This window comes from Dermacentor variabilis, chromosome 9 (assembly GCF_050947875.1).
Source record: "Dermacentor variabilis isolate Ectoservices chromosome 9, ASM5094787v1, whole genome shotgun sequence".
NCBI lineage: Eukaryota > Metazoa > Arthropoda > Arachnida > Ixodida > Ixodidae > Dermacentor > Dermacentor variabilis.
In genome coordinates, this window is record NC_134576.1 from 62,425,344 (window position 1) to 62,538,542 (window position 113,199).

Consider the following 113,199-nt stretch of genomic DNA (forward strand, 5'->3'; position numbering starts at 1 on the left):
CAGTCGAACCAGCAACCTCGTGATCAGTAACGGGACGTCAAAATGATAAGGAAAATAAGCGACCTCTCTAAATAAGTAAATGCGACCGGATCTTCAAGAGTAGCTAACAAACTTCAAAAGGAGTCAAAGATCGCTCATCAAGCGACGGAACGAATAATGGTGGGCGTAGCACCAGGAGATAGGAAGAGAGCAGCACGCATTCACGACCAAATGCGGCTGCCTGATGTTCCACTCGAGATTAAGGGGTAAACGGAGACGTGGAATAACCTATGCTTGACTAGGCCAGATAACTCGCGGGACATTAGAGCAGGGCAGCAAAATTATAACGCAATGGGCATTAAAGAAGAAAAAAAAGCACAGTCGCGTTAGATGACAACATTAACAACTCCGATAAGTAAATTTGCAGCTACACAGATAATGAAGGTTGACGCGGGACAGGCGTAATGGTGAACCTCTGGAACGAGACCGCCCTAAAGTGCGCTTAAACAAGGCTAGGACGATGATGATGGTGACAATCATCATGACGACGACGATGGCGACAGTGGAGTTGCTTGCTATGGAAGCGAAGGAGCTGGTGGCGCCATGAATAGAAATGATGATTATGATGACAATGGGACTGCGGAAAGCACACCCACCGTGGTAGCACAGCAGCCGCGGCGGCTGCATTCCGACGGCAAAGAAATTGAATTCTGGAGTCTTACGTTCCAAAACCACTATTCGGTTGTGAGGCACGCCGTAGTAGGGGGATTTCAGAATGATTTTGACCACTGGGGGACCTCTGACGTGCCCCTCATGCACGGGACAGGGGCATATTTTGCATTTCGTCCCCATCGAAATGCGGCCACTGCGGCCGAGATTCGATCCGGCAACCTTGTGCTTCTCTCATGCTTAGATTTAGGTGCACGTCAAAGGACCCCAAGTGGACAAAATTACTCCGGAGCGCCCCGCTGCGACGAGCTATCAAGACCGTGGTTATCGGCACGTAAATCCCCAGAATCCTCAGATGGGGCGAGCCTTCCGAGCCGGAACAATTTCAGCTTCCTCACATTTGGTGACACTCGGGGACACTTTTTCTATTGCTCCCCCGCTGCGTTCGAACCGCAGGTGCACCGACGCGCCCACGACGAGGACAAGCCGTCGCAGTGCCACGTCTGCCTCGCCCAGTTTCCCGACAGGAGCACGCTCCGGAAGCACGCGCTCGCCAAGCACTCGGACCGGCCCTTCATGTGCGACCTGTGCGGCAAGACGTTCTCCATGCGCGCCGCGCTCAAGAACCACCGCTACGTGCACGTGAGCTCGCGCGGCTGCGCCCGCCGGTGGCGCAGTTCCCCGCCTCCACCACCGGAATTGACGACGCCGTGCGCAGTCCAGCTGTGCAAGGTGGAGCCTGCAGACGACGCGTGCGTGGAACAGTCGCCGCCGGTGACCGGAGCTTCGCCCGTCTGACGTCAAGGAAACTGCAGGGAACGTGAGAAGTTTCGATATGACGTAACGGCAATGGATGTAGCCGGACGGCGCCAGTGTGAGAGGCCCTTCACCGAATGTCGAAGCAGCTCCAATGACGCGTCAGATGTGCTGGTGTTTGTTGGTCGTCGACGCTTTACGCGGCTGTCGCAATAAAGCGCCTCGGTTCGTTTAGTCGGCTCGATGAGTACGCACATTCTCACAAACTTGTTTAATAGATGCCGCGGCGCTCGAGACTGAAACTACTACAGTTAAAACTCGATCTAACGAAGCCCGATTTTACCAAGTTCCCCATCTAACGAAGGAATTTCCATTACCCAGTAGGTACCCATAGGGTTCAATGTTGTCATCAACCCAAATTACCGAAACTAACTTGGACGAACTCGATATAACGAAATCTTTCCTGAAATAATGAGTAAAAGTGGAGACTTCTTTGTAATTTGGTTCAGAGCCTGAGCTCTGAACCTAAGGCGTTTATATACCTAGGCGCCCTAGTCGTGGCTAGCTTTATTTTGACGAGGCTGCATGCCACGCCCATGCACGGAACTGGGGACTCAACACCGCCTCGGTAGGGACGGCGCTGGTCACTTTCGTTATTTCATGATTTATGTAAAAGAGGGCCGAATTAGCGGCAAATACGATGCAGCGGGACCTTTCGCGCGTCGCTACGTTACAATCCTAAATTTCTATATATTATCTATTATGGGGTTTCACGTGCCGAAACCACTTTCTGATTATGAGGCACGCGTAGTGGAGGACTCCGGAAATTTCAACCACCTGGGGTTCCTTAACGCGCACCTAAATCTAAGTACACGGGTGTTTTCGCATTTCGCCCCCATCGAAATGCGGCCGCCGTGGCCGGGATTCGATCCCGCGACCTCGTTCTCAGCTGCCTAACACCATAGCCACTGAGTAACCACGGCGGGTTCCTAAATTTTGAAGGATCGAAAAAGAAACCCTTTATCGATTCTAGAAACTTCCCACTTTAACGAAATAATTCGAGCGTAGTCATCACTTCGTGAAATCGAGTTTCAACTGTATACCAGCCAACGTTAGCGAAGCTCTTGAATGAAAAAAAAAATATTTAAAAAAACAAGGCGGACGATTATTTATAACATCTACGGGGGTTCGGTCGTAAGAAGTCTGTGTAACGAACACCGTACGTTTTAAAACCGTATCTTACACCGTGTTTTTTTTTTTCTGCAATCCTTTTTGCGTTGAACAGCTTGGCTTAACGTTAGCTGTTACACGCTACGCAGCATGCGGCTGCTGGTTGTTCTGAAATACGTCACAGGGAGACAGTCTGCGCCCGCAAGCAGACGTATACGGACCACAGACACGCCGGAAAAAAACTGAATTTATTCGTAATTCATGCGCACATACTTAAACGACGAGTGCACAGGAAAGTGTATAGAATGCTAAGTGCGGACTGAAGTCCTCAGTTTAAAGTTCCATTCATAGGCGGAGACTAAAATCGTCTTTGTCGCGGAATCCTTGGCCCGTATAGTTTTGTTCAGGGGGACTAGAGTGCATGAGCTCACCACTGACTCAAAAAGAATGCGCGCCGGACGATGTATACAGTGATCGACAGTTTTTAGAGACGAGTTCCTCGGCCTTTACGACTGCCTCCTCGTCGACTCGACAGCCCGCTCCACCATCACCTCAAACACCTGTGCGGCATCGAGTTAAAATGCAAATTCTGCCTTCGAATCTATGTAAAAAGTAGTCAAGAAATTTGAAGTCTTCTGCCGTTGAGAAGCATCGCGGAACAGCGTGCGGGCTCCAGATTAGGTGCGACCGCCTGCGATTTCTGGACGTGCACCCAAACCGCAGAACACGAGCGTCATTGTATTCCACCGCCATCGGCACGCGGCCGCTGAATCGAACCTGCGACCTCTATCTCGGCAGCGCCACATCATATCCACTGGGCTGCCGCGCCAAGTTTAAAGTTTGCTTCCTCCCCAACTACGCCAACTCTCTACCTCACTTAAGTCCAATGGTCAGGGCGAAGACGGTGATGAGGAGGCACGTGATCTGCGGCGCAACAACGGTTATAGTTGCGCACTGGAATGGAAGGACTGCTGTCACAACGAAACCTTGCCTTCGCGTCAGCCAACTAAGGTGACTGCGCACGCAAGCGGGCTGCAGAACACCCACTATACGAGCGCGTCCACGAAAGACTTAGCTTATACGAGGTGTGCCTTCGCCGGGCCTTATACGGTAGGCGGCATACAGAGGGTATCCCAGCTAACGTTAGCCTAGCTGTTAAAGAAAACATCTAAACATAATGTGCATCATGCGATTTTAAGACCTATACGTATAGCGTTCGGAAGTGGAAATAACTCCCAGGTGGGAGTGCAATGCTTGTCCTCTAGCAACACCCCGGTTGGGAGATTATTATGCTCCGTATGATCGGAGTAGAATTTTCACTCCGTGCGAGCAGAATTTTCGCGTGAAACCATGGGAGTTTATTTTCTGTCTTTTTATTTTTTTTATTTCACCTTGTACGGAGTTTTTTCGAGGTGCAGCGGGAGTATAAAGAAGGCATCGCGTTAGCTTACGTGAATATTTTTATATGCAGAGGCTACTGGTCAAATTACCAAATATACACAAAAGACCGCGTCAAATTCAGCGAAACAAGTCAATCAAAGCACATAAATCATGACATACATAAACATTTTGAGAATCGCCCTATGCAGAACTTTGAAAGACATCCAACGTATACGCGACACTCAAGAAGCAATGCTGCCAGTATATATAGACACGATATTGTGTGCCCCCAAACCGCCTAGTGAGCAGCTATGCTGTTTTCAGAACTACGACTCACATGCTCGCTCATACGAGATCTGCCTCTCTGAAATTCATAGGAAACCTCAATCAACACTAAACTGTTAATTCAAAACAGTGAGAAAACAATGTTGATGGCATAATTTTTCAAATTTAGCATTCCATTCTGTGAGTGTTGAAGCGGCTCCACACACTGCCGGCATTCGCGCCCAAGTATATATAGTGCGTTAGTTACAGTAAGCAAGAAAATTGTAAGTGCGTGTGCTTCATGGCAAAATTAACTTTGTGCGAAATATTGGTAGCGTAGCAACAACTTCTTAGATGTGAGCATGACCTGCAGCAGCCGACGCAACGCAGAAAAGTGCGTAGTCATACATTTTTAAACCGCACTACTAGCTCAGCGTCCAATCAACGTCTCTCGATTGTGAAAAGGAGCTACATCGCTGATCTGTCGAGCGAATTCTCACAGTCGGAACCAACAGGCATGCTCCTAAATCAGTATCTGAGATAGAGCATAGTGTTAACGCAGTATCGGAAGCATCGCGTTATCAAAACAGAAGTGCGCGATTCGATTCCCATCGCTCAGTAAGAATCTTCATTTATAGTACGCATACTTATGTCCTACCGTTTTTCTTGGGCGAGGGTATCCGTTCGCAGATACATAAAAACAGTTGCTTGCCCTCCAGTCTTTCTCACTTACAGCACAGCACAGCAACTAAACTTGGAGTATGTCAATCATGTGCGACTAGCACGGACGTCGTCGCTCGAACAGTGGCGGCTGTTGCCATTGCTAGTGATCCTTTCAAACATTACACCGGACGTCGTCAGCCCGTGCTCACAAGGACATAAAAGTCGCATTTCACGCACAGAAGAACACAAGCCACGGTGAGGCTGCATGAAAACACAGTCAGAAACTTGTGCCGACATCATGAATCAATGAGCAGCGTGGAGGTACACCTAAGCCTTTTTCCGCACTTGAAAACGTTGCTCTTGCATTCATCGTTGTCACCAAAGTGATCGCAGCTAACGTACGTGATGTTGAGATACAGTAAACTTCAGACACACCTATAACACTATCTGGAAGGAAATACGGGAAACAAATTGACAAAAACTGTCACGGAACGCCACTTCACAGATGTAAACAAACCGTCAGCCATGAGCACTGCCGACTCTGCCGAACGCGGCCGGTCGTTGGCGCGGCGCACAGCCTCATGGGAAGACCCACGTGACCGACCTGTCACGGCGGGTAGAGTTCTTTAAATCTCCCTGGGCACAGGAGGGTTATAACTTTGATCACCGGAAACCACAGGTCTTATAATTTTATTTAGCACAGTGATTTTTTTTTATATTTCTGTCTTTGAACAGCGTTAGATGGGACACATCTATACAAAATGCAGGTAAGCCCATCTTTCCCTTCGAGCGATAGTTCTTTTCATGCGCGTTTGCGGAGCGTATAGGGTATTAAATTCGCAGACCGAGGCACAGGGCCTAAGGCGAGTTCTTGAGCGTGGTGTATATTTACGCAGACATGCTTTATTTTTTCTACAGATTATTTTTTAAAAATTTCTGCGTTTAGCGTTCCTCTGTTTTTGCTCGAATTTTGCAGCAACATCGCATAACAGGGCCCGGATGACTCTATATAAAGGTTGGCACTGTTATACTTGAGAAATTCTCAAAAAAAGAAAAGCTAAGCTGCCTTTGGTCCATGATTCTTTCCTGTCAGTGTGTGTGGTATCGAGGACATGGTGGCCGTGACGTCACGTGGTCACTTGCGCCGTTTCTGCACGGAAAAGCATGGCCTTCGAAAGTATTCGTCACTACTAGTTGTAAGAAGACAAGGGAATAGGTAGACATCACGAATGGTGTCGAGAACATGATGGGTGTGACGTCACGTGGTCACTTGCGTCGTTTCTGCAAGGAAAAGCATGACCTTCAAAAGTGGTTGTCGTTACTAGCTGTAGGAAGGCGGGATTACGTAGACATCGCGAATGCCTCAAGAGAAGGCAAATTTGCACTTCTTGTCTTAGTAAACAGTGAAGTAACCGGAACAAGTCTCGCATTTAACGATCCAAACCATAAAATGCGATCTTGCTTCAAAATGTGCACTGTAAGAGAGCAACGGTAAAGGCAAAACAATTCATTGTGATGACTCAGAAACCGACCAATTGTGAAGCAGCCCTTCACTATACTTGTGTCACACGTTTGGATTATGTCTCAGCATCGGGCCTCGTGGCATCGCGTGTTCGCCGGGTGTAGGGGTGTTCGGCGATCATAAACGTCGACGAGAGACTCACGTTACGACGCCTCTCATGCTACAGCGCTGCAATGTACACAGTGAAATTTCTTCATGAATGGGAAAATAAATTTTCCTCTGCTCAGTATTCCGTGGTAATCATAATTGGTGCTTTCATTATATCCTCGTGCAAGTCCTGCCGCGCAGGCCATTTGCATAAATGCAGTTCATAATATTTATGATGAATAGGCTACATGCTAAACTATCAGTCACTGAGTTCGTGCGCATTGCACAAAATTTCACTCTGCCATTTCCGGGCTCGCATTTTTTTTTTTCCATACTATTGTAAGCAAGCGATGGGGCATCTTTCATTAAATGTACCATTGTATGAGTCGACCGTTTTACCTTACCTCTGGTCGTGTTTTTATTTTTAAAGCAAAGCTTCCTCTGCCTCTTCCCCCGACTTTCCGGGCGCTCCTGTTGCTGCTGTGATCTTGCTTGCGCGCCGCTGGGTTTCTTGCAACACCACCAGATGGAGCTCATCTCTGCGCTCCCGGGCGGCTCCACCGTGGCAGCGTTTCACAGTTTGTGCGTAGGCACGTGCTGTGCTTGCTTTCCTCTGCGGCAATAATGCAGGTGATGTGCAGGTAGCGTGCTGGGCTATCGTAGTGTAAGCATTACTATCGTGCACAGCCTGAAGAGAGCGCTTGGAGCTGGTGTCTCAACAGCGTCCTGGCCACGTATAGAGAAGGAGCACGTAAGCACGCATCGACAAAGTGGCCCCAAAGCGTTGCGCTCAGCGTCCAGTACACGCAGGCCCGAATGAAGTGTCACGCTAAACAGGAGCGTCTTCGCGAAGCAGCGAAACTTTGTACAGACCGCGAATGTGCGTACACAATGTACGCACACAAATATAAAATTAATCGAATCACGTATAGCCCCATAATTCAAATAAAGTTTAACACTTCTGCCACGTCAATCAAAGCAAAAAGCATACAAAGCCTCACTTACATCGATTCCTACAGTGCGTTGGATCCGCCATTTTTTTTCCTCCATCCACCCCACTAGTATATAGTGTGGAGCTCCTCGCGGAATTTCTGTCTCTCAAAACTGTGAACGAAACTAGGCGACAACTTACACCCTGCACCAGCAGCGGTGTGTCATTAATTATGCGCAGCATAACAGCAAGGTAAGAAGCGTGGCCCTCAAGTTTTCTATTCCGACAGCAGCTCCAGATCACAATCTACAGCAAGCGCAAAAAACCCTGCCTTGTTGGAGGCGGTGCACGTCATCAAGTCCTATGACCATCGCTTGTCTTTAGGTAAGCTTTTGCTTTTTTTTGTATGTATATATATCCACTTAGCAGTTCACATAGGTACTGGACGACCTCCAGGTTAAAGGGACGTTGTTATATACGAAAATAATTTCACACAAACAAGTTACGTACATACCGGCAACTATTTCATGCCTGTTTCCTAGACTAGTTACTACATCAAACTGGTATTCGAACAATGTCTGTCAGTACCACGCTTGGCAGGTTACAGGCTGCTTGTGTACACCCATTTACGTAAGTCTTCCATGTTCCTCCAGCCAAGAAAGAGAAAAGGGAACAGCAGTACTGTGCCAAAAGAAAGGTTATCACATTTTCAACACTTTTTCGTTGCACGTAATCAAAATTTTAGGAGTTATTCTAATCGACAGCAACCCGAAACATTATGCACATTAGTCTTCAGGCATAATGCGGCTTGCATTTCATTGAAAACGTAGAAAGAAATCTTAAATGGCACTGAACAAAATTTACGAGCATTTTTTATTCTTCTCGTCATAGTATAGGCTGGTAAGACGCGCATTCCATTTCCATCCTCCGAGGGGCCCACGTGACTTGTGATCTTGTAGGTAGCCGAAACAGCCGAAATAGCCCCAACGTCACGTGGTCAGCGCACCGTGCCTACACCGCACTCAAACTGAAGTTTATTCGCACTTCTGTTGGACGTTACGTGAGTACCACCGGCAAAAATGTGTTAGAGCAGGCAACATAGGAATATTAAATATTGCAGCTCACATAATTTAAAAAAAAGTTATGGTGTTTTACGTGCCAAAACCACTTTCTGATTATGAGGCACGCCGTAGTGGAGGACTCCAGAAATTTCGACCACCTGGGGTTCTTTAACGTGCACCTAAATCTAAGTACACGGGTGTTTTCGCATTTCGCCCCCATCGAAATGCGGCCGCCACATAATTCACTTTCTTTTTTTTTTTTTTTGCACGTTCCAGTGATTAGCCGAACGATGCACAGCCTCTGTGTACCTAGCGCGCTCGTACGGCGGCGCCGCCGTTCCGCTACATCTTGCGCCAAAAGCACGCCTAGCGGAGCGTGATGTGGATGTTCATTCGCAAAGCACCATAGCCACCAACGAGATCTCGGTTGGGCCGGCGCTTTCGTGGCAGGGAAAAAAAAAATTTGCGCCACCCTCAACAAAGTGCGACGAAATATCTCATCCCTTGTAACGTCGTCGCAAGCTCCAGACTCTTTCTCTACGTTTTTGAGTCATTAATGCGTGAGCAGTCTTTGGCCAGTACCCCAGCAAAATCTGCCCGTCCCGTGACGCGTTATGTCTGCGAAATAAATGCAAAATTGTACAAATTAACGCACGTAATGGTTATAATAGTGTAATAGCAGATGATTGGTAGCCTTAGCAAAAAGAACTGGTTACGCCGTCGCAGAGTCAAGGTCGTAATAAAAAAAGAAATTAAAGAAGTTAAGACATGTAATCATTATAATGATGAATAGTAGATGATTGGTAGCGCTAGAATAATGAAAACTGGTTACGTCGCCGTCGTCGAATCAAGGTCGTAACAAACAAAAAGGAAAATAAAGAACACATGTAATATTTATAATAGTGTAATAGTAGATGATTGGTAGCGATGGGTAGACATGCATAAGCTAGCTAAAGAAGTAAGCAAAAGCGATGAATAGCGGCCGAGCCAAAGAATGCTTACGCATCAGTAGACAAGTCACACAACTTCTGTAGCATGTGGTTTTTTTTTTTTTTTTTTTTGTTACCACGGTCCCGTGGTGTGCCACCGACGGGACATCTCGCCTTCGTCGTGCGTGGTATTCTGACGTTTCTGTCATGCTTACCCGCTCGCCGCTGGCTAGAACCGCGACCCTTGGATTCGTTAATCCGCTCTTGCGTCGACGCAGTTGATGCGGTGACCGCTGCCTCGGTGATGCTCGCGCTTTTTCCACTACTCGTAACACGCACGAGAAGGGAAAACAAGAGGTCCTCGCACCGGCCGGCGTCATTGTTCGGTGAGCGCTGTATCCGATGTCGCGCCCTGTTTGGTGCGTGTTTCGTCCGTCCAGTTTTAAAGTTGTTTTGCGCAGTACAACGCGTTTATCCGAGACAGTGTCTCCGACTCAGTCCTTGACGTCGCACCGATTCGATTCCTACACTGGAGGAGCTGGCATCAGCGTGGTTATCCCCGCGCGTGCCTGCTTATGACTGTTCTGCTGCGGCAATCGCGTCGTTACGGTGCAGTTATCGTCATTGCGAAGGCATTAGACATGGATAATAATTATTTGGATTTGGAATAATGTTGCAAGAAACTGTCAAGGGTGAGTGAACGTGCAAGTAATTTCTGGTCAAGAAATGGTAAAGAATGTAGTCTGAAGCTGTAGCCACGCTGCCTAAAATATTCCTTGTGTGCGGCGCTGTGCGAAGAACAGCATCCCGTTATAATTAGTTGGAACTTTTATTCAATGGATGTTAAAGAGTGGCTTTTGTCCTTCCCTTATCAGTTTTCTACATGCTGTGGGAAATATGAGCAAACGTCCTCGTCATTATTTTACCGGCAGCCGAGATGCGAACAAGTTCAACAACTTCGGCCTTTCAATTCCCTACTTTTTATTATTAATGAAGGTTTAATATAGTTTAATGACGTTGCCTCTTAATTTGTTATTTGTTTAGTTCATGAGTGTTGTGCTAAACAGTAAAAGGCGGATACATCTTGTCCTACTTTGTGTACTTGAAAAACAGGTCTGTACGGGCGTTTGTCAATGAAACAAGGCGATTGATGTTTTGTGTTGCGCGGGGATATTGTTGTTTTGCTCTTGGCTCATGTTTAATTATGAACGTCAGGAATTGCTGAAAAAGTGAAGACGCACCTACAATGCGCGACACGTAAAAAAATAAGAAAACACGTAGCGCGCAGGATAGAAACAAAATAAAAAGAAAGTCTGCGGAAACTCCAGTGGAGTTGTCTAAGTAAGCGTAGGCATACCCTCAATTTTCAGTTGACCCACCCCCCAATTCCAAATTGGCCCACCCCAAAATTTCAAGTTTGCCAACGCCGAAATTTTAAGTTGGCCCACCCCCCAATTTAAGTTGGCCAATTTAACTTGACTCACCCCCAAATTTCAAGTTGTCCCAGCCGCAAGTACGAAATTGGCCCACCCCCACATTTAAGTTGGCCCACCCTTGAATTTCAAGTTGTCCAGCCCGAAATTCCGGCTGGCCCACCCCTAAATTTACGGTTGGTCGACACCCAAATTTCGAGTTGGCCCCTCCCCCAAATTACCGTTTGGCCACCCCTAATTTTCAAGTTGGCCCACTTTGATTTTCAAGTCTGCCCACCCCGAAATTTCAAGTTGGGCCAGCCCCAAATTTTAAATTGGCCTTGCCTCAAATTTCAAGCTGGTCCAGCCCCAGATTTCAAGTTGGCCCACTCCTACGCTTTGCCAATCATTTTATGTGTAGCGCTATATATCCCTGTGGTTATGCAAAAGTTCATTATATGAGTGCTCTCTCTGATCAGCTGTTGCTTTTTTTTAATTGTTCCTCATGGCTTGTAAAGCTACCAGTCGTCTACATTTACACTACTATAACGATTAACTGCTTTCGCAAATTACGCATTCTTGTGCAGATACAAGACATTACACGTTTCGCCTGACGGATCGATTTTGCTGGCGTCTCTCGTGAAAGAATCACTAAAAGAAACTAAAGCCACCGCATGCGAGGCGGCAAGCGGCGGTGGTATAGAAAAAAATTGAGGAGCCGTTCCACTCTTTGAAGGCGGCTGCCCGGCGAAGCTGCTATGGTGGTATATATTATGTTGCTATATGGGTTTGTTGGTATATAACTATACACGTATTTACGTGTATATCATTTAGGCAAAATACAAAGAAATATGACACGCGCACTACATCATGCGACATACATAGACGGAGCTACCACCGAGGGGCTTTTACGACGCTGCTCTAAAGACGCAGGTGTTGTCGAAGCAGCTGCGACGGAGCGCTGTTTAGACGCAAGTGGCCGTTAGACCGAGCCTCGACATGAGCGACGATACGTACGTGCACGAAAAAAAAAACGAGTGCACGAAACAAAACACGTTTGTTCGCAATTTGCGATTGAGCATGCTTCCTAGTTAATTACTAGACCTTTAGTGCGACAGCAATTACGTGGACACTCCAGGCGCATTTCTGCCGTCGCCGTCGCCGTGAGGTTCCGTAGGAGTGAGAGCGTGTGAGGGTAAGCCGGCGAACGCGGTTCTATCTTGCGTGCGCCAGTGAGTAACGCGGTTCGGATGTATGCCCTCTCCTGTGGCGCGGGAGGCAGGGGGTGAGGTAAGGGAGGAGGGGCGTTCTTCTCCGGCGCCGCTACGGTTCTTCGGTGTCCTCCTCGCCCGCCGCTCCGTACAGAGTGTAAACAACCGTGGCGTCGACTACGGCGGTGACGAAGCCTTTGGCGGACGCCGTAGAAACGCGTTGGCGGCGCTCGCGCGTTTTCAAAGCGGTCTGCGACGTGGCCAATGTGCGCACCCGCGCGGGCCTCATCTTCAAACGATCCGCGATACTTGCAGAGTGCGCGCAGTGGCGGTAGCTTCGTATGCGCTGTGCTTTCGACGATTCCTACGCGTTGAAGCGACATACGCACGGAGGTCAATTGGCTCGCGGCTGCTGCCACGATTCCAAACTCCAGCGTTTTCACAAACAGTTTCCGCTGTCGTCGAGCGATGTGTGTTCATGTTTATATGTGCAGGCGTGACACCGTGCTGGTTAATTTAGTTAAAACACGTTGATGGGCTAGTTGGTTTCAATCCACGATTGAATGTGTAAGTGCGACTGAACAGGGACGAAGAAAGAAGCAGTCACACAGAGACGACGCTGTCTCCATGTGTCTGTATCTACGTCCTCGTGGAGGCACGCTTACGCATTCCATCATTGTTAATTTAGTAAGTAAACGAATGTTCACAAGTTTATACAGCTGATAAAGCTACTATCCTTACTGCGTACAGCTATCTACTACTTTGCTATCGCAATCGGTGCTGCGGCTTTCCCGTGGAGCTGCGAATTTTTATTCTAGCAAACAAACATGAGGCTGTTCGTTTCCCTCCCGTAGAAGCCCAGATATTGACAGCAGACCGAAATTGCACAATATTTACAACTTCACTTCGCAGTACGTAATTACAAAAAGTACATGAAACTCGGTATAATGTTATAGTCGTATTAGAGGGTCATATAATTTGTATCGGTATAGTTCTGATAAAACAAGCGTTACAGCCCTTTTCTCTAACCATACTCCCTCCGTAAATACCCATGTATTGACAGCGGACGGTAATTCTGAAACGTTTACAAATTCACTATTAGCTAACCAATTATGACAAGTAAATGAAACTCGGCATGGTTCATAGAGTCGTCCTAGCGGCTAATTTTAGTATGTTTTTTTCTTCTTTTTTTCAGAATACCTACATTAGATTGAGAGCTACAGAGCATTTGCTAGAAAGTTTGCTTTGCAGAGGGTAGCCATTTTTCCAGAGGGTATACCCATAGACATCTTCGCTGTAAAAAATAAAACTAATGAAATGAAGCACGAAAGTGGTGCTCCAGGCGCTCTGTGCCGCCGCACGCCATGCATGGCGCGCCACTTGTTCCGTTAACAGCAGCGCACGAACGTGACCTTAGTCACACGTAAGGAAAAACCTCAGCCGCAAACGATACTGGCGTAATAGGAACAGAGCTGTACACGTTTCACCTCTACCATTCCTAACACAGCGTCATGCCTCGCTGTGCCTGCAGTGCTTCGCGCATTGGCATTCAAACACATCGAAGAACGCGCTACGCAGCGTTCGTGTCGGCGCGGGCGTTCAGGCGCACGATAGACGCCGACCCATCGGGACGCACCTCGCGTCTCTCTCACGTAGAGCCGCACCGGCACTGGCCAGTTTTCAGACGACGTGCTTGGCCGAGCGGAGAAGTCGCCCTGGAAGCGCCGTCTCTTCACCCCCGACGTTTTCAGCGAAGCACGTGGAAGCCGTACAGCGCCGAAGCGGTTCAAGCGAGCGATATACTAAAGGTACGCATTCATGTACATAACGCAATCTACTGAGGCTGTTTTCGAGGTGTACGATTTGTGAAATGCAACTTTAACAGCGTCTTTCATTCTGCTTAACGGCGTGCAGGAATGGTACCCCAGAAATTTGCGGCCTTCGTGCAGGCCGATTTGAGGGGAGCGATCTATGGGAGCGATTCGCATTTGTGTTTACAAAAACGTACGTTGTTTACACTGTGCAGTGTGTTTGACGTATGGGTTGAACGGAAGTGCACAACGCGTATGCCATGAGTTATTAATTACCCCGTTTAAACACTCGGTGTTTTCGTGTTTCTTTCCCACTGGATATACAATACCGCCCTCACGCGTGTCTCTAATGTTGTATGTACGTCCCAGCTTGGCGATTATTTTCTGTAGAGCGTCAGTACAACTCACTGCCGTGGTGCTAACGGCAAATCTCCGTGCAGCATAGCTCATATGCGAACGCGTTTGCAAATTATTGCGTCCCCCACTAAAGCTCTAGCGTAAGAATTTTACGCACCGCGATGAGGAAAGACTGGAACTACGTTAAGTGTGATCACCTCACCCTGTATACCAATGCTGCAGTGGGGTCATGACCTTGCGTCGCCGATAGGTCGCAAATAGACACGTGAAACTGCAGCCGCCTGAGTTTCTCAGAAATACTGTACATTCTCATTAAAGACTTTAGAGTTCTACCGCAGTAAAGGACGTTCATTCGTTGTCAAGGGTAGCTGGCCTACGCTTTTCTTTCTTTTTCTTTCTTTTTTTAGTGCAGTGTACATGCTTTGAACATAATTCTTCCCGCATTAATATTCGTCCTCAGCCTCGCTTGCAATTTATTTATTTGACAATGTGCAGCGCTTTTTTTTTTTTTTGCAGCACGTAACCTTAGAGCAAGGGGAAATTCACAGAGCATAGTTGTTCACAACAATCCAAATGTAAGGCTGCCGAAATTTTATAGCAAAACTGTTACGCCATTTCTCTACGGTTAAGGGTAGGTAGTTCCACAGCCGTTTTTGTGCGGTCGTGAAGGATGGCGTGCGGCTTACCTCTTATCCAATCAATCAAAGAACAGCCATAGTCCCGAATCTTTGCTTTCAAATGTCATTTGCAATCAGTATAAGATAAAACTTCCCCTGCCACATTTCAATAAAGCAATAACTTAATCGCGAGGCTTCTTTTCTTGAAAGTAGTCACTATATTTTGTTTCTTACGTCACGTTTTCCCGGCTACACCCTGGAGGTCAGCTAGGAATTTGAGGCGGTGGTGGCTGTGCCTAAATGGGTTCTGTGGCAACGCTGCATGGTTTGGGTCAATAGAAACAGTCAGCCAGGAACGCGCTCGAACGCTGCGTGGCTGCTGCCTTTGAGCGTGAGCGAGCAAACAAGGTGGGGTAACTCGGCTGTGCATCTTCACTATATTTTCAATGAATAATCTGATCGGTTACTCGCTTCGTACTAGCCAAACCAGCACTTCGGTTACAGCAATCTGGCAGTAACTTTGCTGACATTGAAGAGCTTGCAAGACGTTTACGGTGCTGTGTGTGCGCTCATTTGTATGCTCTGAAATCCTTGTGGGAGGCAAATGTTCGTAAAATGGTTAACAAATCACTTGATGAATTTGTCATAAAGTAAGGAATAACAATTTACGACTATGCCTCTTCTAGTAGATTGAAGACAACCGCATCCTTTAAAAAATAACCTGTAGCCTCTCTCATGGCACACTTGGTCATGGGAAGGATGTCTTGTTAAGCACGTACCAGTCGGACATGTTGTTTGCCGAGCAGAAAGTATTGTTTCACGCCATGTGTAAGAATTGTTTTTCTACTAATTTCGAAAATCCCAATGTCAAATCCCGCTGCTTACGTCAGATAGAAAAATGTGTTGTACCTCGAATGTACATAAACTACGGCAAGAGGACTCGTGCGTTCTACGTGCCGGCAAAGTTTAATAGCTTGAATGACCGTGATATCACAGGATCATTTAAACAAATAAAATCATTTCCAAGGCCGTGGGTGATACGTATTACGCATGTTTGTTAAACTTTCTTCCCTCAGATTTTTGTAAGCATGATGCAATGACGGAGCATATCCGACAGAATGTTTTATACTACGTACCATTTTGCATTTGTTACTATTGGATCCAGTTTGTGCAACCTAATTTCCGCAGTTGTGTTTCATGTCAATGTATTTCTGTTCAATCTGTCTTACAGATATATTATGTGCATGTCTTTTCAGTAATACAGTAACTTTCTTGTTTAGTTAAATCCGTTGTACCCGCATTGGTACTACCTGCTGTACTGCTCAGCCTCGCACAAAAGCACTGTTGCTTATGCGGGCGAGATATGTAACTGTGAAGAGAATGTTTGTTGTTGTTGTTGTTGTTGTTGTTGTTGTTGTTGTTGTTGTTGTTGTTGTTGTTGTTGTTGTTGTTGTTGTTGTTGTTGTTGTTGTTGTTGTTGTTGTTGTTGTTTAATTTTATTCACTGCCTTGGTGCGGAACACACCTCGACGTGCCTCTTACTTTCTTTTTCCAGAAAAGGGAAAATATTCAGTGAAGGTCTTAAAACAAACTGTGTCACGGCGAAGCACAACGGCGAACGAGATTCGCGCAGTTATTGTTTTAGAGACGTTAAAGGGGCCGCTATGTAAATAAACGTGACAACGACGGAAGAATAGGCACCGCATCTTCGCGATTAACATACACGCTTTTCAGAGCCAGTGCTGCGACGGCCTCGCACTCACTGCACTTAGATTACGTGCAGTAAAAGTACCATCCCTGAAAAGCACCCGCAACGCCAAAAACACCGGTGTTTCGATGCGTTGCCTCACTGCACTGAACTACGGCAAATCTGCGAGCAGATTCGCATTCCCAGTGCGTAGGAAATATCGTTCTGCATATGTGAAGGCGTTGTGCTATAGTGTTGTCGTGTTAAGCCAGAATGACAGCAGATTATTGAGGCGCGCACGAAACATCCGTGTTTCATTGTAATTGCGCCTAAAGCTGTTGCGCCACCATACGAGCTGAACGATAAAAGAAGAAGCTCACGGACAAAAAAAGAAAGGGTACTGCCACGCCCAGTAATGAGCTACAACGCGCGACCGCTCTGGCACGCTCTTGCACGTTGTAGCTCAATCTCTGAGCGCGATTGCGCAACGTGCAATGTTTCGGTCTTTGAGTGGTGCTACAGGGTAAACAGAACAATTAGTTAATTGCAACAGTTTCGATCGGTGGACCGATCTTCATCAGGGTTTATATATATATATATATATATATATATATATATATATATATATATATATATATATATATATATATATATATATATATATATATATACACACACATTAGGGGAACACTGAGGCATTCTCGAGGCTCGCTAACGGTCACGCTTTTCACGGTGCGCAATTTGAACAGGCTTACTGCGAAACATGCTCAAATTATTAATATTTCACCGCAAGAGCTCTGAATCTGGAATTCGAAATTCGCCATACACGCGCGCATCTTGCGGATGTCAGCGAGCGAGCCAGACCGGCCAGTGTTCGCCTTTGTTTGCGTGGTCGTGCGTTTAAGTGGGCGTGCTTCTTCTGCGAGTCAGTCAGTGTCTGCGTGTACGCGCCCACTCGATATGGTGCGGCCTGTGCGTCGTCAATCCAATGGCCGTGATGCGTGCTCGCGAATGAGGCGTGTTTTCAGTCGCGTGCTCATGTTCTCGCGGCCGTTCTTGATCATGCAGTCGGTTGTACTGTGCCGCCCAATTCCCATACTTTAATATCTCTTTGTCCTTTACGTCGCTGCACCGTCTTGATCCCACGTATTTCTCCCGCCCTTGCCGCGAAAGGGCTCCGCCGTTCAGTCGACCTTCCAGTGCATTATTACCCTGACGAAAGCAAGCCACCTTGTCGAAAGGGCCGTGCCAGTCTGAGGCTTTCCTCGTTTATTTACTGCTGATCACTGACTGTAAGCACCTGTTCTGTTAAGATTTCTTATAATAGCGTGTTTTGTTCCTGTTACGTATCGGCAGCGCTTTAAAGAAATACGTGCCTCTGCTGCTTCTGATTGCAACTCCTCACGATAGTAGTATCGCGTTTGGGTGGAGGCCAGCACAGTGTGTTTCGTAGGGATTGCTCCGCAGAACGTTGGTGTGTCGCCCTTAGCATCTTTCAGGGGGCAAGCATGCTTCTGTTCGGTGCGCAGATGGACCCCGTGAAAAAGGAAGTGGCTGCCACAGCGTCGTCGCGCGCTCCCGGAGACGCGAGTCTGAGCCAGGCCGCGCGCACTGCCGACATCAAGCCGCTGGTGCACTACGCCCGAAAGCGCCTGCAAAATAAACGCTGGCAGAACTGGTGGTCTTGGATGAGTAAGTAGGATCACGTGGCTTCACAAGCGTGCGGCCACTCGAAGCCGCTGCTCTGACTCGAGTGCGATAAGTTCGCTGCTCTCACTTGATCTTCATAACATGGCTCTGAACAGAGTACCGCCCATACAGTTCGTACGCTTTAATGAGTGAGTGGTGCGCCTTATCGTAACTGCCAGAGCCGAGCCGGCTTGGTTGTGTTGGATTTTTTTCTCGACTCCGAATTCTCGAGAGAGGCTCCGAATTCTCGACGGAAGAATTCGGAGCCTCTCTCGGCGTCCGTGGTCTGCTGCTTTTATACTCTCGGAGTCGAGGGCAAGAAGGAACGGCTCTGGATGGGGCGCACGTGACGGCGCCGCTCGGGCACGTTGAGACTAGAAGGTGACGCATCCGCCGGGCCGGCGCCGTTCAGACCTCCTCGCTTCACAGTTGGGGAGCTCCTCTCCCCGGCTGCCGCGCTTTGACAAGCGTGGACACCAACATGCACACACACTCACACACACACACAAAGACACGTGGCATTGAAACATGCCTGGACGCCCTTGGCAGGAAGCGTTACGGCAGCGCTGAACGGGCCAAAATGTCCGCCGCTTTGAATGAAGCCGCGGCGTCCGTTGCATCCGCGCCGGCTATACCGCGCGTCGTAGGCGAAACGTAACACTGCCCTGGACCCACATGCGGTCACAGTTGTATGGTTCGTGATTTGAAACTGGCCAACGCCGATAACTTTACTTCACGTCGGTACAAGTATGAGCTCAGATTACCAAACTCAGGAATGTGGATGAGAAAACGCTAAGAAATGTTCAGAAATATGGCGTCTGAACTTTTGTAGGCAGCATGTGCTTGCGCCAACACCTTTGAAAGCCCAGATTTTACAGGATTGGGTCGGTAGCGTGCAGAAACCCGAAAAAGAAACGTGAAGTCAGCGAGCATATTTAGAATCGCTAACGAAGGTTGTACCACAGTACATCGGAAACACACCTGCATTGCAGGGCGAGGGTTTCGATTAATCTTCAGTGTCTCAGAATAGATCGGCGAGGGTCTTGAATGCCTTGTACTACGCCCTCGTAACACCTGATCGTCCAGAAGAATTTTCTGCACGCAGGCTCACCCTGGCGCAATAGCATGACCGAGTCGGAACCCCATGTAGAACGCGCCAATGGAATACGTGCCAAGTCTACTGAATGTTACATAAAGTCTGCCAGTTTGCACTCGTGAAACAAATTTAAGCCTATTGCGGCAACGTTTGCTACAGCAAAGTCTCCTCACGAAAGGCTCCGGCTAGTCGGTCTCCAAATCTTCCATTGGAAGACTTCTCAAGATGAAATTATACAGTTTGGGAAGACTGGCTATTGGGGTAGTTCGTCTTGCCCTACAGTTGTGGTAGTTTAGCGTAAATTAATAAGGCAATGCAAATGAAAAAAGCGCCCGTTCTTGTGCACTTTGTTATTTTGTGTCCGTCTAAAAATTTGCGCCAATCTACGCTAATTATAATAGCATTTGCTTCGAGAAAATCTACAAAGGCAAGTTCCCGAAGCTGAGCGACACGGAAGTTACTGAAAAGGTCCCTAGAATAACGTTGATGACGTAGGGTTCTTTACGCGCATTGAAATGTATTTCGCCATTATTCAAATGTGGCCAGTCCGCAACCACCTTCTCAGCAGTGGACCGCCATAGCCACGGATCCACCGAGGTGGTTCGGGCATTCCTTGTCTATAGAAACGGGAATAGATTTCCTAGACATTGGGGCCTGGATAACATTCCCTGCTTTCGATGGCGCGCAGAAAACCTGACAGCTAATCATTGTTTGGAAGTGTCATCCTGATACGCTTTCGGACAATACTGCGCGGAACGCTTCAGCGAGAATTTTTGGCAGGCGATTGTGGATTACTAAAAAATTACGCAGATAGAACGCGCTTGTTGAAATTCGTGCGAGCTTGCACTACACTCTGCACAAGCTACGACGATATGCAAACGCCAACTCAGGCGAAGCCCCAGTCAGACAAATCTAGGGAACGACGTCATCAGGGCGAAGGGTGATGTACGGACGCTTGTCCCCATTTCTCTCTCAAGGAAAGACGCTGCGGGGCAGCTGCACATTCTAGCACGGACACTCTCGTTAACCGAGCGGAATACCGCAGATACAAAGTGCGCTGCACTGCACAGACTAAGGCTAAAACCCCTCCATTCGCGCGCCAGCGTGATGGAGGCGCCAATGTGTACGGAGTCGGCGAAAACGTGTATGGATGGGCTTTAAATGGCAACTCCCGCGACTTTTCGATGTCAACGGGTGTCACTGAAATTCGTTGGGTTCGTTCCTCTGCGCACTTCCGTCGTGTCCTAAAAAAAATAGCTTTGAGAATTGCGTGGGTTTCTTACAGATTGATTCCGTAGTGAAGCTACGTGCGTAGTGCTTTCAGATTAGTGCGCTTCGGGAATCCCGATATGATGCGAAGTGTAGCAGTATCAAGAGGAATGCCTCCTTTGGAGACAACATGACCTAATATAGTCAGTTTTCTCGCTGCAAAAAAGGCACTTCTTCAAGTTAAGCTGGGGACCAGCATTCCGGAGACAGGTCAAAACTTTATGTAAACGACGAAGATGGGTCGGAAAATCTGGGGAAAAGACGACAACGTCATCCAGGTAGCAGAGACAAGTCCGCTACCTCAGGCCGCGCAGGATGCCGTACGTCGTGCGTTCAGAGGTGGCCGGCACGTTGCAGAGACCGAACGGCATTACAGTGAATTTATTCAAGCCGTCTGGTGTTACAAGCGCGGTTTTTGAAAAGTCTGCGTCAGCCCTGAGCACCTGCCCGTAGCCAGAGCGGAGATCTAAGGAGGGAAAAAAATCCACTTCCTGCAAACATACAAGTGCATCATCTATACGTAGCAACGGACATGATGACTGATAGCAACAGACCGAACGGGCTGTAAAGCCGTCCTGTCTCTGCAACGTGCCCGCCACCTTTTAACGCATGATGGACGGCATCCTGCGCGAACTGAGGTGGCGTACTTGTCTGTGCTACCTGGATGACGTTGTCGTCTTTTCCCCAAATTTTCCGACCCATCTTCGCCGTTTACATCAAGTTTTGACCTGTCTCCGGAATGCTGGTCCCCAGCTTAACTTCGAAAATTGCCTAGTTACATCCCTTCGTGCATGTACATACTTTAGGGTAATCATGTTAAGCCTTCGATAATCACTGCTAAGCCGTATGGTGCCGCCTCTTTTTTAGCTTCGCCAACTGGTGATGCGCAGGGACTACTATGTCTGGCGACAACTTTCTGTAGCAGCATGGCCAAGGCTCCGTGGGTGGATCCTATGCATATGCGAAGTATTCGGACCGTTTCGCACGGGGTTTCGATATCACCAGCGCATTCCGCGAAAGCGCGTTGTTCATAACGTTGCCATGTGAGCGTGCTGTGAATATCAATGATTCGTTTAAAAGGAGCGTAAAGCCTTATGAAACCTGTGTAACATTTTATCGAACGGACATATATATACATGGGAAGAATGAGAGAAAGAGGTTGCAACGTGAAAGAAGTCCGTCTTTAATAGAGAACATAGGTTAACATCAGTATAACCGAATTAAACAAACCAAGCCCAGGCTAAACCAAGTCCAACATCAAGTTACACCACAGGTAGAACTACAAGCGTAGCCATGCAGCTATTGGTTTCGCAATTCAACCAGGTTTAACCAGAGCTAAACCACAGAAAATTTGTTTGTGTTGGTTCAGTAGCTCCAATAGCTCTGCGTATAATTGATCCTGGGAAAACACGATGTTCTTCTACGTGAGCCAAGACTGAATAACCATTTTTTCGTGTTGAAGACGTTGGAACTTTCTCGAGGGGAACGCTACGGTAAGTGGTATTGTCCATTACTGTGACACTGCGCGGTTTGCTGTTTTGCAAAAGCTATTAAATGAACCACTTCTCGAAGCGCGGTCCATCCATTTCCTTGTGCTAGTCAGCAGTTCCTTTCGCTGCTCAACGAGGCACGCAGCGTTTAAGAAGCCATCCTCGCTACCGGCCTGCAACAGGATGAGTCTGCCACTTTTGCCGCGTGGTGCGCGCAGCCCTGTTGTCAAACCTTGCCGAAAAGCATCTTCCCGTGTGGCGACGTTCACGTCCTCCCATATTTTCTCCTTCGTGTGGCCGGTATTGACGCAAGTTTCGTAAAGGTAGATATCGGTCTGCAAGAACAAAACAAACAATAAAAATAAATTGAACCATGCCATCAGCTACAAACCCTACATTTTCGCAATATAGGAGAAGCAATGAAAGAATCGGCACTGTTCAGCGAATATGATAAAAAATGCGTAGAGACCGCTTGTTCGTGCTAATTAACCACCAAGGCATATCATTTAAATATACTCTGGCCAGGTTAGCGCCGTGTGTTAAGCGAAGTGTTATCCGGGGCAACAGCCAAGCTCGACACTCAAGTGGCCTGAGGAGGGGATTGGCGGGTGGCTACGCGTTGTTTGTGTAGTTCATCGAAGGTTCGATAGAGACTGATGAGTTCAGGCACTGTTGCCGGATTTTTTGCCAACAGCATCTGGAGGGCTTCGTCTTCAATGTATCTTAAGATATGTCTGATCTCCGCCGCATCAGTCATTGTGACGTCAGCGCGGTTACAGAGGTCGACAACATATGTGCAAGTTGTAAATGTCTCCCCCCTCTGTTGCGCACGACTACGCAAGCGTAGCACGGCGCGAAGCTTGCGAATGGCGGGGCGCCTGAATACGTCCGTCACGTTAGCTTTGAAGGCCCTCACGTCCTGAGATCACGTTCGTGGTTTCGGTGCCACACGCTGGTGACACCGCTGAAATAAAACGACGCGTAATTCAATTTCTTGGCGTCGTCCCAGTGGTTGTGGATGCTCACCCGATCGTAGTTAGCGAGCCAGTGTTTACGCCATGGTCTTCTGTGCCGCTGAAGATGGGTGGGTCGCGTTGACGCAACGGGCCAGGGCAGACAACGACAGTCACGGGGACAGCGGGTTGTTGTTGTGGTGGTCCTTCTTCCGGCATAATGAAGAGGGGTGCAGTATCCGATTGCGAAGTTCCAGACTTCCTATTGTATCCAGCACCTCCATCAACTGTAAAGGGAGTTTATTCGGGTCGTAGAGCAGCAGCTACAAACGCAGCACCATGCAGGCAGGGCGCAGCCAGAGGGCGAACTGGGTACGAGCCACACGATGGCAGCGGGGCTTTTCTGCGTGCCGATCTTCTTCCCCCCACCTCGATCATCTATACCTTACCTCCTCTTCAGTTACAGGCCACAGTGTGTATATGGTGTGAGGAGTGGTACACACAGATCATGCCGGGATCGTGCAGACGACAGTGACTAGAGCGCGTAGGAGTCCACGATCATGAGCTAGTGCTTGGCGTGAGAAGCTGCTGTCGTGAGAAGTTGCGTTCCCTGTTGACAGGCAAGAGATGGGAGGCAAGTGGTGTTGCGTTGTAGGCTGCATGAACTTCAGTCCTCACCATCCGCGAACACAGTTTGAGCCGATGCCGATCGCGTTCAGACGAGGTTAAGCCTATGACAGTCCTGAGTTGCCATGTTCGCGTGTTTATAATACCGGCTGATCTCATTCTGACCTAAAGCTAATTAAGCCAAACTATAGGCTTCTTCTGGCTTTGATCGTTCCTTTGAGGACTTCATTCCTTTTTCTGTGCTTCGTTAGTCTGTGGAGTTTCTACTTCTCTCTGTGCTGCATTTTCTTTAATGAATGGCTTGCTATCTGGTAACGAATGACTTCATCACTTCATGCGCTGAAGCTGTGCCTCAGCAACGATTAATTCATTGAAAGAAGCTCATCACACATTCCAACACTCTGCGTAACCTGATGACCTTATGGTGAACCAAATGGAATTGGGTTAAACCCTCTAGCTCACTGAATGAAGTCATCATTAATAGAGTGCAAGCCGTTGTGGTTATCTGAGCCTACAATATTCAAATTCTCACAAGCAGAAACCTATATCGACTTCGTCATCTGCATGCTCCCCATTATTGTCGTTGACGCACCCGGCACCCATCGCAACGCGGCTGGCTATCGAACTCGCTATCTCCATGCTCCGCAGCACAGCGTTGCAATGACCGCTGCGCCACCGCTTCGTGCCCGTAAAACAGTTTCCTCCTTTGACGCGTCGCAGGCGAACAGAAGCGCCGCTCGACGCAGCAGAAGCCGCAGCAGAAGCCAGCCGGCGAGACCCAGTGCAGCGTTTGCGAAAAGCCCACGGCCACCAGGAGCGAAGAGGTGCACCACGCGATGGACCACGCGTTCGAGCTCTCCTACCGCTGCGAGGAGTGCCATAGGATGTTCGCGCGCAAGTTCGAGCTCGAGTGGCACCTGCGCCAGCACACGGGCGTGCGTCCCCTGCCGTGCGGCCTGTGCCCCGCGGAGTTCCTCAACGGGCGCCTGCTGACCGCACACCACACCAGGCACCACGGGCTGCGCTCCAAGTGGCACCGCTTCAAGACCAACTGAGCCGAACGCTCAGGCCTTTCTTTTGGGAGCGAACTGCGCTAAACACGGCGCGCTAAACGGGAGGACATTAATGGACGCCTCGCTGCTCCGTCCCGACGTGCTATACGTCCCCTTAGCTATATAGCACAGGCAATCGACGTCCTCGTAATGCACTCGGTACTGGCTCCTGCATTTGAAAAAGTTGCTTGCACTTGAGTGCGGCTTTCGTCGTGACAGGCACCATGAAATGCAAGGATATGATTATGTGCCCAGTGCTTAGCACTGTTTGCTCTCAAAAGATGCATGACTAGCTCAGCAGGCCTGATAACTTACTTTTTTTTCTCTGCGTTTCTTGGCTTTGCCACAAGAAGATACGAAATACGACTCGCGAAGCGTTTTATTACGATTCGTTTGATATGTACTCGATTTCACATTGTCGACTCAAAGTTGTTTCAATAAAGTTGGAAATGTTCCAAACTTGTTTCGCTGGCGTTTCTGTGAGCAAGCTGTAAGAATAAATACCAAAGGTATGATGACAATGAAAACAAAATGACTGCTATAAACATAGTAGATATGGCAGGACGGTCTAAATGTTTTGAAGGTCAAAGGTGCTCTAGTTGTTTCACCTAGCAACGAAACCGGGAGCTTTCCTGTCTCTCTGACCTTCTCAGACTTCTTTGCCACTCAACATCGCGGTGTAAGAAGGCAGGTACTCAAATCTGAACGTGTCGGCGCTGTTAACTACGCCCAATCGAGCGCCTGTCGCCATGGCTTAATACAAGTTATCACCCGACGTCGCACGCACATTCCGAAACTTTTGTCCTAGATGGTGGAGATGGTTGACCCAACGACGTCGCACTGCGCAGCATTAATCTTCAGAACCTGTGCACGTGTTGACCAAAAGTGCGGTTGTGTTTTGTCGGATTCGTGTCCCCCTAAGTGCGAAGCCCTTTGATAAATGGCCCTAACGTTCTCAGCAAGTAAATCATCGCTCGTCATCGTCCGAGAACCAGAGGGAAAACTTGTTGCCATGATGACAACGGGACTGACGTCACGTGCGGGGGAATGGAGGACGCGCGAGGAGGACCCGAAGAAGAAAAGTCCCGTTTCCCTCTGGCTGGAAAAAATTGTTTCAACACAGCAGTGCGAATCTGTAAGGAGATTCCCGAAACTTCTCGCTAGCAGCGCGCTGGTTTTCCTGGCGCAGCTCCCTCGAGAGCAATTCATGTTCATTTCCGTATTTTTCGCTTCTTGGCCTAATGCCTGCAAACGTATAAAATAAACTACAGTTAATCTGCCCTCCTCGTGCGTCAGCATCCCTTCGGCGCGCTTTGGCACCTCTGGGCGAGAGGGCGTTAGAGGTTTCCGGACACTGACCTTGTAGAAGGCGTCCAGGAGGACACCTTCCAACCTCTCCTGAAATCCAATAGCCCTGAATGCTCGTACCCTATCGGGTGAAGCGCTTAGGAGAGCTTGTTGAGGAATGACGAGGCACTACCTTGATTGTCATTCAGCTTAAGGGAGGCAGGGAGGAGAGGGGGGGGGGAGAGCTACGAGTGTTGGATAGATATATACGTTTTGCAACATAGCCTTTCCAATGTAACAGATACGGGGTAACATTTGTAATGCATAAGGATGTAGTGGGGAATGTCAACGAATTTAACGGAGACAAAATTATGGCGATTATGAGGCACGACATAGTGATTAAATCTGATCACCTGGTGTTCTCGAGCGTGCAACAACATCCAAGCACACATGTTTGTTTGTTTCTTGTTCTTTTTTTTTTTTGCTTATCGCCTCTATTGAAATGTGGCCACCGCTGCCGGGATCGAACCCTCAACCTCGTCATCAGCAGCGCAACGCCATAGCGACTGCGCTGCAAACTCGAGTGGTCATATGGAAGACGCATTAAATATATAACCTTTGTTTTTCCTCTAGTACTGTTTCATTTTCTGGCGAAATCAAGCCCCCATTAGAAGGGGGGCTTGATTGCGCTCATGTGGCCCGAACTGGTGTGTCAGATGATGCGATACAGCGGGTATGGCCGTGCGAAGGAACTGGGGACGAGTTGCGCTTGGACTCATACAAAGAACCCCAGAACAAAAAGATTAATGCAAGATTGTCCGCTCTATTCCGCAACATCTCACAACCCGAAAGTGTCCGGAGAGTGAGCAGTTTGATGAGTCAGGAATTAAAGGGAAGCTGAAACACTATCCGAAAAAAATGAGTTCTATGCGGCATTCTACAGTTTTGAGTCCCCTGAACACGAATATCTGGTTCAAAAAGGGCGGAAACAAACGCAAGCGGCTGTTTTTTCAAGAAAACGCGCGCCAGCGCCCCAGGGCATCACGCGAACGCCGCTGTTGCCCGTGATTGGTCGGGGCCGCTGTGACGTCAATCGCGGCAGTCGCCGGTCGGCGCCGCCGCATGCCGCCGTTTCAGAGCGTAGCACGCTGTTCTGTTCTGGCTTCATAGCTGAGTTGTAAGCATTATTGAACGTTCTCGCTGTCTCGGACAGCTTGTATTTTCGCCGTACATGTTCGAACCGACAGCCGATACGGAAAACGATGGTGGCAATGGCGGTAATGGCGGCAACGACGATGTTGAGTGTGCCAAAAGCGAGAACTATTTGTGCACCTTCTCGCGCGTTGGAAATCTTAGCTGGTACGTATGTTTTTTTTTTCATGTAGCTGCACGTTCCAATGACGGGAGAAAAAATGCGCTAAAGTGTCACTGGGAACTTGCTGCTGGAAGAATGCCGAAGCACTGACTTCTTATTAGATTGTAAACGCGGGTGAAATTCCGCGATGTCAAGCACGTTGCCGCTGCTTGTCTAAAGTACCATGGTTTTTTGAGTGTTGATACACGATCGCGAACATAAGTGCCGCGTTTCAAACCGCGCACATGCAGTGCTGCGAGGTACAGTCACGGAAGTTGCTTATCATACACATCCAGAGATGGCCAGAGGTATTATATGTGCAATATTCATACTATGGTTCGACGACTTTGCGATTGTGGCTCGATCAAGAATCGGTATGCGTACTCCATGCTAGTGTTGACATAAAGATATTAGGCTGTTTTAGCACCGCCGCGTGGTAAACACGATAACTGCAACCGTACGTCGAATGTCACTGGGCAAGCCTATACTCCATTTCATACCTCAGGTGCAACGCTGTGGAAGCTACGCACGAAGTCCGGTCACCAAAATTTATTACTGCGCGCGTTTCCGTCTATGCTTCGCAGCGTGCCAGCGGCGTTTGCTCGCGCGAGCATGCACGTGAACCTGCCGTGACGGGCAGCTTCACGAAAGAACATTTTACGAAAATCGCAAAAGAAAACAAACGTGAGCGGCGGCGGCGGTGGCAGATCTCTCGTAGCGTCGTTCAGTAAAGCGCAGGACGGAAAGAGGCATGCCAGTACATGCCAGCACGCCGGTCCGGCAGCTCGGTCGCCGCGAATGACATCACTCTCGCTGGTTCTCTCCTCTGGCAACCACCTCACCCGGCGCTCCGGGAAGCGATGGGGGCGTGTCCGCGGGGGTGATTTAGAAAGCGATTATTGCCCCTTATATTAACAAAACGAAGAAAAAAATTCGGAACCGTAAATTATTAGGTCTGTTCTTCCCAATCCCAGCAATTCATGGAAATTGAAAACCGTTTCAGCTTCCCTTTAATCCGCTTGCGAAAATTCAGTTATTACAATTCCCTATTCTTTCATGACCTGTGCTAACACACTGCTTACAACGTGCCCCGGCGCCTATGGTGCTTTGTACGCCTCGGTCACATGGCCTCGGTGCGCGCATTCAGTCGCACGCCAGATGAATGAGAGCCCACGCCGGCGCTGGCCACACTGTAAAAAATAAATGTGAATAAAACAAAAGTAAAAAAGCAGAAAATTTTCTATTTTTGCTACAGCAAATTTCAGTAAAAAAATACCGATTCGTACATTTTTAAATGGATTCTTTTTTGGATTTTAGCAGAAATGGTCCCCGTATACGGTTACAGTTAAAAATTAGCAGTTGGAGTGTTAGTTCCATGGCCACTTGGCGTCCCTTTTGGACCTTTGCAAATGCGGAACGCTTGGAAAGCTCCTCCAAGACAACGTAATTGTGAGCCACGGCATTAACAGCTGGTATGGCCGGGCAAACCAGCCCTATACGCCGTCAATTCCTTTGACAAAAATGTACATGTGATTTTCGGACAAAACTGCGACATTCTTGTGAATTGTCCAGAGCTCTGCCTATTTGTCTCATTTCAAGCGCTTCAGAGCGGTGCGCACGGCATAACCAGCCACATAGGCAATAACTGGGACAGCATCCTTCAGCTTCGACAGCACCTATTCGGTCACAACAATGTGTAAATATTCGCTTGACACGGCTGCTTGCGTTTAGAGCTCTTCCCAATTTTCGTATTTGTCATCCTCGATTATGGATGCTGTGCCGGTTTGTAGAAGTGTTCTCTGTAGTCGCAACTTGTTCTCACACTCATATATTTCACTTACGGACAAATGATATTGCGAGCCAGCCTGTCGTCGGTAACATCTAAAGCGGTCTTTTAGAAGGTCGGTCTGGAACTTCCCAAGAAGCACAAAGGACATCTTGAGCTCCTCAAAAGAGTATCTGACAATTTCAGTAAATGCTTGAGTCGTTTGGAACAGAGCGCCATGTGTCTAAAGAATACATTGTTGCGCCAAAAAAGGAAAATAAAGACTTGGGAAGGAAGAGTACGAAAAGACAGATTGAGCGCTGAACTTCAACTGATTTTATTCTTACAGCAGGGCAGGGAGAATGAACAAATGCGCATGCGTACACATGCGCATGTACGCATGCGCATTTGTTCATTCTCCCTGCCCTGCTGTAAGAATAAAATCAGTTGAAGTTCAGCGCTCAATCTGTCTTTTCGTACTCTTCCTTCCCAAGTCTTTATTTTCCTTTTTTGGCGCAACAATGTATTCTTTAGATCCCAACCAACTCGCCCAGCAACAAGTTCTACTCGCCATGTGTCTCATCATACAACTTACAGGCATCCGCCCTACTTTCCTTCCATTCCCCCAAACAGTCCAAGAAATCGCCCAAAGAAGGAAATTCTGGAGCCAAATGATCAAGGGTGGACGGGCTTTTGAAAGTCATTCCTTAGTCTCAGTCCATTTAATGGAGTCTTGACGCTGGCAACTTTCCACTACCTTACTATTATTTCAATGAACCTGGCGGTTTCTTCGTGGTGTTTTAGGTTGGCTCCAATCACTCGAAATGCATTCGGTCCAGACTCACTGCTGCAAAGCAGGTTTAACATTGCTTTTCGCAATGTCTGTTGGAGGAACAGCTTTTCTGGACAAAGTGTAGATATAGGAAGTAACTGCTCGCTCTCTAAATTATATGTGTGTTTGATTGTCTCAAAGTACCATTAATGCATGCGCTGCTGTCCCGTTTTGCTTGGTTCAAACTCAGGCAACCAGAACCACTGGTCAATTTGCTTTACCAAATTGTTGCGCACGCACTATGGTAAGTGCACTGGATCGATGACAAAGAACTTTGGCCTGTGGGGATAGTATAGGTGCGGAAACACGAAATCATTCGCCCGTGATTTTTTCGGTACGGCTTGAGGGACCTTCGTCAGAGTACTTAAAAGGGATCATCACACTTCGATATGCAGCGATATACAGTCAGTTACAACGCAAATGACTTTGTATCCAATTTTTTCTAAGCCGCGAATGACATCTCCCAAAACCTTGTGCAGGAATTTCCCATTAGGCTTATGCATTGGTACAATGTGTGCTACCTCCTTAAACTTGTACATGAGGCTGTGCACCATAAATGCAAATGCTCTGTTTGCCGTTTCTGCGTTGTTTATTGCGATACCAGCGATGTTACCTCCCTTGGAGTCAAAAAAGGGCTTTAGGTGAATTTCATCCACCATCCAAGTCACGTAGCGCTACTGCTCATTCAACTCCGATATCTTCTCGGCCATGTAGCGGAGGAATGTACCGTCTTGCGGCCCTAATTGGGAGACCATTCCGAGTGATGAACATATTAGCCGTATGGTCCTTCGGTGTGGCATTACGAAACTCCCGTAACTGCGCATGTGTTTGCGCGCATGCAGCGATATTGTAAAAGGTACGTAGCAGTACACTATGAAGTCAACAAAGTTGCGCCGTCATTCTTTTTTTCTTCACATTAACTGCACTTACTCGGTTAGTAGTTGAATGGACGCGGCGTTATCGTCTCCTCTTGCTGCGGATGTATTGCTCGGAAGAGAAGTTGACAGTCTTGCAGATGTCCATGTCTGAGTTTTCAGAACTTGAACACGCGGCACTGACGAACCCCTCGACTCCCTCAAGCAACTCCAGCAGCCGTTGTGTAAAGCTGTCGATCGCGTACGGAACTAGCATGTTGGGCCCGAGCCGCTTCACTGGTGATTTTGCGACGTGTACTTTGAGAGTTGGATATGTTTTCCCAACAACAGAGTATGTAATCCAAGGAGCCTCATCGTTACAAATGTGAGCCAAAATGAGGTCTTCGTTGCATTCGATTACATGCCAAATATGTCAGCAGCTGGCCTCGTAAGACCTTTGCCAAATCTTTCAAATAGCAGAGCTTGCCTGCTTCGTCCTCGTTTTGGGCAGTGAGGATTGCCTCCGCGAGCACTTTCTCGAGGGCAGCGGCATCTAAGCGCATTCGCTTGCTCTCTGGGTCCTCTCGCCGAGTCCTTTCTCTGGATAGGTAGCTTGGTCAATAAGGGAATACCGTCGGTACTGCCTCAGATCGAAGCTGCAAACGTGAGAGCGACGCGCTCACGTTTGCGGCTATAAATATATATATATAGAGAAAGAGACAAGCTATATATCAATTGCAACGCGGCCCACAACGCTTCTCAAGCATTCCGCAGCTAATTCTTATTTGCACAACCCTCTTCGGCACACATAACACGCTAAAAACGATGTCGGAAGCAGAAATAAAGATTCAAGCAAACAACCACATTTTTCAGCAACCGCGTGCGTTTGACGGCGACCTGGACGCGCGTATAAACGTGTCACTGCAGTTAGCATGGATGAAGGAAAAGACTAGCAGTGAGCGTCACGTGACAATCTTGAAGCCTAGACAAACATATAGAGGAGCGGGATGATGGGAAATAGGCCCTCACGTGACAGGTAAGCGGTACACTTAGTCGGCCTGTTTTAGTTGCGTCTGCTGCGGGGGTTTCAGAATATGCCCACATGGTAGGCAGGGAAAACTCACGCCGAGGTCATTTAGGGAATTTAAGCGTGTGAAGCAGTCGAGTCTGTGTTATGTCAGTCAGATAACACACCGAACCACCACACATTAGGCCGACGCGACTCACCGCACACAGGCGCCGAGGCTGTAGCGAACCAAGATGTCGGGTAACCGGCATTGGGCCCAACAAAGCGGGAGGGCCACCTCAAGCTCGTTATTTTGGCACGTAAAATGCCATAACCTATGTTTTTTTTTAACCTCAAGGACTATTGGTCGCGTTTCGGGACGGTTTCGGGAAAGCGAGGAAACCTTTCGCCCTGCAAACGTGCGCAGGCAACCAAGCCACCCTTCCGATGGCGAGTCGTCCCGTCTGGGGGCATGTTCTGGGAACCAATGTGATGCATTTCACCCCTGCAAACTTGTGCAGGCGATCAAGCGAGCGTCCAGGGTCCGCAGGGACTGCTTTAACGGGGGAAAAAAAATTCGTCCTTGTTCCCAAGGGTGGACTGGCGAGACTGGAACCTCGAACGTATTTAAGGTCATGCCGGCCCATTTTTAAGGCACACGGTCCCAGTCGACGCTGTCCTTCTGCTCAAGCAATTCGGCCTCTTAGCAGACAGGCGAGAAATCAACAGGCACTTCTCGACAGCGTGACGGCGCTGCACCATAGAATATTACACAATAGTGCACGTAAATCAGAAAGAAAGGCGACGACTTCGGCTTTCAGAGTGCAGGCTAGTGCTATTTATTTCTCGCACAACAAAATACGCTCAGCAGAACAACTTACGAAGCGAAAACGCGACAAAAATATCCCGCAGAACATCGCGTCTCTTCCTGGGTGCAAGAGAGCGGGGCAAAAATTAGCAAGAAAATACGCGCCGCAGTTTACAGTGCAGAACTGATTTGACGAAACAATAGACCACGCTCGAGCATTCTTTCGGGTCCGGCAACCTCGAATCTTGTTGCTCAGTGGCTATGGTGTTGGGCTGCTGAGCACGAGGTCGCGGGATCGAATCCCGGCCACGGTGGCCGAATTTCGATGGGGGCGAAATGCGAAAACACCCGTGTGCTTAGATTTAGGTGCACGTTAAAGAACTCCAGGTGGTCAAAATTTCCGGAGTCCTCCACTACGGCGTGCCTCATAATCAGAAAGTGGTTTTGGCACGTAAAACCCCAAATATTATTATTATTAACCTCGATTCTCGAATGCTCCGGCAACCATGTGGGCCTATTCCTATTCCTACAAAGCCCCGGAGAGTGGGAAGGGCGGCGCCAGGGTAGGTTGGCTTGCCGAGGTTTGTGGAATCGCGTGACGCTCCCTCCAAGTATTTTCTTTGCTACATGACAATTAGCGTCTTGCACACAAAAAAGACGAAATGCATAATAGACGAATTAACAAAAATTCACTAATTAAGCTTTATACTAATTACCTCATGGCCCATGTCGCAATTTACAAATCCTAGCCGTGGAGTTCGCGAGGCGGGTCCACTTGGAACGAATTCTCAGGATGACACCAGTCTCGAGATATTAATTGCCGAACTTTGTGGAGAAATGGATTGGCGTTCCAGTTACTTTCTTAACAAAACATCGTTTTATGCGTTGAAGCACAGTATTATATATTAAATACCAGACTAATCCTTCTTCGTAACTTTAACATGCCAGAAATAGATGGGAAATGCATGCATTTCAAATGCGCAAATTCTCACTTAATATGCGATTTAATGTTCAATTTCAACTTACATCACATTGTGACTCAGCGCACGCGAGTACATGTACTTAATTTTTATAAGTGATCTTTTCCCATGTGACAGCACTAAATTGGAAATTATGCCGAGCATCTCGTATCATCAGTTTATCTTCTGCACTGTAAATGGGAATGAAGCGGAATTTCATCAGCAATCATGGCTTTTATATTTTTATTTCAACCATGCCGATGATTCAAGTATAATCGACTCTCTTTCTTTCGAGAATGATTCCTTCGTAGCGCTTTAACATAACTTAACCGTAAATATCGGAACGCTGCGGAGTAGATTTACAGCCATCGTGACGTCATGAATAAAAAACTGCATGCCGGTCAATATAAAAAAAGACTAAACCCCTGAATAACGCGTGACGCAGTACATGCTAACCGAAAGGTAAAGCGATTAAGAAAAAAACTCAGTGCTCTTCCACTCTGTGAAGAAGGCTGACCAGCGAAGCTGTGTATGTGGGCGCCTTAATGGCGAACTGCACCTCTGCCGTGGGTCGGCGGAGGTGCAGTTCGCCATTAAGCAGGTATTGTACTCTGATACAAGGGGCGCCGCTCCTGACAACTTACCAAACATCTTCCTTAAGAGTTACTTATGCATAATATTTAATAAATACTGAATGTTGCAGTGTTCCTACAGAGTGGAAGACTGCCAAAATAATACCCATGCATAAATCAGGCAGCAAAACCGTGGTCTGAAATTACAGACCAATGTCACCAACTAGCTCTGTGTGCATATTACTAGAACACGCAATATTAAAACACATAACTATATATCTGGAAGAAAAACACAAGTTGTCTTCTGCACAGCATGGTTTCCTTCAAAGCCTTTTAACAATCACTCAACCTTTAGAATTAATACGTGATGCAGCCCAGGCCATTGATAACCACAGGATATATTTAGCTTATTTTTCTTTGATTTTTCTAATGCATTCGAACGCGTTTGACATAAACAACTAATAATGAAATTGGAGATAACACTTGGAAATGGGCCCATAGTTTAATTGGATTAAAGATTACTTTAGTACCCACTCACAGTATATGTAAAAATACGCGACGCTGCCTATAAAATAACATCAGTCATGTCAGACGTACCGGAAGGTAACGTTCTTGCCCCAATCTTATTCACAATATTTGTTAATGACTTGCCTGTCTTCACTTATGTAAAAAACAGGCTCTTTGCTGACGATTGCATTACTTACCAAGAAATTAATACTCTTGCAGATCACCTAATCCTTAATAGCGGCCGAGAAGCTGTACACAAGCGGTGTAAAAACTGCCAAATGTCTCTCAATGTTGGCAAATGCGTTTCCTTTAAAGAACCTGCAAGAAGTAGAGGTGTAATTTTTCTTACACTATTGACAACTGTCCCCTGACTAGAGTAATAATTACAAATACTTGGGAATAACAATTTCAAGCGATCTAAGATGGGAGGCTCACACTGATAACATTATTAGTACAGCCCTGAAGCAACTGTTTGTACTCACAAGACGTCGTAATCTTGCACCACCAAAATTAATACAAAACCAATATCTTATAGGACACCTGCCCGACCTGCACTAGCATATCCTAGCCCGGTCTGGTTCCCTTTTATCCAGCAACAGGAGCGCTATAACGAAAAACTATTCCAAACTTTTCTATTCCAATTCTACAATCAGACCACCGCGATTGGTCAAAAACTTTTTTTGGGCCACTCCCACTTTACTTGTCTGTCACGCGACGTCACGAAAACCGCGATAGCTCCTCATCTGATATGACGTGTACGCACGGATTATGCATAATTTGACCAAACAAAACAAAAATAGTTATTTCTGATTCGACGCCTTTTTGCCATTAGCCCTCGGGTATTGGTCAAAAGTTTTCGGGCTGCACCCACTTCATCTGCCTCTCACGCGACGTCACAAAACCGCAAAAACTTACCGCGTCAAAGTGACGCGTACGCGTTAAAGATGCATTAATGTGCCGAACAAAACTTAATTTTCTTGTGAATAGCGGCAGGCTGCCCCATTCCGAAAGGAATAAAAGATGGCTGCCACCGATCGCTCCACCACTGGCTACTCGCCCCTGCCAAAGAGCATGGGTTTATTTGTGTGTAATAAAACTTTTTGCGTGGCCGTGTAACGTTTTAGAGAACTTTCGGCACGTTTACAATCTCGTTCTACCAACTCTTCGTTGCTGAGGATCCGTTTTAGCGTCATTCTTAAGGTTCCTTTGCATGCCGCCACGATTGTCGACGAGCCACCGCAAGCTAAGTAAGCGAAAGCGGACCAATCGCCGACGGCGGCACCACCCTCTTCATCCGGTTATCAATATTCAGTACAATGGCTCGGCCCCATCGAATCCCTTTCCACTTGAGCATGCTCCTCGCCTCTTCTGAGCCAATTAGATAAGACAAGCCGCTCAGTGCAGGCAATGTTATTCGTTTTTCAAGCAAACAAAAGTGACCTCCTATGAACGAGGGGAGCATTTCATTGGTTTGTTCAGACAACCCTGCGGATGACCGCCCGATGCTTGCGTCGGCGCTGACGCAAATTTGACGCCAGAAGGTTGGAATAAAACATACTGGAATAGTTTTACGTCGTACGGCCCCAGGTCAGCAAAATAGAGGCAGTGCAAAGAGAGCGTAAACTTTATTTTCAAATCAATAAGATTTGAGTCCGGCGTCTTTTTAGTGGGTCTGGGCACCCGCCGCGGACGCGGTTCCGAGACCTTGTCTCGAAGCGGCTTCCTCGGCTCGCTGGACAGCCCACAGTTGTGCTATTAGGTTCGAGCTCAGCAGTGCGGTCTTCCAGCTCGAGCGGAGGCTGGCGGTGGAGGAGACGGGGGGGTCAGCACTGCCCGACTTGTTTGTTAAGTGCTGACACTCCCATAACATGTGATTAAGTGCGGCAACCTCGCCACACGATGTGTATCTGTTTGCAGTGTACAAGTCTGGATACATGGCGTGCATGAGTCTGGGGTTTCTAAAAACAATACGGCTTGTTTTCGATAGGATAGGATAGGAATAAACTTTATTTGACCAGCGGTTATTGCTGTTGGTGCCCTGGGCTGGGCTGCCAGGGGTCCATCGCCCGAGGAAAATCTTCCGAGATCCTCGGCAACGGCCCTGGCCCACTGGACGGCCCACTCGATAAGTATAGATTTACGGACTCACCGACACAACTTCTTAATAAAGCTGGCATGCTAACACTACAAAACTAAACCAAACTAACACGGCTAACTGATGTTCCAGTTTCTAAATAACATAATAAAATCTAACACTTCAAGAATTATATCTTACTCAAATGGAAGAACGTCTCCTCATAAGCACGCCCACACACTAACCGAATACTCGTTCAATGCTAATTGCTTCAAATCTTTTTTATCCTCTAGCAATTAAAAAGTGGAACTCATTGAAACCCATTGTAACTAAGGGATCATCATTAAGCACGTTTATTAGTAGGATTGAGAATGAATTGCTTGCTTCACAAGCAGCCTTAATGCCATCGTAGAAACCTTAAATTTATTGAGAGTAGAGCCTATGTCATTGTTACAAGTGTATAGTTTTTCTTTTTTTTCTATGTGGATGGTGTAACCGAAACCATTTATTTCCAATTTATTGTTCAAATAGGAATATATAAGCTTATGCGTCTATGACTCTGTGCAAGCAACAGGCATTTCATATACTTTCAATGCTATAATCTCAGACGAGATTGGCAGTACTCTTAAATTATTACACAAATTATTTATTTATTTATTTATTTATTTATTTATTTATTTATTTATTTATTTATTTATTCATTTCCTCAAAGGTCTCTGTTGAGACATTACATGAGGGAGTGGGGAGTTAGTGACAAATATAGATACTACAAATTACAAAGGGATATTTCCGGTGAGTCGCTTGAATGCAAGTGGGTCGATGATAGTGGCAACTTCGGCGGGCAGGCCATTCCAGTCTCGTGTTGTGCGCAGAAAAAAATGATTGCTGAAAAGTAACGGTATGGGCTTGTGAGGGATATACTGTATTAGAGTGACTGGTGCGGGCAATGCGATGTGCTCTTTTTATGTACGGGTTGTCAAAAGGCAAGGAATGAAAGAATTTATGAAAAAGGTTAAGACGGGCTATACTACGGCGTGAGGCTAGAGAGGGTAGATTTATTTGGGCTTTTAGTGCCGAGATGCTTGAATTGTATGAATAAGTTGACAGGATAAATCGTGTCGCGCGGTTCTAAACCGACTCGAGGGCTTTAATAAGGTTATTGTGGTGGGGGTCAAAAATAGCTTCGGCATACTCAAGCTTGGGCAGCACAAAGGTTAGAAAAGCAATAATAATAATAATATTTGGGGTTTAACGTGCCAAAACCACTTTCTGATTATGAGGCACGCCGTAGTGGAGGACTCCGGAAATTTCGACCACCTGGGGTTCTTTAACGTGCACCTAAATCTAAGCACACGGGTGTTTTCGCATTTCGCCCCCATCGAAATGCGGCCGCCGTGGCCGGGATTCGATCCCGCGACCTCGTGCTCAGCAGCCCAACACCATAGCCACTGAGCAACCACGGCGGGTGGTTAGAAAAGCAAGTTGTTTAATAGAGGGAGGAGCGAGGAAAAGGTTACGGCGTAGATAACCTAGAGTACGATTAGCAGAGTTTATTATGTGGTTAACATGACAGGTCCAAGTTAAGTCACGCGAGATGTACACACCAAGATATTTGAATGAATCCGTTGTTGCAATCTGCGTGTTACTGATGCTATAATTAGGGATATCGTAATTACGACGACAATGAATAGACATTAACACGGTTTTAGCTACATTTAATGACATGAGCCAAGTGGTACACCAGTTTTGTGTGCGCGATAGGTCATTTTGTAACGCCAAATGGTCGCTGGGGTTAGTAACTGCTCGGTAAACCACACAATCATCAGCGAAGAGTCGGATATGAGAAGAAATATTACAAGGTAGGTCATCGATGTCTATTAAGAAAAGGAGAGGACCAAGTACGGTACCTTGAGGTACGCCTGAAAGCACGGGTGTTAAGGATGAAGAGTGTGAGTTAGCGTATACGAACTGCTCACGGTTAGTTAAAAACCCTCGAATCCAGCTTAGAACACAAGGATGAATGTTAAGACGCGATAACTTTATTAAGAGACGACCATGAGGGACCTTATCGAATGCTTTTTCGAAATCTAAAAATATTGTGTCAGTCGGGATGTTACGATCTAGGTTTAAATGTAAGTAGTGCAAGAAAAGAGCAAGTTGAGTGTCACAGGAATAATTTTTGCGGAAACCGTGTTGACTTGGGTGAAAAAAATAGACGGATGTTAGGAAGTTAGCAATATGCGAGTATAAAATATGTTCCATTATTTTACAAGACACGCTTGTTATGGAAATAGGGCGGTAGTTACTCGGTGATGATCGGCTTCCTTTCTTGAAGACTGGGATGACCTTGCCCACCTGCCAGTCATGTGGAATTGAAGCGCTGTTAAGCGATTCCTGGAATATGAGTGATAAAAACAGGCTACACACATGTTTAGTATTTTTTAGAACTTTGGCATTGATACCGTCTACTGCTGTAGATGACGAGTTCTTCAACGATTCAATTACTTTGACAATGCCAATGGGATCGAATGTGATATTTTGCATGAGCGGATATGCGAAGTATGGTGGATCGGGCAAGCCATCAAGTAATTCATTAGTAAAAACGGAACTAAATGTTCTGTTAAGAAGATCCGCAGCCTCAGTCTCAGGGATCGGAAGTCCGGAGCTATTGATAAGTGATATCGCATTCCGCTGATTAGGATTAATAGTTTTCCAAAATCGCTTTGGGTTAGTTTGTAGCATAGCTGGTAAAGTGGTAGAAAGAAACTTGTGTTTAGTTTGAGAGGTTAACTTTTCATATTTTTTCTCGACTGCGTAATACTTCTGCCATGTGCAAGAAGAATTAGATCGTTTGGCTGATCGAAACAACCGTTTTTTCTTATTATTTAGTAGTTTGAGGGATACATTAAACGATGGTGATGTTGTTCTTTCTGTTATTGTAATGGTGGGGATGTAAAGACGTATGAGGCGATGCATCTCTGCTTTGAAAAGCAGCCAGTTCGACTCGATAGAATTTAGTTGAAAGTTAGCGACGAACGTATCGAAGTACTCAGATAATTCTCGGTTCATGCTGACATAGTCCCCTTTATCATAGAGTGTAAGTGTTTTCCGATTTTTTTTTTTGTTTCTTTAGTACGTTGCAACGAAACGAAATATGTACTGTCAGGTGGTCGCTCAAACCGCGCAATAAGTTGACAGAGGTAAAGTTATCGGGGTGAATTGTTAATACAAGATCTAAAACGTTGGACGAGTGAGCAGTGACGCGTGTTGAGTCAGTGACGAGCTGCGTTAAGCCGAATGTTATACATGTGTTTAAGAAGTCACTAGCGGGGCTGCTTTTAGATAATGTAGAGGCGGGATCGGACCAATCAATAGTTGGAAAATTAAAATCGCCAAACAGAAGGACAGGACTGTTAGGATATGTTTTTGTTAACGTATTTAAGGCTTCATGAAGTGAAGGCGTGAAAGAACTGTCGGTACTAGGAGACCGATAGCAAATACCAATCAGAATGTGCGGGTGTGTAGCAATGCATCTAATCCAAATCATTTCCAGTTGTGAAGAGAGGTTTACAAGTGAACAATGTAGGTTCCGCTTAGTGGCGATTAATACACCCCCACCGGGTGAGTTATCGGGTCTATCTTTCCGAAAAATGTCAAAACGCGAGAGGTAAGGAAGAACTTCGGTATCATCGATTGATGTGTTAAGCCATGTTTCTGTTATTAGTAAGACATCGCAAGAAGATGAGGCTATTAGACTGCACAGTGCATCACGCTTGGGAACAACACTTCGAATGTTAGCGAGCAGGAATGATAAAGGCTGACGGTTCTGTGGTTGCGGTGTACATTTCGGTCTCAATGATGGCTAAAGGCGTTCCTCAATGACCTGGTTAGTAGTGTAGTCGAAGTAGTAGGTTTTTTCACCTACTATAAGCTTTTCATGTCGCAACTTGAACCGCAGTTTACGGGCCCTTCCAAACTCGATGAGGCGTTTCTGGACAAGGCGCGTGCTTGGGGCGAGATCTTGTGCAACGGCATAGCACGTACCTTTGAACTTACGAGCCGAAGAAAGGACAAGATCTTTGCTTTTAAAGTTAGCAAACCTCACAATTATAGGCCTGGACTTTCCAGTTTGGAAAGGCCCAATGCGATGTGCACGTTCAATATCACGCGGTTCTATTTGTACATCTAAATGTTGTGTACAATGTGCAATAATAATTTTCTCAGAATCAGACCATGATTCTTTAGGTTTATCGGCGATGCTGTAAAAAACAAGGTTATTTCTTCTAGATCTATTTTCAGCATCGTTTATCCGGGCAGACAGTACACCTATCTGTGACGTATTTTCAGTGCTTATCTCATGTAGTCTGCCTAATTCAGTTTGCATGTCATCGATACCAGCACAGGCTGTCTCAATTTTGCCTAGCCGTGGTTTAATTTCACTGAACGTTTTATCATGATCAACTAGTTTTTTTTTTTCAATACACTTTAGCTGTTCAAGCATTACCGTCTGTCCAGATTGCAGTTCTTTCAATACATTAAGAATCTCTTTGTCGATATCACCAGCCAGCACGAGAAGTTTTAACAGCATATGCGCACAATCACACACAATGGAACAAAAGCGCCGTGGGCCCGGCAGCACAAAAAGTGCACTGTGGCTACTAGGTTTTGCGTAAAGGCAATAAGAGTTCGGTACCTGCACCAGGAAGAAGCGTGGAACGTTAGCACGGGCCATCGCTAGCTTGCTGCCGGGCCCACTGAAGGGCGCGTTGCTCGGGCGCAGCTTTTAAACAAAATTCCACGCATGCGCAGAGTGCACAGGGGTGGTTCCGGTGTTTAGATGACTCAGTGAATGCCACGATGCTTGCAGATATAGTCGGCGGCCGTGTACAAAGTGCGCGGACCGCGATGTGCTGTTGGTGAGCCGGTGATTTGAAGCCCAGCGCGGCTCCACTGGCTCCGCCGCAATACGCCCGTAGACCAGAAGTCTTGCGCGTGGACCTAACCCGGCGACAGATTCTGGGCACGGGGCACGAAAGCTGGAAGGCTCCAGAAGCTGCAAGCTCCAAAGTCCGAGGAACTGCACCAGGAAGAAGCGCGGAGCGTTAGCACGGGCCATCGCTAGCTTGCTGCCGGGCCCACTTAATATGTGCGGAAGCTCACGGCGACGCTGACGCAAAGCATTCGCTTGGAGTGTTCATATAATTTCTATCGCAATAAAATCTATAACACAAGAAAGATATGTTAAAATTGCCAAGCTATTTATGATTATTTCAACAGGAAAAAGTGGTACAGTGCAGTTGTCAGCACTACTTGCAGTGCGGAGAGGTTCATCTTTTCCCCTCCCACGTGTTCATAAGAACACACGCTGTACTAAAGGTGACCACACATATTTAAAGTGCACTGCACTTAATTTGGTTTTGAGGCATTGAAATGAAGGACTGCAACTTTATGGAATCTTTGGTTCTGTGCAACCTCGTGCCGGAACGAAGCCCCAAAAATTCAGTAGCGTCAACGCGTTCGCAAATGCTTGCGTCTCAAGCTAACGCTTTATCCATCGATTCACCTCATGATGTTCACGTTTCGTTGCCTGCGAATTTAGATTCAGACGAACTAATGTACACTACGATGCGTTTATGCGACGTTCTTGTTACAATTCTTGTTGTGAGCCTTTGTTTCGTATTATGACGTTTCTCGAAGCTATTCTGTAATATGAAATATTTGATGAATTGCACTACCATGCTGTTATTTGCACTTCATATGCATGTGTTTCGTTTTAAGAGGTTCCCCCATCCCTTTCATACCTCTGGTACCTCCGAATGAAATAAACCTCATTATACATGCGATCATGCACGGAAAAAATGGGCTCCAATCCACGCTGTGAAGGTGGTTGGCCAGTGAAGCTGTGGTATCACCTGATCCGATATACCATTGTGACGTAGCCTTGAACTGAGTCCTGCCGAGCGCGAGCACGACGCCGTTGTGCATGTTGACGCTGCTGTTCATTTTGTCGCTCATCATATTCGCGCTGCTTTTTAAGCGTCCTAAACTGTGAGTGGCTTGCTTTGGACAGGAACCGCTGCGTCCGACCTAGCCTGAAATAGACGACGTTGTTCGTATTGATCCTGCTCTTACCACCACCGCTCATCGTGTTCGCGCTGCTCTCCGGTATATAGTTCTAACTATGCATGACTTTTCCATAGCGCTATCGAAACACAAATGAAATCAGTTGCTCGGCGGGTTTTCCTTTTACATATGAATGTGTAGTTACGTCACTGCTTCGTATGCTACAGTTGCCGCTTCCCGGCAACTGCAGTTATGAAACCGTAATGTTTACCAGGAAACGCTTGCGGCGAACGCTACGCGCGAAGGCGCACTTTCTGGTTCTTTTTGTTTTTCCCGCACGGCCGGCCATTCCGCTGCGGCGGTGATGATGACGACTCATTGGCATCCCCTTTGAAACGGGGTGGTAACAAATAGTCAGCTAGCATGCTTCAGTTGCTCAGGTTTGCTGTACGTGTTTTTTGTTATAGCGTTTTTTTTTTTGTAAACTTCTCTTTAATCGTTTTCTATCTTCCTCAAAACTTCTGTATCTACCTCGTACCACTACCCATATGTCTGTAACAGATTCAGTCGTATCAATCTCTTCCCTGCTTTTTTTCTCACCAATACTCTAAACATCTCTTGTTTATCTCGATTGCTGACCGGTCGATGTTTCCGTCCAATTTAAATCCAAGCGCTTCTGGAAGGTGGATGTTACCTACGGGTCTGACTAGGTGAATCCCTTCGCATTCCGTAAGGATGTGCTGAATGGTCTCCGGTTTTCTTGCCGGAGACCTTTGTCATCTTAGCTAACTTTCATTTCGGCTAAAACTCAGCTAAAACTCAGCTAACGCTTTTCGACCCCATGACTCGGAAATTACAGGAAGAAGAACGTCAATCCCCCAACCCCCATGCTTGCGTATACCCATGATAAAGGTAAAGATGACCAGTATAAACAGACATCAGCTTGTTGTCCGGCCTCCGCGCGCTTTTTCATTTTTCGTCCCTCCTCTAGCACGGCCGCGATTCGTTCTAGTCACCTCGGCCGGAAATGGCTAAAAGAATGTGTGCATAGATGCTATGAGTGGTCCCTTTGAAACGGGGCGGTCGGTTGCGCCACCACGCTATAGATATAATTTTGCCTAATTTTCCCTACCTACAGTAAAAAAAAAACAGAATTTCCTGCACCAAACTTTCTGAACCACTATTGGGAGCTTTGTTTCTGCACGCCTCCGTTGTTTGTGGCCTCCCTACTTCTCTGCCACCAAACCTTCAATTGCATTTTATTAATCTGTATAGCTGACACGTTTCATTTCCTCTGCTACACCTGAACTCAAGGGCTTCAAGGCAGCCAGCGAAGCCTAAACCGACCGCCGGGTAGATGTAGTCACATTCTAATAAAACATGTTGCGTCGTTTCCCAAGCCTTGGTTTTGGTTTAGTTTGGTGCCTACGGATATGGCTCAACACACTACTGGGGACCAGCCATGAATCGCGCCGCAGCAGGTAAAAAGGGAAGAATACTGAAATAGAATTTTGTAATTTAAAAATGATAGGTTTACCGCCGCAAGCACATGTCTCTTCTTCCTTGGTGTATATCGCTTTCTAACTACGCGTTCTAACATCCTTATATCGCTTCGAAAAGTAAGCAGCTTCCGCTTGAGTTGTCATCAATTGTTTCTTTCCTGGTTTTTACCTCTTAGGCAGTTAACCACAGGAAATTTATTTTCCATTACCACCCCCCAGAAGATTGCCTCATCCTCTCTGTTTTTGCGTTTGACGTTCTTGTTACCGTGTTGCTTACTATACCGGTCGCGTACTTGCTGGCAAGCTTCCTAGTTCTGTTCCTCCACTGTGAGTCAATATATTTCCTGTACGAATACTTGAACACTCTCGAATCCGATTTACTCTCGTTCATGTTTCTCAGCCATTCTTCGAAATAAATTTTACTCTCAGCTTCCCTCCCTTCAGAACTTGTCCAGCCCATACTGCCCTGCAAGGCCTCATTTGTAGTCTTCCCGTGAGCGCCCACTGCGAGGCATCCCACTGACCTTTGGCTACCGTCGAATCCTCATTGTAGCCCTGACTTAAAGAAAACGACCACATTTCCAAATGTTGTCGATCCTGAGACCGTACACATTTCCACATACCCTGGACCACTTCGTACCTCCTGTAACCCCGTAGGGGTAAAGCCCCATAGAGGGACTTTACAAAGGGCAGGGAGGCAGCGCCGTGAACCATCTGCGGTGAAAGGTGGGAACTAGCACTCAAGCGCAGGCGGTATATGAAGAGCGCACGTTCGTCTCCAACTCTAGCCTGGCCGTGGCCCATGAAGCGCGGGACTATATACTTCTATCGAGGGGCGCCGCTGCCATCTACTTTCTCGAGAGAAACCAAAACGGTGGCTTGGTTCCCAAAATAAGGAAACAAAAAAAGGCCGTATATATTTACAAAGATGGCAAAAAAGAAATTAGGAGTGAAAATCTATGTCATAATGCAAGTAGCAGTGCTTTGCTATTACAGGTCCGAGCTGCCTGCCTGAGGACAAAAACATACGTCGCAGTATGAGGCATGTGTGTGCAGCAAAATGAAAAGCCCGGAAATGACTCAGCCCATATTCACCCCGCGAGACCGATAAGGAACGTCCACTTTCCAGAAGCGTTGGGATTCAAAGAAGAGGGAAGGATTAACTGGTCAGCAGTCGAGACAAGCAAGAAACGCTTGTAGTATAGGTGAACAAGCCCGGAAGAAATTGATAGGACCGTAGTCGTTGCAATTTGGTTACGGAACGTTATAGTGGTACAGGCATTAAAAGCGAAAGTTAAGATTGAGTACAGATAGGCAAAAGGCTAGATGGCGATAGAGGTCATAAAACCTAATTAAATCAAGCACGCTGGGTGACTATTTGTTGCTGCCCCGTTTTAAAGGAAACGCCAATAAATATCATCATCATAATCGTCATCACCATCATCATCGTCGTCGTCGTCGTCGTCGTCGTCGTTCAGCAGAAGCACTCGCCTCTGTCGCCTGCTGCGCTATTGCTAGGACAGCTGTATTTCATGGGTTGTTTGCGCGCACTTCAACTGCGTGCTTACGTAGCACGGCTCTCTCCAATTACTTACGATCTTTATTTTTTGCAGCGAAGTTTGCTTCTAGCTGGTCGGGATTTTTCCTCGGCTCGTGCTAACTCAGAAACAGTACCGTCACCCAGCGGCCGCGGCCACTCAGGCAGACCTAAAACGGCAGTTGCATAAGGACTTTATCTGAATTTTCACGTAACAGAATCCTGTTTTCTCGTATATTCGAATTACAATCCGAAGCTATCATGACTGCATCTTGTGCGTAAGTCGTACATTACGAATTTTCTGACGCAATTTACTTTGGAAAATTCCATTAGTTCAGTAAGACACTTGCGCTTGGCGGAAGGCCTAGAAGAATGAGGATGCGTGCTGCACTTCCACACACGTGCGTGCGAGCGCGACGTGCGTCGCTTGTGGTTGTGGTGGTGCTTGTGTAACGTCGTCTAATGCAATTTGGGGTGGTGGCACTCGTCTAACTTCGGTTGTGCCTGTCTAATGTCGGCAACAGGTTCGCTGTACTTCCACTTTCGCAGGGTGGAATGGAGGCGGACATTTAAGAGCGCATCTCTTCTGCGCTCGTTCCTGGGTTGAGCGTCGGCGTCGGTATAACCGCGCCCTCGCGCGTTCGTCGTCGTCTTCTTCCTCAGCTGGCTCCGTTGCCGCTCATCATGATAGCGTTCCCCCATACCGCTCCTCCCTCTGAAAAGGCGCTGACGGCATTGGCCCACTGCCAGTCGGTGCGGTGACCTCCGTCTCAAATTGTTTGCGTCAATATACCGTGAAATGAAAACACGTATAAAACTGCGTTCAAATTTTGCATTAGGGGTACCGTATTCGTCGGACATTTGTTGTTTTTGTTGTTGTTGTGTTAGTTTTATAAATGACAGCGCAAGAAGGAAAACAAAGATTATGTATTCAATGTAGCCTAATTTCATCCAAATCTTGGCCAATCCCCCACAGTGGGTGTGCGCCATCGCATAAGGAGTACCATACCATACCATACCATCTCCCATATGACCACGGGAGTTCGCCGCCCAGTTGCTATGGCGTTGAGCGGCCGAGCTCGAAGTGAAGGATTCCGTTGCGGCAGTGGCGTCCGCATTTCTAAGGGGGTGAAGGGTAAGAACACGCTCGTGTATACCAACATTCAGCTGCAAAATTTAGCCGGAACATTTAGCAGCACGTCAAAGAATCCCAGCTGGTCAAAACGAATCCCGACTCTTCTACAACGGCGTCCCTTATAATCATGTATCGATTTTGTCACGCAAAACACCTGAATTTACTTCTTAATTTATTCATTTATTATAGCTACACCCGTTGCGGTTAGAAACATCATCTGGTGTCTGTTTCATAAAACAGCCCTCCGAGCGAGTAAGTGGCATGCAGTATACCCAGCCTTGGAAATGAAAGCTGATGGCAGGCCTTATTCGGGACAAATCGGGTCGGCTAATTCAAGGGCATTGATGTCTTAGCGCAAATTTTACATCTCGCTCATAATTCTAGTCACTTGATATTGCGTATATAAAGATTTGTTGACAACCAGAGTCTCAAAGTTGACCGACAGCTGTCTATCTGGAACATTAAGTGCACAACGCTCCGTCATGTATCGCAACTGCCAATCGTGCCTTAACCCTATATTTTTGCAAACTCTCATAAACACTTTCCAACGAGAATATTTTTTTTTATCGGCGTTGGCAGGAAGCTTTTTTGGTTCAGCGCGTTTTCGGGCTGCCGGGATCCGCTCGGTTGACGTCAGTTTATTAGCTTAAGAATTAACATAACTATAAAGAAAAGCAGAAAAAAATCTGCCAGCATTTTATTGAGTCTTTGTTCGTGTCCCCCCTGACCCCCCCTCTCCCCATTCTTCATTTAGTGGGTCTATAGCACTCCAGTACTCATATTCGGTCAATTGTCCCACCAAAGAACTTCTCAATTTCCTTGTCTTAGCTTCAAATAAGTGTCACGCGTTTACAGAACCAGCGCCTCCTCTATTTTTTTGAAGATACAGAAGAGACGATGACAAAACAATATATATGGTTAAAAACATCATAAGCAGTGACCACAGTTTAGTGAGGTCTAGGATTTCTCACAATTTGAAAAGAGCAAGAGCAAAATTAGTCAAGAAGAAACAGGCCAACCTAAACGCAGTGAGGGTAAAAGCAGACGAATTCAGCTGGATGCTCTCAAATAAATATGCAGATTTAGAACAGGAAGATGAAGATAACATAGAGATAATGAATGAAACTGCAACTAGGCGGATTTCCGAAGTAGCAATTGAAGTAGGAGGTAAGGCACCAAAGCAACCAGTAGGTGAGCCCTCCCAAGTAACAAACGATCTGATAAAGAAACGACAAAGCATGAAAGTGTCTAACTCAAGCGATCAGATAGAATTCGCTGAACTGTCAAAACTGATCGACAAGAAGAAAGTAACCGATATTTAAAACTACAAGATCGCTACGATTGAGGAAGCAATAGAAAATGGCCGCAATATGAAATCAGTGAGAAGAAAACTTGACATACGACAGGGTAAGATGTATGTATGTAGTGAAAGATAAGCGGGCTAATTCCATCAGCAATATTTTCTGATAGAGCAATATCAGCTGAAAAATTCTGTACTGAACTGTACGGTACCCAGAGCTGCCACCAAACCTGCATTTCTTTTTCTAATTCAGAGTCTGCAAAACACTGAACTGGAATAAAGTACTAATATACAGTGGCGTAGCAACAGGGGGGGCCGGGGGGCCGTGGGCCCCGGGTGCACGGGGCCAGCAAGGGGGGGGGGGGGGGTGTCATATACGTCTGAAGACACCCGAAAATTGTCGATATCCTCGCCTTCCTCGACTACACACGGGGGGGGGGGGGGGGGGGGGGGGGGTGACAGAAGAGCTAAGGGCCCCGGGTGCCAGACGACCTAGCTACGCCACTGCTCATATATAGTATATCGTGGTAACCTTAAGGGGAAGCGTTAGCTTGGAACCTCCTATCTAAATACATGGGAATGGAGAAAGTGTTTTTCTGGCAACCACTGCATCAAGTTTGATGGTGTTTGCTGCATTTAAAATAAAAAGGTAAAATCTAGTAAGTGTTGGTGGTGAATTTTTTCTTTGTCATCAAATTTTTAATTAGGATTAGCAAAACTCACAAATTTTTCGGAAAACGAAACTGTCAAGTTTACAACTCTGTAACTAAGCAATGAGAAATGATATCCGTATTTTGTTAATTTCACCTAATAGTGCATCTAAATTGGAAAAAGTAAACCACTGATTTGTGAGCAGAAGTGTAGGGAAATCGTTGTAAACAATATAACAAATTCACGTGAGATATAAACTGACATACCAAATTTGTCTGCTTTGGATGCTCTAATGAATTCAGTTTACATAACTGCTATATCTGTTCCAGGTGCAGAGCTACGAATTTAAAAACTTAGTGCTTCTTTTTTTTTTCCCACACTTAGCCATTTATGAAATTTAAAAAGAAATCGGGCCCTAATTCGAAATTCCGCTTCCAACAGTCACTAGAATTAAGCTTTCTATCTCAAATGCAGTAATTTCATTGAAATCAGCCCAGTGGTTATCTTCGAAAAGCGTTCCTGCACATTACGTGCATATGAATAGGGGCGCCATCGGAGTTGGGCCCGAGCTAAAGCTTTCTCTTAAGCTCACCTCCTCGGCGTTGTACGCGCCCCAGCTTTCGTCTCACATTTTTCAATGGAAAAGCGAAAATAAAAAATAAAGCTTCCGTGAAAGTGTTGAAAACAACTTTCCGACACGGTGAACCGCACCGGCGAATCAAATTCGCAGTCTTAATGTTCTATTGTCATCGAAGGCTGCGACGTAAACTTGACAACGGCGCAAGAGCAGCCTCTGTGGTTGAGATACGCGCGGTTGGGAGCCGGTGCTGCGGCGGAATCCCATTCGCTGCACTTGGATTGTGTGCAGTAAATGTGCCATCACTGACACGCGCCCGAAAATCGAAACGCCGGTGTTCTGCTGCGTTCTCTGACTGCACAGGACTACGTCGCGCCCACCGTGGTCGTATAGCTGCGAGCAAGTTCGCAGCCCCACTAGATCAGTGCGTAGGAAATAGCATTCTGGACATGTCGAGGCATTATGCGCGAGTGTTGGTCTGCTCCAGACGCTCACATAACTGTAGCGTTCACATAACTGTCGTGTCATGGAGTAGGGAACCAAGGTTTATCCGCAATAGCGACAACCAGTGAGTCGGTGGCGCCACCTCGCGAGCTTGCAGTTAACATAATAAACTAGCTAACAAAGGACTTCGCGCGGTTTTTCGGAAGGCTCCGCCGATTGTAGAGAGCGCTGATGCATGCGCGAGGCACGTTAACGGTCTCTCTTCTCGAGCCGTGCAATTTGAAACCGGCTTGCCTCGAAAAGGGCGCATATATTGCACCGCAAGAGCTCTCAATCCGGAATTGAGAATTCGCACTAAACGTACGTATTTGTGGATGCCTGCGAGCGAGTCAGACAGCCAGTGTTTGCTTTCTTTTTTTGTGTTCTCCGTGTGTTTCAGCACGCGCGGCCGTCGATCTTCACACACAAGCTGCGGTCTGTGCGTGGTTAATCGAACGGCAGTCGTGCATGCGTGTGAATGAGTCGTGTCGATGCATGTGTACCTTTGCTCTCGCGGGCGTTGTTTTTCGTCCAGCTGCATGTGTTGGTTAGTTCAGTTCTGTGGCATTGTCTTTGTCCTTACCCTTTCCGCGCCGTCTTAAAGCTCTCGCCGCGAAATCGCTCCGCCGTTCAGTCGACCTTGCAGTGCTTTATTACCTTGACGAAAATAAGGCACCTTGTCGAAACGTTGGTTGGGCCAGCCTAAGGATTTGCTTATTTATTTACTGTTGATCACTCACTGTGAATATGAATTGTTTGGATTTCCTAAAGGTGTTTGTTTTATTCGAATTACACACTTGCATTGTTTTCAATCACTGTGTGCCTCTGTTTCCTCTGATTCCAGTTTTCGCTATTATAGTGTCACGTTGAGGTGGAAAGCCCCTTTCAGAGTGCGTTACGTAGGGATTACCTCCCCGAGAACGTTGTCCTTCTACCTGAGCTTCTTTCAGGGGACAAGCTGCTTCTTTTTCACTACGCAGATGGCCCCTTCGAGAAAGGACGGAGCTCCCACAGCGCCGTCGCAAGCCCCAGGACAACCGAGCACGAGTCGGGCAGCGCGCAATGCTGAGATTAGGCCGCTCGTAGAATTCGCTCTGAAGCGCCTGCAGAAGCAAGACCACCAGGACTGGTGGTCATGGAACAGTGAGTAAGACTACATGGATTCGCGAGTACGCGGCCACTATAAGCGGCTGTCATGTCCCCTCGAATGCGATCAATGCCGTTTTGAAAGCGAAGCTTTCTTGTGGGTTAGAGGCACTCTTTCGTATGTATTTATTTGGCCTTTAATGCCGAACGCACGTAATGGGACGATGGCGCCGTCTAGGAGCTTTTCAGCGAAGTAGTTTATAAGTTTACTGTTTCAAGCATAAAGTTTCCTCCAGTAATTACTAGAGGGACCTCTGCGGTGCTACTGTCTAGTGTTCCTGTATATGCTCCCGCAGAGAGCAGAGTTGCGCATAGGTTCGCCGTTGTGTTCCCGCTCTGCAGCGAAGCAACTCCTCGAGCGTGCAGGAGGCAAATGCAGCGCGGTGCTCCATTTGCTTTCTTCCCTGCTGGTCGCGAGCTACATGCGGCAATTGTTCGCAAGTGGGGAGCAAGATGACACTTTTTAATGCAGGCTACTCTAGAACGATTGGCACAGCCGGAGGGGTGCCAACCCCCCCCCCCCCCCCGTAATTTTTTAGTTTGTATGTGCATATATACACGCACAGATACAAACACACGCACGAACGTACATATATGAGCCCGCTCGATCCCTCGAAATAAAATCCTGACTAGGCCCGTGGCTCGAATAAATCAAAAAATTCGCGCGCAAACGCGCATTACTTTGCAACAAGGGCGGTGCAATGTTGTTCAACATGCATATGAAGTTTTTCTCGCGGAGGCCGGAAGGAAAGAAATGTTTGAAAGGGTGTTTAAAGAAAACTTCGCTCAGATGTGGTGGACAACTATGCGAGCACATTTGGCTGCCGAAAGCACACGAATAATGATCGTGGCCAAGAGAAATATCGTGCCTGCAGTTATGTCAGTGACCGTTAACCGTGACCGTCATTCGCAGCTGCTGCACGTTTTTGATATATGCGGTGCAGACACGTAGATTTAAACGCATTTCAAATGTTCACATGCGCACATTTAATGCAACGCTTATTTTAACGATTCATACCGCAAACTTAACAGCTGCTTTGTAGCAGTAAATCTGCGAGTGGAAAAAGATCCAAGATGCACGAGCTTCTAGATCAAATTTATTTCGTACCGGGAAAGAATGAGCAATGGCTGGTGGCAGCGGGGGATGAGTGCTGGTTCTTGGAGCCTTGGGGGCAGAGTTCAAAACCACTAGAAAGGCAACAAATTATTAAGAGTAACAACAGGTTATTTTTATTGCACTAATCACATAATATGGCAAACTTGCAAAGCAATTCACACATTGCAGACTGTAATATGACAACACATTTTTCTTTATCTCATTATACTACTCAGGTTAATTTACTATAACACAGCGCTTATTAAACGCACAAAAATAATTTAACATTCCTCACGAGGACTAAGGCTGATCGAACGAGCAACACATTGCGGGCAGTAAATGCTGAAGCTATCACAGCTGTCTCATCAGCGGGAGCTGACAATGTTTTCGCATACTACAAAACAATGAACACGAGTACATTAATCGATCTTACATGAAAAATCAGAACGCCGACAAAAAAAACAGTACAAGAAAGCCAGGTGCAGCGGGCAAATCGTATCTGCTAGTATTTACTCTGTTTTGAACTGTTATAGAGCCGCGTGGTCAGAACAATCGTACAAGCTACACAGCGATTTGGGCGACTTGGTAAGTTAACATTCTTGGCATATATGTGCAGCGCGACACAGACGTATCGTCCATTCTTTGTCCCGCGTCTCTGTCGCGCTGCACGTTTACTCTAAAAATTTCACAAGTGAACAACCTCTCATGCCAGACGTACGCATTTCAGCGTGTACAGGAGTATTACTCCTGTACACGAGATGTAAGATTGCTCGAGATAAATACTGCATTAGTGTAAAGAAGCCGAATTCACCTCTGTAAATAAGGCGTACGCACCTCGCATATCCTGGTCCCTTTCGGAGCTGGCCGGTCTCGTCCGTCCGCGCGGCACCGCGTAAGAAGCTTTGCCACCTTCCGTGTGATTTGTGCAGTTTGGTGCGCTGCACCCCGTCATACTGGAATACAAGTTTCAAAATGATGTGTTTCGTACCACTTCACCAGAGTTATTACCTTCATATCGCCGGACACTGTACCTGCGACCCGGAGTCGATCGGTGCAACGCACGCTCGACGGTCCGCTGATTGCGATTGCGATGGCGCTGAGAGAAACGAGTCGGCGCCGCGCCCGTAAAGTTGGCTTCGCAGCGGCGCAGTTGAACATTTCACGTCATTTTTGTACCACGTGATAGCGCTCGGCGAATACCGGTGCGAGCGGCGCCGGAAAAGTTATTCCCAAAGAGTTTGATGAGTTGACAGCTGCGCCGGCGCTGGGGCGTGAGGATTCCAGCTGCATACACGCGCGCAACCAATAAGAGCCGTTTCGCTTCCGCCGGGGAGGGGAAGGGCAGGAAAGGGTCTCGCGTGCGCTGCGCCGGCTTCGTTTCCTTCCAGTTCAGTCTCTTGTGCGTTCTCCAGAGGAACGGGCAGCCTTCGACGAGCGGCGGCGGCGAGAAGTCGCCCGTGGAAAGGCTCACTGTCGGCGCGCCGTTAAAGCCACTTCAGCTCTCGTAATCAGACAGCAACGAGATCTCGAGCTGAGGGAGAGGGAGGCCGAAGCGATCCGGCACCGTTACCTGCAGGTTACTTAACCGTAACGAAGGTCAGGTGCACGCAGGACAAGCTTCGCTTACCCCCATTTTCCGGTATACGGGAAGGGTTGGTGATTTTTTTACACCCCCCAGACAATATTCATAGGTGCGCTAGCAGATTGATTCACTTATTTCCTTGACGTGAAACAGTTTTGCGTCTTTTAAAAACGGCTTTTTATACGCACGGATCTGTCTTTGTGCCACTAGGGTGAAAGCTGAACGTCTCGTCAAATTTTATGAGTGATCCTGACGTCACTGCCCAGCCAACGACATCTTAGGTCGAAGCAGCAAGCTTTTATTTTCCAATTGGCTATGGAGTAAGATTACCTATGCTGTGAGCATATAGAGCAGCTGGCTCAGTTCTTTTGCAGAGGGGAGGGGCAGGTGCGCTGCGTTTTGGTGAGTGGAGTTGATTCTCATTCCTTGGTTGTCACCAGGGAGGTTTGAGCGAAAATTGCCTCCTTGGTTGTCGCCAACTATAGTCACGTGTAATGGTGAGTGACGTTGGTGGCAGTTCGTTTTACGGAAAATCTTTTGTGCCTGCGATCTTGACTTTAGCCAGGACGCGACTCCCGCAAGAAGGAGGGAGGGCGCGCGGCGCTTGTTTTGAAATTTTAGCGGTTATCGGCGGGCGCACAACGTTGTAATACTTTGCAGACGCTATCGTCAGCGCGCCATGAATGTACTCTGCACTCGTTTGTTTAAAATGGCGAAACCTTCCGAGAAGCGCTTTAAAGGAGCATCAGTGATTTAATGTACGCAGGGCCGATGTCTACGGTTCAGTGCCGCGCGACATGTTTATGTAAAATTGCGATGAAGCATGCTACCTGTAGCCGCAGTTACGTAATGTTGCCCAGTGGTCGACGAAAACGCTTCTAGTCAGCAAGGAAAATAATGGAAGTAAAACATATAGTCGTCAAATGAAAAAAAAGATATCATGCAGATCCACCGCGGTTAATTAAATGTTTAGCAGGTAAGGGCGATGCGTGAAATTTAGTGGTGACAGGTGTAGGCACAGAAAAGTATGGCACGTATCGCGTAACATTTAGGGGATTCTGTATCTTCTTGTGTGAGGTTGCGACGTGCCCGTTCTGGGGGATTCGCCACGAACGGGAAAAACCTCATTGGCACATGTCGAATGGGTAAATCAAAGAAAGTCATGTAAATAAACTAAATCGTGAAATATAACTGAGCATTCTAATAACATACCGATGTGCTTTAGAGAGATCTGCGAGTCGACATTACATCTTCATGCTTTATCTAGGAATCGTACACAGTGGGACACGCCCATTCTGGCCGACCGACCCACCAGCAGCCGTGCCAAAACGGGACGTGAAAGCAAAAAAAGAAAAAGAAAACTTCGCTTTAAGACTAGTGCTTTTCATTGAACTATTTATAAAGCGGCCAGTTAAGGGACAGGGTGAAGAACAAAGGAGGCAAAATATTGATCGATTGATTTGTTACTAAGGCGAAATCCCTAAATAGCTCATGGATCGAAAAATTTACTGTCCGGCGTTATGGCACCAAAATTGATGGAAATCGAACCCATCACATTTGGTCTTAAGGCGAAGTTCATTAAGACAGTTAATTAAGATAGTTAAGGCACTTGAACCCATGACCTTTGGTGAGAGTCGAACCCACGGATTTTAGTGGGAGTCAAACCCACGATCTTTGCTGTTAATTAAGGCGAAATTAATTAGCGCACAGTTATAAGATATAGTTATGGCATTCGAACCCACGACCGTTGGTAGAAGAAACAAAAGTAATAGGAAGTAACCACGCACTCTAACGAGAATGTCAAGAAATTTAATTAATGCCTCGTGAGCGCGCAGACTTTCGCCTTCATTCTCTTTAGCGCATGCTAAAGTGACTGTCAACTTGTTTTAGTGCAAATGTTGGCAATAGGTATGCCTCCGGCCTCCCCAGGATAATAAATTGCTACATGAATAAGAGAGCGATGAGACGTTCTAAGTGCATCCGTAAATACGAGGAATTACAATTCGTTTTTTTTTATGAATCACACCAGCTACAGCGGCAGTAATTATTCTTTATTTGCCCATATTCTTTGCAAGTAACCTGCTCGATGCAGCTCGGTGGCTTTGGTGCTATGCAGCTGAGCGGAAAGTCGAAGTTTCGATTACTGGCTGCATTCAGATGGAAGCGCAACACAAAAATACGTGTACCTTGATTCTAGTTCAGTTCTTTTTTTTTTTTACTCGCACAACCTAAATAACCCAAAGCCCCCCGTTACGGCATCACTTATGCCCACATTGACTTTGGAACATGGACCCCAGTAAGTTATCTTTTGGCTAAGACTAGCCCTGTATCAAGACTGTCAGTGACTATGAGATATGCTCTGTTATCTGCTGCTGCACATTTATGTGTAGAAAGCTGTAGATGAAAAAAAACGTAATGTGTTTATCTCAGCTCTGCTCGTTTTGGCAAATTTAGATAACCATCCAAACACCCTGCGTAGCTTGATGTTAAGATGGTTCAAATGGAAGTGGGTGAATTGACCGGCTAACCCTCGAGCTTTGAAGATCTTATTCTACATTGATTAAGTGGAAGACTTCAAGGTTAGCTGAGGCCACGAGATTCAAATGATGGCAAACGTATACACTCGTATATCGACTTTCTCATCCGCATGCTCAGCATAATTGTCGTCGCAGCTACTTCGCCCCTACCCTCCTTATTATTCCGAATATAACACTCGGAAAGACCAGACCAGCGTAGGATAACGCGTTGAAATAGCAACTTAAGTCCCGTTTGTCGAACCGGTCGAAGGGGAGGGAGATATGTCTAATTTAGGGCTACAGTGACTGGAGTGTTTCTTCAGCTTTAACCTGAAAAGAGACTCCAATATCCGAAGCATGGCCCGATATACAAAGCAGAAATGTCTTCTCGTCGCTTATGTGAGCGAAATTGTTGTTCACTCTAGTCTTCTATGCACCCTCATTTCTCCGGAACTGAATACACGTTATACCTACTACGGGTGGTGGTTGCCACAACACTAAACCGCGCTCTGCAAGCCATCGCCAGTCTCTGGTAAAGTTCGACCACCGGTGTTCTCAATAGTGTGCACCCAAGCTACGTTTTTGCATGCCGCCCACAACGGAATGCGGCCGGATATCGAACTCGCGACCTTGTGTTCAGCAGCACAATGCCATAGTAGGTGGCGTCCAGGTGTTGTCCGAATCCAGGCCGCAGCTAAACGGCTGCCTCTGATGCAACAAAAGCGGATCTCGAAGGCTTTGCTTTTGCAGATTGCACGCACCGTAAGCGATCGCGGAGCCGGAAGACACCTCAGGGCTACTATGTTTTAGACACCAGTGTGGCGAGTCCGTAAGACGTTTTCTTCTCTTTTTTTATCCCCGGTGCATTTCAGGCGAACAGGAGCGCAGCTCGAAGCGGCAGAAGAAGCCGGCCGGCGAGACCCAGTGCAGCGTTTGCGAAAAGCCCACGGCCACCAGGAGCGTCGAGGTGCAGCACGCGATGGACCACGCGTTCGAGCTCTCCTACCGCTGCGAGGAGTGCCACAGGATGTTCGCGCGCAAGTTCGAGCTCGAGTGGCACCTGCGCCAGCACACGGGCGTGCGTCCCCTGCCGTGCGGCCTGTGCCCCGCGGAGTTCCTCAACGGGCGCCTGCTGACCGCACACCACACCAGGCACCACGGGCTGCGCTCCAAGTGGCACCGCTTCAAGACCAACTGAGCCGAACGCTCAGGCCTTTCTTTTGGGAGCGAACTGCGCTGAACGCGGCACCATAGAGAAAGAAATTTCAACAAGAACGGACACTCCCATAGAGCCCAGCGGCCGAATTGACTGTAGCACACCAAGCGGTTGTTGTTGACTCCTTCCGGTTTCGGTTTTGGGCGCGCGCGTTTTGAACACCAGTTGGTACACGCCGCGCCGGCTCCGCTGCTCGGCGCGGTATTTTTTCTTTTTTTCGCTTCTGCTGAACCTCGCGTGGCCTTGGCGTGGAATCGTTTCATTATTACGTAGAAATGATTGCGATTGACCTTTACAAGACTGCACCGAATCTGTCAGGTGCAATTTCATAAAGAAAACGAAAGACGCCTTCTGAAATGATGAAATGTTTATTTTGCTCTATATAAATGCTCGTTCCGGGCTTCTTCTGCATTCATCGAAAGTTGTGGCACCAGGTAAGCAGCAGTCGTTGCCGTACGATGCTCCACCGGATCCCATCAGCTGAAAGTAAATTACAAGCATGTATCATTTTGGCATATTGACCTAACAGGAGTATTTCGTGTAGAGGCGAAACGTGCGTAAGTGGTGAATGAGCGGCATTACAGATAAATTCACTTTTACGTACATTTTGCAGCAAAGACTCCTCCGAAACAATGCCATAAAATCTGAACATCAGATTTTCAAGCACCCCTCCTTTCCCTGGCATTATTTCCTGCACTTTAAGTGCACAAATACACGGGTGACTGCGCGTTTCCAAAACAACTTGGCCTCAGTCGACACGATGGTACGCCAAGTACACACACAGGCTCAGCCAGACCATGTTACACGCTCGCAGAATGCCTTCTAATCGCACTCAAGTCAGACTCGTGGGTGCAAAGCCTGTTTTCAGTCGCTCATAATACGTAAATGTCATGTTCTTGAGCTCCTCCGTGTTATCTTTTACGCGTCCTGCCGGCGCATGCAACACTCCCGTGTTATCACTCTCGGCAATCGCTCGTCGCGTTTTCGAGAAGCGTGAGTACCGAAATAAGGTATATCTTGTTGCAGGGCTATAAAATGCGTCACAAGCTTGTCCCACTAAAATTCAGTACACGCAAAACTAACTCACTATGGCCGGCTTGCTTTTTTGCTAACACCTTCACAACCCCAGGCGCGGCGAGCAAGCCTTAAGATATCCCAAAAAGTTACCAGATAAATTACAATACTTTTTCGGGTCAGAGAATGCGTCACGAACTTCTACCATGCAGTAAGATCCAGTACACGCGAAACTAACTGCGGCACACAGCCGAGCTGCTTTTCGCTAACTGCGTCAATAAGCCGGGCGCGGCAACCGTGCTTCTAAACTACCCCAAATATAACGACGCTTGTTACAATAATGTTGGGGGCCACAGAATGCGCGAAAACTTGTCTGTCTTAGGCGCTACGACGCAGTACACGCATGTACATGTACACGCGCAAATGCCTCACACGGCCGAGCCGGTTTTCGCTTACTGCGTCAATAAGCCGGGCGCGGCAAGCGTGCCCAAAACCTACCGAAATAAGTTACAGTAATGTTGGGGCTCATAGAAAGCGTCGCAAACATCTCCCAGGACGAGGCATTAACTCAAATTAACTGCGCCAGGACGGCGGAGCTGTTTTTCGCTAACTGCGCCACTCGAACTAAGCCTAAATGTGCTTAAAATGCGCCGCACACTGTCAAACACAATTTCTCACCTTGCCGTAGTCCAGTAGTGCAGTGGTGCCGTGTCGAAATGCAGACGATACGCAAGAAAAGCACAGAGAAGGCCGGGAGCCCAAAAACATGGGCTATATCCAAAACAGACGGGTCGCCGAGCACGCGAGCTTCGCACGTACGGCCGGCCTCGCTCACTCCTGCGGCTTGTCTGGCGCATGACGTATGCACGCGCGTCTGGCGTGCCGCTAGCTTGTTGCTAGGCAACGCAACAAAAAGTTGCAAAGTGTAAGTTCATTTACACGCAAAGCTTTTTCACTTTTAGTGGCAAAGAATAAAAAAAATAAAACGTTGTCTGGAAGTTTATTTCACATTCTTTTTTTTTCTGATGCTCGCGTCAACTAACGGATGTTGTTGAAACTAGGCGTGACGTCTTTCCTGTTGCCAGTTTTTGAAGAGTGTCCCCTCTTGTTGAATTTCTTTCTCTATGGCGGCACGCTGAACGGGAGGACATTAATGGACGCCTCGCTGCTCCGTCCCGACGTGCTATGTCCCCTTAGCTATATAGTACAGGTAATCGATGTCCTCGTAATAAACTCAGTACTGGCTCCTGCATTTGAAAATCTTGCTTGCACTTGAGTGCTGCTTTCGTTGTGACAAACACCACGAAACGCAAAATCGTATTCACGTGGTTCTTTCTCTGTCCTGTATTTGGCACAGTTCGCTCTCAAAATATCTATAACGAGCTCAATCACCAGGTGTAATAGCACAGTCTGTCATATTTGTTTTCTGCGTTTCCTTTCTTCGCCACAAGAAAGTACTTGGCGTTTTTTATAGGTCGTTCGATATGTATTTCGTACTCGATATCACTTTGTAGACTGATTCGTTTTAATAAAGTTGCAAATGTTCCGAACTTCTTGTGTCGCTTGCATTTTGGACGCCCGTGTAATTAATTTGGCCGGTTGACTGTATCGCGCTCCCCCTGACATGTCGTTCCTTGAGAGCCCCTATTAATTCCTCATCTGTGCCTAGAAATTACTCCGGGATCCTGTGCAATGTTGTGCTGGTCGCGGATTTGGACTTTTCCGGGCTCAGTGTGTCTGTAGCGAACTGCAAAAATGGATCCGCCGCTCAGCTACATGCTCCAATATCCACGGAAGAGATTTCTGCGGCAGCCCAGGCGGCCTAGAAGAATACAGCCCCTGGCGCCGATCAGATTACCAACGCTATCGTTAGAAACCTTAACGATAATGTAATAAAAGCTATCGCAACACAATTTAATGATACCTATTGGCTTAAGCTTGGAGAGATCCCCGAAGAATGGAATGGAAAACTGCAAAAATTATTATAATACCAAAACCCGGAAAGAAGTCATCCCTGCAGGCGCTCAAACCCATTTCACTGACTTCTTGTCTTGCAATTGGGAAAGCTCTTTGAACGGGTCATACAAACTAGGCTTAAAAATTTCATTGAAGACAGGGGCTCGTTCCCGGCCACCATGTTGCGGCCGGCCACCCTCTGCCGACGGACGAAGGAGGCTGCTTTTATAGTTAAGCTCTGGCCTTGGCGACTTGAAATCGAGTAATCTTCCCTTCGCACGGCGCACCACAATAAGTGGCAAGCGGCGACAGCGCTGCGCCAACATCTGTACGTCACCGTTCTTGTAGGCTGCCTGTCGCATTCACCAATGCATATACGTGTTTGATTGGAATGGCTGGTAGCACCGAGTGCAGTGCCTGCCGTGTCGAGGAGATTATAGAACATCTACTGTGCTACTGCCCATCTTTTGAAAATGAAAGACATGACCTCTGCACAGCTCTAAATCAGTTAGATAGAAAACCGTTCCACCTTGAACAAGATCTTGGGACCATGGCCTCGCATATGGCAGCTACAAAAGGCCACAAAAGCGCTGATTGAGTCACCGTCTGTGATCCGGACTGAGTGACCGAACGATACCCCCAGTGGGCTTTCTCTTCTTCCTTTAATCTATCCCTCCCCTTTTTCCTTTCCCCAGTGTAGGGTAGCCAACTGGGCTCAGTCCTGGTTAACTTCCCTGCCTTTCATTTGTCATTTGCTCTCTCTCGTTACGTAGACGGGTGAGTCTGTGGCTGTTGTTAGGCTGCCACATTTCTTAATTCTAGAGAAGCACTGTTTACCTCTCCGTCAAAAGGGGGAACAAGACACGGTACATTCGGTACAGCAGCATAAGCAACCGCCTAGCTCGCTCAGTTATGCCAACTGTGTCATGAAAGGTATTCGCATTGTCGCGAGAGAACAACACTGCCTGTAAATGAGCGCTTTTGCGAGCACAATTTTCTCTATTATTGCTTTGTGGCACGTGCAAATTGTGAGTATTATAAAGTGAAAGAACAGCGAGAACCAGTAATAAATTAACACTCCGTAATATATCTATCTGGATTACAGTTGCCGCTGTTTAACTGGCTCGGCCGCTCACAATGACTCGTCTCAGGGTGGAACAACGCGGCTCATAAGCACAGCTATGTATGTTTTGTTACGTTTTGACATTATTCTTTATCAGTGATGCACCCTTTCCCCAATATTTGACGCTAGCAACCACCTATGGCTGTAGATGTCGATGTAAACAAGTTCACCGCTTTGATAAATCCGACGCGGAAGGCTGCGCTACGAGACTTCTTGAATATGCGAAATGCCTAAATGTTTAAAAAGAATACAAAAAGCGCGGTGCAAGTGCAGAAATCAGCGACGACAAGCTCCAAGGCAGCCGCGTCGGCAGACGGAACTCAGCTTGCCTTTATCGGCCACACTGTTAGCACAACAGCGCAGTCAGGCCTCCTCACACAGTAGACGGTGGGTGCTACATGGCTTCCAGGAACGCCATGCAGCCCCAGAGAAGCCATTAATAGTTATTCGCGATCCACGAAATGCAAGCGACCTGTCTTCATTATTAGAACGGCAGAAAGTTGAGCTAGTTGGTAAGGATCCATAATGCATAATGTCGTATGGGTGCGGTATATAATGTTCCCTTTAGCTGTGGCTATTTCTGCGTAGGGCAAACGGTGTATCAGTCAGAGGCTAATGGAACATAAAAGTTCGTTACCAGGTGGATCGCCTTCTAATCTCTCCTTACATTGCCAAGACTGACAAGATTGTAACTGCACGCCTGAGTTAGATGAATGCGCGATATTTTACAGGCATAGGAATGAAGATACGCGTCTTATGGTCGAGGCATGGCATATCAATGAAGGTGGAAGTGCGTGCGTGAGTCAGCCTTCGATTACCTTACATAAGGAAGAGATCAAATGCCTTAACAGTTACCGCTCACGTAGAACGGCACGTGTACCAAAGTGACACGTGGTGCTACCATTCCAGAGCATGCGCATATGAGTTTTGTGTCTTCTTTCTTTTTTCGCCCCAGTGCTTCCTTCAGTTGATAGTCTGCGTTCGTGTTGTCCACTTCTATTCTCTTGTGTCTGTGTCTGCACGCCTTACCCCTTCTTTGCATTATGTGCCCTCATTATGGGCGCAGGTACACAAACCAACCGGCGAAAGCCCCGGTACCCTTCCAAGGTGTTTCCAGCGGCGTACGGCAGAGGACAGCACAGGAAAATAAAAAAAAAGCAGATTCTAGGCACTATGGCTGCGTTCCAATACTCCTCATAGACGGCAAAGTAGACGGCTAAGCGGACAGCGGCCATCTAAGTCTCGTTCCAGTTCTCATGAAGACGCCGAAGTAGACAGTTTCGCGAAGACAGCATCGAAGTCAAAAACGATGCAGGCTACTTTCCTGTCTAAACGAGATGGCGGCCAAGTAGGGCCCTTGGAAACTCGACGGCAAAGTCGTCTACGTACAAGAAAACGTAGACACGCTTTCATATGCCCTTAATGTAAGCCACATCGTGTTTTTCATCGGTTCGCAGGCACAAATACTTAAAATACAGAAATAATGTATGCTTTTCTCAACTTTTTTTTATCGCCGCGAGGTGGCGCCACGTCGCAGAAGCTTCTTCCAGGCGGCTCGAAACGCATTCCATTACTTGGCCATGAAGCTGTTTGAGCTGTCTCCTTAGCTGTCTACGTAGACTGTCTCCGATACTGACCGGAATTGGAACACACTCTATAATTTGGCTCTGCGTTCGCCAACATGTACGCCACAGGTTGCCAGAAGACAATTCACATTCTGCTAAAGACCGCCGTAAAGAGCAGTGGTGAAGCTAGTTTGCTTTTAGAACAAAAATCTCGACCTAAATTCTGGTTTATAAGGCGGCCGAAAATTATTCGATTCGGTTTGTTTCTGCAACTGTTCGATTTGTATTCAATTCAGCCTCAAAAATTACTATTCGGACCCATCGACATGACGGTGTAAATATATTCAAAGCTGAAAGGCGGGCTAGTTGCTTGACCGCGAGCAGCGGAACCAACGGTTTTCCTATCTCTCTGATTTCTTTCCTGAACTTTCTTGCACGTGGAATTCATGGTGTAAACGAGCAGTTTCTGAAAACTGAACCTCTCGGCGCTCGACGCCCTAACTCTGTAGGGTGAAGCGCTTAACAGGAATCTTTGAGGAAATACAATGCGCTTCCTAAAATACAATTCGGCTTAGAAGAGCTGGCAGGACATATAGTACATTTATTTGGTATGCGTTTTCTTCTACAGATGAATTCCAGATATGATAGATACGGGGTAGGATTTCTAATGCATAAGGACGTAGCGAGAAACGCTGACGAATTCTACAACTTTAACGAAAGCTTAGCAGTTATAGTGAAACTGGATAAGAGGCATAAATCAAAGGTAGCACAAACTTATGGACCAACGTTTTATAAGGACGTTAACTTAGCAATGAGAAAGGTCAGCGTTACGAATATACAGTGTATATGTTCCGGATATATGTGTAATGGGAGACTTTATAGCCTAAGTGAGAAAGAAAACCAAGCTGGAGAAAATGTTATGGACTGCACGGGAATAATCCAAGGAAAAGCGGTGGAAATACGGCCAGCGTTCGCGAGCCAGCAATTTCAGCGACGATACTTGAAGCCTCAGGTAGGACGCAAAGACAGGAAACGGGCAAGCGCTCACAAGCAACAAAGAGCCTACTAAAGAAACGACATAGCATGAAAGTGTCCAACCCAAGGGATCATGTCGAGTTGGTTGAACTCTCAAAACCAATCAACATGAGTAAAATCAACTACATTTGGAAGTAGGGAACATCGAGAAAGCACGAAATGAAGAAAAATGACATTTGGCACTGGCGGGAACAAAATGCAATAGTCAAAGCACAACAGCGTAATCTGGAATTTTGGTGATCTGATAAAGCCAGGAACGTTATTCTCATTTGTACAGCCCGCAGCCACGTAATCACGGCGATGGCGCTTTTTTTTGGGGGGGGGGGGTGATTACGTGCAAACACACAAACAAAATTAAAATTAAGTTGCGGCACGCGGGCTACAAACGTAGCGTTATTGAAGTCTATATATATTGAAATTCTTTGCATGAATTTGAAAAACAGTTTCTTTTTCTTTTTTCTGTCGACCGGCGACTCCAACAGCCCACTAAATGTCGTTTTCCGCAACGCAGGGATCAGAATTTCGATCACGTAGCTCAAACTTGTCGCGACAGCTGACGCGGTAAACACCTACAGTGGGTGGTCAACAAGAAAACGGGGAACAGAAGCAGAATTTGCGTTTAGAGTCGTAGGAAACACTCGCGAGAAAAAAATAAAATCTATAACATGGGTCTCTCCGTCCCGCTACTTCTCATAACACGAAAGACAGACAACAGTTTAACGAATAAAAAATGAATAACTTGCGACAATTCAGAATTCGTTGCTATGTATCAACAAGGTATGTGCCAGTTTAGGGAGAACCGGAAAACTGGAAAATGGCATGCCGGTGTGTCGTTCGAACCGGCAGTCGGCACCGTGAGGGAAATATCCATTGTACCAGTGAAAAATCGGCAAAGCGGCATCCGCGCTTGGGAAGAAGTATTCCGTTTTATATTGGGAAGTATTAAGAGCGTGAAGATTATGATGATGATGATGTTTGAGGCTTAATGGCGCAAGGGCCAGGTATGGCCAAAAAGCGCCATGCTAGTGGTAATGAATTTGTAGTGGTCTGATGGGTTCTGTGAATTGAATGCGACGTGGCTGTAAAGGGGCCTAAAAGAGTTGGTGTAAAGTGCATAAAATCTACACGTAATAAAATTATGGCAATTATTAATGACGTGTACTATGATCACTAAAATGCAGTAAGAAAGAATGATGCATTATATAAAATGTGCGAGATGCTAAAATTGCTCAGAGCACTACTGCCTCGCCAGAGCCCTTGAAACACAAGGGCCTAGAGGCATGTGCTATACGAAATAATTATCACAGCGGCATCCTCTGAAGAGAGGAGGCGCTACGAACTAATGGGGCTAATAACATGTAGCACAACATCTTTCAGGAAACCTAGGACTGCGTTGGTATCAAAGAGCGTTTCTGCACCGAGTAACATAACAGAATGAAGGGGTATGTGCTGCCCGTATGCTAAGGGCAAATGTTTCTTTCTTTCAGATTCGGCTTCCCGACACTCCAGGACGAGGTGGACGACGGTCAGCCTCTCCCCGCATCTACCACAGGTTGGAGGCTCATTTCCAGTGAGTAAAAAGTTATGGGTGCCAAATGTGTGTCCTATTCTTAGACGACAGAATAGGACATCTGTTCGTCGTGATTTTGTTGCAGAAGGCCAGAAACTTAATTGTGGCTTTATTACGTGCAGCTTATCATTTGTTTCCACTTCCCACAAGCGTTGCCAGTAGTTTCGCAGTTTCCTTCTTAAGAAAGGCTTCAGGTCTGTGACAGGGACCGAAGCAGTAGGATTAACTGCATCCAATGAAATTGATGCGGCCATCAGGTCCGCTACAACGTTACCCTCGATGCCCCTATTGCCAGGCACCCAGCATATAATCACATGCTGGTTAGATATATACGCTTTACATAAGACGGAATAGAGTTCAATAATTACAGGATTTTTGTGCTTACAGAATGATATCAAAGACTTCACAACACTTAGGGAGTCCGTATATATAACTGATTTTTTGAGTTTTAATTTCCTTATGTGCTTCACAGCCGACAATAGTGCGTAGGCCTCAGCCGTGAAGATACTAGTTTCCGGATGCAGTAAATCAGATTCCGAGAAGGATGGACCGACGGCTGCATAGGACACCCCGTCGTGCGACTTTGATGCGTCTGTGTAGAATTCCGTGCAGGGATGCTTATGCTGGAGTTCCAGGAAATGCATTTGGATTTCAATCTCTGGAGCGTGCTTTGTAACTTGCATGAAAGATATATCGCCTTGTATCATCTGCCACTCCCAAACAGGTAGCAGCTTAGCTGGAGGCATTGGGCGATGTTTGAGGAGTGGGACATCCATTTCAGCGCAAAGCTCCTTCACACGCAGTGAAAAGGGCTGTCTTACAGAGGGACGATTGCGAAAGAGTGTAGCATATGTCATATCGTTAACAGTATTAAAACACGGATGATGAGGATTAGAGCGAACTTTTAGAAAATATGTTTAGCTGATGTATGTTCTCTGCAGAGGGGGTGACCACTCATTTGATTCTACATGTAGGCCCAAACAATAAAACGTTCCTTTCCTTCGAGCGCTTCCTAACCTTACGTGAGGCCTCCTTACAGCGAAGGACCGATGGAGGAAGCAAGCGTACTCTGAAAGCTCCCTTCACCCGTCCTCAGGTAAGGAGCGGTTGCCGCATGCCTGGGTTCGAGCTTATCTCTTAAAATCTTTCCGCGAACGCCATTATTCTATTAAAAAATGTTGTATCGTCGCACAATCTTTAAATTGAAGTGCTAAAATAGAGAAGCGTGGACGCTTTCTTCTAGTTTTGTTTACTAAAGTTAAATAAAGTAGCGCATTGCAGTGCAAAACTTGATGTGCTCCAGCAACGCTGGCACGCCGGCGTCGTGCAACGCTTAGCAACGCTTTCATGCCGCACGCGTGACTGAAACGAACATGCCTGGTAAGACGTACCGTGCTCGCGCTTCTCCGCTGGTGGGCGGCAGCGCGCATGCGCAAGCAAATGCCACGTGGTTAAGCAGTGAGGTGACGCGCTCGTTCAGGGCCAGGAGCGGCGTAAGGAAGCATGAAGGTAGCTTTGGATCTACCTTATGCTGAGGAAGCACCAAGGAAGCATTCACCGAGGGCCCCTCAGTAAGGAAGCTTTCAGAGGGACATAAGGTAGCCTTACCGCAATGAAGGCTTCCTTACTGAGGTAAGGAAGATTTCATTGTTTGGCTCGTAAACTTTCAATGGGACTTGTTCTGTAAGCACCAGTGGCCAGTAGGATTCGTAGATGGTGGACCGGATCTAGCATCTTTAGCGCGCTCGAGGCGGCAGAATGATAGATCACGGAACCATAGTCCAATCGTGATCGAATTAGGCTCTTGTGGTGATTCACCAAACATTTCCTGTCGCTGCCCCATGTTGTATGGGATAAAATTTTCAGTAAGTTCGTTGTTTTTAAGCATTTCACCTTGAGATACTTTATGTGTGGAATAAATGTCAGTTTAGAGTCAAGTGTGATGCCTAAGAACTTGTGATCTTCGTTCACAGGGATTTGCTGACCATACATATCGATATTGGCATCTGCAATGAGCCCTCTCTTTCTTGTGAAAAGCACACAAGAACTTTTATTCGGGTTCACTTTAAATCCGTTTTCGTCTACCCATTTAGATACTTTGTTCAAGCCTTGTTGTACTTGCCTCTCACACACTGCAAGGTTGCAGGATTTGAAACCTATTTGTATGTCATCTATGTAAACCGACTAAAATATGGCTGGCGGCAATGAAGCCCGAAGCGTGCTCATCTTCACGATAAAGAGCGTGCAGCTAAGCACACCTCCTTGGGGTACACCAGTTTCTTGTATAAAAGGTCGCGACAATACATTGCTGATTTTCGCGCGGAAGGTACGTTTGGACAGATAGCTTTCTACTATGTTTAGCATATTTCCACGAATGCCCATCCCCGACAAGTCTCGCAAGATCCCGTATCGCCACGTTGTGCCGTACGCCTTCTCCATATCGAGGAATATCTATAAGAACAACTGTTTATGTACAAATGCATCGCGGATATTTCTTTCAATGCGTACAAGATGATCAGTTGTGGACCGCCCTTCTCTGAAGCCACACTGATAGAGATCAAGCATATTGTTCAGTTCAAGGAAATGTATTAGTCTACGAATAATCTTTTTTTTTTTAAATTGCTTACAAAGACAACTTGTAAGAGCTATCGGGCGATAGCTTGCCGCCAAGGAAGGGTCTTTACCCAGCTTCAAGACGGGAATAACAATAGCTTCCTTCCATGAGGATGAAAGGTAGCCGGCAGCCCAGATAGAGTTGAAAAGTGCCAGAAGTGTCATTTGTGTGTCTTCGTGTGAGTTCTTAATCATGTCATAGATGATTCTATCAGCTCCCGGTGCAGAGCTCCTACATGTGCTCAATGCAGCTTTAAGCTCGGCATTATTAAAAGGACGGTTATATGGTTCACCGGACGGCATTTACGATCAAGTGTCTTAAGTTCAGGTAATTGTTTATATTTGAGGAATGATTTTGTGTAATGTGTGGAGCTTGATACGTGTTCGAAGTGTTCGCCCAGAGCGTTCGCCTGGTCCTCCAAAGTAGTCCCTTAGTCGTCCGCTAAGAGCAGAGGGTGGATTTGTTGCCCCTTCATCTTTCTTACGCCATTCCATACTTTGCTTGAACTATTGGGTGTAGGAAGTGATGCCCGAGAGAAACTTCTCCCAGCTAGCCCTCCTTGCCTGTCTCCGCGTGCGCCTTCCCTGAGATTTTGCCAGTTTAAATTCTATGAGGTTTTCTGCAGTTGGGAAGTGACGCAGCAAACCCCACGCTTTGTTTTGTTTCTTTCTTGCCAGTTTGCACTGTTCATTCCACCAGGGAACCCGTCTTTTACATGAGAGTCCTTGTTTGTGGAATGAATTTTTCTGCTGCGTCGAGTATAAAACAAGTAAAATACGCTGCTGCTTCATCTATGCTAAAATCAGTGATAACATGTCGTGATAAGTAAGTTGATTCCTTAAAATGATACCATTTGGCGGAGTCTAGTTTCCACCGGGGCCTATGCGGGGGGGGGGGGGGTGCATTCGTGTTCACGTATTGTATGTAACATTACAGGAAAGTGCTCACTTCCATATTGATTTTTGATTACCTGCCATTGCAAGTCCGGGAAAATTGAAGCAGAGCCAATCGACAGGTCTATTGATGAATATGAATTATGATGAATATTATAATATGTTGGCTCCTTGTTGAAGAGGCATGCACCGGTGTTCACAAGAAAATTTTCACTGAAACGACCTCTCGTGTCACATCGCGAGTCTCCCCACATAGTGTTGTGGGCATTAAAATCGCCTGCGAGTATATAAGGGTCCGGAAGCTGATAAATTAGGTTATAAAAATCACTTTTTTCCAGATGAAAATTAGAGGGTATGTATATGCAGCATACAGTGATCAATTTATTCAATAAAATTGCCCGAATAGACACTGCCTCAAGGGGCGTCTGAAGGGCGACATGGTGACGAGCTGCGGACTTGTCCACAACTATTGCTACACCGCCAGACGAGGTATTCGCCTCATTGCGGTCTTTACGGTAGATGGCGTACTGACTAAGAAAGTTTGTTTGTGTACATTTAAGATGTGTCTCCTGAACACACAGCACCTTTGGATTATATTTGTGTAAGAGTTCGTTAATGTCATCGAGGTTGCTGATAAGACCTCTAACGTTCCAGTGTATTATTTGTGTAGCCATATTGTTCGTGTTTTTGTGCCGTGTGTCAAGAGGAGTCAAATTGGAGAAATGACTTACGGAGCCTTTTCAGGCCCCGTGATTCGGATTTTGTCTTTCTTGAAGGGGTCGCGAGGTTCGCGCCGCTCCCGAGGTGCAGGATGAGCAGTCTGGCTCGGGGTTGTGCCCATCGACTCTTGAGAGCCACTGGACATCCGCTCACACGAGCGGGGTGTTTTCATCGTAGGCCTTGCCTCGAAAAGCAGGACCTTGGAGGCCACCAACCAAGAAGTCAATGGGCCCTCCTTCAGGGACGGCGCAGCAGCGCTGGCTGCTGACGCCAAGGGGGCTGATGGCACGGCCGCGACCGCACCATTTGTGGGCCGGGCCGGAGCCGAAGTCTTCAGCGACGCTGCCCCCTTGCGCGCCGCATCAGCATATCCTGAGGTATGGAAAAAGGAAACACGTTTCCGCGCTTCTTGAAATGAGATGTTTTCTTTAATTTTTATTATGTCTTTTTTCTTTTTCCCATGTGGGGCAAGTTCTAGAGTATGCTGCGTGTCCACCGTCACAGTTGGGACAGTGGAGTGTGCCATTGCAGTTGTGTGAAACGTTCGTGTTCGCCACACTTTGCACAGGTCAGTCGGCCACGGCAGCTTTGTGAACCATGGTCATATCTCTGACACTTGAAGCATCTTCGGGGGTTTGGAATGTAAGGCCTGACTCGAATCTTAGTATATCCCGTTCCTAGGGTTTCTGGTAGTACGATCGATGCAAATGTGAGGATGAGATGCTTAGTTGGAATATCTTGGTTGTCTCGCTTAATCTTTATTCTTTGCACTTGAATCACATGGTGACCTTTCCAGCCCTCCAGGAGCTCTTTCTCACTCAGGCTCAAAAGATCATCAGAGATGGCTCCTTTACACGTGTTCAGTGATCGGTGGGGGGTAACGGTGATTGCCACATTGCAGAATGCTATAAGGTTGAGAGTTTGCGGTGCTGTTGAGTGTCGCGGACTTCAAGAAGAAGGTCGCCATTTCTCATTTTCGTCACTTTGTAGCCAGCACCTAGTGTGTCGGTAAGGCATTTCGCTACGATGAAAGGCGAGATAGTTCTTACTGTCTTTTCGGGATCTTGACTGTGTATCACATGGAAGCGGGGGAAAGTTTCTTTGCGCTGGCTGAATAGTTCAAAAGTTTCTTCGGTGCGCCCTCTTTTGGAAAGAGGACGATCTGAAAGGGGGGCGGGGATGACGTCTTAGCCATGCAGAATTCATTTATTTCGGTAGCTACGCCAGCCGCCCACCACCGAGCCCCACAAGGGGACGCCACGAGTCTGGGAGGAAACGCAGACGCCAGCCGTGCATTGCTGCTATAAACTAATATAAAATACCCAAGGTTGGATACATACACCAGGTTAACATTTGCCGCCTAGAAATTTGGAAGTGAGAAGAACTGATAAGAAGACAGGAAAGAAGAGACAGCGAGAGAGAAAACAAAAGATTGACAGAGCGACAAGAAAGGGCGACTGCCGATTTCCTCCAGGTGGGTCAGTCTGGAGGTGCCGTCTATGTGAAGCAGAGGCCAAAGAGGTGTGTTGCCTCCGCTGGGGGGCCTTAAAGGTCCAAACACCCAGCACCGGCTCAACACCCAGGATCCCCCTTTCCCCAGACACGGCTAAGCCGCGCAGGGCTACACGCGGGAGGGTCCAACCCTCGTGTGCTCGGGTACGTGGTGTCGCAACACACCAAACGCCTGCTGACGCAGACGCCCCTGCGGGGAACGTGAAGATCAATAGAGGACAAATTTATTTAATTCGAACGATAGTTTACTTCTATCCTCACGTGACTAGACCCCGCCTAGATGGCGGCCAGAAGCCCTTGACCTATAGCGGCATCCTCGGCCTGCTGGACGGCCAAAAGTTAGTCTTCGGGAGCCGAGCTGAGCAACACGGTGTCCCACTGCTTCCGATCCTTAATTTTCTGACCCTGTCGGGGCGCCCGGGGGCAGGCCCAGATAATGTGATCCAGGTCCGCCCTTTCTTGACAAAATTTACGTTTGGCCGAATGTTGGTCTGGGTAATAATGATTATAAGTCACTGGATTTGGATACGTATTTGTTTGATGGAGGCACCATGCCACCGCCTGCTGTTTATTAAGTGATGGGTGTGCGGGTTGAAAACGCATCCTCCCCATGCTGTAATGGTTAGTTATATCCCTGTAGCCAACCATCCGGTCCCCTGTCAGCCCCAGCCGCGGCGCCCCAGTGGCTCGGCTTGTGAGTCCTCAAGCCACGGTGTCGGCCGCCTCATTGCCCGGGAGGGAGGAGTGCGCAGGCGCCCATATGATATGGACAACCCGCTGACCGGGACGTATCCGGAATGGAGAGTCATTTTTTTAATTTTTATTGTTTGTCGATGAAGAGCCGCACATACTCAACGAACCAAGCTGGTGTTAAGAGGTCCATTGAAGAGCGGCACATACACAATGGAACAAGCTCAGTGACCAAAGTTGGTCCAACGGTTGGTTTCGAACCCTGTTCCCTCAACAGAGGAGCCCCATGTTGTACTTATTAATAACACCATAGCCTATATAACTCCTAGTACTCACGTACGGGGCAAAAACCTGGAGGCTTACGAAAAGGGTTCTACTTAAATTAAGGACGGCGCAACGAGCTATGGAAAGACGAATGATGGGTGTAACGTTAAGGGATAAGAAAAGAGCAGATTGGGTGAGGGAACAAACGCGAGTTAATGACATCTTAGTTGAAATCAAGAAAAAGAAATGGGCATGGGCAGGACATGTAATGAGGAGGGAAGATAACCGACGGTCATTAAGGGTTACGGACTGGATCCCAAGGGAAGGGAAGCGTAGCAGGGGGCGGCAGAAAGTTAGGTGGGCGGATGAGATTAAGAAGTTTGCAGGGACAACATGGACACAATTAGTACATGACTGGGGTAGTTGGAGAAGCATGGGAGAGGCCTTTGCCCTGCAGTGGGCGTAACCAGGCTGCTGCTGCTGCTGCTGCTGCTGCTGCTGCTGCTGCTGCTGCTGCTGCTGCTGCTGCTGCTGCTGCTGCTGCTGCTGCTGCTGCTGCTGCTGCTGCTGCTGATGATGATGATGATGATGATGATGATGATGATGATGATGATCCTATATAATACACGCTGACCTAAGCCCTGACTGTGAACACAGTCAGACGCCTGAAACGCCAGAACATATATTGTGCGAGTGCCCAGCATATATGGTGGAACGAAAGGCGTTGGATAATTCCTTAGCCAGCGTTGGCAGGCAACGACTGTCGAAGGAAACTATTCTCGGTCCATGACCTGACACTACGACTCCAATGCGGACAACTAAAGTCCTGTTGAAGCTTGTACATGGCACGAAACTAGACGAGCGGCTCTGGTAGGGCCACCATCTAATGTATGTAATCACTTACCCCTTTTGTTATCATCTTCATCCATCCCAGTACTTTCATTCTCCTTCCGTCTTCCCCAGTGCAGAGTAGCAGCCTAGAGCGAACTCAGGTCGACGTCTCTGTCTTTCCTATAAATAAAATCTATCTACTAAGCTGTGGGAAAACAAATAAGGGTCACTCATACTAGGCACGACACCGATTTCGGTCTGCCGACTGTCGGCGACAGGATTCTTTCCTTCGTGTCGGCGCATCTGTTACGCTGCACCGACGCCGAACAGTCAGATGCTTAGACTGCTGTAAACATTCGCTTACTAAATAAATTAACAAGCACGTTGTCACGCGCGCAGAGAAACACATCTCGCTCGATGACCGCGGACAGTCGCTGTCAGAACACTGGCGTGATGGAGAGCGGCAGCAGCGGCAAGCGAATTCCCCTTCGTGCTGCCCCTCCTTTCAATGCGAACTTGGCGCGCGAGAACACATCGCAAACAAAGCGATCAGCTTTTTCAGGTCCGCTAGCCTTCGAACCCAGCGCAGATTGCCTTCATAACAGGACCCGCCCAGCCGACGCAGCTGGAGTATAAGAGATGCGCACTAACCTGAGCACTAACACTCCCCCCCCCGCCCTTGCGAGTGCGAGAAGACAGTACCGCGTCAAGCCACCATCCTTTTCCACTCACCCTAGCAACAGTTCGCTCGCACCTACAGCATACAGCGCGCGGCCGCGATGTTATCGCAATTCGATTTTAGACCCTTTTCACGGAAACACCGAAAGCGCCACCATGTTTGATCACGTGGTGGCGTGACCATTCCTTGCTTCATCTGCCTGCGTTTCCTCCGTGTTTAGAATGGATGTTCATGACAGGCGGTGCAGTTCGGCGGCAATCGTAGATGGTGACTGGGCGGACGACGCGAAGCTTTGGCCACAGCTTCCAAAACGTGCAAGCGCTTTCGGAGCTCATAACGTGCGCCTTTTCCACGCGGCGCGAGCAACGTATACGGTGCTAGTAATAAAAGCGGGGCAAAAAATGTACGCCAACCTGTCACCTGTCCCGACTTTTCGCTTATGAATTAAATCATGATCAATGTGCCTTGCTCTTCGGTCTTTATTTGACAAACACTTTGAAGCAGCGGCTTGTCATGTTTCTGCCTCGGTAACGTTCCTCGGTGCGGTCACAACCTGATTGTTTACTTTCTGCCTATAATCTCTCGTGGCTGCGCTCAAATGCGATAGATTTGTTATTGCTGCTCCCGTTGCTTGGGACGTGGATGTTCTGTACTTTGTCATAGCTTGTAGCAAAGACGTGTTATCGCTATAGTAACTCGCTTACTTTGTGGACCATCAGGAAACGTTAGGCTTTCAACATTATTGTGCTGTCGGTGTAGTCACCGTCAACCATGCTTCGCAGTATTTACTAAGGTGTGCGCCCATTCACTTATTCTTGATACGTTGGCTATAGAGCGGGCGTACGTTTGCATGTGAGTTGGTGTGGATGTGTATAGACATGTGTAGATAACGTCCGATAAAATTTATATGCAAGAAAGCGGCGCTGCTCCCTTTGTCGTTGTGTAACGAGCGGCAATCTTGACGACATTCCGAGGTTGAAGTATTTTCTTTGGCCTTTAGCAATTATTTACTTCAGCGATATTTTTTTTTCTTTAGCGAGTATTTCTTTAGCCTATAGCGGACAACTGATTTGCTTTATTCTCGAGAAAAGCCGTGCATCGCGAAGCACCAGCAACACGTGCAGTCCTTACGTAGCGGAGGCCCGGCCGTGCACCTGGTCGCAGCTCTACACGTGTTTTCATTTCGCGATGTATTGACTGGCGCGGACAATCTGTCTCGTGCGGCAGGTTCCAAGCGGAGCCAAGTGTGGCGCGTCCCCCTCGTTAATCGGACGAACACGAGAGGCAGCGCGTGCGTGACGCGTGGGTGCGATTCAGAGCAGCCGCCGCAGATAGACCTCCCAGATGGTGCGCGCTACCCTGTTGCCATATCGTAGCCGTCGTCGCCGCACAGCCCGTCTTGCGCGGCACTAAGCGTTTCTTCTCACGCTTTCGTTACACCGATGACGAGAGCGGCCCTTCGTCGCGGGGAAGTCGTGCCTCCAATGTAAGCGGCGACGACACCCAATGGAGCGTCACATCGAGCCTTACTCGTAGCCAGAGCAGTATAGCAGTGATTCCGTCACACACGCTGGTCCGCGGACCGACCCCAGCAGCGGACGCCGCGGACAAGTGTAGCCCTCCCCACCTCACGGTGCCCTGCCCGTAGATCGGAAACGCAGATAAGATCGTCCGCACGGCTGCGGATGCCGTGGCCGCCAGCAACCTATAGCGCATGCTCAGGCCGTCTCCCTTCCGCCCCTTCTCCGCTTTCCACCTCGCGGTTCCACGTACTGCAACCTCCTCCTGCGCTTTCCTCCTACTCTCTTCCCTATGGCCTTCCTTTCATCTGACACTGCGCTCTTCGTTCGCTTTCATTCTTCTTTCGCTCGCTTACGCGGACTTCGCCGACGCTCGCCGCAGGAACGGGCTATTAAGAGCTGTGCTCTAAAATGGGTCTGCACGAAACATCACGGCGGCGACGTGGGCGGAAATTCGCCTCGATTGACCATATAATTGCTATAGCACTAAAGGATTGCTACAGAAATTCTGAGAATTGTATATTAATGCGCAAACATTAGTAGACAAATTTGAGATGGCCCACCACCAAATTTAAGTTGGCCCACCACCAAATTTAAGTCGGCCCACCGCCAAATTTAACGATGGCCCACCCCCAAATTTCAAGTTGACCCATACCCAATATTCAAGTTGGCCCACCCCCAAAATTCAGTTGGCTCAACCTTAAATTTCAAGTTGGCCAACCCCCAAATTTAAATTGGACCACGCCTTCTGTAGGCTTCCCCATGCATTTTCTATGGAGCGCTATGTATGTCTATCGGTGAGGTGTCAGGCTTCTCGCGTTACGGACACAATTTTTCTATGACAATATCGCCCGGGTACTCGCCAAATAATGCTCACCGATTAATATGGCTGATGACAGTAGCGGCAGCAAGAACAGAGAAGGTTCTAAATAATTGGCAGTGGCTTAGCTCGGTTATGCCAGGATATATACGTAGCCAAAGCTAAGGCAAAGCATGGTTAGCCTTGGTTAATCTTGACTGCAAGTCCAGGTTAGTTCGGTTGTCTAGCTATGTTGCGGCTCTTAGCCAGTCGTTCGGCGCGCTGTTCGTCTGTTTCCTGGGCAATTCATTTCCTCTTCATCTCGTTCCAATGTCGATTCCAGCCTATTCCTGCTTCTCAGAATTGTCGCCGTCCATACTGCCACCTCAACTGTGGTTGCGGCGTTCGCGAGCTCTCCTTTTCAATCCTCCGACATGTTATCAGGCATGCGACGCAGCTGGCGAAGCGAGCGGAGGCGAGCGCAACGACGAGGAACGCGGTGTGACGTCATACCAAACGGTGGCGGCGGGAGGGCGCTGCGCTGCGCAGCGGCGGAATACCTGTGGCTCGGTGCTACTAGTGGCGCATGCGCAGTAGTGACTAGGGAGCGAGAGAGACAAATATCCGCGGCGAGGCGCGCGTTGTGACGTCATGTGCCTCCTCGGAGCACCGCCACGGCGAAATCGAAAGTTCGCGGCCAGTAAAGCTTTCGCTTTAAAAACCAAGGAAACAAACGACAAACAATCAAGCGAACAAGCAAGAGTCCGGCAAGCAAGCAATTTGCGCTCCGTCTTAAGTGCGGAAGGCTGTTATTCTGGCTACAAATCCAAGCTTTTCGAAAAAAATTGACAACATTTCTGCACATTTAAATAAAACACTTTCTTTTTGCACAAAATTATTTCATGTCTATTCAACTGAAAAGGCCGTGACGCATTGTAAAGGTTAAATTTTAAAAAAACGTGATTCCGTAAAGAAGTCCAAGGAGGGGGCTTCAATTGAAAAGGCCGTGACGCATTCTAAAGGTTAAATTTTAAAAAAACGTGATTCCGTAAAGAAGTCCAAGGAGGGGGCTTCTATTGAAAAGGCCGTGACGCATTCTAAAGGTTAAATTTTAAAAAAACGTGATTCCGTAAAGAAGTCCAAGGAGGGGGCTTACTTGAGACAAAATGTAAGCATGAAATGCTATTATTTGGAAGTCGTGGCTGTCTATGAGTCAGTCTGAACTTTGCTAGTGTAAAGTACTTGTGAAATGATGTGGCGTTCACATTGCGTCGTTCATTGCAGAAGGTCTGACCCGAAAGTTGTAGTGCGTCAGCAAAAAGAAAAATACGCGGATCCCACGCACTAAAGGAATCGATGTAAGCGAATGTTTGTATGCTGTTTGCTTTGAGTGACGAAAATTAGCGGTGAAGTTGGCGGTGAATTTGCCATTTCTTCGGCATTTAGTCTAATACGAGAGTGGCGAGTTGATTTGCAACGTTACCTCGCGTACATCACAGGTGTTTGTCTGCATGGTACACAGAACACACAGGGGAAACTTGCTTACAGAGCTGCTTGCTTGATGCGTTGTTGTGTGCCATACTTCATAACCACTGAGAGGAGCATTATCATTGCCTCACATAGCACATCGCATCGTGGCAGAAGTGTTAAAATTTAATTGAATTATGGGCCTGTACGTAATTCAGTTAACTATTATAATTGTTTGTATACGCATATTCATCGTCTGCACCACGCTTCACTGCGTAGCGAAGACGCTGCTGTTTCGCGCTACGCTTTTTCGGGCGTGGGTCTCCTCGACGCTGAGCGCACGCTTCGGAGCCACTTTTCTGGCGCGTGTTTAGTGCTCCTTCTGCATATTGGCGGCGAGGAGTTACGGAGTCGCCATCTATCGGGAGCGGGTCGCTGGCGTAGTATGAGGGATCACGTGGCGCGCTCCTCATAGGTTTTACTGTCAGCGCTCACTGAAAACACCACGCACGAGCTCTTCCGGACATTTCTGTAAGTACTTTCGAAACGAGAGAAGCTTTTTACTGTCTAAATAATAATCTTGGGCAAACTGAAAGAGCACAATCGTTTACAGACGCTATCTCTTTACCGAATACGTACAGTGCACGCCACTGCGCGCGGTCGCCGCGATGGAGTCTCCTGAACCGGCTTCTTGCGTGAAAGGTAGGTAAACGCTGAGAGCAAACTACGTGAAATATGTTCTTATAGTGTTTGTATAACTAAATGGAGCGTAATAGAATGAAGCCTCAATGCAGCGATCGCACAGATTCGCAGCGACCGACTGTGCGTCTGCATGCTTGTCCGCGCACCGTTTCGCTTTCGCCGCGCGCCCGTTTTCGCACTGTGCCATGAGCTTTAGGCCGCAGAATATGAGCGTTTGACAGTATACAAGCAACCATTGTTGCGTGGGCGCTATCAGAGCTGTTCAAAAAATAATTTCATTGTAGAGACTTCGACGCCTACGGGGACTGTGATGTACGTGCCGTCGCGACGATTCAATCTTTTTTTTTATTCTAAATTCTTTTACCTTTCAATATTATTTCTAGAGTTGCGTCACACTGTATGCTTCACGTTCTCGCGACGCCCGCGGCAAAAAAAGACGTTCCACGTCCGCCGCCAAGGTCTGTGAGTGGTGGCGCTGGCTAACACTCCCAGGGTTCTACTAGGACACATAAATACCCAAGAAAGTGGATGGGAAAACGACGCCGCGGTAGCTCAATTGGTAGAGCATCGCACGCGAAATGCGAAGGTTGTGGGTTCGGTTCCCACCTGCGGCAAGTTGTTTTTTCATCCACTTCTTTCCATTACTTCATCGTTTCTTTATTTCATTTATTAAGCACAAGTAATTTCCCCTATGTTGTCCTTGGTGTCAGTGTTTGTTGGCTTCTTACGTATGCTTATCGGTGTTCTCAGCGTGCGATTTCCCGCTGCTCCTTTTTTGTAATACAGTGCACTAATTCATAACACAAACATGACCATATGCCATGCTTTCTTTTTAATATGCTTCTTACCGCTCCCTTTCCACTCCACTGAGCTTGCCAGTATCTATAGCATCGACAAGTTCATAGACCAAACCGTCGTGACATTACTCGGGCAACGGACTCGGGCGAGCGTCGACCTCAGTGCGCGTTTTCCGAACATCACAGACACGGCGCCGTAGCAGAAATCTTCCTCGCGTCTGTGCTTGCTGGATACTCGAGTTGTAGCCGATGACTGTTTGCCGGTTTTATGGTTCGCGAGCCAAGCTTCACGCGGCTTCTTGTCCTGCGCCTACGTGTGAAGAAGGCTGACATCGGCCTCCGTTACGTACGTCCGGCACTGCGGCACCGAGCAGTAGCCTACCATGTTGCGCGCCTTCAAAGGCAGCCGAAAGCTAAGCTATTGTAGTGCTTTCAAGCGTTGTAAAGGAGACACTCGAAGCGGGGAAATCTCGCCACTAAATGAGGACCGCAGCGTACGAGGGAATTTAAACTCTCGTTTTCAGCTCGCTTCGGCGCTCCCGAAGCAGCCGACGCGGCCGCTATGTCCACGTGATCCCTCCTAGCACGTCACGCCGACGGTGGCGCCAGCTTTTCCAGTGGTGGAGCTCGAGGCCAATACTGGCCATTTTGTATAGTGGCCCGCACTCTCCAAGCGCTCTCTTCAGGCTATGGACAATTGTAGTGGTTGCACTATCACAGCCCAGCACGTGACCTCCACAGCCCAGCTGCTGCATTTTTGTCGCATATGAAAGCAAGCACAGCACGGGCCACACGCACAAACTGTGAAACGCTGCCGCGGCGGCGCCGGCCGGGATGCGTAGGGTATTTCGATGTCCTCGCCCGCCGCTTCGTGCAGGGTGCAGACACTCTTTGAAGGAGCTCCTGCCACCAAAACCGCCAATGCCCATCTCGCGTGCCAGGAAGTAAACGCTTGCCGCGTTTCGACTAGGCCTTATCGAGGCGCAGTTAGAACGCGGGCAAAACTTTTCGCGGGAAGGAATGCGTCTGCAACAATACCACCGAACAAACTGTCGAAAGGCTGCTCATTTAAAACTACGCCACATTGAGGTTGCGCGTGTACCTGCGTCAAGTCACGTCGATGGGACCTAACGGGCACGCAAGCAAGACTTCTGCAGGAGTGAGCCTACAGTGAATTTCGCAATCGTATCTTGATGTGCACTGGCACAATTTACACATATATGTTTCATTTTTGTTACTCTTTTAGATGAACATTTTGTTCGTGCGTTCATTTTCCACCGTTCTTTCTACCTGTCCAATTGAGCCGCGCAGTAATATTGTCATTTACGCTGTTTAAATTTATTAAAAGCTCATTTTCCCAGTTTATGCTCTGGTTCGACGAGCGCAGCCGAAGTCGTGTGACAAACGACCAGTACATATAATACAAACATATAATTAGATCGCAACTGCATGATAATAATCATATATTCATTCGTCATTTATTGACCACTTATCTTTACTCTCAAGATCTTCCGAAGGAATGTTATTGCTATTTCTGCGTAAGTATTTGTTTCCAAGCAGCAGAGTTTTGTTGCGCAAAGCTGCCTGAAAAACATCAATGCCTAGTAATTTGGTCATCGACATTCGAACGTCCGTTATATACGAATGCCTAAGTAAGCGCGTAATTTTCCACCTGTAGAACAAGACGGCGGATGTCGTGTAACCTAGTTCCTGTTGGACGGCACACAAAACTATCACACCGACAAACGGTCCGTAATGTGCTTCAAAACAATGTCAGGCTACAGCACGACATGACCAAGTGAGACAGCTTACCTAATAGTGCTGCTTGACTGTGAATCCTCAAAAACCTTCTTAACTATGAACACGTAATTATGCCTTTCCATAATATTTTTGTCCACATAAAGACCATGTGCTGCCCACAAATCGGTCATACACACGCACGCCGGCAATGCGTCCCTCGGAGTGGGCACGATAATGGCGGAAGCCGACGCCGCGGTTGTCTTCACCCTGTACGTAGCGGCGGGCGAGGAGGACATCACAGGCACCCTAGGATGTGCGGGGGCGAGCGCCGTCTCATGGTGTTGCAAGAAACCCAGCGACACGCGCGGCAAGACTACATCCCGGCAGCGGCAGCGCCCGGAAAGTCGGGAGAAGAGGCAAAGAAAGCTTCGCTTTAAAAGAGAGAGGGTGTAGCGGTGCCGCTGTCTCTGCTCGCAAGGGCCTAGATGAGGAAGCTGTAGCTCGAGCCCAACTCCGGTGCCGCCTATTCAAATAAATGTTAAACGCAGACACGCTTTTATGAGATAACCACTGCGCCGATTTTAATGAAACTTCTTGCATTTGAGAGAGGAAGGTAAATTATAGTGACTGTTGGAAACAAAATTTTGGTTTAAGGCTTGAATTTTTAAAACGTAATATCCAAAAATTGGTAAGCTCGAAAATAATCTAAGCACGAAGTTTATCAATTTGTTCGCGAAAGGCCCTGTCAGGCTGCCCTGCCACTACCATGGACCTTATTGCCGCTCCTTTGTTGACGCCATCGGTAGCAGCAACATCCAGCGGTTTGTCCGACTTGCTCGCCCGACAGGCGTGTCATCTGCTCTTGCCATCAACCTTGAGGTAGGGACAGTAGAGCGCAATCAGCTTACCGCGCATACAGACAAGCAAGCCTTCTTGTAACCCGCATCAATAGCCCGACATGCTGCGCCTCCTGGACGGCTCTGTCATGTTTCGCTAGTTCCCAGGTGCTACCGATACAGCGACGCTGACCATTTTGCTCGTGACTGCCCACGAACGTTCGAGCCTTTGACAAACTCGGCTACCGCTCCAGAATTTCCCTCGGGTAACTACAACGCGGGCCGCCGAGGGCAGCACCCGGCGTAATATGTCTGAAGCCCCTCTTCTTTCACTAGGCCCCTTCACAGAGATTCCAACTACGCCGGTGAAGCTTGGGGATCTGTCTCAGCAGGTTGAAGCACTTGCGGACACAGGGGCGGCCTCAGCTTCCTCGAGTTGAGTATTTTGCCTGGGAGAGTTTCGTTGAATCCTGTTACAGTTGATCGACTCCACCTCGTCCTGGCTGATGAAGCCACTCTACAAAGCCTCGGCGAAATCTGGCTAAGTGTGTGCGCGCTCCGAGCAAACAGCTAAACAGCGGTTCCTAGTCGTCCGAAACCTGTGTGCGCCAGTAACTTCAGGATGAGATTGGCGCACCACGTGTGGGGTCCGTCTAGAGTTTAGCGAAGCTGATTACGCCATTGAGCTCTCTTCTTTCACTTCAACACCGCCTCCTGCCGTCCCCAAAGCCTCCAATAAAGCTGTATCTTGGTTGTCGTACGCGCAAGTGCATCAGCTTACTTCCAAGGCTCTGAACATGGTGCAGGCTGTGCTCGACAAGTACCGCACATTCAAAACCTTAGCGCTCAAATTTTCTTCGCAGTTCGGCATATATATAAACAACGAGGCATTGCGCGTCAAGCTTGCCGGCCTTGCGCTAAACGAAATGGGGCGACATGACCTGAAGCTCGAGAATTCTCACCATTTTTGCAACCTGTGACTATGATAACCGCAAATACATCCGCTGCCTGGGTGTCTGTGCGCTGCGGCGTAGCATCAACGTAAAACGCATACATTCTGGTGCAAAGCGCGGTTTGTTGCAAAGCGCGGTTTGTTGCAAACATGGAGGAGAACTTGCAATGCCACGTGCCCTGCTTCGCTCTTCAGGCAGCACCTTTGCTCTATTTTTATTCAATCTTCCCGACAGCGACCTACCCCTGCCTCCAGACACCACTAGTGCACTAGTGCAGCCTGCCGCACCTTCGGCGCCAACTGCTTCCTTCTTAGACTGGGACGAATTCAACTTTGGTACCGACGTAACTCTGTCACAGATGTTCGAGATTCAAATGCTGCGGCGGAAATAACGTGTCTGTGTGGCCATATCGCAGAATGAACTCGGTCACACTTCTGTTCTGCGGCACATGATCGATACCGGTTCTCTAGTCCCTGTACGGCGCCACCCGCATCGAGTATCTGCGTCCGAACGCGCAGAAATTGTCAGGACGGCATGCTTCGGCGTGGTGTTATGTCCCTCTCGTTTACGCCATGGTCGTCCACTCGTGTCATCGTAGAGAAGGACGGCACGACCCACTTTTGTGTTGACTACCGATGCCTGAACAATGTGACAAAACCTGATGTACAACCGCTGTCTCGTCTTGATGACGCGTTATAACGCCGGACGGACTGCAGTCCGTCCGGCGTGACAGTTTAAACACCTGTCATTTGGTCTCTCCAACGCTCCTGGTACGTTTCGGGGACTAATCGACAGCGTACTTTGACATCTGAAATGGACAATGGCTTTGGTATACTTGGAGGACATTATTGTGTATGCCCCTACTTTTCTTGAACACCTCAGACGCTTGGAAATGGTCTTCTGGCTCTCCGAGAAGCTCACCTCCGCATTAAGCCTTCAAAGTGCTTCTTCGGTTTCTCCGAAGTCACCTGCTTGGGTCACGGGGTCAGTGCTAAAGGCGTAAGCACTGGTCCCGCAAAGCTCCTAGCCATTGTATTCCACCTTCCACCACGGCAAAGCAGCTGAAAAGTTTTATGGAATTTGCTTCCTATTTCCGCCGCTTTAAACCTGACTTTGCTTCTCGCGCGACACCTCTGAACCGGCTGCTAAAGACGCCCGCTGGAAATCGGGTCCTGACCGCGACGGTGTTCCCGTGACATCCAGACTGCCCTCCAGACATTAACGACGCTCGCACACTACGACGAGAATGCACAGACTGGGCTTCACACCGACGCGAGCGGTGCTGTTCTTCTAGAACTCAGCCCGGACGGGCAGGAGACGCCGGCGGTTCATGCCAGCCGCCAACTCAGTGAACCGGAGATCCGGTACCATGCCTCCGAACTTGAGTGCTTGGCGGTAGTTAGGGCGGTTGAAAAATTTCGCCGGTACTTTTATGGTAAAAGGTTCCCTTTGGTTACCGACAACGTCGCCCTTCGTTGGCTGCAAACAAACAAAAAAAAGGACCACAACGCTAAGTTCGCCAGGTGGGCTGTCAAGTTGCAAGATCATAACTTTATTATAATCCATCGCAGCAGCACTCAACGCCAAGGTGCCAATTACCTATCTCGTAACCCAGCGACTCTAAGCGACCCCTCACAAGCCCTGGTAGCCCTTCACTTACGCACAGTACAGCCACAAGACGCAGAAAGTGATGACATCGTCCGACGACTGCCCGGTGAGGTACGCACCCCCACGCGTCATCGTGAAAGCCTTCTAGTCTCGTATGTGGTTCGAGACGGCACCTTTTGTAACCAACATCGTCACAATGAGTCGTACCTACCCGTCATGCCGGTGGCCATGGAACAATCGGTTCTATTTACGTCTCACGACGGTAAAATTGCCAGTCGCCTCGGGCTCCACAAGAGGCTGGCACGCATCGAGGAAACATTTTGGCGACCAGGCGTGCGCAATGATGTCTCCCGTGACATTTCGTCGTGCACTTTCTGTCAAGCACGAAAAGCCGTAACAAATATTTCACCGGTCCCCACGCAAATAATCCCTCCTCCTCAATCTCCCTTTGACTTCGTGGGACTCGATCACTTGGGACAGTTTCCACGTACGTCGCGCGGCAATAAGCGCGTCGCCTGCATGGAAAAAAGAAGCGCTGCATGAGCGGAGGTCTGTCTGCGGCAGCTGCTGTGAATCGCGCCCACGCTTCACCCACGCACTGCCTCTCGCGATCTCCCGATTAGCGAGGCAGTCGCGCAACACTTCGCTCCGTTTGCAATGTACCGCACGGGACAGAGTGTCCGCGCCAGCTACGCTACTCGCAACGTTTTCTTCCCAATATAAACCGTGTACCTATATAACCATAATACAAAATATCGACAAGCGAAATGAAAACACGTATATACGTAGCTGCGCTCAATTTCAGCATTAGAGGGTGTCGTAATCATCGGTGATTTTTTTCCCCGCTCATTTGCTGAGGTGTTTCGCGAAGGAAGACGCGGGAGTGTCTCCCAGATCTGTACTTGCCACAAGTGCATGCGCACCTTGGAGGGTGGGGAATGCGAAGGCCAGTGGTATGTCCACTTCAAAAGCGCCTCCTGTTATATTTCAATACGGCGATGAGCAATTCTTAGACATTTTCCACGAGGCAGTACTTTCATCAGCGCGCGCCCAGACGACGCAGGGCCCAAAATAGACCGTGAGACACAAACAAAGGAGCTCACTTCGAAATAACAACTACCGCAAAGAACACTACTTGAACCTGAAAGGCTGAAGTAATTGATGAAACAGGCCAAAGTCGAAGGCTACCATGGGAACGGCTTCGACCTCGGCGTCTCAGACTGCTACGCACTTGCGCCATCAAAGATAGGAGGCGGAGTCCGGCGGAACGGTGCGACATCATGGGAGGGTTATTGCGACAGAGTCGACGATTGTGATTGGCCGAGATACAGTCATCAGATTCCCTAGCCTAGTCTCCTAGGGAAGACGACTGTTTGAAAAGCGGAGATCTTTAGTGAGGAGAGGTGCTGACGTGTCCTGATGTGAACTCAATCATTTAATATGCTCCTCCAACATGGAGTGGGATTCCGTATTTGGAGCCAGTGTAAATAAACTAAATCCTCTTTCCTTCATTCCTACTACCGAACGTACAGATCAATGTGCCGGGCGGATTCCTGGCCCAAACGCCACCTCGAGCCGCAACACTCCACACTGGCTGGCGAAGTGGCGAGCCTGCAAATTTCTGACATCTTACTCCTGGCCGTTCTTCAAGTCTAAGCCTTCATTGCTGCGGCCAGCAGAATTCCCTCCTTTCTTTATTTCATCCAACAGTAGCAAGAATAGTCGTTTTTTCCACAACCAGGCGCCCACTGGAGCCGACGTTGCGGGCGTTTCATTCCGATAGGAATTATATGGGCACTCCAGGCACATTTCCGCGGTCGTCGTCGCCATGATGTTCCGTGTAAAGTCCAAGGGCGAAGGTATAGTCGCCGCGCGCCGTATGCTGTATGTACGAGTGAAACCGTGCGAAAGTGACCTCGACGATGGCGTATTAACCTCAATTTCGCACGCGCAAGGGAGGAAAGTGGGGAGGAAAGTGGGGAGGAAGCGTGCCGTCTACTGTCGCGTTCAGGCACCGGGTGGAAAGAATGGAAGTGAGGGGGACGTTCTATTCCGGCTGCTGCTGCGTATGGCGCGGCCGCGCGGGCCCTATTGGGGGCGAGCTCCACCACTAGAATACCTGGCGCCACCGTCGGCGTGACGCGGCATGAGGAATCACGTGGACACAGCGGCCGCGTTGGCTGCTTCGGAAGCGCCGAAGCGAGCTGAAAACAAATGTTTAAAGTTCCACCTGCGCCGCGGTTCTGATTAAGGGTGAAATTCTCCCCCCCCCCCTCGGTATCTGCTTGACAGCATTTGAAAGCACTATAATGGGTAGTGGCTGCCTTTGGAGGCGTGCAGCATGGTAGGCTACTGCTCGGTGCCGCAGTGCCGGACGTACGCAACGGAGCCCGGTTTCAGCCTCATTTAGACGTTGCCGCAGGGCAAGGAGCTGCGTGAAGCTTGGCTGGCGAAACTTAGAACCGGCAGACAGCCATCGGCTACAACTTGGGTATGCAGCAAGCACAGACGCGAGAAAGATTTCTGCTATGGCGCCGGGACTGCGCGATGTTCGGCGAGTAGCAGAAAACGTGCACTGAGACGCTCGCCCGCGCCCGCTGTCCGGCTAATCTCATGACCCTTTATTAGGTCTGTGAAATTGTTCATACTAGATTCTGGCAAGTTCACTGGAATGGAAAGGGAGTGGTAAGAAGCGCATTATAAAAAAATGGTATGGCGTATGGTCATGTTTGTTTTATGAATTAATGCACTGGATTACGAAAAAGAAGCAGAGTGAAATCGCACGCTGAGAAGACCGATAAACATACAGTGCGACGCAACTTGAGAAATAATATTGAAAGTCCAAGAATTTAGAAGACAAAAAAAGATTGAACCGTCGCGACGGCACATCACAGTCGCCGTAGGCGACGAAGTCCTTATAATGGAATTATTTTTGAACAGCTCTGATAGCGTCCACGCAACAGTGGTTGCTAGTGTACTGTCGAATGCTCATATGCTGCGGCATAAAGCTCACGGCACGGTGCGAAAACGCGCTCACAGAGAGAGCAAACCATTGTGCGCGGACATGCATGCAGACGCGCAGTCGGTCGCTGCGAACCCGTGCGATCGCTGGATTGAGGCTTCACTCTGGTATGCCCCATTTGGTTATACACACAGCCCACTATAAGAACATATTTCACATAGTTTACTTTCAGCGTTTGGCTACCTTTCACGCAAGAAGCCGGTTCGGGAGACTCCATCGCGGCGACCGCGCGCAGTGGCGTTCACTGTATGTATTCAGTAAAGAGATAGCGTCTGTAAACGATTCTGTGCTTTCAGTTTGCCCAGCATTATTATATAGACAGTCAAAAACTTTCTTCGTTTTGAGAACACCTACATATATGTCCAGGAGGGCTGCCGCGTGGCGCTTTGTAAGCGAAACCTATGAGGAGCGCGCCGCGTGATCCATCATACTACGCAAGGGAGGCGCTTCTGGCAGATGGCGACTCCATAGCTCCTTGCCCCCAACATTGAAAGCGATGTGCGATGGGCAAAGTGCACGGAGTGCTGATAGCTTCGTGTGCGCTGTTTTCGCCGCTTAGTTCGCGTTGACTGACTGACTGACTGAAAAACTTTATTGTTTGAAGTATTTAGAGGGAGAGTGTGGAGCAGTCCTTAAGGGGCCGTTCCTTATAGAAACTAGGTGGGCACCTCATTACAGGAACCCATTAGCTGTAGCCGCGGCTCGGGCACGGCCGACCAAGGCCTTCTGGCTCGCCAGGTCGGAGCAGCCGAGCAGGGCCGCCTCCCAGTCCTCCCGGGTAGGGTTGGGTATAGGGGGAAGGTGAGGGGTTGATTGGCATGCCCACACCATGTGGAAAATGTCCGAAGATTTTTCCTCACAGTGCGGGCACTTCCCTGTGCACGCAGGGTCGAAATGTTTTTGGATTGCCGGGCACAACAGTGTTTTAGTATAGAGGCGAAGGAGTAAACGCTCATCCGCCTTCGTGAGGCCCTTACAGGGCTTAGGAAAGATTGCATGGCCATATTGGTAGTGTTGGGTGATTTCCTTGAAGGTAAATACCGGATTGGGGTCGGAGTCCGCAGCGACGGGAGGCGAAGGCGATGCCCGGAGAGTGAGCGCGCGGGCAGCGGCGTCGGCCGCTTCGTTGCCCTCGAGACCCTCGTGCGCGGGAGTCCATACTATCGTGCGGGGCGCGGGGACCCCGAGATAATTGCTGCCTTGAAGTAAGCGGTACGCCAAATAGGGAATAAAGCCCCTTTCAATGTTCCTGCAGGCCCCTCGTGAGTCGCTAATAATGACGCGCGAGTCCTGATCTGCGGCGGCGAGCGCGATGGCCACCTCTTCCGCATGTGTTATGTCTTGTGCTTTGAACGTAAGGCCGTTTACCGCGGTGTTTTGGTGGACGACTGCGGCCGTAAACCAACCCCCATGGTGTGGGCCGGAGGCGTCCACGTAGAATACTCCGTGCTTGTTCCCATAGTGACGTGCCAACGCTTCCGCGCGCGCGAGGCGCCGGCCACTATGGTCGTCTCGTGTCATGTTGGCCGGAAGAGGGCGCACGTGCAGGGCGTATCTCCAGATTTCCGGGACTCGCACGCGCTCCTCCGTCAGTGTTGGATGGTGGATGTGTAGTCGGGCAAGAAGGCGGCGACCCGACGGCGTCTTTGAGAGTCTTGTGTAGTGGTTTGTCAAGTGTGCTTCTCGGAGTTACGCGAAGGTGTTGACCATTCCCAGGCCGAGGAGGCGCTGGTTGGATGTGTTGATCGGGAGGTCGAGAGCACGCTTGTAAATTTTACGGAGAATCACCTCGAGGGCGTTCTCGTCACACCTGCGAAGGTGGAGGTAAGGAGTCGAGTACAACACTCGACTGGTTACGAATGCATGCGCCAGCCGCAAAGCGTCTTTGCACCGTAACCCCCCGCGTTTATTGGAAACCCGGCGAACCATGCGGCCCACCTGGTCCCCCACCTTGCGCAGTTTGGCCAGTGTTGTGTCGACTCGGCGGTGTTTATCAATAAAGAGACCCAGTACTCTGATCTGATCGTATTCTGTGATGGGCCCATTTGGTAGGGACAGTTCGATTTTGGTAGTGCACTTCGGCGAGGGGCGAATGTGCACAAATTGCGATTTGGCCGGGGAGCATTGAAGGCCGCAGCGGCGGGCGTAGGCATCCACGATCTCCGCCGCTTGCTGCAGGTTGGCTTCAATGTCTCCTATCGATCCATGTTTAGCCCAGATGGTGATGTCGTCGGCATACAGCGCGTGCTGTATGCCTTCTACATTCTCCAGCTGAGCCGGAAGTTTCAGCATTGCCAAATTGAATAGTAGGGGTGAGAGGACCGCGCCCTGCGGGGTACCTCTGGTGCCTAATTGGTAGGGGCCGTGTTCTTCATCTTGTATCCGGATGTACGATTGCCGCTCGGAGAGAAATTGTTTAACGTACTGAAACGTGTTGTGTCCACAGTTGGTTTGGGAGAGGTGTGTCAGAATTATGTCGTGTGTGACATTGTCGAAAGCCCCCTTCAAATCGAGGGCGAGTACTGCCTTGTCATTGAGGGGGTATTCGACGGGATTTAGAATTTCGCGGTCTAGTTGAAGCAGAACATCTTGCGCGGACCGGTGCGGGCGGAACCCGAACATGGTGTCTGCGAAAACGTTTTGGTTTTCCAGATACTCGGACAGCCTATCTCGCACCATAGTCTCCATCAGCTTTCCCGCACAAGACGTGAGGGAGATTGGGCGGAGGTTGTCCGTGGTTATGGCTTTGCCGGCTTTCGGAATGAAAGTGACCAGGGCGGTCTTCCATTCGATTGGGAGGATTGCCTCACCAAGCCAGATTGAGTTTATGTATGCGAGGAGCGCCTCGTAGGCCGGGTCGGGAAGGTTGGCAAGTAGTTTCACTGTTATTTTCTCTTCCCGGCGCCGTTCCTCGCTTCATTTTAGTGAGGGCCGCCTTCAGGTCGTGGAGCTGGAACGGTTGGTCCAGCTCCGCGTTCTCGGAACCTGCATACGAGTACGCTGGCCCTCGGGGGTCCTGTTGTATACAAAGGTATTGATCGCGTAGTTTGCATGCTAATTTTGAGATGTCTCCGTCGAAGCTATGGATAGCCCGTTGGAGATGTTTTTGTGTCTCGGCTCTGGTTTGAGTCGGATCGATCAAGGCGCGAAAGAGACGCCAGGTGCTCCGGCTAGACATTTGTCTAGCGGCCGTGTTGCATCGGTCCACCCAATTCGAGTCTGCGAGCTGGGCCGCGTACTCTGCCGCTCGTTGGGTGAGCTCGGCGATGCGAATTTTGAGCCTCCGATTGTGTTTTTGGCGGCGCCACCTACGGACGAGGCTGTGCCGCGCCTCCCATAGGTGCAGGAGGTGGTTGTCGACCTCCGGCGTGGCCTCCGATAGTTGAACTTGAGTTTCCGCCGAACGAAGGTGCGCAACCAATTCTTGCGACCACGCGTGGTAACCTTGTTCGTGGATAGGGGCCGAATTAGTGTAGTTTTGCCGGAACTTGGTCCAGTCGGGTAGGCGGGCTTGGGCGTGGGATCTTGCCAATGGTTTGCTTCTGACGGTTGTGTTGAGTATGCAGTGGTCACTGCCGAGGGTTTCCTCGGTGTTGGCCCATTCTGCGTGTCTAATGTTTTTGGTGAAGGTAAGGTCCGGACACGTGTCCCGAGTCACGGAGTTACCCACCCGCGTTGGATGTGCAGGGTCGGTGTGAAGAGTCAGGCCCAGCGTGGACGCAAGTTCCGCTAGCTTGCGCCCGCGCTTTTCTTCACGCATGTACCCCCAGAGTGTGCTGTGAGCGTTGAAATCGCCCACGATCACCAGGGGGTCCCTGCCCGCAGCCTTCAGGCAGCGACTGAAGAGGGCTGCGAAAGTTACATTTTTGAGCTTGGGAGAACAATAGATGTTGAGTATATGTAATGGTGCGTTTTGTTTCTTAAGCGGGAGAAGGGTGACCATCACATAGGAATAATCAGTATTGAGTTCCAAATCAACCTGATTGGCTGTATAATTTTTGTGCACGCAGATACAGGAAGAGGAGTCCTGCTGGAACGTGGTATAATTTGTAAGGGTGGCGCCGCTCCCTGGCTCCTGGAGGGCAACCACCGCGGGGAGTGAAGCGAATGTTGACAGGAAAAGCCGGAGGTCCGCCCGCTTGGCGCGGGAGCGGAATCCCCGGCAGTTCCATTGGGTAATTTGGATGGGGGTGGCCGAATTGGTAATGTGAGAACGCTTAATTTGAGGGCTGTCCGCCATGGTCATTGAAGGGAAAGACCGATTGAAGGGACGCTGCTCCGGAGCCAGCACTCGCGGGGAGGGGAGCATCCTCCAGTCCGGAGAGCGAGCAGCTGTCATTGTCTTCTACTTCAATTTCAATGGTGCGTCGCGACGTTTTCGGACAGCGGCCAGACACGTCTTTTATAAGACCGCCGGTTCGTCGGACGCCACGCGAGGATTGAGCGATGTGCTGTGCGACGATTGTCGGTATGCTTTCAGTTATTTTGGCGATGGCGGGGGTGATTGCCGCGGAAATTTGACTTTCTAGGGTGTTGAAACGGGCATCTATGCGGGCCTCTAGACGGGCCTCAAGTGCAGCTTCCACGCTCAGTGCTGCATTCGGTGCCGCGGGCTCACTCTCCATAGCCTCAGTTGCGGGTGTAGAGGGGGGAGTGGTAGGCTGTTTTGACTGCGATTCCAGGAGCGTAATTTTTTTTAGCAGCATCTCAATTTGGCCCTCGAGAGCTGCAATCTTGGCTTGCTCGGCACTGCGTGCCGCAGGGGGGGAGGAGGTAGGGGAAGAGGAGGCAGCCCTGCCCGTACCGCTCACCTGCGTTCCGTGTTTCACGGCGTTGGCCCAGGCCCTGGCCTCGCCTCGTGGTGGCGACGTCGACAGTTTTCCAGTGTCGCCGTGTGGTGGCGGCTGCGTCGGCGGTCGCTTGCCGGCTCCTCCGGTAGAGCTTCTCGGTGCCGGCTTCTCGGTGTTGCTGTCGTCCCGGCTCGGTGACTCACCGGGGAGGCCAAGATGGCGGCTCTTGTTCTTGGCCGCCATTTTCCTCTTTGTCCCGCCCTTCGGGGCGGCCATCTTGTGTGTGCGGAATTTTGCCACACACTCACGTGAGTTTGTGGCGTGTCCGCCGCCACAAACAGAGCACCGTGGAACACACTCGTGAGGGGCCCGCACCCCCTCCACAAGCGGGGCTTGTTGCCCGCAGAGTCCGCACGTGTTCTGCTGCGTGTTGGGACAAGCATCCGCTCGGTGGCCGACAGCCCCACACAGGCCGCAGGCCGGGATTGTCCGGTAGTAGGTTTGCACTGGGATGAGCATGTTCTCATAGTGCACAAAACGCGGTTTCTCCCTCCCGGCGAAGGTTACCCGAGCTTTGTTAGAGGAGCCGAATTTCCTCACCTCGACAATGGTGCCTGCTCTCCATTGCACTTGCTCTCGAAGCGATTCAGTGGTGTCAGAGTTGCTGACGGCGATGACGCCGTGGCAGATATCGCCTCCGTCTTGCCTAAGGTATCCGTGGAGCGGAATCGGCCCACGGTCGGTGTTGATTGAGAAGTCCCCGAGGAGCCGATCTGCCGCTGCCGGGTTCGGGGTGTGGATCAATATCAGGTTTTGTTCACGGGACGGCAGAACCGTAACAGACCTTGCCACCTCAGGCCCGAGGTAGGTCGTAATGGCGGCACCGTAGCGGTTCTCCGAGAAGGCTTGATGCAGCGACACATGTTCGCGTGGCTTGAGCACGACCACGAAGTCATCAGGGCCCGGTTTTGGAAATGGCCGAGGCTTCCATTTGGTAAGGGCCTTGCGTTTGCTTCCCGCAGCGCGCGAAGCGGGAGGCTGCGTCTTGCCGGCCGGTGTGCCGGAGGCTGAAGCGGCGATGGACGCCGCCGTCTTGGCTTGAACGAGCGAGCGACGCGCGACCGCTTCATTGAGAGATTGGTGCCGAAATGTCGGAATAGGAGCGGAGTTGTGATCTTCTGATGTTGAAACCGTCGTCCAGGCCATGGCGTCGGGATCGTAACCCCTCAGGAATGACGCGGCAGCCGCCATTTTACCTCGGGAGGCCGGTTCCACGCGGCCGGGAGTCGGCGTCGCCGTGTGGCCTAACGGCGTCGCCCACGTAGGCGGGTGTAATTCGGTCGTAAAATCTTCAAAAGTGGTCCCACCTGGTGAACATTAGTATCCACGTGGTCCAGACGGTTTGCTGCGTCGATCGATTGACGTCGGTCTTGCTGGGGTGCAGAGGATTGAGCCGTGACTCCAGCCAAAAATCGACGGAGCCGACACACCACACGTCTTACGCCGTCGCGCGCAAGCAGCGTCTTCCTAGTTCGCGTTGAAGCGAGATGCAGCTCGGTCAATTCGCTCGCTGCTGCTGCCGTACTTCGTCACTCCAGCGCTTTGACAGCGAGTTTCCGCAGTCATCGAGTGAGATGTGTTCGTGTTTGCTTATTCACGCGTAACACCGTGCTTGTTAATTTGTTAGGCGAATATTTACAAGTTTAAACGGCCGATAAATCTACTATCCTTTGCATAGCTGCCTACTAATGTGCTATCGCAATCAATGCCTTTCGGGCGAAACTGCATTTTTTTTCATTACACGAGCGTTTTTGCATTTCGCCCCCGTCGAGATGCAGCGGCCGCTCGTTGTGATCGAACCCACGACCTCAAGCATTGCCATAGCCATTAAGCTACTGCGACGGGCATGGAGCGTTGATTTACGTGGCGGCCGCTTGTGTAGAGCCGTCTTGACGCGGCGGCAGTGGCGTAGCAACAGGGGGGGCCGGGGTGCAAGGGGCCAGTGGGGGGGGGGGGGAGTGTCATATACGTCAGAAGACACCCCTCTTTCCGCCGGCTACACCCGGGGGGGGGGGGGTGACAGAAGACCTATGGGCCCCGGGTGCCAGACGACCTAGCTACGCCACTGCGCGGCGGTGCCTTGGTACGCCTTTGCGACTGCACGTCCAACGTCAGTTGTCCCAGTTGTGCACTAAACAAATGTGCACGATGTTTATTTTACTGCGATAGCAATTGTATGGACAGTCCAGGCAAATTTCTGCCGGCGTCGCCGTGATGCTCAGTATAAAGTCTACGTGAGATAACATCGCGGCCGCGAGACGTGCTGTAGGTGCGAGCGAAAACTTGCGAGGACGAGCCGAGAAGTAGTGTTTTCTCGCGACCGCAAAGGAATTCATAGGTATTCACAGGGGACTGTGCGCGCCGTCTTCAAGGGGGAGAGAAGATGTGCTAAGAAGGGGGAGGGGGGTAGGTGCGCATCTCCTCTTCTACTCCAGCTGCGGTGGCTGAGTGCGGCCGCGCGCATCCTGTCTTTGGGAGGCAATCTGCGCTGGCTTCGAAGGCTAGCCGGCCGGACATAGCTGACGGCGTCGTGCACGCTTTCTCGCGCGCCTAGTTCGCGTTGAGGCGAGAGGCAACACGAAAGGGAATTCGCTCGCCGCTGCTGCCGCTCATCACGCCAGCGTTCCAACAGTGAGTGTACGCAGCCATCGAGCGAGATGTGTTTGTGTTTGCCTGTGCGCGCGCGACAACTTGCTTATTAATTTAGTTATATAGTAAGGAAATTCTTACAGCAGTTTATGCAGCTGATAAAACGACTAACCTTCGTACCAATATGGCAATTAATGCTTTGCCTGTCGGGAGAACCTGCAAGTTCTTTCATAAATAGCAGAAACATACCGCACTTCGTCGTATCGTGCATTGAATATACATTTATGTAGTTTGTCTGCAACTCTTGCCACGCCTATGTTATGGTGGTAGCATTCTTTTTTTTTTCTTAAGTGAAGGGACTCCAAACGAGGCACGCTCCACACTGGTGTCCTTTCGCGCTCCTCCTATATATGTGAGCTGTCGCAAGCGAATGGCAAGGCTGTTCCCTTGTTTCATGACTGTGTCAGTTCTGTCCATTCTCTGCCTCCTCTCCCTACCTCCTCCCAGCCATTCGTCCACACGCCTTCTCGACTGTTGTGTGCGAATACAAAGGTACGTGCTGCAGCTTCTGCAGTGATTTGGCGGGGCTCATGCATAATTACAACATTGTGGCGATGCATAGAAACAGCCCCCCCGCCCCCACACGGTGTATCAGACAGCAGCAGCGGTGGAAAAGTTGAAGGGAGAGGCGAAAGAAATCTTCGCTCTAAAATAATAACAAACATTGTTTTACAAAGGTAATGCTGTTGCCAAAACCTTTAAGGTAGGTTGCTACATCAGTATAGTACTACATAGCACTACTGTATAAGAATCTTGACAACGCACAGCAGATATCATAATTGCCTAATTTTCTTATTACTATTCCTGAACAGACCTATGCAGATTATATGTGCACTTGATGGCGGGTAATGATGCAAATACCAAACCACGACCTCAATAGGTTTTCAGCATGCCATGGGTACCGCCTGATTTAGGAAGGCATGACGAAGAGCCACACTGGCTCTCAACGTTCTGGGTTCTCTGGGACTGCCGGCAAGACTTCAAGATTAAATTACAGGAAAGCTATACACAACTGTCAGTCACGTCATTTGGTATGTGACCGAGGTGCTTAAAAATATAGTAGACACAAATTTAGTTCAGATTCATACACTTTAAAATATTACCAAAGTTACCTTTTAAGCCTAACCATGCAATGCTTTGTTGGTTGTCATGGATGATGACAAACATGCAAATCATTTAAAATCCTGGCCTATGGACTGTCTTTCTCCTGCAATGCTTCACATCCCACACCAGAGCCTTCTCTCAGATTTTCAAGTCTCTCGAGAATGTCACGCAATGAGGATTGAGCACTGCCACTCCCTGTCATGTAGTGCCATGACTTATGACATGAACTATTACACAGCATTGCAATTAACTATCTTATATGGCTTCCTGCAGCATCTTGGACAACCTTAATGCAAAACCTTAAATTCCCACATACATGTAAAGGTTCAGTTGCCAACGTCATTACTGAAGCTAGAGCAGAAAAGTTGTTTGCCATTCATTATATGCTGCTGCTGGATGACACATAGTTTTCTGAATAGTATTTCTCACGCCAGTCCATGAGTGTTATCTATGTTAAACCTGAGTCTTCTGGAGTGTTATTATGGCATGTGTAGATTGCCCCCTTTAAATGGTTAATGTTTACTGAGGTCACTGCTGCACACTCATAAGCAAAGGCATACAGAGCCACCATCAGCAAGGCGACTTGACGACTTACCCCCCTGTTATCTTTCTGCATCATGCAAGCACAATTTTGTCAACTATTGTGTTGCCAGGCAAATATACCACACCTCAGAAGCTAACTGAATATCATAAATGAGTTTTATTCAAAGACCCTTTCGGTTTCAAAATTGAACACTGACAACAAGCATCAATTATCAAACTAGAACAAAAAAAAGCTACACTAGAGGAATTGCCAGGAATAAGAGTGGTGCAGTGATTGCAAGTTAACATTTTTAAATGCGTCAACACTGTCTTCTCTAAGTGTAATAATGAACAATATAAATGCTCCTTAGTCTTGGGTTACACACACTGCAGGCATCAGAAGATGGACGTGTTGCACCAAGACTAGTCCTCAAATGAAATGCACAATCTCAGTTAAGTGCAGTGAACTGAGTGCCAAAAGATTCACTCCAAAGAAGTTAACTACAAGTCAGAATGCATGTTCCCCACTGTCCCTAGGGTTAACAGGCGTGCTCTAGGTAATAGGTGGCCATAGGGTTAATAGGCGTGCCTATCTAAAGCTAACCAGGAAACCTCACACTACATTATGCATTTCCACAAGGAAATGCAATGACACTCATCTGAGTGATGCTGGTAAGGTTTTTGAAACAGTGTGCAGACACATGAGTAAAGGATACAGCCCAGTGCAAATGATTTCTAAACAGCAAGTCTGCATGTCGCAATGAATGAAAAACATGGCTCATTTTCATGCTCACGACAATACCACAATAAAAGAAATGAAAGCAACACGCATGTACTAGTAGCATAGCAGAGGCTCCTCCCAGCATAGACTTGAGCGCCCCTCATGCTTAAACAGTAAGGAGCTCGTGATGCTTCTCATATAAATTGTTTTATCTCATGTTGTAGCATCATAAACGCACCTGTATAACAAAATGTTGCGAAGGGTACAGAAGAGTTGGAGCCATTGTCAATGGAATGTGCCATCCTAATACACATGTTAGTCATTTAGCAATGCCGACCTGCGCAATCACAAAATGTTTGCAACACTTGAGATGCACCCTGACGAATACATCAGTATATGTAAATGTTTGTCTATACAACAGTATCTCACAAGCTCGTCTTGAGTGCACAATAAAAGACAGATAGATGACTGAATTCTAGTTGCAGTACGCTTACGCACCACTGTCAAAAAATAGGAATCAACAGGAACATAACTTCCTGCTAAGGAAGCTTTAACAAGGTAGGCTTTTTAAAAGCTCCTGACTGGAAATGACTATATGCATTAAAGTAAGATTAAATATTTTTGCATATGTATACTACGATACCTTGCTGCACATATATAATCATGATGTCAACACAATAAAAATGCATGTTACAAGGAAACAAAAGGAATGTGCAATTGTGTGAAAAGTAAAACCAGCAAATGCAATTCTGTTGACATTCAACAACCTCCTGATGAGGTTTAAGAATGAATCGCTGCACTTCGGTCTACAAGGAACACTGAGTGGGGGCCTCTGAACTGATTCAAAATATCTGCAGTTCTTCGACAACAAAATTAAGCTTTCCTTTTTTTTTCCTGCCCCAACTAGAATGTGACCGCTATAGCCAGGATGCAATGACCTCGTGATAAGCAGCTCATTGACATGCTGTATGCTCAATGCAGCAGGTTGCTGCAGTGATTAAAGTGCATTCAGCCTTTATGAACATATGATGCACTGCATATACAATGAAGCATATACAGTGCTAAATAGCGGGCACGTCCTGTGCTACCGGGGCTTAGCGGATAGAAGAGAACTAGGAGTCGGATTCCTGATTAATAAGAATATAGCTGGTAACATACAGGAATTCTATAGCATTAACGAGAGGGTGGCAGGTCTTGTTGTGAAACTTAATAAGAGGTACAAAATGAAGATTGTACAGGTCTACGCCCCTACATCCAGTCATGATGACCAGGAAGTCGAAAGCTTCTATGAAGACGTGGAATCGGCGGTGGGGAGAGTGAAAACTAAATACACTATACTAATGGGCGACTTTAATGCCAAGGTAGGCAAGAAGCAGGCTGGAGACAAGGCAGTGGGGGAATATGGCATAGGCACTAGGAATAGCAGGGGAGAGTTATTAGTAGAGTTTGCGGAAAATAATAATATGAGGATAATGAATACCTTCTTCCGCAAGCGGGATAGCCGAAAGTGGACGTGGAGGAGCCCGAACGGCGAGACTAGAAATGAAATAGACTTCATACTCTGTGCTAACCCTGGCATCATACAAGATGTGGACGTGCTCGGCAAGGTGCGCTGCAGTGACCACAGGATGGTAAGAACTCGAATTAGCCTAGACCTGAGAAGGGAACGGAAGAAACTGGTACATAAGAAGCCGATCAATGAGTTAGCAGTAAGAGGGAAAATAGAGGAATTCCAGATCAAGCTACAGAACAGGTATTCAGCTTTAACTCAGGAAGAGGACCTTAGTGTTGAAGCAATGAACGACAATCTTGTGGGCATCATTAAGGAATGTGCAATGGAAGTCGGTGGTAACTCCGTTAGGCAGGATACCAGCAAACTATCGCAGGAGACGAAAGATCTGATCAAGAAACGCCAATGTATGAAAGCATCTAACCCTACAGCTAGAATAGAACTGGCTGAACTTTCGAAGTTAATCAACAAGCGTAAGACAGCTGACATAAGGAAGTATAATATGGATAGAATTGAACACGCTCTCAGGAGCGGAGGAAGCCTAAAAGCAGTGAAGAAGAAACGAGGAATTGGCAAGAATCAGATGTATGTGTTAAGAGACAAAGCCGGCAATATCATTACTAATATGGATGAGATAGTTCAAGTGGCTGAGGAGTTCTATAGAGATTTATACAGTACCAGTGGCACCCACGACGATAATGGAAGAGAAAATAGTCTAGAGGAATTCGAAATCCCGAAGGTAACGCCGGAAGAAGTAAAGAAAGCCTTAGGAGATATGCAAAGGGGGAAGGCAGCTGGGGAGGATCAGGTAACAGCAGATTTGTTCAAGGATGGTGGACAGATTGTTCTAGAGAAACTGGCGACCCTGTATACGCAATGCCTCATGACCTCGAGCGTACCGGAATCTTGGAAGAACGCTAACATAATCCTAATCCATAAGAAAGGGGACGCCAAAGACTTGAAAAATTATAGACCGATCAGCTTACTGTCCGTTGCCTACAAAGTATTTACTAAGGTAATTGCAAATAGAATCAGGAACACCTTAGACTTCTGTCAACCAAAGGACCAGGCAGGATTCCGTAAAGGCTACTCAACAATAGACCATATTCACACTATCAATCAAGTGATAGAGAAATGTGCAGAATATAACCAACCCTTATATATAGCTTTCATTGATTACGAGAAAGCGTTTGATTCAGTCGAAACCTCAGCAGTCATGGAGGCATTACGGAATCAGGGTGTAGATGAGCCATATGTAAAAATACTGGAAGATATCTATAGCGGCTCCACAGCCACCGTAGTCCTCCATAAAGCAAGCAACAAAATCCCAATAAAGAAAGGCGTCAGGCAGGGAGATACGATATCTCCAATGCTATTCACAGCGTGTTTACAGGAGGTATTCAGAGACCTGGATTGGGAAGAATTGGGGATAAAAGTTAATGGAGAATACCTTAGTAACTTGCGATTCGCTGATGATATTGCCTTGCTTAATAACTCAGGGGACCAATTGCAATGCATGCTCACTGACCTGGAGAGGCAAAGCAGAAGAGTGGGTCTAAAAATTAATATGCAGAAAACTAAAGTAATGCTTAACAGTCTCGGGAGAGAACAGCAATTTACAATAGGCAGCGAGGCACTGGAAGTCGTAAGGGAATACATCTACTTAGGGCAGGTAGTGACAGCGGATCCGGATCATGAGACGGAAATAATCAGAAGAATAAGAATGGGCTGGAGTGCGTTTGGCAGGCATTCCCAAATCATGAACAGCAGGTTGCCGTTATGCCTGAAGAGAAAAGTATATAATAGCTGTGTCTTACCAGTACTCACCTACGGGGCAGAAACCTGGAGGCTTACGAAAAGGGTTCTACTCAAATTGAGGACGACACAACGAGCTATGGAAAGAAGAATGATAGGTGTAACGTTAAGGGATAAGAAAAGAGCAGATTGGGTGAGGGAACAAACGCGAGTTAATGACATCTTAGTTGAAATCAAGAAAAAGAAATGGGCATGGCAGGACATGTGATGAGGAGGGAAGATAACCGACGGTCATTAAGGGTTACAGACTGGATCCCAAGGGAAGGGAAGCGTAGCAGGGGGCGGCAGAAAGTTAGGTGGGCGGATGAGATTAAGAAGTTTGCAGGGACGGCATGGCCACAATTAGTACATGACCGGGGTTGTTGGAGAAGTATGGGAGAGGCCTTTGCCCTGCAGTGGGCGTAACCAGGCTGATGATGATGATGATGATGATGCACTGCTGTCAAATAATAGGTAGCACATACAACTGCTCAATAAAATCATATCTCAGGAGCTTATATGACCTGAAAGAATTCAGTTGGATGATGAGAACAGGCTTCCAAAAGATAAGATTGCGAGTATCATGTAAAGCTGAAGTATCACACGTGCGTCTTTCCACTTTCTTAAGCCGGTAAAGCTGCATTCATCGGTGCACACATAAAATGCGCATCATACGTGAAGTGCATTTGAAGAAAGGTGTGGAGTACATCAGGTCAACAGCACGACATATGTTTCTTTCCTGAGAATGATATATAGACAGTCAGCTGAATTCCGTATGAGGACGGATAAACTCAATTTCTCAACTCGCATTTTCTTTCACCGAAGCTAGGTGAACTGCGTAAGATGCTCAGCTGTCCACAGCAAGATATGAACAAGGTCAGTAAACTTAGTGCCTTTGCAGTGGCAACATTATCAGTTAGCAACAATCAATGCCCTCCTGAGGCTTTTTTTATTATTATTATTAAAATCAGTTCATTACATTTCCTTTAACACATGCTTCCCAAGGCCAGTGATTGCGTACTGCATATCAACAGCAATGAGTTTGACACTGCCCGATGTCCCTATTGGTGGCACATGCATAAACTTCCCATTCTCAGGACTTTATAACAATGCGCACTGCAAACATTGCTGTACTGGGCACTTTTTGTGTGGAAATGCCATCAACAAGTAAAGATTTATAAATGCTACCTTCAGCTTCCCTCTAGTTCAGGACACATCTGGATGCACCTACAGCTAGTGGGAGGCCTCGTGACATGTTGGCTGTTTGCGAATGTGCAGTTGTAATTAATACATAAAAAAAATGTTGATTGAAAAGATTAGAACAACAGAGGTATCGATTGGTGGTGGCCCACAATCACTCTTGCTTGCAATCAACTTCTATGCACAGGCAAGTGAATTTGTGCAAAAAGGTAGCATGTCTGCCTATTTAGGCACATCAGAGATGAGAACTTAAAGCAGGGCTAGCTGGTGTTGATTCATTATGTGAACTGGCGCACAACATGAAGACAAAGGGCAGAAACTAAAGTGAACGCACAGACCACTGGTGTGTTCGCTTTGTTTCTGTCCTTTGTCTTCACATTGTACTGCAGTTAATAACGAATCAACTCCGGAGGTGTTGTAAGTCTACCAGCAAGAACTAACATGTTCTAAACAACAGCTAATAGTATGTGCTCTAAATGTCAGTCTCTCTCTGCTTTTACATGAGGTAGGCTCCACCAAAGTTCCATGTAAGCAAGAGTCCAGCAAAAGCTCTTTGCTTGCCTTACTCTAACATGTGGAATCTGCTTGTTTGTTTGCAGGGACTGCTCCAGGAACATGCCGCGGCAAAAAACAAAAATCGAATGCAACAAGCGCAGCTTGTACTTTCTTGAGTGACTTCATGAACACAGCACAACGCAGACAAAATAAAGGCAAGGCCCATTTAATTTTGCTGTTACTGCAAGTTCTGCACTTTCCTTTTTACTGCTTAGTCATGTTTACCCTAACGTCACAGTGCTTGAAGCTGGCCTTCTGTTCACTGCAACTTATTAGGAAGTTAGAATAAGAAATTCTTTCTACATACGACGTTTTCTGGACACAACGAAAAAATATCAATGGGTAAATCTATACATGTGCAAAATCCATGTTGTGGCTGGAACGCATGTAGAAAAAGAGGTAGCCGACAGTCGATGGCTGCTCATCAGTCGCGTGCAATTACGATGTACATAAAGGACCATGCCACTGAACATATAACTGTTTGTTGTCGCACGCTGGCAACAGGTGAATGCTCCCCAAGGTTCGCTACATGTGGCACCATGAAAAGGCTGTGTGAATGTCTCAAAGCCTTTGTAACAGTCAAAGCACCACAGCATGCGAGAGATCTTTCTCAGAGAATGTCATAGGCTGCCATCAGATGTAAAGCGCAACATGTCCAAAACTATGTGGCATGGGATGTTAACTCGTGCACTTTCACAAGCACACAGATGATGGCAAGACGCCGAGACTCATGGGGCACAACGACAGGAAGCTAGCCCAGTTGTTCGCAAAGCCTTCGATCACCGTGAATGAAGCACTCAAACAGCAGGAAGGCTTAGCTGAAGCTCCTCGCAAGCTGTCAGTTGATTGGGAGCGGAAGGTGCTCGGAGCCATGTTGCTGGACGTGCTTGGCAAAGGTGCTCTTCCAGGAGAAGGCCATGCGGCAGAACTGGCAGCGGTAGGGCTTGTCGCCTGTATGGCGTCGCATGTGGCCGATGAGGGTGTTCTTCTGGTTGAAGGCCATCGGGCAGAAAGGGCACGCAAAAGGCCGATCACCCGTGTGGATGCGCACGTGCCTTCGCAGGTGCCACTGGTCCGCAAAGCCCTTGTCACAGTGCGGACACTTGTAAGGCCTGATGTTGATGTTGATGATGCCTGCATCTGGGAGCAGAACGCGTGGCCGGTTTGCAACACCTGCGGGGCGCCCGCGAGCAGGCAGTGGTGCAGTGGCAGCAGGTGGGTCGACCGAGACTTCTGGCCAGGCAGAACATTCTGCACTTCTTGGACTTCCGGTGTTCAGTTCTGTGGCAGCCATAAAAAAAGCAGGTACGAGGGTGAGCACACAATGTTCCTGGGAACATGTCACAAGTGAGAACAAGCAGAGGGGCAAGAGTGTTCTGCGGGAGTGAAGCAGGATGGGAAGAGAGGCAACGCTAACTGCTGTGTACCGATTCTAACATATCGAGACAACACAGGGGCAAGGAAGACTAAGGCACAGGCCACAGGGAATCATGACAACCGTGCACTGCATGACGCAGCATGACAACGGAGGTGGTTACCAGGGCAGTTGTGGAAGAATGCCTGCCCATCAAGGGCCAGTTGAATTTTGAAAAAAAAAAAAAAAAAACTGCACATCTCCTTTATTTGTGATTTTTTCTGCAAATATATTCTGGCACACAACAAATGTTGCGATTCTCCAAGAAAGAAAATCAAGTACAAATTAACTCTTTGCCTTTAGTGTTCCTTCCACAGCAAGTCAACGCCAACCCCTAAACTTTGAATATTTCCAAAATTACGGTGCATTGCGAGCATGACCAAGACAACAACAATTACAGTGTACCATAAATTCTTGTTACGATCACTGTGGCTGGGTGTTCTGTCTCTGCGAGCTTCAAATATAGACTCGCTGAGTTGAAGTCGCAGAAACGGAGCCTCTACACTTCATATATGGGTCTTCTGTGCACTTTTATCTTCGTTTTGGTAAATAAATATTAACACCTTGCACTTATCTATACAGTGCTGGAGTTTCCATGCACGTTGCTTGTGTACGAAATAGTCTAGTTTTTAAACATATCAGAAATAAACTAACAGAAATAAACTAACAGGATATGACAATAACATAGCTGACATTCACACCGTGAGAATAAAGTCACACAGCACGTCTCAATACTGAGTTCACTGAATACAACTTTTAGCTGCTGAACATGATAGGTACACGACCATATGCTACGCACATGATGCATATCTCAAAAACATGTTGAAAAAAGAAAAGATATTAAATATAAAAGCATCCACAAAAGCACTGGCTTCCTTGCGTTCCGCATTCGCAATGCTGTAACACAAGGATACTAATCACGTAACTTAGCTGCCAAAATGTTTTTAATATTTAACATACATTTTTGTCAGCTAAATCGCACAAAGTGAAACAAGCAGCAGATATTATCACAAACAATGGAATTAATTTGAAGAGCACCGGCTATTCATGCAATCTTATTCAAGCCCTCATTTGCAGCTTCAGGTGATATTATTATGTAAGGTTACTCGTACACATTGATTAAAAGAAAATCAATGTTCACTACTTTTGCATCTAAATTGTCTTACCATAAGCATTTATTTTACTGTATAAACAAAGCAGCATGAAAAATACACAGGCAAAAACAAACACGCCTCAACATTTCAGCACCATGACACACTATTTATTTTTCCCACCAGTATATGCTCTGTACAAAGTCAACATGCTCAAAGATAGATGAGGGTCGGCCAAGCTGGTTGATAACGTGCACTCTCCACAAATGTAAACACTGCCCTATCAACATTCACACGTGACAGAAACACAAGTTCCAAGTCACTTTCAGTTGGAAACGTGATCTGTAAGTGACACTGACAGCTTCCTCAGTTTCAATATTCCTGACTTGCATGGTTACCATGTCGGTTCATACTACAAAGGTGACTAAGCAAAAGCAGTATCTAAGCTAACCTTTAAGGTAATTCGTAAGTGTGCCAGACGATTTGCACAAGAACATTTTCCCTTCATTACTGAAGGTTAAAATAGTACCACGAATTACCTCTCTTGAAATGTCATCTACTATGTCCATGCTTGTATTACCTATGTATCTGTCTTAAATTAAGAAGTGGGGAAGCTACCCAATAACGGTTGATTTCTTACGCCTTACTTACTCTACCAGGTGTTCCTTATTTTTTTGAGCTACACCAAATTTTTAAATACTATCGACGGCAGATAGCACAATTCTAACACTTGAGGTAAACTGCTCGATGAGACAAACCTTACTTGTACGAGGAACCAAATTGTTAATTCAATTTACAAAACTGCATTAATTACCTTTTTAGTTAATCACTTAGGCACATACGAAATTTACTAATTGTAGCCAGTGAGCTCACAAGGCATGTCTACTTGGAATGAATTCTCATTTCTACACCAGTTCCAAAATATTCATTTTCAAAGTGTCCAACGAAGTTGTCCTACTTCTGTGCTTCAATGCCAGAAAGTGCATTTTCTTAAAGGGACAGACAACTTCTCAGAACATGAATCGAGACAACCCCGCTGATGGAAAGATTGCCTATCGTAGTGGCTAAAACGAGTCATGTTTTTCTCATTAAACATGGGTTGATGTTTTTAATTCTTCACTAGAAGTCGCAAAAAATTACCTTTGGCGCCCCACGCAGAAGAAACATGAAGATGCATAAGTGACCTATCATGTGATCTTCTATTAGTGTTCGCGGTTCCTGATCTTTCTACTAGTATTTAAATGCAGTACACTTTTTCTGTTATAAGATTTTTCTAAATTACAATGCGCAGATAAGCCTTCATTTGTGGTGAGTAGAAAAGTGGCTCTGCCTTCACCTTCATTTACTCTTACTTCTTTAGAGGCTGCTAAAAAAAATTCTGCTTAAAGATATCCAAGCATGTTTGGAAGTAACCCCTGCAGGTGTAAACATTACCGAGAGTGAGCTTTGTGTTACGCCATAAAAAACTGGGTCCTCAAGAATCGGTTGTCAGCCCCTTTAATGTAAGTGGAACAATGTGCATATTTATCGCAAGCTTTACAGTGCATATCTCGAAACTGATGCCATCCTCAGAATTCACTTCAAGTCGATACGCCTCGCAAACTCACTAACAAGAATTTATAGACTGCAATATGTGCCATAAATTAATTACTAACAAACATCATTAGTGACATATTTTAATTAGGCAATTCCACATCTGATTGGTCATGGAAGTAATGTCTGCATCATCAATTAATTTAGTTCAAGGGTTACAATCGTGCTATTTGCCACAGACAATTTAGAATAATTTAATGCAGCTAAAGAAAACATCCAATATAAACCAATTTGCAGGCTTTGACAACTAAAAAATTGCATTTACTTTGATTTTTGCCTACTTTATACTGCTATTGTATATTAATAGTCATAGTTACTGTTATTTGTTCAAATACCCATACAACAATCAACAAGTCTATTATTTCACTATGTGTTCATTATGCCAACCTACTGAATGTGCTGAAAGAACCTGTCTGCATTCTCTAGTTCATGACAGGAGCGATTCCCTGGATGCCAAGAAAGGTCAGTTGTGCACTAAGCCAATTATACGAAATCCCAGGCATCAAGCAATGCCAGGGCAATAAAACATTTTGAAAAATCAGGTGCGACATCACACAAAGAATATAGACTGCTGACACATTTCTAGACAGCATCTGTGCCCATGAATTACAAGAATGTGCATAAATTAGTAGAATGCATCAATATATGAACTTATATAAAGACAATGTACATAAACAATAGCCTCAGAGACCAGCATTGCATTCCATTTAGAGCACATGAAATAAGCATCAATAAAAGTAATGGTTCCCTGCTTTCATTTAATACACCTATACACAAACCTGCATGACAGAATTAACATAAATGGTAAATGCAATAACAATAAGAAATGTTTTTAAACACACTGAAGTATGCATGCAATAACACATTTATGGAGTGGTGCGTAGCGTAATATAACTTACAAAAATGTTTCACTTTCACTTTACAAACACTATGGCTCTATGACAAAAAAAAATGTGCAGAACCACTGGTATTCAAAGATCCAAGAAAACCAGTAAAAGCTGGGAGATTACCACAGTGAAGACGTCCCCAGCGCATACTTTCCCGTGCGACTACAACTCATTTGCAGTTGCAGTTAGCACCTGTGTCAGGCATAACTAGAAGTGAAAGGATTAAACCCTGTTTTTCACTGACCCCCCTCATAGATGCACAACAAGCAGTACAGTGGTTTGAACGTTACAGTCAGTTTTATGTAAACAATACAGTGCAAAGTTCTTACAAAGCCATCATGAAACAGTTAGTCATCCACAAAATATGTAGTCTCTTGTTCAGGAACTAGTGTTCAAAACATTGTTCATTTCTGCATAGGCAGACGACATGATGCAGAAATAGAATTTACATTATCAAGAATGGGTCGTAACAAAGCACCTGAGAAGATAAGACATAACTGCTTACAGACCGAATAACTAAGTTCAGCCCATGATTGCTATTTGCTAAATGGATAAGCAGAAATAACATTTTTAAGAAATACTCAACATATTGAAGCATATATAGTCACTAAATCATGTGCGCTCTCCAATTTATTACCCATTTTCAGAAACAACAAATAATTTTTTTTTTAATCTGCTGGCTCAGCAAGATCCCCACACAAGCAAAACATATTCAGTGGGAGACAATATTTCACAAAACGATTTACGAAGGGCAATAAAGAAAGGAAGCAAAAGTTTGGTAGTAGTATGACCACGTCTCGCTCAGTTGTTGCCATATAAATGTAGAACTGCCAAAATATGTTTTTCGCAGCTTTACTCAGTGTTTTCACTGCCCCATATTTATTTCTCACTAGCCAGCTAGAAAGTTTCCAAGCATTCAACAGGGGCAGATCCTTACTAAACTTGTACACACACCATGGTGTTCATCATCTTCATCATCATCCTAAGCCTTCCCAGTCAAACAGCTTAAATACTTGTTCTAAGCATGCAGTGAATAGTATTGGAGAGATTGCGTCTCCTTGCTTGAGCCCTTTCTTGATACGTATCTTTCTACTTTTCTTGTGGAGAATTAAGGTACATGCAGAGTTTGTAGATATCTACAAGGTATTCACATATGTTTTCTCCACTCCTTGATTATGCAATGCCTCTACCGAATAAAATGCCTTTTGATAATCTATGACATCAATATAGAGAGGTCTGTTAACCTATGTCGTTACACAAACCCATCACCAAGCAAGGCTTTAGTAATGCTGCAACTGGTAAAGCATATCGATGAGAAACATATTAGAGAGTTTTAGCTGGCAAGTACCGTATATTTTAGAGGACTGTTTTAGTGTAATACATACTGGAATGGCAACACGATTAGCCACACTTATGGTGATGTGTAGTGTTTAACTCAGAATATACTGAAACATGCTTCTATTGTGCCATACCTCTTGATCTGGGACAGTTACAGCATACAGAAGTTTGCACTGCAGCGAAAACATTCACGTGAGCAGAAAATACACAACACATCAAAAAAACCTAACAAAACGTAGGAAGATGGAGGCTAGAAGTTATTAACAGTGGTCAAACAAGGAATGTTACCGGAACCAACATACCCTCTTCGACCACTGTTAATTACTTCAGAAGCCAATGTGGTTTGGTTGCACACAGCATCATCCATTTACGTTTCGATGCTGGTATTCTACCAATACAGCAATTTCAACTATGTACATGTACCAGCTAAATCTCTTTAACTCTTGTTATAGAATGCGTTAGAACTCCTGAACGTTGAAAAACAATTTACCAAAGCTGTTAACTGCCTACGACGAATCCAAAGTAGCGCCATGTAACCTTATACCTTCAGAAAATTCTTATTTTTGTCAGCAAGACTGAGATGCTTATTTAATATGACATTTACCATTAAGGAATACAGATAAGTTTAGCTTACTGCTTTGTATATTTTAGAGTACATTTCTTGCTTGTTTGTCAAACTAAGCATTATTTTTCTATTATGCTATCTTTTATCTCATGTTCAGCTCTATAATATGTGAAACTACATGAAACTGTAAAATTCTGCAATTGTTCTTTTTAATCTCGTATTGTGGAGAACGTTACCTTGTGTTCACGTCGTATTTCGCAAATTTACATATCTTCTGCATTGTTCTGGAAAGTGCGCGGCTGTGTTGCACTGCCAAGTGTTGTAACCATGGGGGGTGCAGAATGTTTTTCAAGCTGCATTTGCAGCTCCTCCAACCTCTTAGAAATGAAAAATAAACTTCAAAACTAGCGAGGTGTCAGTTTGAAATATGCACCGTCACTGATACGTCGCCATCACGCCATGCTGCTGCAGGTGCTTCGCCAGCGCGCTCTTCCAGGAGAAGACCATGCGGCACAAGTGGCATTGGTACGGCTTGTCACCCGTGTGGCGGCGCAAGTGGCCCATGAGCGTGCTCTTCTGGTTGAAGGCCATTGGGCAGACGTGGCACCGGAAGGGCCGGTCGCCCGTGTGGATGCGCACGTGACGCCCCAGGTGCCACTGATGTGCAAATGCCTTGCTGCAGAACGGACACTTGAAGCGGCCGCCGCTAAGATGCGACCCTGTCGAAGCGGCTGGCAGGCGTCGCACTTCTTCAAGCACCGCCGCGGTTGCTCGAAGGTGCACTGGGGAGAGGCGTGGCCTGGTGGCGTTCGCTGCCTCTCCAGTCGCCCTTGTCACATTTGACTGGCCGAAGCTATCCGAAAAGGCCGCATCATGTACTGGAAGCAGAAGCAGACAGGTCTGTTGAGATATGGCTGCAATCAATAAATTTTTTCGGACATCGTGCCAGCGCAGTCAAACACTACAGCAGGACAAGTGCCCCATGTGTCTAACATGTATTCCCTCTAATTATAACGGAAGCGTCAGAAAAAGACACAATGATAAACATTAACAAGAGAAGCATAAAACTGGGCCTATTTTACAGAAATCACTGTTATCGAGACTTTCTGGCTCCATTTGTAGCAATAGCATGGGTGTTTGTTGCCACTGTAGGCCTTCGTTGTAACGGCCCTCTGCTAATCAAATTATGTCAACACCAAGAACAGACGACACCCAAAAAAAGAAGGCAGCTTATCTAATAACAAACTTTCACCCTTTCCATTTGGAAAGTTGCACTCCAATTAACTGCACCATAACAAAAGCAGTAGAGCCATGAAAAGCAGCCATAGTGGTGTGCGCTAAAGTGCACGAGACCGTCAGGAACAAGCACCAAGGTCAAAGACGTCAAGTGAAGGAACTAGCAGCGCAAAGTGGAACACAAGATATGGAAGAGAAAAAAAAGAGCAAACACCACGAGGGTTCTTCAGAGAAACATTAAACAGGACAGTTCCGTTAGCAGAAACCAAGTGAAACATTCACATCATGGCAAGCACTACTAGAAACTATGTAGTGCGTAAAGAAGATAAGCACCCATTGCCAACAATTTGCATTGGAGCCGCTTGCTCAAGGTTAAAGTCAGTGCAATGAAAGAGCTGAACCAATGAGCTATCGTTCTGCCAATAATTAGTGGAGAAGCTGGGTAGCCCGCAACTTGTGCACCTTAGGGCATCTGCTAGGCACCTGCTGGTGAAGGCACCCTAGAAGGTGCCTTCACTAGCAGGTGCCTGCCAACGATGCCAGACAGCACATTCCAGCAAGTCCCATTGCCTCAAGCTGCCATCTGCAGCCATTGTTTTGCTGGCGTGTTCAATGGCACAGACACCAACATTGCCCCATCAGTCGGTGAGCTATTGAAACAATGGGAATGGACCAAGTCTCGAATTGTGTTGCACACCTTTGCACAGACGCAGGCTGACTTAAAAAGACTTGTTGATAATGAAAGGCATTGCACAAGTAGGCGGCAAAACAGAATCATTCTGCACCAGTGTCAATGATCAAGAATCACACAAGTAAAAGGCAGCCTCGACTGTGATACGACGAAAGGCTTGCACATGACATACTGGAGCAGCGCTGGGCTCACAGCCCCAACTGCATCGAAAGAAAAAACTGCACAAAGATGCTGCCAGCATATGATCGAACTAAGAACCCTCTCCTGCTTAAAATTTCAACCAAAGTGCATGGTATCAGCACCATGTGAGACTATCCCCAAAGTTCTTTCGTGTTCTCTTGCAAGTATACAGTCAGGCCTGCAGACTGGGTATTTTCTGTTCAACTGTCCTAGTTCTGCCAGTTTGCAAATTAACTACTACTTAATGCACTGAATGGACTGACGACAAAGCCTGATTTGGTATAGCCTGTGAGGCAAAGACGTTTGCGCATGGTGACGAATGTTTACTACAAGAAATGTTGTACCAAGCTTTGCATGCATTGCAGTGCGCAACCTATGACTAGCACTGCTCTCCATTTCAGGTGAAACTTCATCTGTCATTACTTCTGTGCTCAACCATCCATCACAGGCCCACAAACTCATTAATTAATTTTTTCTGTTTATCGGCCCCCAGTTGCTGCCTATGACATAAAGAAAATGTGTGACAGCTGTAGCAGCCACAGATATTAAGTGCTGATGAAGATTCACATGAAGCAGTACGTGACTTCACGAATGCTTGCCGAGTACCACAATCCAGTTGAACCATGCCTGACCAAAACTTGAATTCCAAGTGTGACTCATTGTGAACTGTAAACAAAGCTCGCATGAGGCATATGCCAATTCACAGACTGCGGAGAAATGGGGGCCTAATAGCAGCCTTTGGAAGTACGAGTGGACGCATCAAGAAAAGCTTACAACAACAGACATTTTGCTACCAAAATTGCAAAAAACACAATGATTAATGCTGCCAGAAATGATCCAGAAACAGAACATTCAGAACCAGTGTACCCCCTCGGCATGAGCTTCAAAATTATGCAACATCTTTAAAATGGCGGAGTCGTTGTGTAGAATTTGCATCAAATTCACTAACCACCAGCTACACAAGCTGCCTGCTGACATGCAATTTAAAGGCTGTTAAAAAAGAAAGTTATACAATTAACAGCCCTGCATCTTTGGAAAGAATGCTTCACTAGCATATACTACTCATCTAAAACAAATTTAGATAAAAATAAATTTTGTTGCAGCAGTTTTTAAATGCCGACAATGCAGTAGGGCACACGGGGCATGGTTAGTGACACTACAAGCATTCAAAGCACACTGTGTGGTGTTAAACCAGAAACAAACAGTATATGCATTTCTCTCTCTGGTATGTTCTGAATATCTCTCTATATTCTGAATAACTGATGCTACGCAATAACTTGATTCAAGACTAAACAAATGTGGCCTGTAAGCTATATTCTAGAAAATCTTGGAAAAACGAAATTTCAATGGCAAGAGCACAATCAATGTTCTTGTCACTATGTTCAGCAGCCTGCATTAGTTCTCAGAGCATCTTTCTTGTATATTTAGCTCGTAAGTCAGTTAATGTCAAATTAACACCACTTGGAGATGCACACATAAACAAGGAGCACATGACCAAAACGGTCAAAACGCTATACAAGATCAGCTGCAGCTTTCATGTTGGCAGCAAGTAATACCTGACACATAATTTTTTAATTTGGATTAAATATTTAACATTACGAAATGATTAATAAAGTTAATAACACCTGCAAGTTTACGAACTAAGGCAAAACACATTTGTTTAGCTCTAGCTGCAGTATTTCTGTGAGTAAATACTACTACAAAGAGGATTGAACACTGCACCTTTGCACAGACATTAATGGCTCTTCAGCTCGATATTAACAAGAAGGCTTCACTTTAGCTTGCCTTTGTAAATTTTCAATTGTTTCCTTACAAAGGTTCCCAGCTGCCCAATATGTGAACCACACTGACCTCAAAAATACCTTTTCGTGAAATACTAGCCATCT

The 113,199-nt window shown here is 47.4% G+C and overlaps 4 protein-coding genes, 1 long non-coding RNA gene and 1 other non-coding gene across 7 annotated transcripts in view; 3 read left to right on the top strand and 3 right to left on the bottom strand.

The window, feature by feature from the left end:
- Positions 1-25,145, top strand: part of LOC142592736 (uncharacterized) — a 30,631-nt gene extending 5,486 nt beyond the window's left edge. The window contains exons 2-3 of one of the 2 annotated variants that reach the window (XM_075704344.1): positions 18,035-18,197; positions 24,350-25,145. In XM_075704344.1, the coding sequence (XP_075560459.1) occupies positions 18,035-18,197; positions 24,350-24,684 (498 nt within the window). In that variant the 3' untranslated portion in view covers positions 24,685-25,145. Of the gene's footprint in view, positions 1-1,104; positions 1,698-18,034; positions 18,198-24,349 lie in introns of those variants that run through there. The other variant, XM_075704346.1, reaches the window with a different exon arrangement.
- Positions 25,146-50,146: 25,001 nt separating this feature from the next.
- Positions 50,147-57,530, top strand: LOC142592737 (uncharacterized). Its single transcript, XM_075704347.1, has 3 exons — positions 50,147-50,268; positions 50,928-51,090; positions 57,160-57,530. The coding sequence occupies exons 2-3, from the start codon at positions 50,928-50,930 to the stop codon at positions 57,483-57,485; spliced, it is 489 nt and encodes a 162-aa protein (XP_075560462.1). The 5' UTR covers positions 50,147-50,268; the 3' UTR covers positions 57,486-57,530.
- Positions 57,531-57,852: 322 nt separating this feature from the next.
- On the bottom strand, positions 57,853-59,441 carry LOC142558028 (uncharacterized). Its single transcript, XR_012822927.1, has 2 exons — positions 59,196-59,441; positions 57,853-57,983 (listed from the first exon to the last, which is right to left on the bottom strand). It is a non-coding gene; the product is annotated as an uncharacterized LOC142558028 (long non-coding RNA).
- A 19,557-nt stretch (positions 59,442-78,998) lies between these two features.
- TRNAS-CGA (transfer RNA serine (anticodon CGA)) lies at positions 78,999-79,071 on the top strand. Its single transcript has one exon. It is a non-coding gene; the product is annotated as a tRNA-Ser (tRNA).
- A 9,014-nt stretch (positions 79,072-88,085) lies between these two features.
- LOC142558376 (uncharacterized) lies at positions 88,086-88,976 on the bottom strand. Its single transcript, XM_075670520.1, has one exon. It carries the CDS (start codon positions 88,932-88,934, stop codon positions 88,086-88,088), a length of 849 nt encoding a protein of 282 aa, XP_075526635.1. The 5' UTR covers positions 88,935-88,976.
- Positions 88,977-89,102: 126 nt separating this feature from the next.
- LOC142558377 (uncharacterized) lies at positions 89,103-93,594 on the bottom strand. The gene is made up of 3 exons (XM_075670521.1): positions 91,705-93,594; positions 90,653-91,262; positions 89,103-89,223 (listed from the first exon to the last, which is right to left on the bottom strand). Exons 1-3 carry the CDS (start codon positions 93,452-93,454, stop codon positions 89,103-89,105), a joined length of 2,481 nt encoding a protein of 826 aa, XP_075526636.1. The 5' UTR covers positions 93,455-93,594.
- Between the last annotated feature and the right edge of the window lie 19,605 nt (positions 93,595-113,199).

Coding starts and splice junctions, on each gene's coding strand:
- LOC142592737 (XM_075704347.1), top strand. CDS start 50,928: ATGGCCCCTTCGAGAAAGGACGGAGCTCCCACAGCGCCGTCGCAAGCC. Junction 51,091..57,159: donor GGACTGGTGGTCATGGAACA/GTGAGTAAGACT, acceptor GGTGCATTTCAG/GCGAACAGGAGCGCAGCTCG.
- LOC142558376 (XM_075670520.1), bottom strand. CDS start 88,934: ATGACACGAGACGACCATAGTGGCCGGCGCCTCGCGCGCGCGGAAGCG.
- LOC142558377 (XM_075670521.1), bottom strand. CDS start 93,454: ATGGCGGCTGCCGCGTCATTCCTGAGGGGTTACGATCCCGACGCCATG. Junction 91,263..91,704: donor GGATGCTCCCCTCCCCGCGA/GTGCTGGCTCCG, acceptor TAACTTTCGCAG/CCCTCTTCAGTCGCTGCCTG. Junction 89,224..90,652: donor CTCACCCAACGAGCGGCAGA/GTACGCGGCCCA, acceptor CCACCTTCGCAG/GTGTGACGAGAACGCCCTCG.